The sequence below is a fragment of the Oryx dammah genome, unplaced genomic scaffold (assembly GCF_014754425.2).
Source record: "Oryx dammah isolate SB20612 unplaced genomic scaffold, SCBI_Odam_1.1 HiC_scaffold_11050, whole genome shotgun sequence".
In the NCBI taxonomy this organism is placed as follows: domain Eukaryota; kingdom Metazoa; phylum Chordata; class Mammalia; order Artiodactyla; family Bovidae; genus Oryx; species Oryx dammah.
The window spans coordinates 3,566,520-3,710,698 of record NW_024080444.1 but is presented as its reverse complement, the minus strand read 5'-3'; the positions used below and the strand labels follow the sequence as shown (position 1 = coordinate 3,710,698).

Sequence of the window (144,179 nt, the reverse complement as noted above, 5' to 3'; positions counted from 1 at the left end):
CATTTATTGTTATTTAAATTTTTACTTAATAGACTGTGTTTCAAAAAATGCACTCTGACAATTTAGACTTATAGTCAATTACTATAAGAATGAATGATCAGAAATTACATAAAATGATAAGGTTATTTTGATGAAATATTAAACCATTTTTAGAAAACATTTATTGTGCTAAACTAACATGAGATAATTCAAAGCACTGTTTTTTCTAATGTAGGTATGAGTTTACTCTGGATCTGTGTTAACTTTAAGTAGCTTATCTGATTACAAAGTTGACATTTGGTCTGACGTAAGCACATATAGCTCCAAGTAGAGAGACAAGATCTGTGCAGCCCTGGAGCTTTAGAATCACAGCAGCTGGTCTGACCTCCAGTCTCCTCATTAAGGGAATCAAATTACACACACAACGCCCAGGGAGATCCTTCCAAACATGTTGGCACCTCCAAGACTTGGAGATTCCCCTAGAACTCCCACCAGAACTTTCCATCTCACTTATGGTTTTCCATCTGAATAATCTATTCTTATCGTATTATTGGCCTGGCAATGACCTCATTTTGAAGGTGAGCCCTCAACATGTTCATGTAGAAGCACATTGTGATTCAAGTGGGTGGTGGTGGTGTTTAGTCCTTAAGTTGTGTCCAACTCTTTGTGACCCCCATGGACTGTAACCCACCAGGCTCCTCTTATCTATTGGACTTCCCAGGCAAAATAATGGAGTCGGTTGTCATTTCCTTCTCCAGGGGATCTTCCTGACTCAGGGATCCAACCCCATGTCTCCTGCATTGGCCGACAGATTCTTTACCATCTGAGTCACCTGTAATTCAGGTACATCCTTGTAACTACATCTTAAATCAACACATCTGTGGTTTTCCTCAAGCAGGTGGCAGGACCCCAGGAAGTGACAGATGTTTTAGTAATATCCCACGGAGTATTTGCTTAAAGAAGCAAATACCATGTCTTAGTCTAAATGAGTTGCAAACCAATACCAGATGAATAGTAGCAGACATTAAATGTTTCAAAAAAATATTAAGGGAGAAAAAGCTAATGTTAGAAAAATCTTTAATTACAATATTATTTTGCTGAGTACTATAAGACTCATGCTGTGGAATTTCATTTCATTGTGGAAGACAAGCATTGCACAGGAGCATAGATTGTGACTGACTACAATCCAACAAACACAGAGTAACATAAGTATAATGTTGCCCATAGTATAATGCGAGCAAAATGGATAGCACTTGGGATATTAACTGAGTATTATAGAAGAGAGAGTGGTTCTGTGTCTTCAAGGACACTGACTTCAGGGGTATGAGCTCTCTTACAAAATATTTTTCTTCATATGCATTAGGACAACAGTCCACCAAGATTCTATTTCTGCCTAGCTTTAGTAAAATGAGATTCTAGAACTCTATTTACAGCCATTAAACAATGGCACCAAGAAAGAAAATGTGTGGAAATTTAAGCTTTTAGAACTTTTAAGTCTAAAGACACAAAGCCTCTTCAGTTGAACTCATTTTAAGTCACAGAACTTGACTGGACTTTGAGGCAAATTTGGGTCCAGGATGAATCAGTTTGATGATCCTGATAATGTATCCTTGGAATTCATTTATTATTATTTCTAATGAGATGAAGCCCATTACTCCCCCATTACTCTTTGTTGTTGTTCAGTTGTTAAGTCGTAGCCAACTCTGCAAACCCATCGACTGCAGCACTCCAGGATTCCTATCCTCCACTGTCTTTCATTGAGTCAATGATGCCATCCACCATCTCATCCCATCCCCTTCTCTTCTTGCCCTCAATCTTTCCCAGCATCAGTGTCTTTTCCAATAGTCGACTCTTTGCATCAGGTGGCCAAAATACTAGAGCTTTAGCATCAATCCTTCCAATGAATATCCAGGGTTAATTTCCTTTAGAATTGACTGGTTTGATCTCCTTGCAGTCCAAAGGACTCTCAAGAGTCTTCTCCAGCACCACAGTTCGAAAGCATTAGTTCTTCAGCACTCAGCCTTCTTTATCGTCCAACTCTCGTATCCCTACAAGACTAATGGAAAAACCTTTGACTAAATGGACTTTTGTTGGCAAAGTGATATCTCTGCTTTAAATTTAATACACCATCTAGGTTTATTATAGTTTTTCTTCCAATGAGCAAGCTTTTAACTTCATGGCTGCAATCACTGTTGGCAGTGATTTTAGAGCCCAAGAAAAGAAAACCTGTCACTGTTTCCACTTTTTCCCCTCCTATTTGTCATGAAGTTGATTGGACCAGATACCAGATACCACGATCTTGATTTTTTTTTTTAATGTTGGGTTTCAAGCTAGCTTTTTCACTCTCTTCTTTCGCCTTCATCAAGAGGCTTTTTAGATTCTCTTCACTTTCTGCCAAGAGAGTGGTGTCATTTACATATCTGAGGTTGTTGATATTTATCCCAGCAGTATTGATTCCACTTGTGATTCATCCAGCCCAGCATTTCACATGACATACTCTGTATATGGGCTTCCCCAGTGGCTCAGTTGTACAGAATCCGCATGCAGTGCAGGAGATGTGGAAAGAGCATGGGTTTGACCTCTGGGTTGGGAAGGTGACCTGGAGAAGGAAATGGCAACCCATTCCAGGATTCTTGCCTGGAAAATCCCATGGACAGAGGAGGCTGGGGCGGGGTAGGGGGTGGTCTACAGTCCATGGGGTCATAAAAGAGTTGGACACAACTTAGTAAATAGACTACAACAACTCTGTATATAAGTTAAATAAGCAGAGGGACAATATATAGTCTTGTCACATTCCTTTTCCAATATGGAACAAGCCAGTTGTTCCATATCTGATTCTAACTGTTGCTCCTTGACCTGCCTACAGTTTTCTCAGGAGTCACGGAAGGTGGTCTGGTATTCCCATCTCTTTTAAGAATTTTCCACAGTTTGTTGTGATCCACACTGACAAAGACTTTAGTATAGTCAATGAAACACAAGTAGATGTTTTTCTGGAACTCCTGTGCTTTCTCCATGATCCAGTGAATATTGGCAATTTGATCTCCAGTTCCTCTGACTTTCCTAAATCCAGCTTGTACATTTGGAAGTTCTTGGTTTATGTACTGCTGAAGCTTAGCTTGAAGTATTTTGAGCATAAACTTGCTAGCATGTGAAATGAGTGCAATTGTATGGTAGTTTGAACATTCTTTTGCATTGCCCTTCTTTGGGATTGGAATGAAAACTTATCTTTTCCAGTCCTGTGGCTACTGCTGAGTTCTGCAAATTTGTTGACATATTGAATGCAGCACTTTAACAGCATCATTTTTTCAGGATTCACCTTTGTGGTTATCTGGGTCATTAAGACCATATTTGTATAGTTTTGTGTATTCTTGCCACCTCTTCTTAATCTCTTCTGTTTCCCTTAGGGCTTTAACGTCTCTGTCCTTTATCCTGTCCAACCTTGAATGAAATGTCCCTTGATATCTCCAATTTTCTTCTTTTTTTTTTAATTAATTAATTAATTTATTTTTTTATTTTACTTTACAATTCTCTATTGGTTTTGCCATACATTGACATGAATCCACCACGGGTGTACATGCGTTCCACTCTATTGTTTTCCTCTATTCCTTTGTATTGTTCATTTAAGAAGGCCTTCTAATCTCTTGTTGCTATTCTCTGAAATTCTGCATTCAGTTGGGATAACTTTCCCTTTCTCCCTTGCCTTTTATTTCTAGTATGATTATTATTATTACTATTAATGCTGTGAAATTCATTACTCCCCATTACTCTTAATGAGCTCACTTTTAAATGAACCTAGTCTCTCTTTCCTCAGAGACCCTTTAGGAATCTTAACCAGATGCTGAAGCAGTAACATCTGCTGCTCATTTCAGATCTTCTTAATGGGACTTCTGCATCTCTCACAATAGAATAATATCATTTTATATGTAGCCTCTGCCATTAATAAGACCCTTCAGAAAGAATGTTTAACAGTCCTCCTGACCTATGTAGTTCATTGTAGAAAGACTGTGGCTCTCCCTCACGCTTAGGTGGGCTGAACAAGCTATGTCATGCAGGCTTCCCTGATGGCTCAGTGGTGAAGAAGCCACTTGCCAGTGCAGGAGATGAGGATTTGATCCCCGGTCTGGGAAGATCCTACATGCTGCAGAGCAATGAAGTCTGTATACCACAATTACTGAGCCTGTACCCTAGAGCCTGGACGCTGCAGAAACTGAAGACCACGTGCCCTAGGGCCCATGCTCTGCTACAAGAGAAGCAGCCTCGATAAGAAGCCTGCACCTGACAACTAGAGACTAGGCCCTGCTCGTTGCAACTAGAGAAAAGCCTGCACAGCCACAAAGACACAGCACAGCTGAAAATAATAAATAAACAAATATATGCCATGGACCAAATTTGGGACCATGGTATCTTCTTGTCAGCTTTGTATTTCATCTTCACACAAAATCTGTGAAGAGTAGAGCCCCTTAACTGGCAGAGGCCTGGCTTTAATTATTGTATCCCAAGGAGGATTCCTTCAACCAAGCCTGCCTTGGAAAGCTTGGGGTCACTGTCATGCCTCCAGTCACTCTGGTCTTACACAAGTCTGGATGAGGACAGGTTGTATGCTCTGCAGGCACCATCACAACCAGCTCACAATGCTTCCTACAAGGGTAGTTCATGAACACCTCATCAGAATCCTTTTGGGGTGCTTGTTAAAAATACAAAGTCTTGGATCTCAACCCACATCTACTGAATAACAGGATCTGAGGGTGGTGCCCAGAAATCTACACTGTCTGAGCGATCTTAGACGCATTCATCTGAGAACATGAGGGAAAGTAGGATGATAATATTATAGTCCCTAAACAACAGTAGTTATCTAAATGTGGTATCTAGTTATTCTTAGGAAATTAATTTGGTCTGAAAATAAATTTAAATGCAGAGGAAGCTTTCCCCCCACCCTTTCTGTGGATTTAGAAACTCTAACTCAATGAAACCCATGTCTTCAGAGTTGACTTAAATGTAGCAGATTGAATACTAGTCCATCTGGGTTTTAATATTTTTATGTTCCTACTTAAAATTGACTTCAATTTGACTTTACAGCAGAAATCTATGAAAGCATTTCAACTATATCATTAGATCTGGTGTGTAACTTTATAGCCAATAGGAACATCTGGGAACCAAGCTCTATTACAAGTCAAGTTTTAAGTCTGTTGCCATTGGCGTCCAGGAACTGGGTTTTATGCGGATCTAAGAGGCAGTGAGAAAAATGTGAGTAGAAGAGACGCTTTAGTGGTGACATATGCTTCTGTGCATGTTTTATGGCTCTTGGTACAATTACTTGATTATTTGGAGGGAGTCACACTACCTTTGCTTAGCAACCATTTTTCTTGTGTGGTCATTTTCATGTTAATGTGCAGCTGGCTAAATATTTCTTTAACTACCCATAAAAAATAAACACTTCATACAGTGCGATTAGAGCCTGGATAAATGAGAGGACAAGGGCAGGAGGGAGTGAGAAAGAGAATGAATGGACTAGACGCTCAATTGACACTTGTCTCAGAAATCTGGTCTCTCCCTGCATTTTGAGAGGGCAATGTCTGAAAGAGGCTGAAGGATGGAAGGCACACTGGACTGTAAGACAGGACACCAGTCTTCATTCTACCCTCTTACTATTTGTGGGATTGGATAAATACTTTAAATCTCCAACATACCATGTCCTTTTCTGTAATATAAAGGAACTAAATTGAAGTGCCTCGAGGGTTCCTTTAATTTCTAACACTCTAGTACTAAACATAGAAAACTTTCTCTAACTTAGTAGAAAAGTAAAATATGTCACAGAAATGAATTAATTTTATTTATGTTCAATAATAAGGAGCAGTGGTTCAGAACATTTTATGGATGGGAAGCTCTTTTTTTAAAGAAAATACAATAAATCTCACGTGAAATTATGTCTATTTTGTTTATAAATGGATTAAAAAACAAAATCTAATTCTTCCAGAAATTCACAAAATACTTAAGTAAAATTTTATTAATCAGAGCAGCATCCACACACTCTTGAAAAATAACACCTATAAAATAAAACTCACTCAGTGTAAAAGCAATGCTTAGTTTATATAAAGACTCTTGGATCCCTTGAACTAACTCCAAAAATAAGTGAGAAACTACCTAAATAGTGTATGAGAGATAAACCTGAGCATCCCTAAATAGAAGTTAGATCTTCGCATCTCAGTCAGTTCCGTTCAGTTGCTCAGTCGTGTCTGACTCTGCGACCGCATGAACTGCAGCACGCCAGGCCTCCCTGTCTATCACCAACTCCCGGAGTCCACCCAAACCCATTTCCATTGAGTCGGTGATGCCATCCAACCATCTCATCCTATGTCATCCCCTTCCCCTCCTGCCTTCAATCTTTCCCAGCATCAGGGTCTTTTCAAATGAGTCAGCTCTTCGCATCAGATGGCCAGAGTATTGGAGTTTCAGCTTCAACGTCAGTCCTGCCAATGAACACCCAGGACTGATCTCCTTTAGGATGGACTGGTTGGATCTCCTTGCAGTCCAAGGGACTCTCAAGAGTCTTTTCCAACACCACAGTTCAAAAGCATCAATTCTTTGGCGCTCAGCTTTCTTTATCGTCCAACTCTCACATCCATACATGACCACTGGAAAAACCATAGCCTTGACTAGACGGACCTTTGTTGACAAAGCAATGTCTCAGCTTTTTAATATGCTGTCTAGGTTGGTCATAACTTTCCTTCTAAGGAGTAAGCATCTTTTAATTTCATGGCTGCAATCACCATCCACAGTGATTTTGGAGCCCAGAAAAATAAAGTCAGCCACTGTTTCCCCATCTATTTGCCATGAAGTGATAGGACTGGATGCCGTGAGATATCAAAAAGTAGAGAACCACTCAAACAAAATGGCCAGGACTGTCTTTCTGAGGAGGTGACGTTTGGGGCTGAAACCTGAAAAAACAGAAAGATCTAGGCACACAGAATTGGGGTGGTGCCTTCCAGAGACAGGGTACCGCCTGTGAGAGGTCCAGAAGATAGAGCTTGCTGCACTTGCGATGCTACAGGTAGGACGGCCTGACTTGGGGACAGACAGATGAGTGTTGTAAAGCAGCCTTCTGGTCCACTGCAGAGATGGTGGATTAAGACTAAGCACAAGAATGGAGTGGGAAGTTGGTGTTAGCAGATGTAAACTTTTAAGTATAGAATAAATAAATAAGATCCTAATGTATAGCACAGAGAGCTATATTTAATATCCTATCTATAAACCATAATGGAAAACGTAAAAGCAGAGAATAAAAAAGCAAAGAATGTGTGTGTGTATATACATATGTATAACTGAATCATTTTGCTGTACAGCAGAAATTAATGCAACATTGTAAATCAACTATATACATCAATAAAAAATATTGGGGGGAACAAAGGCTATGCACAGGTGATAACAATGAAAGGTTTTAAGCAAAATAGTCACACAATGCAGCTACATGTTGAGAAAAATAAATTCCACTGCTATGAAGATAATGGATTGGAATGAGAAAAAAGACCAAGTGAACAGGCTAGTGGAGACTTGTGCTATAGTTCAAGTGAAAAATTATGATCATCTAGAATAAAGGTGAAGACAGGAAAGACAAAATGGAAGAATATGAGATCACATGGAATTAACAAGACTTGATGATAGGTTGAGTACTGGGGATAAGGAAAACTGGGTAACCAGAAATTACTTCTAGTTTTCTGCACTGTATTACTGGGTGATTGATAATTCTTCTAAGATGTGCAAGAGGAAATTAGCGGAGTGTGGACAAATATAAATTATACTTGAAAATTTTCTAATAACCTATGCAATTATTATTTAGGAAGTAAATAAGAGCATGAACAGGAAACACTGCGTGCTAAAGGAGAATGTGTTAATTAACTGCGATTTTTTCAGATAAAAATATTCTAATAAACCTGTACTATCTCTCAGGAACTTCAACCTTCACAGTCTATACTGATGAGACTCTTGTCTCATTGTACCTGTGTACCCAGTGGGGACTTGTGTTTCAGTTACTGGCAGCCCTGGGCCGGAGGCAGCATGCTGGAATGGGGAGTGGTAAGTGAGTGCTTATTAACTAGTCATAACAGTATCCACCCACCCTGTGACTTCATTTCTGCATTAACGGAAAGATGGGTGCGTTGTCTGCCTAAGAAACAGAAGACTAAATTATTATCTCAAGCCTAGCTGATGCTAGAAAATGTAAGAATGAACATTTTCCATATCTTTATTCAGAAAAATTTCAATACAAAGGAAATTTTTTAAGATTTTACAGTGAACATCTATATATCTATCACCTAGATTCTATCAGTAATATTTTAGCAAAGGTGCTTTATGATGTATTTATCCACTTATCTTTCCTTCTATTAATTTATCTTAACTTTTAATGCATTTCAAAGTAAACAGTGAAAACAGTACACTTCCCACCCTGCATACTCCAATGTTTGTGTTTTTCTTTCAATGACAAATTATATATGTAATGCACAGTTCTTAGCTGTACATTCACTGAATATTGATAAATATTTACATCTGTGAAATCCAAATCCCTGTATGTCAACATAAAGAAAATCAACATTATTCCAGAACATTTTTCACACTCTTTCCAATTCAACCTCTGCTTCCACCTCCCCAGAGGCAACCACTGTGCTGATTTTTTTCATTCTAAAATTAGTAGAATTATTAGAAAGGAATTCCTACTGAATATACTCTTTGTGTGTGTGTATGTGTATTTTATTGACTCAGCATAACATTTTGGCGTGGTAGTAAAGAGTCAGCCTGCCAATGTAGGAGACACATAAGATGCAGGTCCGATCCTGGGTCAGGAAGATTCCCTAGAGAAGGAAAGGGCAACCCACTCCACTATTCTTGAATGGAAAATTCAGTGGACAGAGGAGCCTGCTGGGCTACAGTCCATGGGATCACAGAGTCAGACACGACCAAGCACAAATGCATAATACACATACATAACATTTTTATTTGTGTAAATTTTGTTTCTCCATGTTATGTAAATCAGTATTTTATTCCTTTTTATTGATAAGTAGTATTCCAATGTACTATTTGATGGATATCTGAAATGTTCCAAGCTTTGCTATTATGGATAAAACTGTTATGAATATTCTTAAACAAGACTTTTTGTAGAAATACATTTTTATTCTCTTGGATAAATAACTAAGATTAGAATTACAGAGTCATTATGTAGCTGCATGTTTAAAGTTTTAAGTAACTTCCAGACTCCTTCCCATATTAGTTGTACCATTTTACATCCCAACCAGTAAAAGTTTCAGTTGCTCCACACTCTTACCAACATTTGGTTTATTTATTTTTAAAATTCTAGATGTCTCAGTGAATTATCACATCACTGTGATTTTAGTATACATTTTCCCTGATGACTAATGACATTGACAATTTTTTGTCAGGTGTTCATTACCATTTGTATAATTTCTTTTTATGAAATACCTGTTCAAATCTTTTGCCTATTTTTTTAATCAGGTTATCTCTGTTTTTTATTATTGAGTTTAAGAGTTCTTTATGCATCTTTGACACCAGTTCTTTCTCAGGTACATTTCTTGCAAGTATTTTTACTGTCCTGTGACTATTTAACATTTTCCTAATGATTTCTGTTAATAATCAGACATTTTACATTTCAGTGAAGTCATTTTTTTTTCTTTTATGGTTATTTCTTTTTATGACACAAATATCTTTTGTTTAACACTGAATCAAAAAAGATCCTGCCATGTTTTCTTCCCAAAACTTTAGCTTTAGCTGGGGACTTCCCTGGTGCCTCATACAATAAAGAATCTGCCTGCATTGCAGGAGATTCGAGTTCGAGCCTGAGATCGGGGAGATCCCCTGGAGAAGGGAATGACAACTCACTCCAGCATTCTTGCCTGGAGAATCCCACAGACAGAGGAGCCTGGTGGGCTGCAGTTTATGGGGTCACAAAGAGTCAGACATGACTGAGCGACTAAGCCCACTAAGCTCATAGGTCAACATTTTGAATTTATTTGGGGGTATGAGTAAGACAAAGATCAAATTTATTTTCCTTTTTATTAAAAAAAAATGATTATCAAGTTATTTGGTACCATTTCCTGGAAAGACTTACTTCCCCAGACAAGGAATTGCCTTCCTACCATTCCTGTACTTCTTGAAATACAGGTTTTTTTGGGGGGGAGTTGGGGGGGATACAATTTTATGTTCTTATTCACTTTAAAGAGAAATGTAAAACAAGTGAGCAGTTCTTATTTTGTGTAAATATTACAAAAGTTTCATCCTCCCCCAGCAAAAGCCAGTCATAATAGACCAGTTGAATCTGGCCCTTGTTGTCATCTTCGTTTCACAGACAAATTCTGTTTATTACACTGAATAGAACAGCTCTGCTCTCTGAGGAACAGCTCTGATGATTCAGAGATCCAGGAAAGCAATGAATTAGCTTTGATTCACGGGGCACCGCCTTGAGTGTCACTCACCGGTTGTGGTTTGTGGGTGGCACACCTCCTACCACTCTCCAACAAATATCCTGCCTTCCACAATTCTGAAATCCTTAGATCCAAAAAAATCCAGATTTTTCTCACTCCCAGGGATCTGCATGTCTTATTTTCTTTGCTCATAATGCCTTTGTCCTAATGTCTAAGAAATTATATTCATATCACCAGGGACTTTCATCAACCTCCTCAATAGTGTTAAATATTCTCTCCTAGATGACCCATGCACATAGGTCATAATGGATTATATCACTTATCCACAGTCTTCTGATTATTCATCATCTCTTTCCTTCTCACATATGGCCTTCTCAATATAAACCTCTAGAAAGTATAAACCTATCTTTCTTTGCACCTTAGCAAGTCAAAACAATAACCACAACAATAGTAGATTTTCTGGATGAAAGAATTTAAATTTTCCAATGTAGTTTAAATGTCAAACGTCTTCCACCTTACACTTAAGTATATTTATATTTACTAGATCTCACAGCCTTTGATCATTTGGTTTGGAAACTGTAACCATCTTCCTATGTTCCAGAACAGAGGGGAAAAAAACTTCCTGGAAAGAATAATAAACACCTGGTAGATATTTTTAAGCTTCCTTATATATGAAGATTGAAAGAATGATTATAGGAGGACCTTTGAGGCACATCTTCTCAAGAAAGTGTCCTACATGGAAACTACTGTTTATCATCTACACACTAAATTTCTAACACACTGTTGAGATTCTGTAAAGAAAGTACACTAGTAAGTAGATGGAGCCCCAAGTCTGCTGTTGACTAGCTATGTGTATATATCAGTGAGGGGAAGCTGAATTTTGCTGCAGTAATAGTGATCTTGAACACTGTAGTTGTCTCACTTACACTGCAAGACACATCATGGGTCAGCCACAAAAACCTTTTTCATGTTGCTATCACTCTAAAAATCAGGAAAACTGCCATCACTGAGACAAAGAGAAAAGAGACAGACATGGCAATCTGTACCCTGACTCTTAAAGCATCTTCCTGAGAATGTCACTCACATTACTAATGGCCACGCCTGAGTTAATCAGAGCAGAATCTTCAGTTAGGGAGGATATTTAGAATGCAGTATTTAGTGAAAGTAATTCAATCTACGAAATAAATAATTTTACAGAAAACATGTATTGTACCTGAATCTCTGTTTCCTCAAATATAAAACGACAACTATGCAATGATAAAATAAATTACTTCATAGGGTTATATGGATTAATAGATATAATGGTTTTTAAAAAAATACTTAGCATGTTTCTACAATAGCCAGGACATGGAAGCAACCTAAATGTCCATCAACAGATAAATGGAAAAAAGAAGATGTATTACATATACACAACAGAATTATTACTTGGCCACAAAAAGAATAGTGCAATTTGAAGAGACATGGAAAGACAAAAATAAATATCATATAACACTGCTTATGTGTGCAGTCCAGAAAACTGGAACAGATGAACTTATTTGCAAAGCAGAAACAGAGACACAGATATGGAGAACTCCTGGATACCAAGGAGGGAAGGAGGGATGGGATGAATCAGGAGATAGAGATTGACATATATACACTACTATGCATAAAAGAAATAACTAATGAGAACCTAATGTAAAGCACAGGGAACTCTACTCTGTGTCGACCAAAATGGGAGAGAAGTCTAAAAAAGAGGAGGGTATATGTATACATATAACTGATTCACTTTGCTGTACAGCAGAAACTAATATAACACTGTAAAGCAACTATATGCCAATAAAAATTTAAATATTCATTAACTAATTAAAAAACACTTGGCATGACACCTGGCATGTGATTATTGCTCAGTAAATGTTTGCTTAAAATGTTGGAAAAAAATAAAAAGGACTGTGGTTGCTGTATCTGTCAAATAAGTAATAAACTCAAATAGCTCCGTGGTGTCAGGGTGTTAGCTGCATGGTTAAAACAACTAGAGATAATTGAGAAGTGTTAGTCATTCAGTCATGTCTGACACTTTGCAACCCCAGGGACTGAAGCCCACCAGGCTCCTCTGTCCATTTCTCCTCTGTCCATTCTCCCTTGGGAATGGGTACCCACTCCATATTCTGGCCTGGAAATTCCATGGACTATACAGTCCAGGGGATCACAAAGAGTCAGACATGACTGAATGACTCACTTTCACTTCTTTCTGGGCCTTTTAGGATGCTATTCTTGTGGAATTCCCCAAGTTAGAATACTAGAGTGGGTAGCCATACCATTCCATTCTCCAGATCTTCCCAACCCAGGGATCGAACCCAGGTCTCCCGCACTTCAGGCAGACTCTTTACCTGAACCACCAGGGAAGCCCAAGAATACTGGAGTGGGTAGCCTATCCCTTCTCCAGCAGATCTTTCCAAAAAGAGAGCTTATTCTGATATTGCCTCACAGATGCAGAATATCACTTTCAGTGTATTTTATAAGTCAAGCAAATCACTAAGGTCTGCAGTGTTCTTATTCCTTTACTAAAATAAGTTAGCTAAAAAATGAGGGTTTTGTTACAGGGAAAAATATTACAATAGATGTGTGGTGGCTTATTTATGTTGCATTTCCCTAATGGCTAATTAGGTTGAATATCTTTTCATAAACTTACTCGATAGCTGTCTATGCTCTTTATGAAGTGTCTGTTCAGACTGTCGATCCATTTTTAAATTTGCTTTCTTATTAAGTTTTGAGAGATTTTTAAAGATATACCCTAAATATGTCTTTTGTTAAATATGAGATTTATAAATTTTCCTAGTCTCTAGTTATCCTTTTATTCTATTTATAGGCCTTGTGCAAAAAGTTGCTGTTGTTTTTTTTTAATTAATGATGTCCAATTTACCAAGTTGTTTTATTTTTCTTTTATGGATCATGCTTTTGGTGTCAGGTTGAAGAAAACTTTGCACAACTCAAAGTCACTAAGTTTTTTCTCTTATATTTTCTTACAAAAATTTTGAAGTTCTAAATTTTAAACTTAAATCTATAAACCATCTTGGATTAATTTTATATAGTGTGAAGTATAAGTCACAGTATGACATTAGCAAAAAGATTTTTTTTGTAGATGTCCTTTATCATCCTAAGGAAGTTCCCATTTTTTTCCTAGTTTGCTCAGAGGTCTTTTCATGGATACTTGCTACTTTTTATCCAATGTAGTTTCTGCATGAATAGCTAAAACATGTGGTTTAACATTTTAGTCTATTAATGTGATGGGTTACATAAATTGCTTTTCAAATGTTGAACTAGCATTTTGTCCCAGGACAAATCTTACTCTGTTATTATATATTGTTCTTTTCATATGTGGCTAGACTCTGAATTGCTAATATTCTGTTGAGGATTTTTGTGGCTATGTTCATGAGGAAAAGTGGTCTCTAGTTTTCTTTTCTTGTACTGTGTTTTGGAATCCAGGGAATCCTGCCCTCATAAAATGAGTTTGGAAATAATCTCTCTTCTTTAATTTCTTGGAAGATACTGTGTAGAGTTGGTGTGATTCCTTCTTCAAATGTTTGGCAGAATTCACCATTCAAACCATCTGGAACTGGAGATCTCTGGAAAATTTTAAACTACAAATTAGATTTCTCTAGTAGACATAGCTGTATTCATGTTACCTACTCCCTTGCTGAATTTTAATATTTCATAGCTTTCAAGGAATTGACCCACTTCATCTACATTATTAAATGTATGTGCATATAACTGTTCTTGGTATTTGCTTATTAATATTTCAATGTCTGTAAAGGTATATTCTCTTTCATTGCTAAAAATGATAATTTTGTCTTTTTGGTAATTTCAGTTATACATATATCAATTTTATTGATTCTAATATACAATTTCCTATTTCTTTTTTTTTTCTTCACTATTTTGTTCTGCTTTCTGTGTATTTCAGACCTACCTTTTGATTCTTTCTGATTTCTTTGGGTTAATATTCCTCTTCACTTTCCAGTTTCCTAAAGTGAAAACTTAAATTATTGATTTGCGACTTTTCTTCTTTTGGTGGCTCAGAGGTTAAAGCATCTGCCTGCAAGGCGGGAGACCTGGGTTCAATCCCTGGGTCAGGAAAATCCTCTGGAGAAGGAAACGGCAACCCACTCCAATGTTCTTGCCTGGAGAATCCGACGGACGGAGGAGCCTGGTAGGTTACAGTCCACGGGGTTGCAAAGAGTCGGACATGACTGAGCAACTTCACTTCTTTTCCAGTACAAGTATATAATGCTACAAATTTCCTTTGGAGCCCTGTTAAGCTTCATTCCATACATTTTCATATATTGTACTTATATTTTCATCCAGATAAAAATAATATATATCAATTTTCCTCAAGGCTTCATCTTTGACTTCATGGATTATAAAGAATAATGTTTTTATTTGAGGATTTTCCAGCTATCTTTGTTATTGATTTCTAATTTAATTAAATTGTTTTCAGACAATGTACTTTGTATGAATTCAATTCTTTCACATTTGTTAAGTTTTTTTTTTTTATGATGTAAGATTTGGTCTGTTAATATATTCATGAATGTTTCTTGGACACCCAAAAAGAATGTATATTCTACTGTAGCTGGATAGGGTGTCCCATGAATATCAGGTAGACCCAACTGACTGATGGTGATGTTGATATACTTGATAACTGAATGTTACCTTGTTTCAATAAATAAAGGAGACAAGTTTCAAAAGTTACCTTCTAGCTATATTTTGAGGTATTTGAATTGTATCTTTCTTCATACTTTTATGTTTAACACAGTTTACTTAAATCATATGGGAAATGTTGGATTGTTGTAGTCATTTTATCTTTTTTTAATATTTATTATTTGGCTACACCAAATAATAAATATTTTTAAAAATACAGTCAGCAAAAACAAGACCAGCAGCAGACTGTGGCTCACACTTATTGCCAAATTCAGACTGAAATTGAAGAAAGTAGGGAAAACCACTAGACCATTCAGATATGACCTAAATCAAATCTCTTATGATTATACAGTGAAAGTGACAACTAGATTCAAGGGATTAAATCTGATAGAGTACCTGAAGAACTATGGATGGAGGTTCCAGACATTATACAGGAGGCAGGGATCAATACCATCTCTAAGAAACAGAAATGCAAAACGGCAAATTAGTTGTCTGAAGAGGCCTTACAAATAGCTGTGAATAGAAGAGAAGCGAAAGGCAAAGAGAAAAGGAAAGATATACCCATTTGAATGCAGAGTTCCAAAGAATAGCAAGGAGAGATAAGAAAGCCTTCCTCAGTGGTCAATGCAAAGAAATAGAGGAAAACAATAGAATGGGAAAGACTAGAGGTCTCTTCAAGAAAAGCAGAGATACCAAGGGAATATTTCATGCAAAGATGGGCTCAATAAAGGACAGAAATTGTATGGACCTAACAGAAGCAGAAGATATTAAGAAAAGGAGGCAAGAATACACAGAACTGTACAAAAAAGATCTTCATGACCCAGATAATCATGATGCTGTGATCACCAGCCTAGAGCCAGACATTCTGGAATGCGAAGTCAAGTGGGCCTTAGGAAGCATCACTACGAACAAAGCTAGTGGAGGTGATGAAATTCCAGTTGAGCTATTTCAAATCCTGAAAGATGATGCTGTGAAAGTGCTGCACTCAATATGCCAGCAAATTTGGAAAACTCAGCAGTGGCCATAGGACTGGAAAAGGTCAGTTTTCATTCCAATCCCAAAGAAAGGCAATGCCAAAGAATGCTCAAACTACTGCACAATTGCACTTATCTCACAGGCTGGCAAAGTAATGCTCAAATTTCTCCAAGCCAGGCTGCAACTGTACGTGAACATGAACTTCCAGATGTTCAAGCTAGATTTAGAAAAGGCAGAGGAACCAGAGATCAAATTGCCAATGACACTGAATCATCGAAAAAGGAAGAGAGTTCCAGAAAAATATCTATTTCTGCTTTATTGACTATGCCAAAGCCTTTGATTGTGTGGACTACAACAAATTCTGGAAAATTCTTAAAGAGATGGGAATACCAGACCACCTGACCTGCCTCTTGAGAAATCTGTATGCAGGTCAGGAAGCACCAATTAGAACTGGACGTGGAACAACAGACTGGTTCCAAATAGGAAAAGGAGTACGTCAAGGCTGTATATTGTCACCCTGATTATTTAACTTATATGCAGAGATGCTGCTGCTAAGTCACTTCAGTCATGTCTGACTCTGTGCGACCCCATAGAGGTCAGCCCACCAGGCTCCCCTGTCCCTGGGATTCTCCAGGCAAGAACACTGGAGTGGGTTGTCATTTCCTTCTCCAATGCATGAAAGTGAAAAGTGAAAGTGAAGTCGCTCAGTCATGTCCAATCCTCAGAGATCCATGGACTGCAGCTTTCCAGGCTCCTCTGTCCATGGGATTTTCCAGGCAAGAGTACTGGAGTGGTGTGCCACTGCCTTCTCTGATATGCAGAGTACATCAGGAGAAGCACTGGGCTGGATAAAGCACAAGGCGAAATCAAGATTTCCAGGAGAAATATCAATAACCTCAGATATCAAGATGATACCACCCTTATGGCAGAAAGCAAAGAACTAAAGAGCCTCTTGGTGAAAGTGAAAGAGGAGAGTGAAAAAGTTGATTGATCAACTTTTGATTGATCATTCATGATGATCACACCATCATGATTATAAACTCAACACTTAGAAAACTAAGATCATGGCATCTGGTCCCATCCCTTCATGGCAAATAGATTGGGAAACAGTGGAAACAGTGAAAGACTTTATTTTGAGGGGCTCCAAAATCACTGCAGATGATGACTGCAGCCATGAAATTAAAAGATGCTTCCTCCTTGGAAGAAAAGTTATGACCAACCTAGACAGCATATTAAAAAGCAGAGACATTACTTTGCCAACAAAGGTCCCTCTAGTCAAAGCTATGGTTTTTACAGTAGTCAGGTATGGATGTGAGAGTTGGACTATAAAGAAAGCTGAGCACCGAAGAATTAATGCGGTATTGGAGAAGACTCTTGAGAGCCCCTTGTACTGCAAGGAGATCCAACCAGTCCATCCTAAAGGAAATCAATCCTGAATATTCATCGGAAGGACTGACACTAAAGCTGAAACTCCTATACTTTGGCCACCTGATGCAAAGAACTAGCTCATTTGAAAAGACCCTGATGCTGAGAAAGATTGAAGGCAGGAAGAGAAGGAGACGACAGAGGATGTGATGGTTGGATGGCATCACTGACTCAATGGACCTGAGTTTGAGTAAATTCTGAGAGTTAGTAATGGACTGGGGGCCTGGCATGCTGCATTCCATGGGGTCTCAAAGAGTCGGACATGACTGAACCACTGAACTGACTTGACTTCGCTACACCAGGTCTTAGTTGCAGCATGAGAACTCTTATTTGTGGCATGTGGGATTCAGTTCCCTGACTAAAGATTCAACCCGGCCCCCTGCAATAGGAGCATGGAGTCTTAGCCACTGGACCATCAGGGAAGTCCCACTGTAGTTGTTTTTTTCCTGGTGTTGTTTTAGAAGGCTATTTAGACTCTCCACATACTCTGATTCACATTCTATAGACTGTGGTTCCAATATAAATTAATTATCCAAAGTCTTTGCTTGCCATTTACAACTTCCCCGTGAGTCCCCCACCCAGTGGCCAGCTTGGGACCTGGGCTGTGTCTACCCCACAGTTTAATTCTCAAAGCATTTAATACATTCTTTAGCATCATATCCATTCCTGGCTCAGGGGTGAGCCCAAGAATTCAAATGCATTTTATGGGATCATTTTCACAGGCTGTTTCCACCGAACTAACTTGCTCATTTAAAAAAAAATTATTTTATCAAATTAGTAACCATTCATGTTCTTCATTCCACTTAAGTTTTTGAAGCTGTGAGATAAGGTCATCCAAACTTTTCTATCCATGTTTCATGGTCTTTCCCTCAATTCCACCCTAAAGCCTCGTAAGGATTTATTCAGTCTTCCCTTACTCAACTTTCCTTCTTTTCTCTCTCTCTCTCTCTCTCTATGGAAATGTCCACCAGAATATAGTCTCCCTGGCCCAGTGACTTATCATATATCTATCATCTATCCCCTGGCAATAGTGACTATTGTCTGACTATGCCTTAATCTTACTTTCTCAGATCAGATGCATGAGGGAAAAAGCACATCAGCGTTCACTTGAACAGCCTCTCTTCTTTACACAAGCAGTGAATTACATTGGTCTTTGTGCATATTAGCACTGGAGAACCCATCATCTGAAACCAGAACTAGTCCTAAACCAAATGGTTAAGTAGGAGATGTGTCTTGCATTGCCTGCTGCACTCTATCTCTGCTTGCAGTTCTTTTTGTTCCCTTAGCACTTAGCTCAAGCTAGTTAACTGGCCAAAATTCCCAGGCTTGTCTGCCCTCTTGTATAAGATGGGAAATTATTAGATAAATGAAATCATACTGAACTGCTCAAATCACACTCCTTCAGAGAGTATTTGCATTTTAAATGAGCTTGTTAAGACATGTTACTCACTTAATTCTGGATTTTCTAGCATGCTGACACCTGAAATGGCAGGTTAATGTGAGGCAGAGATGACCCTAATTTTTAAAAATCCTTCTGCTAATACAAAGGGTTAAAAATGAGGTGAGTGTTTTGTTTAGTTTGACTGGAGAGGGGAGGTGTCTGTATAAGTTTATGAGGAGGATAATTTTTTCAATTCATTGTCCATAATATTCTAAATTTCAAAATACTTATAAGATCAGATGTAGAAATGAGTGACAGAAATGTATTAACTTCCCTTAAAATTCATCTCTTGATTCTCCTACTCAAACTGAATGCAAAACAAACAACTTCACAAGCTATATGTGGTGATAATAAAGATCTGCAATAATTTGCAAAAATTCTTCAATCATATTAATAGGCTCATAAGTACAGAGAAAAGATCTAGTTCACTCACAAATAGTTATTTTATTATAGTTGACAACATATGTGTGTTATATATTTCTACTTAGACTGTAGAAATCTAACAATTTTGGCCAAACTTTTCCTAAACTGATTAGACTACCGAACTCTTCTCTTCATGTGACACTCATTAACATTGTGAGCCAGTGTACTGCATAGCACACTATGGGGAACATTCCGGTGGATTCTTGGCATTTCATAGGGATATATTCTGCAGGTTTTATAAATCCCCAAAGTCATACATTCTAAAGGAGATCAGCCCTGGGATTTCTTTGGAAGGAATGACGCTAAAGCTAAAACTCTAGTACTTTGGCCACCTCATGCGAAGAGTTGACTCATTGGAAAAGACTCTGATGCTGGGAGGGATTGGGGGCAGGAGGAGAAGGGGACGACAGAGGGTGAGATGGCTGGATGGCATCACCGACTCGATGGACGTGAGTCTGAGTGAACTCCAGGAGTTGGTGATGGACAGGGAGGCCTGGAGTGCTGCAATTCATGGGGTCGTGAAGAGTCAGACACAACTTAGCGACTGAACTGAACTGAACTGAAAGTCATGAAAAACTCTGTGGTATATAATTTCCACCATAAATTAAATTAAAATTTATTCTTATTTAAACTGTTGAATTGTTTTTCCTGTCCCTGTGAGGGGTACGCAGTTGATTTAATAATGTCTTCAATTCCACTGATTTGGCATTTATCTCTACACTGATATGAAGTTTCTTTGGTTAAAACACCACTTTTTAAAAATTCCAACATAAGGATTAGCACAAGATAACTTGGGGAACAATTTTTGTCTCTTACTCTGCTTCCTGTCTCCATGCACACGTATGCGTGTGTGCTAAGTCACTTCAGTTGTGCCCAACTCTGTGCAACCCCATGGACTGCAGCCCGCCAGGCTCCTCTGTTCATGGGATTCTCCATGCAAGAATACTGGAGTGGGTTGCTATGCCCTTCTCCAGGGGATCTTCCTGACCCAAGGAACAAATTTTCATCTCTTATGTCTCCTGCATTGGCAGGCAGGTTCTTAACCACTAATGCCAAATGTACAGACACAATTTTCATGCTTTTGTTTTTTTTAGGCAATGCCATGTGGCATGTGGGATTGTAGTTGCGTGACCATGGGTCAAATCCATGCCCCCTGCAGTGACAGCACAGATTCTTAGCCACTGGACCAGCAGGGAAGTCCTTCATGCTTTTGTTTTATTTGTACTCTGTGGAGAGGTGGTGATGGCTTGGTCACTAATTTGGGTCCAACTCTGTTAACCTATGGACTCTAGCCCACCAGGCTCCTCCATCCATGGGATTCCCCAGGCAAGAATATTGGAGTGGGTTGCCATGCCTTCCTCCAGGGGATCTTCCCAACCCAGGGATCAAACCCATGTCTGCCGCATTGAGGCAGATGCTTTACCACTGAGCCATTAAGGATTCCCATTCTATGGAGTAGTAAAAAGTAATTGTGACCTAAGCTCACAAGGTACTATGTTAAATAAGCAGAAAAAAATACATAAGCAAGTATATATAATCAACCTTATCCCTTAACCCATAATGACCTACTCATAATACAGGAATTTGGGGGGAATGTTGGTATTACATTCGAGATGGTTTTGGAGTCAAACAGAACAGGGTGGATTCCAGATACCTTGAGTAAGTTACTTTATGGGATGTGCTATCTTCATTTGTTAAGTGAGATTGTAATAGTTATTTGAAGACTAACTAACATAAGATAGAAATACACGGCACCCAGTAAGTCTTCCAAATGCAGTAGTAATTATGTAAGGAATAGTCTCATGGCTGACAAGTCATTAAAATCTAAGTCTTTAAAGGTTACATGTGTGCCCATGTGTACAGCAATCAACGCTAAGAGAGCCTTGATTTTCTCAACACCTTTTGCAAACTAATTCAGATTTATGCCATGTTAAAATTCAATAAGCATCTATTTCGACACTACACAGAGAAAGCAATATTATTTGACCCAAATTCTGGGAGCAGACAACCTTCCTGTACCACTTTTCTTTCTGAGTAGAGACTAATAGGACATTAATTTTACATACATCTCCATATGTTTTATTTCTTCAGGATTTAGTCTTTCTCTTTGAATAGATGCTGGAACAACAACTTTCTTCTTACTTCTATGTAGGTCAACACTCTTATTTTTTTAGTAAAGAAAATGAATATTAGATAAAATTATGAAGAGTGGGTATTTACAGCAATGGCCAACGTGGAAAGAAAAATAAAATCACACCCATATATCCATTTTCCAAAATACAAGTTTTTTTTTTAATTTTCATATCATTTTTTCACCTCTCAAATACTCTTTATATGACCTAAAACAAAAAAATGTATGACTAAAACATAAAGTAGAAAACCTTCACATTTACTCTTCTTTTATTCAACTTCGTAGCAATGAAATGGCACAAAAATCTCTTCTTTTATTCAACTTCTCTTTGTAGCAATGAAATGGAACAAAAATCTCTCATCGCATCAGAAACAGTGGCAGAAACACAATACTCAGTGCATTATCATCTCTCTCTGACACACACAAGCACACACACAGACACAAGACACACAGACACACAGACACACACACACGGAAACCCATAGCACAGTATATGGTGTTTTCTGTGAGGAAAATTAAAACACAGTGGCTGGATTACTATGACGACAGAGTACATGTCATGGTTTCTGGGAACATTTGGGACAGCTGTTTTTCATTTTGAGTGTTTGCTCCAGTACTTTCTATCATATTAACAGCTCTGTCGACCTTAGAAATTTCACTCATTCTGTGTGCTTCTGCTGCTGCTGCTGCTAAGTCACTTCAGTCGTGTCCGACTCTGTGCGACCCCATAGACGGCAGCCCACCAGGCTCCCCCATCCCTGGGATTCTCCAGGCAAGAACACTGGAGTGGGTTACCATTTCCTTCTCCAGTGCATGAAAGTGAAAAGTGAAAGTGAAGTCGTTCAGTCGTGTGTGACCCTCAGCGACCCCATGGACTGCAGCCTACCAGGCTCCTCCATCCATGAGATTTTCCAGGCAAGAGTACTGGAGTGGGGTGCCATTGCCTTCTACGTCTGTGTGCTTCTAAGCATACAGAAATAAGGCCACAAGTGAGTCATGCTCAAGTCTGAACCACTTCAGAAGACACACTCCAAGAGAACCCAGAGTTCCCCTCATTCTCCCATAGGCTATGGAGAAACTACAGTAGCTAAGTTTGGACTGGCCAACCTTTTTAAAATTACCACATAATTCTTAATTTCAGCCCATGTGAGTTTTAAGCACTATCATCTTTTCTTCCATGGAGAAAAATATTCTGATATGAAATAAGAAGTCATCTTTTTAAAACAAGACTGTTAGATAAAATTAATTTAACCATCCAAAGAATTCTGTGCTTTAAGTATTATCAGGTTTATTTTATGAACAATAAAAGTTGAATTTAGAGGGGTAAATCAATTTGCACCAAACCCACAGTCTGAAAATAGAAAATCCTAGATTAAAACAGTTACTCTAAAGCCCTGTTTGATTCTTCCTAATTTGGACTTTTCTATGTCTTGTACTGCATTCATGAGCATGGCTCAGGAAATAATGTTTTGGGAACACCTTTGTCTAAGAAATATTTAACGAGGACAAACAGTACAACTAACAATAGTGTTTATTGTCATCAGTCTTCATTAGGTGTGTACATATGAGAAAGTAAAAAAAAAAAAAATCAGTGAACACTTTTGAAAGTCAATAGATGCATTTTAAAAGCAAATAATAATCTTCTCTCATAAATAACTCCTAAGAATTTTAGTGGAAAATGGGAAGATGTGACTGTTTTAATCCCAGGTCACATTGAGGGTTTTTCTACTACTGGATAGATTGTTTAATCCTTTTATGTATGGGTTTTACCAGCTATAAAATAAAAATTATACAACCTGGGTGAGTTGTAAAACAATGAATAACTAGATGGTGGTAAACTTAAATTCACAATATTATGGCCTGTATAATTTAATGCTTATACACAATCAACGGATGGTCCTTTATTGCCCACATCAGATCTAGATGCTCTAGGAGACAAAAATAAACATATGAAAACACATGGTCTCCTGGAGAAGCCTAGCAGGTAGTTAGGGAGATAGAATTCCAGACATAAAAGGATCAATATGCACTAGAAGACAATATATTAATAGAATCAAATGGTATGAAACATGTTGCCCATCTAGTGACTATTGTTAGTCATATTTTTCCCCCAAAACAACTAAAGCTCCATTTACTTTGGGAAGTCTTTCCCAAATTTTCTGATTCATAGATTCCTTCCTTGATCACTTTTTATTTGAGCCACATTTTAATCAACTTTTGTCAATTATCACACATATCTGTGAATTTGTTAATATACAACCTGCTTTCTCCACTAGATCTTAAGTCTCTTGATCAAAAGCCACTTATGATCCTTTATTATATCTTCAAAACCAGATATCTTGTTTTGCACACTGGATGTACTCCTGATTCTTTTTCCTGATTACCATGAAAACAATGATAATTGCTAGTGAGAAGTACAAATTCACAGAATGGAGTCACCGCAGGAACAACGCTTACATGAATGAGGTTATGTTACAAACACATTGGATTCACTTGATCTCGATTTTCCTAAGCACAAGGATTAGGTCTTTTTCACACATGTCCTTTATTTTCATCCTACTCTGACATAGTAGAAATGGTAATGTTTGACAAAGGAAGGAAAGTAAGAAGGGGAGAAGAACTGGAAGAAGAGAAGAATAAGTCTGTTTACCGAAGAATGGACTCATGAAGAAAGGTAGGAAATCCTAGACAAAAAGGACATTATCGGGAAAGGCAAAGTGGTTTAAATTGGCAGTGTGTGAGTGTGTACATGTATGTGAAACTATGTGGAAGGCATTCCAGCTGGAACAGGCAATTTTCTTTGTGAGGACATGTGACATTGTGTTGAATAGGTAAGATATTTTTCATGCTGTAGAGGTCATACTGTGAAAGTTAGAATGAATAATTTAGAACCGGGACCAGAGGCAATGGAGCCATCGCAGGTTCTTAAGATGATGAAAAGCCTTTTTAGGAAAACTACTTAAAACAGCAGCATGCAAGCAGATGAGAGGAAACATTAAAGGTGGAAAATCCATTTAGATCCAATTGTGATCATGTAATCATGGGGTGATGAACCTGAAACTATAGCAGAGTCACCAAAACAGAAAATCTTTTATTAAAAAATATCAGTAGAGTTTGATGATTAACTGAATATAAGAGTAAAAGAGATAAAGGCATAGTAAATATTCTCAAACTTGTAAATGATGGAAGAGGTTGAGTTCACAAACTGTGGTTCAATGGGCTTCCCTGGTGGCTCAGACAGTAAAGAATCTGCCTGCAGCATGGGAGACCTGGGTTTGACCCCTGGGTCGGGAAGATGCCCTGGAGGAGCATGGCAACCCACTCTAGTGTTCTTGCCTGGAGAATCCCCATGGACAGAGAAGCCTATCGGGCTACAGTCTATAGGATCACAAGGAGTTGGACACAACAGAGCGACAGTACAACACAGCACAAATTAAAATACGGAAGTACAGAACTAGCTAGCTTGAAGAATATGACAAATTTGAGACATGATGATTCTATGTAGCACGAAGTAGTGGAAAAAACATCATAGTTGAGATAAAATAAGCAAAGACTCCGGCTCTGTGCAGAGCATGAAGAAGATACTTGTTGAATCATCATTTTCATTAGGTCATTTAACATCTCTGGGTATTTAAGTTTCCTGAAATATTTTTAAAAGCACATACATTCCTGTTATAATTACAATGCTGTTAGGATAAAATAGATGGTGATAGTTTGATTTCTTGGTTATTGTCAAATCTTATGTAAGTTATAAATTCAAGATCTAAGGCAGAGGTATACATTTTTGCCTGATTCACATAGAAGTGGTTTATCTGCTCTTTCTAGGGTCTTACAGAGGTTGTTACTCACCCGTATCTACTTTCAAAGAGATGGAAGATAAAACTGCAGTGAACATAGGAGTAATTTTCTAAAAAAAAAAAAAAAAAAAACATATCTTAGGATAGACTTAATTTTCCCTTGTCAACCAAGCACCTACCCCTATTTTCCTAACTATAAATTAAGAACAAGACACCCCAACTCATTTAACTGATTTGTTCTACAAGTTTCAGCAAACACAAGGACAGGTACATTGGGAGGGTAGAAGAGGGAAAAAGTAGTTATGAGTGACAGGGGTACACGAGTTATACCAGTCTACAAGGAGATAGCATCAGTTAGAAATAAGGACTTGATCACAGGCCTTTGATGAAAAGGGAAAGCATTCAATAATGATTAAGTTAAGTTCATGGACTCTGGAATCAGAAGAGCATTTATCTTGAGATAAAACACAGCTCCTAGCTGTGTGGCCACAGGAAAACTGCTGAAGTTAACTGAGCCACACCCTGTAACATGGGCACCATAAGAATACCCATCTCCTAGAGTTGTGAAGATAAGATGAAATATAAGCAAGTACTCAATAAACACTAAATAGCATTATTAAAAGGAAACAGTGTTAGATCAGCCCGAATCAGCATGAGACACCACTAATTGTTTTCAGTCTTTAAATCTAAGGATTAAAAACAGAAAAGAAAGGAGAGCAAGAGGGAGAGAGAGAAGGGCTAGCAACCAGGATAGGTTGAGAAATGAGAAATAGGTTGAGAAAGGAAAAATGAGATAAAAATGAGGAAGAATGGGGAAAAAGTGACAGGGAAGAACTGAAAAGAGCTCTGGGGAAAGGGGACAAGGCAAGGAATCTTATTTACATATTTTAACAAATTAATTTTACTGGAGTGTATTTGCTTTATAATGTTGTGTTAGTTTCTACTGTACAGTAAGGTGAATAATCTATACATATACATATATCCTCTCTCTTTTGGATTTCAGAAGGAGTCATAGTTGACATTTCCACATATCATTCCTTTGTCATTGAAATAGAAGTAGAACACAATAAAAGTATGAACGAAACTGGAAAAAAAAATTAATGGCAAAGGAAAGCTTAGTTGGAGAGCAAAAACATAAGGGAGGAAAAAAAAAACCTTAGTGTTGTACAAATGGGAATTGATTAAAAGAAGAATATAATTTCATCTAATTATTTTCTGTTCTTTTTCATATTTCTATAGCTACATAAACATGCTTGTTTAAATAATGTGCACTGCAAGCCTTCTTAGTCGAATATGGTTTGGCCCTATACACTCTTTTAAATGAAGTACACATATAATTAGGAAAGGTACCATAATACAAAGCGAAGATATAACATTACACCAGGAAACTTAACTTCTATAAAAGGGAGTCTACATTCTGGCCAACTAGCAAATTTTTTTTTTATAATCCCTACTCATACACAATTCAGAATGATGTAATGCCAGGTTATATGTCAACTAAGCCATTCTTTCAATGAATCTCTGACCCAAATGCCTAGCAGTCTGTCTGGAGTTGATGGCATGTTGAAGAAATGAATAAACTCCATGGTATAACTATATATTATGGATTACTCCAGTTCTCACACAAGAACCAAAAATAATTCAATTTACAATGCTCATATTATGCTAAGGAAATGAAGATGAATTAGTGATACAAGTTTATTGAGATAAAACATGCAGTTTTCTTGTGAGTTGAGAAATCATTCATATAAACAGAATTACAGATTTGATGGCCAAGAGACTTTAATATGTAAGGCATGTACATTCCTGGATGACCACAGGGAAAACTGTAGCATCAGCACTTGTATCTGATGACCCATCTCCTCTCAACTCTCTTTTCCTCCTGTATATCCAGATACATGTATCCAGACACTCATCTATGTCTCCTCCAAACACAGGACTCCAAACTAAGTCCCTATACTCCATTTATGGCTTTGGACCCTTCCCATAATATTATCCCATCTCTTAAGTACCCCTACCAAGTTATTTGTTACCCAGCATGGCAAAAACTAACCAGGCTAAAGGGTTCCTGAGCATTCATAGGTGAATTCCTTTCTAGTTAACATATTTGAATGGGGATGTGAAAAAGAAAATAGTTCAGTGCTCATACTGTGGGAAGATAACTTTGCTAGATCGTTTACTAAAAATATAGAGCACCCATTATTTTATGTCACACATAGTCTGCTTTTAACTATGGCATTCTAGGTTATATCAGGCAATAATCCTAATCAAAATTTGTCTTTTCAGAATCCTATTATCTCCTTTAATCATTTGCAGCACAAAACCAAAACTGAGAGGATGAGAATGAAATGAAAGGTGCTTCTGCTCCCCGTTTCTCCACAGCTGTCAGATGAAACTGGTTGCTGTTGCAAGAGTGATCTTCACTGTCTGCGTGGAATTGCCCGATGTGCACCTGTCAGAAGCGCTATTCCTCTCCCCCAATTTCCACTACCCATCCTTTTTTCCCCCTTCCTTCTTTCCCTCCTTCTCTCTTTCTGAGACCACATCATGTCCTACAGCACCTTGGCTATTTAGGATCGCATCATTTCCACTGACTCCTAAGGAACAGCACTGATGCAAACTCAATTCAAACATGAAGCATTTCTGGTACAGCATACTGAAATTTACATAGAATTGAGCAATGTTCTTAAATCAAACCAGGGCATATTTGAAGCACCAAAGCATAACCTCAAGCAATAAGCCAAAGGTTATGGAAAGGAGGATCAGCTACTGCAAAATCAGCTACACCACGGGGGTTGGGTATGTAATGGTGCAAGAAGAAGAGACTGAGCCACGCCATCTCAGTTGCCTTTCATCTTCTGGAATGGCTGGGGGCCTTGGGCTTTTTCTAACCCCATGAATTTGCATTGCCCTAGGCAGTTGTCACATCACTCTGGAAAAGAGCAGACTCCCTGGACAAAAGGTCATAAACCCTTCTGCACAGCGCTGACTATTGCACAAGCTTTCAGACAGCACCTTTTTATGACCTCTCTGCTAGCCCATCTCTATCATTTCTTATAGGGCCATCACTTTGTGAACCAAATTATTAACTCCCACATTTATTCAAATCTGGGCTCCATGAAGTGCCAGATTCAGCCTCAAACTCCAGCTCCATGCTAGAGGAGGGAGTAATAATTCATTTGAAATCAAAGGTGGAGAATGGGAACAGCATTCTAGAACACCCTAATGCTCCCTAATGATGCACTGTAAATGAATCTCCCATGAATGCACTTTTATTTTTTCTAATCTATTTTACTTTTTAACTCTACCTCATTTGGAATATGAGTTTCTCTAAGAACACAGGAAGCACTAATTCAATGTTGGTTTCTTAAAAAATACGTGTGTAGAAGTGGAACCCATAACAGTTCTGAAAGAGGGCTAATGCCTATCTTCAAAAAATAAAAGATGGAAGCAATAGGAGTTTGGGAGTCAGTATGAAAGTGAAAGTGAAAGTTGCTCAGTCGTGTCTGGTTCTGTGACCCCATGGAACAGTCCATGGAGTTCTACAGGACAGAATACTGGAGTGGGTAGCTGTTCCCTTTTCCAGGGGATCCTGCCAACCCAGGGATCGAACTCAGGTCTCCCACATTGCAGGTGGATTCCTTACCAGGGAAGCCCTGGGAGTCAGTACAGCTGAGGGCAAATCCCGGCTTTCTCACTTATGCTCTTGAACATTAAGTGAGTGGTTTCACCTCTTGGAGCTTCAAATGAATCTTTTGAGATCAGGGTTAATAACATTTGCTTCTCTGGGTTGTTTTGAGGATTAAACGATACAAAACATGTAAAGAATCTCACAAAATAATGTCTAACATATAACACTTATTCCTTTAGCCAGTTCTTTTTCAGAGTTTCCTCTTTATCTTTAAATTATTTTTGATTACTTTATTGGGATATAATTGCTTTACAATGTTGTGTTAGTTTCTGCTGTAGATGCAGACATATAGAACAGATACATTCTCCACTTTGTCACTGTGATTTGTGCTGCTCTGATTTAAAAGTGCTTTTTAAAACTCCAAGAAGGTTCTTGCCTGATTCATTAAATGGGTGTTATAACCAGTAACTTTCAGCCTTAATATTTAAAGATGTAATTACAGTATTATCTCTTATATAAGATGCATATGCTCAATATGTCTCATTATGGTCACATAAGTATTCTCATTGAATCATCAGACTTCTGAAAGAAAATTATATTCTCTCTCCCTGACTCTCCATGCAACAAGGTTTTCATTTCAACTGTTGAGGAATGCTCTTAAGTCCTAAGACTAAGATCTATAACTCTACTATGAGAAGTTCTTGAGTTTTCACTGGCAAATAATACTAACTCACTTTATGTGTATCTTTATATAGAATTGTTATGATCTTTTTGAAATTAAAAATGCATAAAACTTGTTTTCCTCATTCTCTTCCTCCCATGCTTTTGAAAGGCATTTTTGCTTTTCTGTCGGTACCTGTAACCCTAAGAATAAGGAGAAACTAGAAGCCTAAAATACAGATAGATATTGAGATATTCATAGGACATTGCCAGAAATGGGCATTGATCCTGAAGCCGTGCATCCAGGTTCAAATTCTATGGCATGAGCCACATCAACAGGTCGAAATCTTTGTGTAAAAGCATAGCTCTCTGTAAACTTCCTGGACATTTCCTCTCTGTGAGCATTCACCATTGCTTTTTTCTACTGTGATTGAGGTTCTAGTTCAATATGCTTAGCTTCCGTGTTCTATAAAAGCAATACTTCAAATAAAATTTGTCAAATCATTTTCAAATCAAATTTATAAGTTTGCCTCCAAGCTAGGACATAGAAAGATGATATTTCTTTAGGCCTTTTATGTTTTGCTGGTGCTAAGTTGCTTAGTTGTATCCCACCCTTTGCGACTCCAAGGACTGTAGCCTACCAGACTCCTCTGTCCATGGGATTCTTCAGGCAAGAATACAGGAGTCGGTTGCCAATTCATTCTCCAGGAGATCTTCCTGACCCAGGGATCTAACCCCGTATCTTAAGTCTCCTGCATTGGCAAGTGGGTTCTTTACCACTAGTGCCACCTTTATGTTTTAGTGTTATAAGGCAATGGCAAGCCACTCCAGTCCTCTTGCCTAGAAAATCCCATAGACGGAGGAGCCTGGTAGGCTGCAGTCCATGGGGTCGCCAGCAGTCAGACACAACTAAGCAACTTCACTTTCAATTTTCACTTTTATGCATTGGAGAAGGAAATGGCAACCCACTCCAGTATTTTTTGCCTGGAGAATCCCAGGGATGGGGGAGCCTGGTGGGCTGCCGTCTATGAGGTCACACAGAGTCGGACAGGGCTGAAGCGACTTAGCAGCAGCAGCATACACTATTAGAGCCCACCTCAAATTCAATTTCAGAAATTGTCAAGGTATTGGATGAAAGATATCAAAAGTGGATTATATGAATTATATCAAAGACTATGCCATTTCAAGATCAGGATGTTTCAGTGATCAAAGTTTCCTAGTCTATAAAAGCTAATAGCTGTTATTATCTAACTCATAAGTGATTATTAATAGAAGGGAAAGAGTCCTTTGACTATTTCCTTTCTGTGGCTTTCCGCCTTTAAGGTGACCTCTATACATCACTACCAAAAATAAAAAAGTACCAAATAAAAATAAATTTCCAATTCTTTCATATGATTCACAGCCTCATGCCTGAAGCAAATCTGTAAGACCAGACATTATTTCACAGTGTTATGGGTTGAATTGTGTCGCTGGAAAAGCTATGTTGAAATCCTAGCCCTATCACACTCCTGGCCACGTAGTCATGTTCAACTCTTTGCAACCCCATGGACTGCAGCACACCAGGCTCCCCTGTCCTTCAGTATCTCTGGGAGTTGGAACAATCATCCCTCAGAATGTGACTTTATTTGGGGATACAGTTGTTACTGTTTTATTTTGCTAAGTGAAGATATACTTGAGTATGATGGGTCCTTAACCCAAAATGAATGACCTCCTACAAGCAGAGAGAAATTGAGATACAGACACAGAAGGAAGATAGCCACGTGATGACTGAGGCAGAGATTGGAGTTATGCTATCCAAGGAATGTGCAGGGCTACCAGAAGCTGGAAGAGGCGAGGAAGGATCATTTCCTAAACTCTCCAGAGGCCTTTTGGCTCTGTCAACCTTGATTTTGGACTTCTTATTCTCAGAACTGTAAGACAATTTTGTTTCAAGCCTCTCCATTTGTGTTGTTAAGCAGCTCCAGGAAACCAACACAGTTTTATGAGTCCTCTAAACTTTTGGCTCCAACTTCAGGACTCACTTTCCCATTACCACTTTACCTAGCCCTTAGATTTAAAGCTGCACTGCTTTCTCTGGTTTTAGTTTTTATCTTTTAACTATAATTAATGATCATTCCCCAAGATTTTATGAGACACAGGCACACTGGAGCCAGCCCATACCAGTTTATAGCAACCAATTGGAATTTTTTTAGCCAATTGCTAAACACAGCCATAATTTTTAAAATTACATTGTATAAGCTTTAAATTAGGTGAATTATACTAAGACAAAGGTAATGAATATCAAAACTCATCACTTCCTAATTATTTGACTACATTTTACTACAATCCGTGCTCTTGACACTACTTATATCAATTTATCTGTTCAATGGAAACAGTAGGGAAAAAAATGTACTACTGCCCATTTTTTTCCAACTCACACTGGAAGCTTGAAATCAGCTATGGTGGAAATATTTACACCATGAAAACTGTCAAAAGCTACAAGTCAGCTATTTCTATATTTTCAAACAGCTAATTATAAACATTTACCAGCACTCCACTGAAACAACCTTTAAGCCCATTCAAACTGGGATGGCTACAGAAGAAAAGAGCAAATTAGGTTTATTAAAGATATCTATTTTCTGGGCCCTGCTATGTACCATTCAGTAGAAATTCAGAGTTTAGGACATGAAGTTAAAGGAAATAAAAGACTCTCTTACAAACAATGAAGGCAGAGAGATTTGACAGGGATTATGAAGAGGGGATAAGACAGACTTAAATGCTGGTGACCTACTTTAGCATTGTCTAGTGAACCTCTCAGTAAAGTGTTTAGCTCTGGTTATAAATATTAATTAGATTTCAATCAGAGTACTATTTAAAGGATCTGTGCTTCTTAGGAAGAAATTTCAGAAATATATTAGATGGATATATAGAGCATACACATGCTGTTCAAGTTCGTAACAAACCAGATGATTTTACTTGATAAACAGACCCAACTCAGCTACAAAATTATACACAAATTGAATGACAATAAACAGGCAGGGAAAAATCTTTGCAGCTTTAGCAGATATGTTATGAATAAGATCAACAGTCTTCAGTTTTGCTGACACCTTCCTTGTTAAACACATAATCAGCTGAACAACAACAACAAAAAAGAGGAACAACACCTCTACACATTTAAAACAAAGATTTAAAGAACCCCACACCCATTAAATATAAAAGATACTTCCTAAAATTATTAAAGGTAACCTGAGCCTGTTAACTGCTTGATATTCCTCTGAACTGTGGGGAGTAGAATCTCAGGTTAGAGACTTTGTCCTAATCATTGAACTCTGTGCCAGCAGAGCTGGGAAAGCTGAAAACTTCCAATCAGTGACAGAGAGAAGGTAGAAGGCCTTTTTTTTTTTTTCCCCCTTTCACCACAAGGCCAGCAGCAGATTAAAGAGTGACATTACTCACAACATACACAGTCTTAGAGAGTGTACTTTTGCTCTAAACACTGTCTCATACCAGGAAGTGTTCTAAGGGTGGAATGTGTGAAGCTTACATCACATCACTCTGTTTTTTGTGACTGAGGCATTCTTTTAAAACTTGTCATCTGAGTTCAACAATGTTCCCACGTCATTAGCTACTGGATTTTTTAAAATGATAATAAATAAGAGGCTCTCTTTCTTTCTCTGTGAACATAATCCAACTAGGGAAGAAACCTAGTCTCTTAAAGTTCCCCATAGTTTAATGACCGTTCTTAGACTCCTAGCTAGTTGCTCAGTAGTGTCTGACTCTTTGCAACTCCATGGACAGTAGCCTACCAGACTCCTCTGTCCATGAAATTCTTCAGGCCAGAATACCTAGTGTTTCACTATTCCCTTCTCCAGGGGATCTTCCCTACCCAGAGATCAAACTCAGGTCTCCTGAATTGCAGGTGGATTATTTACCATCTGAACCACCAGGGAAGTCCTAGATTCCTGAGGCATTTAAATGGACAAAGGGCAAATACAGCTCATATATAATGCAGTCAGATAAAGGATGCATATAATAAAGTAGTCTGAGTCTAGAAAATTATATTACAAATTATATTACAGTAATCCTAACTTTTAGGATTTTACTTTTCAATATATTAGGCTTGGGGAAACATCCTGAATTTAGGTTGTTGCTGGAAGATACAATCAATTATAGAAAAAAGAGGAGGTTGGAGATGGATGAGAAAAGCAGGGGTAGGAAGTCAGCACTGCTAAGACTGAGGGCTTAGCGAAATACAGGAAAAAAAATTGCTCTCGAGTTTTTCCCTCCTATTTTTTTTTCTCTTTACTCCCCATGTGCCCTCTTCTTGTTGATGACCTTACTTCCTCCTCAGCCCGCATCCTAGACCCAGTACTGCAGTTCTTGTCAACTAATCTCCCAAATCAATGTGTGATATAGGGCTAACAGCAATTAGTTAAAGCTCTAACACATTTTTTTCATCATAGAAAAAACTTTAAAACAAAATATTCTCAAGACCCCAAAGTAAAAAAGACCCTTATTTTTGAACATTTTGGATAAGGAATGTCCTCAGATCAAACCAAATAAAGCAGTAGTCACAGCGTTCATACAATCTATTAATAGCCTACTAAGACTACTGTGATTCTAACACGTTTTGAAAAAGATCATTTTGTCATTCAAAACATCTCCATTTTAAACTAAAATGTCATAAAGCATTAATGAGAAATTTTAAAGGTGTAACATAATTAAACTTTTCCTAAAAAGTTTATGTTTGTTTTATATTGCCCTGGCACAAAGTATTAATTTACATATAGATCATATTTTTACTTTTGGAGATGCTTTCTCTGCAGAAATCTAAAACAGAAAAAAAACATTTTCTATTTTTTAATTACCTTCAGTATCAAACACACGTTTTACTGTCTTTGACTCACAGCAAAGAGGTGTTCCTCTTTTGTACAATTACATCGAAGATAATTTAAAAATAAACTATTTTTATGGACCAAGTTCAAGTTAGATACTGTGTTTGTATGCTACTTTTCTCAACCAGCCCTATGCTGAACTTTGTAAGGGCTTTATGACAAAAAAAATTAAAAAAGAAAAAAAACCTCTTCATTATAATTACTACCCAATGATCTTGTGGTTTTCCAAATATAGGACAAAGCATGAAGTTTTATCAGTGAGTTGAGATTTAGTTTTTTTCCCCTTTGATTGAGTCACTTAATTTACAGCTTTTTATTTAATTTCTTTCTAAGAGAAGAAATAACCTATAATTTCTGACATGCTGACAAGAGAACTTTAGCAACTTTCTCCCCCATATGAAATATTTTACTGAGAAGGCCTATTTTCTATCCTTAGGCTTCTTGGATATGGCTCTGCTAAAAACATACTCTGAGATGTACCTGCCCATGTTCTCATAAGTGTAAAACCTGAGTGATATCTCTGGGAAAGACCAAGAACACAAGTACTTATTTGTCCCAGAAAGAGAGGGGTCCCTATTTTGAAAAATCCTAATGGAATCCCAAATATTAGTTTAGTAGACTGAAAAACAGTACCCTCTGCTTGAAGATTCTTAACACAAATTCAGTGTTAAATCAAAACTATAATCCACAGAGTTCATAATAACTTATTTGGTAGAAGTGTCTCAGATCCATAGATGGCATGCTTTGAGTTTCTTTTAAATAGCTGGAAAAAAAAAAGGTAAATTACCAATGACAACTTTTTACTAGTTAGATTCAATATTCTTCCTCCATAATTAAGGTAAAAGTATATCAGCAACTTTCCCCTTTTAAAATCTACCACTCAGTAATCATATAGATTATTCTGGCTATTTAATTTTTCACATCTGCTTGTGCTGCCATAGTGTAACGTTTGATAAGACAATTAACTTTGTACACTCAATGAACTTTTGGTGGAATTATTATACCTTACATTAGTACAAAATTATTAGGAAAGGCTTCTCTGAAGCAAAATTTTTGCCATATAGGAAGAGGAGGGATGGGGAATGATACTACAGTTAAAGACATTTTTCTGCCTCTAATATTTGTTACCACTTCTAGATGTTGTAGTTACCTGGCAATTTTGAAAAACGGAACCTTTAAGTCTAATCAAAGTGTAGGTGCTTTCAACTAAGACAGGACGTTGAAACTACAGGGAGCAGCAGGGGTCGGAAATTTTCTGTTGCTCTTCTTGCCTATGCTTTACGGTACAAGGGTTGGCCCTGGTTTGGTCCACCTGCCAGCAGAGTTTAAAGTTTCCGAGGCTTGGAGGAACACAATGACTTGGATCTAACAGCCTAAATGGGGAGATGGGAATTTCTGCAGCATTGAGGAAGCCGTTAAACTGTTAAGCAAACTTTTTTTTTTTTAATGTGTCTGGGCACACGACAGACCTCCTCTCTCATGGACCAGAAATTATTTCTGATTATCCAGAATATACCTAAAGCTTGAAGACATATGGCTGGGAAATGAAACAACCCTGGAGTGTGGCCACATCATTATTTTGTGTCGCATGTTACCAGATGGGCAGTCGGTGAATGGCGCTGGGATGTGAATGGACAGTTTTATAACGTGAATTTTTCCCCCAATAGAGCTGAAACAGACATTTCCCTCTCGTCTTTTGGTCTCTAGCACTCGGAATTTCCCCCTCTGCAATATCAATTAACTCAACTTTGCAGTGGGGTGGCCAAAAAGGAAGAGGATGAAGAGGGCTTTATAATCTTGTAAGTGCTGGGCGAGTCACAGCGCCCCGGGAACTGCGGCTGCGACCCGCCGCGTCCTGTGCGGATTTCAGGACTTAAACCGCGCGCAGGCGGCTATGGAGTGGACAGTGCATTTGAACCACGGAGGATAAACACCCGGGCTCGGGAGCGGTGTGCCGATCTCCAGGCAGCCTTGGAGGCCGCTGCTGACTCTCATCGGTGGTATTTTATTATCATTTTCATCGTTCCTGAAAAGTCATGGAAGACGGCCCGCTGCCCGACCTCAGAGACATCGAGCTGAAGCTGGGACGCAAAGTGCCCGAGAGCCTAGTGCGCTCGCTCCGTGGGGAGGAGCCGGTTCCCCCGGAGAGGGACAGAGACCCCGGAGGGGGGAGCGGGGGCGGCGGCAGCGGTTGCAGCAGCAGCAGCAGCTGCTGCAGTTTCCCTCTCTCCTTGTCGTCCTCCTCTTCATCCTCCCCAACCTCTGGCTCCCCACGACCCAGCCACTCCAGTAGCACCCTGGAGAGGCTGGAAACCAAGCTTCACCTCCTCAGGCAAGAGATGGTGAGTGTGGTGCGCCGGCTGTGGGAGTGGGAACCCCGGCAGCAAGACCCGGGAGGTGGAGCAGGGGAGAGAGGACGACTGGGGCGGCCGAGCAGAGGGCTGGGTGCATGGGAAACACTGGTGAGAGGGACGCGCAGCGGGCGCGCATATGGATGCAGCTGCAGGAAGCTTGTTTACGGGAGACTTTGCTGAGTCGCAGTTCGCTAAGACGGGAAAGCCTGCCCTGCTCTGTGTACTTTCTGAAGCCAACTCGCTGCTACCGGCTCTGACCATTCACGTGCCGGTCCACAGCCTCCCAGGCGTAAACCCGCCCGAGGGTCTGCAGTTACTGCACCCATCTGGGGCCTGCTGTCTGCCGTTTACACTTTCATTTCCAAACGTGGGTCGGTCCGTCGCGCTTATTGCAAAAACACTTCCTGGTTTGCCGAAAGGTGGCGCGGCGGGGTCCCTGCAGCCCTTCTTCCTGGCTCACTCCTCTTAGACCACTACTGCTCCCGCCCTTTGGTGCAACTGTGGAGCTGATTCTCCACTGCTGGTTCTGAAAACAATGGCTCAGTCGTCCTCGATGTCCTTATGAATAGCTTATTTCATGGTTGATCCGAAAGAGCAGGTGATCCCCAGGCCCAGAGATTTGCTAATAACCACTTCCTACCCTTCCCCCTCAATCCTCAATCTGCAATTGTTTTCTGTGCTGTTTGCAAACGTTAGCCTAAGAATAGGACAATGGGGCTAACAAGGGTCCTAGAATACTTGTTATTCCGGATGTACTGAGAGAGAGACACTTTATTTACTTGCCGTGAACTCGGGCAAATTACTTAACCTTTCTGGACCTCGGTTTATTTTTTACAATGAACTGGTTGGAGGAAATGATTCCTTCCCAAATCCTTTTAAGATGACCACACCACAAAACCGCATTCCCCACCAGCTTGGAAATGAAAGCAACAACAGGAGCCTCAGCCACTTCTACAGACATCCTATCTATAGGGGCTTTGCATGAAAAAGAAGTAACTGGTAGTGTTTCCCTAGCTCCTCTCTTTTTGCAGTTGGAACTCTGGGAGGGAATAAATTCCACAGCATAAAGTAATCTTGGCAAACATATTTGTACAAAAAGCCATTCTTCAGAGATCATGTCCTACATTCAGAATTTTTACCACACTATCAACAAAAAGGGCTCCAAAAACCTCTCAAGATCTCTTAAACTGGTCTACTTAAGAACTTTACTTTTTATGCCTCAAGTATCCATTTTCTTCCCAGCTGGAATGCACCAGATGTTGAAAGCAAACATGTAGAGATTCATACACGCATAGTTCTATGTATGCATGTATATATATGTAATGCAAAGATATCATGACTCTATTCACTCTTACTATATTTCACTAAATATATACACACACCACAGGTTATACATATTACTCAATAATTATTCAGTAAGCACATTTACTATATCTGGTAATTAACCAGGTGCTCAAAACACACAACATAAAAGTTCAAGGAGCCTATTTGCTTCTCCTGTTGCTGCTAAGTCACTTCAGTTGTGTCTGACTGTGCAGACCCCATAGATGGCAGCCCACTGGGCTCCCCCATCCCTGGGATTCTCCAGGCAAGAACACTGGAGTGGGTTGCCATTTAGGGCTCTCAAATCTCTTGCACTCACCATTTATTATTTATATTAATTGTATATCAAGCCAAGTGTACTGAAGAATTTTGTAAGATTTTTAGAAAATTATTATTTTTCAATGAAAGGTATTTTCTAGCCTTGTTTATTTTTCTCCATGGAAATGTCATAGAAATCTGTTTTCCCAAGCCAGATCTTGCTATATATGATTATGTTACATAAGTAAATACATTAAAAAATAACAGAAACAGCAACAGCAGGAGCAGATTATTAAATTGACTATATTTTCTATGTGAAGCATAGTTATCTATGCATCTGGGAAGATTTATGCCAGAGCAGATGTTTTTGTCTTCAACTTTGTCCTCTAATAAAGGTCTCCACTGAGCAAATGATGATACTGACACTGGCCATGGGAGTTTAGTGGGAAGGAATCAAAAACAGGTATATTCCCCTGCCAGTGAGATAATTTTCCCCCATTTTATGTAACTCTTGTGGGTGCTAAAACCTCCAGTTTCAGCATAATTGCAAAGCAACATATTTGTTTTTATGTAGACTTGGCACTTTTGTTATAAATGTGGAACAGATGTAGTTGTACAGTTCTTTCTGTCTCCTAGCATCCTCCTGGAGAGAAGTTGGGGTGAGTCCTCTGTGAGTTGTATGTTCTTTTCTGCCCTCTCCTGTGAGCACTGAGTCAGCCTGTTTGGACTTATGCCTGACCCACATTTTATGCTCATTACTTTGTGTTCACAGATTTTTCTTCTGGATGATCTGGAACTATCAGGCTTGGGTCTTGCCCTCAGAACTCCTTCCTATGAAACACCTTAGCCTCGTACAAGACTTTCTGGACACTTGCAGGAATTAAGACTTCCTTCTTTTCCTATTAAAATGTATGTGCTAACCATTGACCAAAGGCACCGTAGACTTTTCTAAGATAGAATCTCAACACACTTTTAAGTTCTTTACACACACCTGGTTTTCTCATTGTCTCTCATCTCCTTTTATGGTTTTGTGAATCATTACCTTAACTCTTATCTGTAAATATTACAATCAAAGCTCTTAGAGGTCTGTGAGACTCAGGTGTAAAGGAAGGAAGATGAAAGAGATTGAAGTGGGGAGGAGGTGTTTCTGTGGCCAAACTTCTTAACCTTGAAACTCTTGTTAGCAACATGAATAGCATATGTTCACGTGGGAAGGAAAATATTGGAAAAGGAAATTTTCAGGCATATATTTGATTGCTGCTGTTTTTGTTTTAGTCGCTAAGTCATATCTGGCTCTTCTGTGACCCCATAGACTGTAGCCCACGAGGTTCTCCTGTCCATGGGATCTCCCAGGCAAGAATACCAGAGCGCGTTGCCATTTCCTTCTCCAGAGGATCTTCCTGACGCAGGGATGGAACCCATGTCTCTTGCATTGGCAGGTGGATTCTTTACCACTGAGCCACCAGGGAAGCCCATATATATTTGATACAGTAGGGCAACTGAAAGTAACCATCAGGATATTTTTGAGAGGGAGCACATTTTCCCAATAGGTAAAATATTTTTCAATTTAGAGATAAGGAAATTTGACAATACAATAAGCAAATGCAGGGATATATATAGGAGATTTATAACAAAGTTGGAAATAGATGTCTGATGTCTTGTGCAAAGTCTGCCCAGTAATATTTGTTCACTGCTCTTCAGTTCACAGAGTGTTTTACTATTTGTCATATTATTTGAGTCTCAGGTCATAACTGAGAAAGAAGTATCTTCACATTTTGCGAATGAGATCATTGTGGCTTAGAGGTGGTTGAGAAAACAGGCTAGGGTCACACAGCTATTTAGTAAACAGAATCACAATTTGAACGCATATCATCTGACTCCATGTACTATGCTTTTCCCCCATTCTAGTCTGCATCCCAATAAATTCTCTTCAAAATATAGAATAATTTTTATAAATCTGTGATAAGTCACAACCCCTACAATACTTAAAGGACCAACAAAAAGAAGTCATCATGATGTCATGTCATGGGTAGTTTCAGATATTGGTTCATTAAATAACCAACAGATATTTATTAACTGCCAACAATGTACCAGGCCTGCCTTGAGACACTGGGGATTTGGCACAAAGTGCTTACTTTAAAAAGTCAGTCTTTGGAGGCTCTGTCCTATATTTGGACTTTTCATTCTACTATCTATGCAGACTCTACTTGCAAAGGTTTCTTAAGAATAAGACTTTAAATATTGCTTATCAAATACTGTCCTAAGTTTTAGAACATCACATAATATCTGAAATATTTTTCTAATAAATGTAGATAATCTCTGTCAAAATCTGTGTTTACCAGTTAGTAGTAAATTTTATACTGCAGTTTTCTTTAACAAGATGCTCCAGGGATTTTAGTGTTATCTCAGTAACATCTGTACCATACCTCTAGTTTAAGACTGAGCATTACGTGTGTTGGTTTACTCTGTAAAAATTTTGAAATGTATAAGGTTATAATGATAATCACTCAACAATCAGAGTCTGGAGTTAGAAGGGATCTAATGGACCCACTCAAGTTTGCTTTCCTAGATAATTACTGTTCAGAACAACAAAGTACGCTGAATGAAGTATATACTACCTATTTATGCCACATTCCAGATTTTTGGAATTTTAGTCAATTCTGTGTCATGCTGGAATGGTTAATGCTGTGCCATTAAGAATGACTAATCTGAAAATATTGTTTCCTCATCCCATATTTTAGCAACTACTTTTGCAGCTGTGTAATAGTGAGGAATAAACAATTTCAAGTTATTTATTTGTCTTACTATTAAAGCATTCAAATACCCCACTTAATTCTTCAACTCTTGCTTTAATAAAGTTTTCTAGATAATACCCAGGGCTAGACACAAACACACATAAATACAAGGCACATAATAATACTAGAACATAAATTGAAAATTTTTGAAAAGGATAGAATTGTATTTGGTTTTTATCAATACTTTCTCTTGTCTATCTTTTCCATGCCCCTTCTCATAACAAATCGTTTGTCTATTTTGTAATAAAAAATAAAGTTACTTTATATTTCCTCAAAAAGTGATAATAATTTCATTAAATTAATTTCACAATTGCTTTGGACATGTTTCAAATTAGGCTAGGAGATTTCTATCACTTGTTCCATAATACTGTTTCAGTAGTATTGTTACTGTTTTATCATGTAGTTGTTTTTTTTTTTTCAATTGGACAAAACTTTATGTAAAACTCTTGGGTATATACTTGAGAAGTCATAACATGGAAGGCATTTTCCTTGATGAGTTCACAAAACAGCTGAAAAGATGAGATGGGGATATAATTTTGCCAGGGAAAGATTACAAACCAATATGTCAGCATGCCATAATAGAAATCGGACATAACTGCTGAGATTAAAAGATAAAGCTCAGGAGATTTCTCCTGACAAATGTGCCTTGTACAAGGAATTAAAAGTGCTGATAACCATGCAAATTAAGGGCTAAATATTAGCGATAAAGACATCAAAGAGATGAGAAAATCTGCTTCTTAAACAGTAGCTTCTGTTATTTTGCACATGGAATGTTGTTATACTTAATCTAATAAATTATGTTGGTATGTGTTTCCTTACACAGTGACTTAAAACTGACAGCAGTGTAGGCAAAGGTAGTAATTATTCTACACATAGAATTTAGAGGATTTATGAAAAACTTTTAAAAAAGTAACATATCAAAGAACCGATGAGCCCTGCCCTGTCCCCAGGAATGTACACCAAATGGAAAGAATTACCTTCCATTCAAGTTGTACAACCATGCTGCTTCAGTCTTGAGAGACCACAAACTTTATGAGGATTTTTTAACTTCTCATAAAAGATTATGTTTACTTCCTTGGTAGCATAAAAACATTGTTTACCTTCCATTTTATGGTAATGAATCATAATTAAAACACTTTCTCACATAAGACTTTAGTTTTTGAAGATACTACTCCTGAAACCGTGATTCATGGCTGGAATCTCTGGGATTCCTGACAAGTTGTTATTTTTGTTTCTTTTGGGGGGGTGGGGCAGGGACAGTTTCTTTGAAGAACATTCCTTTTTGATTATCTTTTAAAGCTGTTCAGTCATTACTCAAGCGGTGAACCTCTGGTTCGGTAGAACCTTCATAAACTTGGGAATCGGACAAGCTGGGATTCCCAGTCAAGCCTAGAGCAAGTCAGAGTGCAGACAAACCACAGGGCCTACCAGCCTGCCAAGGCCCTGAACTCTGTTCTTGCAGAGACTTTTAGTCCATCTTCCCTGGTGGGAGGGCCTGCCCAGTTCTCAGCAACCCTCATTCTAATCTTGGCTCTTTCGCTCACTGCTATGTGGCATCTGCGAGTTATGTAACTACTCTAGGACTCTGCTTTCTGTTAACATAGTGATTAAAGCATCTCTCATAAGGCATTGTAAGAATCCAATGAAATATAAAAGAAATCAGCTATTATTGATGCATCCAAAAGCAGTAAGAATGATGACAATAATAGGTCTTCTGTCAATTACATGGCTGTTCTGCTGATCGTACAAGGAGAGTCCTTGATGGGACTGATGAAAGTGTGGGCACCTCTTCTATCAGACTGACCATCATAGCACTTCTCATGCATCAGATCTTCCATAGAGACTGCCTTTCCATAAAAAGCAAAAAAGAAACCTGTGAAGCCTTTCCCCAGCTTTAGTGCAAGCAAATTATAGTAGCATAAAGAATTGCAGAACTTAATTTCTTTAGGAAATCTGAGGAATTGAGACTAGTATTTGGTTACTCATCGTGAGACTTTTCTATGTAGAAGGCACTGTGTTAGTTTAACAATTGTATGTACTATCCCATTCTTAATAATAATCACAACTAAATATATTATTCACAAATATTTTTTATAGATAAAGCATTGAAGCTTGCTGTTAATGCTCAAAACTACTGAGAGAGTGGGGATAAGCTAGGTTGGGGTCAGAATCTGAGCTTTAAGCCTGAGTTGCTACATTTCACCCTTTAGAGAACCCTGTTGCCCATATTGACACTCAGGTTTAAGTGTACATGTGTGATTGTCTCCTAGAATTTACAAATAAGTTAAACTGTGTGGTTATTTACCATAAACCCTCCAAGGAGGAAGAAAAACTAAAGACATCTATCTTAGGAACAACCAAGATTTGGACGAACGTGTTTAAAATCAGCTTGTTTCCAGTACTTGTACCCTTTCTTTTTGCCACCATCACCAACATTCCCATAAATACTTTTGTACAAAAGCTGCTGGTGAATTAATGCCCTGCCTTGACTAGCTCAAGGCTCAGAGTTCAATGCTGGAGCTCAATTGTGTTCATGACTTGGAATTTTAAAAACTTACCACTGGTAGCATTTTAGTTCCCTGAGACATTCTCTGAAGTTAAGCTTGGATCTTAGATAACTCACTAGAAAGTAGTAGAAATGAGAAATCCTTACACCTGCCAGGACTTTACAGATATGTGCTCAAAACACCTTGATCCAAACTGTGCTCAGTGTAAACTAGTCATAGAATTTCATAAGGAAAAATTATATTTTCAAACATACATTTCAAAAGTCTCAGTTTTTAAAATAAAACCCAAGTAACTCTCCTTTTAAAAAAGGGAATAAATACTGTGCTCAATATTTATTATGTTAATTTTACAGATAAGGAAACTATGGCTCACAGGGGTTAATAATTTGACTAGGTCACCATAAGTGGTTTCCCAGCCATTCATTCAAACAAGAACCACTGGGTATCTTCTGGATCCAAATTATTCCCAAGCAGTGCTATATCTCAGCACCATGAAGTGTGCATTTATTGTGAATGGACATTTTTGGAATAATTTCATCACACAACTACCAGTGGATATTTTGGTATCCCTTTAAAATATTATTGTTTCCTATTGAATTTAAATATATGCTCTCTTATTATAAAACTTTCAGTAATATTATATAAAGGAAAACAAAAGTCCCTTTTCACCTATCCTTAACACATCTTCCCTGTTACTCCTTACCCAAAGGAAACCACTGCTGGCAATTTGGTGTGAATCCTCTTGGGTGTTTCTCTATGTCTTTGCCTGCATATATAGGCATATATACACTTACAGAATTTAACATGTGTGGATTTCATTTTTCTTATTTTGCACAATAATATTTTATTATGTCACCTGGCATTTATTGGATTAGTACAATGTACCAGTTGGAACTGTAAATAGGTTTCATGAATTGTGCCATTTCATTCTCACTCATAACCCACTTGTGAGGTAAGACCTGTGGGGTGTTAGGTAATATAAACAGATTACTGATAAGAGTTTAAGAAATATTTATCTAGTCAATTTGTATCTTATTCTGTCAATTGACTTATATGAATCTCAACTAGTCACTCATTAAAATGAAAAAGCCATTAGTTTGCTTTTAATAATAAATGATTATCCAAATATTCAGTAGTTCTTTTAGAATCAAATTCTACCCATAGAAATCTGACTTAATCAGACCACTTCATCACTCTTTTGAAGAAAGTAACCAAGTCTTCAAACTGGAATGTACTTCTCATCAGTCACTTGCCATTTAACATAATCTGTGTTGAGTTTTTTTAATAATAATATCAACAAAACTTTTTAAAGTTGGGTCAGAATGGCACAAGATGATTCATGCCACATCCAGGAACTAGAATGGCCATCCTTAAAACTAAAGTGCCCCTGTGGTCGTGTCTCAAAACCATCTTAGATTTGTTCAGACTTTGGAAGGCTCATGAGGACAAAACAGATTCTACTCGTAGAGGTCAGACATAATCATAACACTGGATTCTTTACTTGAAGAAATAACTAATATCCTTCAAGCCTATTCTTACATGAAAGTGATGTATAAAAGTAGAACTATACTACTGACCAATTTGCCCTCTCCATGAAGGCACATCTTATGGAGAGTTGGAAGATTGCAAAGCAAAAAATTGGAAGAGTGAGATAATTAAAGGGCTTCCCAGGTGTCACGAGTGGTAAAGAGACTGCCTGCCAAGGCAGGAGACATAAGAGATGCAGGTTCAATCCCTGGGTCAGGAAGATCCTCTGGAGGAGGGCATGGCAACCCACTCCAGTATTCTTGCCTAGAAAATCCCATGGACAGACAAGCCTGGAGGGCTACAGTCCATGAGGTCACAAAGAGTCAAGACATGACTGAAGCAACTTAGCATGCACACACACAAAACAACTTCTTGTCCTGCATGAACTATATCCAGGTTGCTAAATAGGCCTGGAACATACTTTCACAAAAGCAACATCTGAAATTATTATTGCCCAAGTAGGAAATGATTATTTCAACACTGACAAGTCCTTTCTATTGAGTAAGGTGAATTACAAATCAACTGACTCCTTAGGATCTTAGTTGCAATGGCTGATGGTAATCGTGGACAAGACCACCACAAGGAAGGTAATGGACTGGATGACTACTTTGAGAACATTTACCAGCATTCCACAGTTTCCTCCTATGAGCCCATGCCTCCTGCCAGATATAGATGGGTAGAAAATATTGACTATGATAGATTTTACATAGGATTTTAGTGAGAAAAGCAGTCATTTGCTCAGAATGCAGAAAAGGACAAAAGTAACTGGTTATAGATAGACTAAGCCCTTTATAGGATTTCATGGGTAAGCATCTGAAACCATACTCTAGCCTCTTACCATCTTACAAAGGAAAGGAAATGAAAGTGAAGTCGTTCAGTCACATCCGACTCTGCGACCCCATGGACTGTAGCCTGCCAGGCTCCTCCGTCCGTGGGATGTTCCAGGCAAGAGTACTGGAGTGGGTTGCCATTTCCTGACCCAGGGGATCTTCCTGACCCAGGGATCTAAGCTGGGTCTCCTGCATTGCAGGCAGATTCTTTACCAGCTGAGCCACCAGGGAAGCCACTTACCATCTTACAAGATGATGATAAAATAGTGGTGCCAGAAGGCCACCAGTTTCATCACTTAAATCAGTGATTTTATAACCACACTATAAAACTTAATGATTTAATGGTATTTGAAATATTGTTCATTGACACAATTTTTCTGCAGAAAAAGCACATGATTCTTTAAGATATATTTATAAATCTCTGGTGCTAAAGAGTTCCATAATGTAAAAGTCTGATAAAATCCTATGTTCAGTTCAGTTCAGTTGCTCAGTTGTGTCCGACTCTTTGCGACCCCATGAACCACAGCATGCCAGGCCTCCCTGTCCATCACCAACTCCTGGAATTTCCCCAAACTCAAGTCCACTGAGTCGGTGATGCCATCCAACCATCTCATCCTCTGTTGTCCCCTTCTCCTCCCACCCTCAATCTTTCCCAGCATCAGGGTCTTTTCCAATGAGTCAGCCCTTCACATCAGGTGGCCAAAGTATTCCAGCTTCAACATCAGTCCTTCCAGTGAATACCCAGGACTGATCTCCTTTAGGATGGACTGGTTGGATCTTCTTGCAGTCAGGAGTCTTCTCCAGCACCACAGTTCAAAAGCATCAATTCTTCAGTGCTCAGCTTTCATTATAGTCCAATTCTCACATCCTTACATGACTACTGGAAAAACCATAGCCTTGACTAGATGGATCTTTGTTGACAAAGTGATGTCTCTGCTTTTTAATATGCTGTCTAGGTTGGTCATAATTTTCCTTCCAAGGAGTAAGCGTCTTTTAATTTCATGGCTGCAATCACCATCTGCAGTGATTTTGGAGCCCAAAAAAATAAAGTCAGCCACTGTGTCCACTGTTTCCCCATCTATATGTACATGACTTCATTTGTCACTTTGTATTTGGGCCAAATTTTGGCTGTATATTTCAGTTTGGTTAAGAAAACTACTGTCTTTTTCTCCCTCTCTATAATAATCCTGAGGGCAGAAGCTATGATTAAGCACTTCTGTTTCCCTAATGCCCAAGCAATCATTTAAGACTCAGCATTTGTTTAATGTGTAAATCAAAGTACATCTTAGTCCTGGTTCTAATTTTTGGCTTTGGAAGGCGTTAACAACATTGCCTTTTGGGACTTGAACATAGAACCCCAATCCCTCCAGTGCTTCCCACCAGCCATGCCCAGTCACCTGGAACTTAAGTTCTTAGTTAAGAAAGACAGACATTTTTCTTCCTATTATCCATTACTGTGACACTTGACTTAAGAGAGAGAAACAGGAGGGAGGGTGGGGAGAAGAGAGAGGAAGTGAGGGAAGGAGGTTGAAGAAAAGGAGGAAGGAAAAGAAAAGAACCTTTTTTTCTCTGTGAAGTGATGCAGAAGAATTTTTCTTGGTTTCAGGACCTATTCTATTCTCACATATGGTCAATTTCAGAATGTGTTACTCTCAGGGATACTGGCCACATAGGAATGAAAGGATGTTTTTCATCTCCATTAGGTGCACAAAGAAATGCACATTTTAGTTTCTGTCATCTTCTTTTCCTATTCTGGAATGAGGTTCTGAAGTCCCAGAGTTAAAAAAAAAAAGGAACTTAAAGAGAGACATCATTTATGTTATATACAATACATATTGATATATAACACAGTTTATGTGGTTTTGGTTGAAAATGATAATTTATTTTGCAGTCCACCTTGGTACTCAGAGAGCACTGATTTCTTGGGCATACTCCTCTGCCTCTCCTTGGCATATCCTCAAAACAGACTTGGGAACACTGTGTCTGAGGTATTTAAGGCAGTCTGCAAACTTGCAGTGAACATCATCAGCAATGTCCAGATGGGTAAATTAGATTGATGGAATGAGAAAAGTTAGGTTTCTTCAGTATTTATAAGATTCTAGAACTGGAGACTGTTTCAAAGAATGAACCAAGTTTTCAGTTTTTAATTTGTAACTAGATTTCAAAGATGAAAAATGGCTATCAGATATGTTCAGTTCAGTTCAGTCGCTCAGTCGTGTCCGACTCTTTGCGACCCCATGAATTGCGGAACACCAGGCCTCCCTGTCCATCACCAACTCCCGGAGTTCACTCAGACTCACGTCCATCAAGTCGGTGATGCCATCCAGCCATCTCATCCTCTGTCGTCCCCTTCTCCTCCTGCCCCCAATCCCTCCCAGGATCAGATAAGTTAGTATCACTACTAACCTAGCAACTGCATGGGTTTCCTTCAGAATTTTTTTGTCCCTATGTGAACTTTTAAATACTACTCACTTTCCCAAAGTGGTTTTGGTTTTATCCCCTTGGTTTTATCCTCCTCCAAGAAGCTACACTGCATGGTCTTTTGCTGCTTTTAATCTTCCTACTTCTTGTTTATATTACCAACAGGAAAAATTTACAAATATGTGGGGAATTTTTTTAAAACTGTATTTTAAAATAATTTTGGACTTTACATAAAAGCTACAAAAACAGTCCTGCAATCATGGAGAAGGCAATGGCACCCTACTCCAGTACTCTTGCCAGGAAAATCCCATGGATGGAGGAGACTGGTAGGCTGCAGTCCATGGGGTCACTAAGAGTCGGACACGACTGAGCAAATTCACTCTCACTTTTCACTTTCATGCATTGGAGAAGGAAATGGCAACCCACTCCAGTGTTCTTGCCTGGAGAATCCCAGGAACGGGGGAGCCTGGTGGGTTGCCGTCTATGGGGTCACGCAGAGTCGGACACGACTGAAGCGACTTAGCAGCAGCAGGCTCTCCCACTTGTTACCTTTACCTTTGCATTCCTTCCCTCTCCCCTTTCTCTTTCTCTCCCTCCTACACACATATCCACATACACATACAAAAATACAACTTTTCCTTAAACATTCTTCAACTTAAAAGTTTCTCTCTAGATACTTCAGTGAAAGTTTCAGCACAAGAAATTATAAATATTGCCCATCCTCCCTCCTATGTATAGTATATTCATAATTAATGACTGACATCACTTTCTCCTGCTGAATTTAGACCTGTCCTAAGAATATTTTTCAACAGAGCGCTACAGGTGGCCACCTCACATCAATCAAAAGCATACCTCAGGCCAGCACTCAGTTAAATTGTACAAGTGTGTCTACCTGAAGCATATTTGGGGCAATTGGAAGAATATGCTCTCAATTTCCTACCTTCCTATTGACTTAATGCCAGAAACCCTGTTCTTACAAAATCATCTTTTCAGACAGAGTTTGGGCTCCATATGAAAAAATGAAAGGGTAACTGGAAGATTTTGGACCCTAGGTGGTATTCAGTAAATACGTTTTGAATGTTAGACACTTTCTACTACTGATATTTAAGCTGTATAGGGGCAAGGATGCTGGAAGCTAGTTTTGTTAAGTGAGGAAGAGCAGAGAAGACTATGCGGGAAAAGTAAATAATCTTTTAGCTTTTTTTTTTTTTTTTGTCTAACAAAATATTTCTCCTTGGAGTTGTTAATTTGCACTGTACACCATAGTTTACAAAGCATTTTCACATATGCTATCTTCCTTTCTCAGTCACGGGGTTATGAGGTTACAACAACTAGACGGTGAATGTAACATTTGCAGCATATGCTATTTTACAGTGTTTATAGCATTCATTTGTTAAAGTATAGTATCTGCCTAGTAAGTGTGGCTAATAATAATAGCCTTCTGCCTGATATTATACTCACTTGGCTAAAGAAGTAATAAATCAAGCTTTGCTATGACCATCATCGTGTTATATTAAATTTAGCATTTAAAATTCAGACAAACCCCTTTTGGGGATTATGCTGTTGCTAAGTCGCTTCAGTCGTGTCCGACTCTGTGCGACCCCATAGACGGCAGCCCACCAGGCTCCCCCGTCCCTGGGATTCTCCAGGCAAGAACACTGGAATGGGTTGCCATTATATTTAATAGTAAAATCCATATATTGAAGTAAGTCTTGAAAAATACCCACTTGTTTTTCCTTTACTCTGGTGATGTTAAGAGTTTGCCAAGAACTACGGCTCTGACAAGCTTAATGAAAGAGAATTTTAACTTTTACATTCTGTTTGTTAATTTTTAGTTTACTACTTCAGTTTTAAAATTTCTATTTCCTTTATAAAGTAATACTTGTTCCAGTTATTCCTTATTTGGAAGTTTTTAAAAGTTAGTTTGGAAAAGCCAGAATAAATATGTGAGAAGAAAGTCAGGATAACGAAGAGTTGAGATTTATAGTTTTCTATGTATATTTTTGTCAGTGGAAAAAAATGAACTAGAATATGACAAGGATTATTTTGGTAGACATTGGACCCATGAGGATGAACCCACAAGTTTTCATGGGGACCAAACTTACATAAGGACTTAGAAATGGATTTTGAAATTTCCTCCACTCTGTCCAGTTCCCTCCCTCTAACCACCATCCTTCAGCCTATGAAATTATACAGAAATTAAACTGCCATCTCTACCATCATGTGTCCCGCTTCAAGATAATCTGGTACCACAGGGAAATGACATTTGAATTTTCCATATCAGTATGCTTATGCATAATGAAACTATTTTCTTAGATGTCTGTATTGGTATAATTTATTTGGGTTATTATTTGAGTTGATTTTTATCAGCATAGTATTGTCCATTGCCTTGATCTGTACTTCAAAGTGGAGTCTGATGAATATCCTGTGGGTCCTGGTAAGCATTTTTTAAACTTGTTCAGTTGCTCACTGGCAGTAATTTTTAATGGCCCTCCTTTCTAACCAAGTTATGACTTAAACATTTATAAGTGAGATTAAAAAACACCAATTTCACAGAAGATGGGAAATTTATTCAGTGAAGCAATTGACTACTTCTATTCTGTTGCAGTTAAAATGTCATCTGGATTCATACATGATAAGAAGTGTTAGTCACTCAGTTGTGTTTGACTCTTTGCAACACCAAGGACTATAGCCCACCAGACTCTTCTGTTCATAGAATTCTCCAGGCAAGAATGCTGGAGTGAGTAGCCCTTCCTTTCTCCAGAGGATGTCCCTGACCCAGAGATCAAACCCTGGTCTCCTGCATTTGCAGGCATGATGAGATTAAGAATTTTGGAGGAATTTTTAAGATCAAGAGATCTTAATGGTTGTCATGTATTGTATTAATGTAGTATTGTTGTTTAGTCGTTAGGTTGTATCCAACTGTTCTGTGATCCCATGGACTGTAGCATGTCAAGCTATCTGTTCATGGGATTTTCCAGGCAAGAATACTGGAGTGGGTTGCCATTTCCTTCTCCAATATTAACATATACTATAGCTTTAAAGGGAATTTAAGAAGACAGTGAAAGAATTTCTTTAAACAGTATTCCTTCCAGTCACAATACAAAGCAATCTTTTTAGTGAGCCATAACTTTACTTGGCAATAGACAAGGAAAATCAACAGGCTTTGGAGGGTGGTGCCAGCACAAAATGGAATTGCCCAAACATTTTGATTTAATTAATAAACAATATGAGTTCAGAATATTGTCATTAGCAGTCAATAAATTAAAAAACAAGGCTAAACTCACCAAAGTATACTACTTTCTGTGTTGGATACTTTTAAATAATCCCAGCACAACTATCTTACCTTATTGGCATTAACAAGCAGGTGGGTTATCTGTAACACTTTTACTTAAAGCCAGGAACCACTAACTAAGCTTCTTAGGAGCGCGATCAAAGGCTCACATTGCTGAATCGGAAATGGAGATATAGAGACAGAGCAATTTACGGTAGACTGAGACCAGGCCAGACTTCCCACTTTCCAAACTGGTTGTTCCGGATACTGTGGAGCAGCCAACATAAACAGAGGAGATGCATTTCCATTTATATGTTAATTCCCAAAGTCCAGATATCATTATGGGAATGCCCAGTAATTTCTTAATACTAACTGTTGTGTTATGTTTATTTGCTTTCAGTCTCACGACAAACTGATTCTGTTTGGATTTCACCCAGTATTCCTTAAGGAGAGATACACGGTGCCTTTTTAGTTTTTTTTTACCTCTTTGAGTTGATTTTTTTGTCAGTAGGATCAAATAACTTGAGAAATTTATCTACATGAAACCCAGTGCCTTTTTGTAAGCAGAATTCTGTGCTACTCAAGGACACTAACTCCTCTGAGAACAAATAAAATAAGTGTATACTAAGAATGTCAAGTTGATTCTTGTTAGACTCATTTCCAAGTGTGTGAATCTATTTTCTCTCTCTTGACCTTATACATGAAATTAACTTTGCCCCAGCCAGAAATTTTAGTTGTTCTAATATCTATAGTAAATATACATCTTTCCAAATCCTCACTCTTTGTTGGCCCTTAAAGACAGATGGAAACTCTCAATTGCAAATCATTTAACTATGTAAATGTCCACCCTGGACACTGTTCCCCAACTCTGCTTCTAGAAATGTTTTCTAGAATAGAGATTAAGTAAATAAAACACATTCTAAACATCATCTTTATCCCACTACCATATAAACGCCAGGAAAAATACAAATGAATTTCAGACAAGAATTTCAGGTAACTTGCAAATCAATCAGATAAGGCATGAGGTTGTTACTAAAACAATAGCAATATTTAACCTCCACATTATTGAAAATTCTGGTCTAATGCCAAAAGGTTCTGACCCATAATAAAATGTAATTTTTATTGGAAACAAATTCTAACTATCTGTACTGTCCATACACACTTATCTTTTACATCTTAACATATCACCCCACCTCAACTTCTTCAGAGTCCTCTGTGTATACTCTTGTCTCGACATTTGTACATGCCATTCCTTTTGTCTGCATCTTTTTTCTTTCCCATCCTCATCCTTCCCACTTCCTGTTAACTCTGATTTTTTATTGTTCCAGTCATATCAGGGATAATACTGTATTTTTTTTTATATCCCTCATAAGATTATAAGTTCTCTCAAAGCCAGAATCTCATTCAGTTATTTCATTTCTAGAATTCAGCAAAGTTTAAGAGCTCAGTATTGGAGGAATAAATGAATAAAGCTGTCTAGAAAGTAATTAGGAGAATAACTGTCAGTAGAAATATCAGCTTGAGTAAATTTAGGATAGTATAAAGCACTGACTGCTTGTTCAACTGTAATGAGAATGATTGAGGTGGATGAGAAGATTATGCTGGAGTCAATGAAAAGAATATTGGAAAGGTAAAACTACCCAAATGAATAGAAAATACTAATCTAAGAAGTTTGAATATGATTTGACTGGCACTAAGGACCAATAGTGGCTACCCACTCCAGTATTCTTGTCTAGAGAATTTCATGGGCAGAGGAGCCTTGTGGACTATATATAATCCATAGAGTTACAAGAGTTGGACACAACCAAGCAACTAACACTTTCACTTTTTTCACTAAAGACCATGTAACAAAAGCTGTGTTATATTTTTTAATATATTATTTTTCTCTTAAGTTCTCTTCTTGAGAACTAAATGGTTTCCATGTGTTTTATATTACGGGATCCTTAAAGTATGCTGTCTTTTTGAAATATTCATAAACAAGAAAGCATGCTATTTATTACTGAGCAATGAAAGTATGTAGCAGAATAACAAAATGACAAAAATATTTTTGGAACAAGGAAAGAGAAAAGATTATACTTATTCAAAATATAAATATGTCAAAATTTTTGTTTTCTTCCTACTAGGTATAATTTCATAATTATAGATTATATGATTACAATATATGCCCTCAATAAATTTAAGTTGCCTTTATTAGTATGTTGATATTTTCTAAGCAAAAAAATTATGTTTTAATTATCCAAATGACATTTATCTGTGAACTAATTATATAATTCTGACTGTTTGCTTTATTTTGAAATTAAAGTAGTTTTCTGATTAAAATGTAATATACATTCCTGATGCATATTTTAGAAAGTACATAAAATACAAGGAAAAGATGGAGGGACCAAAAAATTATTACATTACCCTGAGGCCGCTAGTGTAACATTTTTGTCTTAAAGTATTTTTCTCTTGTAATTTTTCCTTTTCATTGTTGAAGTTACACCTTATATTTTACTTTTTGTAGCTCTTTTTTTTTTTTTTTTTTTTTGCTGGACATTGTATTATAAGCCTTTTCCTATACGATCTTTCTAAACTTAATTTTTATTGCCTGAAAAATACTGTTTTCTGTGCATTTCTCTAATACTGGATAGTTAACTTGTTTCTTATATTTTTGTTGTAATGATGTAATATTTCCTTAATAATTCCTAGGCAGGCAGAATAATTGCCATTCCTCTTGCAACATGATTTTCCAACTCTTCATTCCTTTTTCTTTTGTCAGACTGAATATTTGAGTAGTTTGTTTTTCTTTAAAGGGTGCATGAATACTGTTTTCTGATCTCTTGCAGAGGAGAAAAGAGCAGGTAAGCATCTGCGTGACCACATGTTATAGATCTCAGACTGAATCCCAGCTCCATCAGTTTCCAATTGTATGAAGCTGGCAAGTTACAGATCCTCTTTGAGTTGCAATTTGAAGATGATGATATCCATTAAAGTTTTTGTGAAAATTAGGTGAAATACATAGACACACACACATGATGAACTAGTGCTTCACTAAAAACTAGCCATTATTTTGTATGCAATATGATTATTGTTAGAATTCTTTGTTGTCACTTTGGAAGTTATTTTGAACTTATTAAAACTTATTAAACTTATTAAATTTTCTAAGTGGGATAATATAAACAATATAACAAAAATTCAAACTGTGAATACTTTTATCAAAATAAAACCTCCACTACATTTAAAAAGCACTGCTACCAGGATTCCTCCTATTTCTGACATCGGTCACAGGGCTTTAATTATGGTACCTATGCTTATTTCCCAGAATTCGATACATAATCTCCAGCTCCTCTTTATCTGAGCAGTGAATTCTGACATTGTATAACCAGCCTAGAAAGATGCTATTACTGAAGAATGGTAATGGGAATCACTCTGATAAGTTTAGAGAAGCCATATATACAGACTGTTAGGTGGGACCAATGTCAAGTTTTAGCTGATTGCAAGAATAACATCTCTGGATCAGAAGATGGACAATGGGAAAAGAAAAAAAAAATTTCCCTAGTTTTAGAGGAACCTAGATGGAGGAGCCTGGTAGGCTGCAGTCCATGGGGTCACTAAGAGTCGGGCACGACTGAGCAACTTCACTTTCCCTTTTCACTTTCATGCATTGGAGAAGGAAATGGCAACCCACTCCAGTATTCTTGCCTGGAGAATCCCAGGGACAGAGGAGCCTAGTGGGCTGCCTTCTATGGGGTCACACAGAGTTGGACACAACTGAAGCGACTTAGCAGCAGCAGCAGGCACAACATTGGTTATGTTTTAAATTGCATCCAACAAAATTTTAACTTCTAGACAATAAATATAAATTCTAGTGATATTTGACTGTAAGTCTGAACTTTCATTATAGTAGTTTTGCTTTTATTCTGTATTAAAATATGGGATGGGGACTTCCCTCATAGCTCAGTTGGTAAAGAATCTACTTGTGATGCAGGAGACCCAGGTTCAATCCCTGGGTCAGGAAGATCCCCTGGAGAAGGAAATGGCAACCAAATCCAGTATTCTTGCCTGGAGAATCACATGGACAGAGGAGCCTGGCAGGCTATAGTTCATGGGGTCTCAAGAATCAACATGACTTAGTGACTAAACCACCACCAGCACAATATGGGATGGGGCTCCACCAGCACAATATGGGATGGGGCTTCCCTGATTGTTGTGAAGGACAGGGAAGCCTGGCATGCTGTGGTTCATGGGGTCACAAAGAGTTGGACATGACTTAGCAACTCAACAACAACAATATAGAATGGGGCTTTCCTGATGGCTCAGCGGTAAAGAATCCACTTGCCAATGCAGGAGACTCAGGTTCTATCCCTGGGTCAGAAAGATCCCCTTGAGAAGGAAATGGCATGTTCTTGCTTGGGAAATCACATGGACAGAGGAGGTTGGTGGAGTACACACAGTCCATGGGGTTGCAAAAGAGCCAGATAGACGTAACAACTAAACAACAACAACAATAATAGGATAAGCTGTTGACTTTTAACTTCAGAAAATTCTTTAAGGATTTTATTTCAGTTGCAATTATGTATTTTCTTTAATAGACAGATATCAATAGATATTAATAGACAGCTTTATTAAGAAGATTGATACCCAAAGGAAAAGAAATGATTTGGCATCATCTTTGCTAATTCTGTGGCACACAGTTATATAAAATCCAGCTATTATGTAGTATAACATGAAAAATGAAAGTGACGTCGCTTAGTCGTGTCCAACTTTTTGCAACTCCATGGACTATAGCCTACCAGGCTCCTCCATCCATGGGATTTCCCAGGCAAGAGTACTGGAGTAGGTTGCCATTTCCTTCTCCAGCTGATCTTCCCAACCCAGGGATCAAACCCGGGTCTTCCACATTGCTGGCAGGCTACTGTCCGAGCTACCAGGGAAGCCAATATAACATGTGTGAATGCAAATATTTTGTTTCTTTTTTATCACCTGAATTTATAGTTGTATTTATAGAACCAAATCCAAATAGATCATTGACTATTTCTTGAAAATGAACAGTAGTTTAGAGGCTAGTATATTAGGTAAGCATCATCGCATCTTAGGGTATCTCTGTAGTGGTTTATGGGTATTAAGTAAGTTTTATCATAGGCATCATTCTTATTTCAAATTTATAAAAAAGGGCATATATATTTATAAAACTGTAATTGCTTCATAGATGAAATTTTCAGTGTAATATTAGGATAAGGCATCATCTGAGTAAAAATAGTAACACTTCATATTATTATGAATCTGGGTGTCTAGACATGTCCTGATGAATTCATCATGTGCCATCTGTTCAATAAATCTTGCTACCAGCAGACTTATTTTTTGCCAATAGGTATTGTAGGTTTCTATCCATATTTGTTTGACTCTTTCTATTACTGATTTTTCTACATGGTTACGGACAACATTATGATGTAAAACACAGGGGCAAACTAAGTCCTGTATTTTAAAAACACATTTTAAAACTATAGGAGAATTGGACCCAGTTATGCCTGCATTGCCTTGACTGTTTTCTTTTCCATCCTTTTCACCTTATGTGATAAGAATTAAGTAAAATGAACCATCCTGTTCCCAGTAGCTCTTTTTAAATGTGGTGACCCATCTGTTGCCATATGCCAGGCATCTGTTTTTATCACCCTCATTTGTGATCTTTCAAAGTTAGAAGTGATGAATTAACATTGAATTTATGCTAATTTTTCTACTGTAAGAGAACAGCTATTTGCAAACCATTTAATTTGGCCTCAGTGATTTTTCAGGTGGAACAGAATATGCAAGGATAAGAATAGAAATCAACAATATATTTTTATTCTCAGTTACCTTTTTGAATAGGTGTGTAAGTTTTAGTTAATTATAATACTTCCATGGCTCCAATTTTTCAACAGCAAAATGTGAGATGGGATTCTTGGTTCTAAAATACATATTAAATTTAGATCAAAGAAATATAACATTAAATATAATAGTATCAAATAGTTCATGAATCCTTATTCAGATCAGCGCCTGTTTAATCCAAGTAGATTTCTTTAAAAAAAACAGATTCATTTTTATCCAATCTTAAACCATCATCAAAAGGTGTGGGTGGTCTGTTAAAGGCTAATACTACAGACCAGACCATAATTTAACATATCTCAGCTTTTTAGTGTTGTGGAAATATCAATGAATTGAAACTAGAAGATAGAGGTTTCAGTACTATTTTTGCCACTAAGTGGTGATACAGTGTGGAGCAAGTCATCAATCTTAAGTTGACATACAGGTCTCATAGAATGTGGTAGCGTGATTTAATTATTAACTGTGGTTTCTTTTACCACTAGCAATCTGAGATTCTTATTCCTGTCTTTAAGGTATATACTTTTTGGTTTCATGGAATTAATCATGCATGTATTCATCAATTCATTTAATTTTTCATTGTGTACATGTAATTCTGAAGTATAATAGGTAACAATGATATTAGATATTTTGATTGAAATATCAATGACTTTAAAAATGAAAATAAAAATGACAACTCACGTGTATCGTGCAGATTTTCTATCCTGAAACCACAGTATAATCTTTTGAGCAAGGGAACAACCAGATTTTTATTGGAAACAAATTGAGTCATTTTCATTGACCTGCTAAATTATCTTGAATTTCAGCATCCTCAAATGTGGTAGACTTTTTAGAAACAATTCAGAATGTCAAAGTTTTTCAAATGCTTTTTCTGCATCAGTTGAGATGACCATGTGGCTTTTGTCCTTCAGTCTGCTACTGTGGTATATTTAATTGATTTTCCTATGTTTGAATCATCTTGGCATTCCAGGAATAAATCCTACTTGGTCATAGGCCCTTTTAATTTGTATTTTAATTCTATTTGCTAGCATTTTGTTGTGGATTTTTGTATTAGTGTTAATCAGGGCTATTAGGGCTATAGTTTTCATATTATATAGTGTCTTTGATTTTGGTATCAGGGTAATGCTGCCTCATAAAATGACTAAGGAAGTACTTCCTCCTTTTCAAGTTTTTTGGAAGAGTTTGAGAAGGATTGTACTTAATTCTTTAAATGTTTGGTAGAATTCTCCAGTAAAGCTGTCTGGTTCTGGTCTTTTCTTGTAAGGTTTTTGACTGATAATTCAACTTTCTTACTAATTTATAAGAGAGAAAAAAATTTCCTGTCCCTCTTAGGTGCTCTAACTGGGTCTGAAAATTAAACTGACAAAGACAAATTAACAGGAGGAAAGCATGCAGATTTATTTAATATAAAGTTTATATAACACAGGAGTCTGCATAAGGAAATAAACATCTGAAGAAAAGATTAAAACTGACTATTTTATGTTGGGTTAGCTGAAGAATAGACACTCATGTAGAAATAACATAGGCTGAAGACTATGAGCTCAGTATAGTGAACTGGAGGAAATTTAACAAGGCCTATTTGTTCAGATTCTTTTTAGCATACCCTTGGGTTTTAAAGGCAGGGATTCGTCTTTCCTCTAAAGAAAGGGAAGGTACTTCTCACCTGAGAGTTTTAGCATATGTTTCGGAAGAATGTGGGAAGGTGGTCAGAGTGAACTTCCTGCTTCTGCTATCTTCTCAAACTCTTTCAGCTTGAAATATTCAGTATACCAAAGTGCCTTTTTCTTAGAGGTAGCCTGTCATGAATAGGTCTTTTTAGGTTGCCTTATTTATTTATGATTCAGTCTTGGTAGGTTTTTTAGAAATGTAGCCATTTCCACTAGGTATCCAATTTGTTGGTGTATAATTGTCTATAGTAGTCTCAAAATCTTTTTGTTTCTGTGGCTTCTCCTCTTTCATTTCTAATTTTTCTTATTTAAGTTTTCTCTCTTTTTTCCTTAGTCTAGCTAAGGGTTGTCAATTTTTTTAATCTTTTAGAAGAGGGACTCAGCTTCATTGATTTCTTTTTTTTTTTTATCATTTTTGCTATTCTCTTTTCTATTTATTTCTGTTCTTTTTTTTTTTTAAATTTCCTTCATTTTGCTAGTTTTCAGTTTAGTTTGTTCTTTCTATAGTTCCTTGAGGTGTATAACATCAGGTTGTTGATTTGAGACTTTTTTTTCTTTTCCAAGTCAGTGTTTACTGCTGCAAACTTCAGGGGTTAATTACACTTTGTTGAGCATCATTGGGCCAGGCTCTGTGTTATGTGTATATATTATTTCATGCAGTTCTTCCAGCCATACTAATACAGTAATCTAGTGGGTAACATATACCATTTTATGGATTAAAATTTTGGTGCAGAGAAAATATTAAATAGCATGTCTCACTGACAAATCCTAAGAGCTAATTAATGGAATAACTGGATTTTATACCTGAACTTTGAAGATCCAAACTCTACTTCTTTCTGGGATACCAAACTGCCTGGGATACCATTTTCCTACCTGTCTGAGACTGGAACTTCATAAAGAAAAGAAATGCCCAAATATACTAAGTCAAAAAGGAAAAGACAAAATAAAGCAAAAATGTCTACTTCTCTTAGTTTATTTAGAGGAAAGAGGTAAAATCTTTGTGTAAAATGGTATTGCCAATGTGTGAGCAAGAATCTATTAAGATCATTTGAATGTCTGGAGCTTTGTAATTTTAACATTGAAAAAGAAATTATTTCTGAACAGCAGTCTCTCTTGAGAAGCTCAAACAGAAACTGATACATCTTAATTTGGACTAATCATAAAATTAAGGTGTAAAAGCAACTGAATCTATTTAGGTCTTTTATTAATACACAGAGATAAGGATCAGATTCTTACCCTTGGTATGAAAAATTTCCCCAGTGAGTTGCATAAGCTGAGAATGTGATTTCTTAATTATGATAATCACATTGCTATTCCACACAGCATCTTTTTTCCAAAACCATCTAACAACTCTACCAGCTAGCAGAGTCCCTAAGGTAGCCTCAGGATATTATTTTGAAAGTGGTTAAATATATAAATGATAGCTAAAGCTATCAAGAAACTGGCTCACAATGAAATGAACCAGGTGTCACTGTGTATCTGAGGAATCTATATCCTTGTTTATAGGATGGAGTATCAGACATTTCTTCTTCTAAAGGGAAACAGAAATTCTCAATTATCACTCCTTTTAAGAAATATTTACTGCATTAACTTCATTAAACTGCTGTAAGGATGCAATTTCAAAATGAAATCTTGCTTGTTCTCTTGAGAACACTTTAAATGCACTCATTTAAAACATAAAGTTTGTTTAGCAATTTAAAACATAGTTTGTTTAGTAATTAAGTTAGAAACAACGTTATTGCATTTGAAAGGCATGTAACAAACTTCCTTTGTAGTCACACACAAAAAGGCAGCATAAACATAGACTTCAGAGAAATTTAAATATGTCCCTAAATAGGGAGAACAAGTCAAAACTCAAGAGGAAATGCATATTTCTTATGAGAATTTTAAGAACAGTAAGACTGGGTTTATGGGGAGGAAATCAGAGATCAGAATAAGAATTTGGAGTCAAGACCTCTGGGCCTTTCTCTGTCACTTCACCCACATCTTTGCTTCTGATTGAAAAACAGAAAACAGCCTTGCTTCACATGTACAAACAGACTTTTATTTATTTATTTTTTTAATGCTCAGCCCAGTTCCTTCTAAACATGAATCTATCATTTTGCATTCAGGAGCATGAACTAGTAGGTTATTTAGTTTGGCAAATCAGTCATAGAAGGAGTTTGCATCCATCCAGAAAAAGAAAATGAAATGCAAGTTTGCAAAATGGTTGTCTGAAGAGGCCTTACAAATAGCTGAGAAAAAAGAGGTGAAAGGCAAAGGAGAAAAGGAAAGATTACCTATCTGAATGCAGAGTTCCAAAGAATACATAAAAAGCCCTCCTAAGTGAACAAAGCAAGAGAGTTTCATCTATTTCTGCTTTATTGACTATGCCAAAGCCTTTGACTGTGTGGATCACAATAAACTGTGGAAAATTCTGAAAGAGATGGGAATACCAGACCACCTGACCTGCCTCTTGAGAAATCTGTATGCAGGTCAGGAAGCAACAGTTAGAACTGGACATGGAACAACAGACTGGTTCCAAATAGGAAAAGGAGTACATCAAGGCTGTATATTGTCACCCTGCTTATTTAACTTATATGCAGAGTACATCATGAGACACACTGGGCTGGAAGAAGCACAAGCTGAATCAAGATGGCCAGGAGAAATATCAATTACCTCAGATACGCAGATGACACCACCGTTATGGCAGAAAGTGAAGAGCAACTAAAAAGCTTCTTGATGAAAGTGAAAGAGGAGAGTGGAAAAGTTGGCTTAAAGCTCAACATTCAAAAAATGAAGATCATGGCATCTGGTCCCATCACTTCATGGGAAATTGATGGGGAAACAGTGGAAACAGTGTCAGACTTTATTTTGGGGGGCTCCAAAATCACTGCAGATGGTGACTGCAGCCATGAAATTAAAAGATGCTTACTCCTTGGAAGGAAAATTATGACCAACCTAGACAGCATATTGAAAAGCAGAGACGTTCCTTTTCCAACAAAGGTCCGTCTAGTCAAGGCTATGGCTTTTCCAGTAGTCATGGATGTGAGAGTTGGACTGTGAAGAAAGCTGAGCACTGAAGAATTGATGCTTTTGAACTGTGGTGTTGGAGAAGACTCTTGAGAGTCTCATGGACTGCAAGGAGATCCAACCAGTCCATTCTGAAGGAGCTCAGCCCTGAGATTTCTTTGGAAGGAATGATGCTGAAGCTGAAACTCCAGTACTTTGGCCATCTCATGCAAAGAGTTGACTCATTGGAAAAGACTCTGATGCTGGGAGGGATTGAGGGCAGGAGGAAAAGGGGATGGCAGAGGATAAGATGGCTGGATGGCATCACTGACTCGATGGACGTGAGTTTGAGTGAACTCCAGGAGTTGGTGATGGACAGGGAGGCCTGGTGCGCTGCAATTCATAGGGTCGCAAAGAGTCGGACACAACTGAGCAACTGAACTGAACTGAACAATACAAAGAAATATAGGAAAACAATAGTATCAGAAAGACTAGAGATCCCTTCAAGAAAAAATTAGAGACACCAAAGGAACATTTCATGCGAAGATGGGTGCAATAAAGGACAGAAATTGTATCTACCAAACAGAATCCGAAGATATTAAGAAGAAGTGGCAAGAATACACAGAACTATACAAAACAGATCTTAATGACCCAGATAACCATGATGGCGTGATCACTCATGTAGAGCCAGATATCCTGAAGTGCAAAGTCAAGTGGGACCTAGGAACCATCACAATGAACAAAGCTAGTGAAGGTGATGGAATTCCAGCTGAGCTGTTTCAAGATGATGCTGTGAAAGTGCTGTACTCAGTATGCCAGCAAATTTGGAAAGCTCAACAATGGTGACAGGACTGGAAGAGGTCAGTTTTCATTCCAATTCCAAAGAAAGGCAATGCCAAATATTGTTTAAACTACCATACAATTGTACTCATCTCACACGCTAGCAAAGTAATGCTCAAAATTCTCCAAGCTAGGTTTCAACATTATATGAACTGTGAACATCCAGATGTTCAAGCTGGATTTAGAAAAGGCAGAGGAACCAGAAATGAAATTGTCAATATCTGCTGGATTGTCGAAAAAGCAAGAGTTCCATAAAAACATCTACTTCTGCTTCATTGACTATGCTAAAACCTTTGACTGTGTGGATCACAACAAAGGGTGGAAAGTTCTTAAAGAGGTGGGAATACCAGACCACCTCACTTGGCTCCCGAGAAACCTGTATGCAGGTCAAGAAGCAATAGCTAGAACTGGACATGGAACAAAGGACTAGTTCAAAATCGGGAAAGGAGTACATCAAGGCTGTATATTATCCCCCTTCTTATTTAACTTCTGTACAGAATACATCATATGAAATGCCAGGCTGGATGAAGCTCAAGCTGGAATCAAGATTGCCAGGAGAGATATCAATAACCTCAGATATGCAGATGACAATCACCCTTATGGCAGAAAGTAAAGAGGAACTAAAGAGCCTCTTGATGAAAGTGAAAGAGGAGAGAGAAAAAGCTGGCTTAAAACTCAATGTTCAAAAAATGAAGATCATGGCCTCAAGCTGGAATCAAGATTGCCAGGAGAAATATCAATAACCTCAGATACGCAGATGACACCACCGTTATGGCAGAAAGTGAAGAGCAACTAAAAAGCTTCTTGATGAAAGTGAAAGAGGAGAGAGAAAAAGCTGGCTTAAAACTCAACGTTCAAAAAATGAAGATCATGGCCTCTGATCCCATCACTTCATGGCAAATAGGGAAACAATGGCAACAGTGACAGACTTGATTTTGGGGGGCTCCAAAATCACTGCAGATGGTGACTGCAGCCATGAAATTAAAAGATGTGTGCTCCTTGGAAGAAAAGCTATGACCAACCTAGATAGCATATTCAGAGAAGGCAATGGCAACCCACTACAATACTCTTGCCTGGAAAATCCTATAGACGGAGGAGCCTGGTAGGCTGCAGTCCATGGGGTCGCTAAGAGTCAGACACAACTGAATGACTTCACTTTCACGCATTGGAGAAGGAAATGGCAACCCACTCCAGTGTTCTTGCTTGGAGAGTCCCAGGGATGGGGGAGCCTGGTGGGCTTCCATCTATGGGGTCGCACAGAGTCAAACACGACTGAAGTGACTTAGCAGACAGCATATTAAAAAGCAGAGACATTACTTTGCCAACAAAGGTCTGTATAGGCAAAGCTATTGTTTTTCCAGTAGTCATGTATAGATGTGAGAGTTGGACCATAAAGAAGGGTGAGCACCAAAGAACTAGTGCTTTCAAACTGTGGTGTTAAAGAAGACTCTTAAGAGTCCCTTGGACTGTAAGGAGATCAAACCAGTCAATCCTAAATGAAATCAGTCCTGAATATTCATTGGAAGAACTGACGCTTAAGTTGAAACTCCAATATTTTGGCCATCTGATGCAAAGAGCCAACTCATTAGAAAAGACCTTGATTCTAGGAAAGATGGAAGGCAGGAGGAAAAGGGGATGACAGAGGATCAGATGGTTGGATGGCATCACCGACTCAATGGACAAGAGTTTGAACAAGATCTGAGAAATGGTGAAGAACAAGGGAAACCTAGCATGCTGCAGCCCATGGGGTCGCAAGGAATTGGACATGACTGAGCAACTGAACAAGAAGAAAAGATGCACACAATAAAGCTTTCTGATGTCACTTTAAGCTCTAGTCCTAGCTGATGGCGCTACATGGCCAAATTGTTTTCTGTAATATCTTTTGTTGCTGCAACTAGTAAAATTTTGCCTGTACTAAAAATAGGCCTGAGATACTAATGAAGCCTTCTGAAGCTCTCTTGAGGGCAGCTAGATTTAGTAACCCACAGCACAGCAGTGAGGCGAGACTCTGATTGAGAGCTTCTGTTTAAGAGAATGTGGTGAACTCCTCTAAGGCATGGACTATCACAGCATCTTATCCTTGCCCAGCACTCCAGACTCCCTTCATGATATGCTTTCAAACTACATTCCACCTCCAACCACATTCTTGATCCTCAGGTCCTCTAGTTGGCTTTCCCCTGCCTGAGCAGGAAGTGAACTTACACATTTCTAGACCTTTGCCTATTTTCCTCATTACAGGCTCCAATTATAATGTCCTTCCTGACTGGCCACCCGTACCCATCTCTCTATCCAAATCCATCTTGTTTTTCATTAGGCAACTGAAATACGTCCTCTTTTCCCAAAGAAAACTAATACATACTTATTCTCTGCTACATTATCATATACATATGGACCTGTTTTTTCTATTCTCACTCATTTCTTCATTCAACATACCTTTATAGATTTGGCATGTACTAATAATCCCAGTAAGAAACTAGGATGAATGGACAGGACAGACCCACTGCCCTGGAGGAGGCCCTGATATCTGCTTCCTTGTCATTTGTCTCTATATTCGATTGTTACCACTAAGTTTGTTGCTGCCATGTCGAAAAATTCTGTATCTTGAAAGATCCCCTTGTTCCTGCATAAACTCTTTCTACTGATGTAGTCGTCTACCAGAATCTAACTCTGGGATCATCCCGACAGTGTTCTATTGGACAAATGGAGGAACTTCCAATTTCCTTTGCAAAGTGTATACTGGTCATTTACTATTAACATGTTACATTCGAGAATCAAGACAATTTAGGGCTGAAAGGAATCTAATAGGGAAATGGAGGCATGGGAAGATTAGGTGACTTGTTACAAGTTAAGTTACTAATGGAACCAAGACTAGACTCAAAGTTTTAGGTTTTCTTGCTATCCTCACTGAACTCCACCATCAATGGGTAATTGAATCACAGGACATCGCTAGTATCAATAAGTAACAACTCAGCCATCACCTCTGTTTTAAAAGCATTGTATGTTATTTCTTCCAGAAATAGATCAGTGTAGATATAAACATGACAAACTACATCACTGTTCAAAGAAGAACAAATTCTTATACATCCAGGTGAAATCATCTAATTAGAGTAAAATTCTAGAAGAGTACTAAATTGGGAAAATGAATATAGCATTTCAGGCAATGTTAAAGAGCTAACAAATTTCATTTAAAATAAAGCAAACACAATAGTTTTTCAAAATAATATCATGCAAAGGGGCAGTTTAAACATTTGAGTTTCTAAAACACTAAAGATAGAAGCATATAAATTTAGTTACTGATAATCTTTGGGGACAGAGATATCATTAAGCTATTTATGGAAAATGTAAAGCACTCAGTAAAATGAAGAGCACTGGATCATCACAATACTAGATATATGCTGAGTCACAGATAATCAGAGAGAGAGGAAGCCAGCCAAAATGAAGAGCTAATCCATTCCTTCCTCTGGAATTCACCTTGACCCACCCAGAAGAAACAAAGCTTATGGAGTATTACTTAAAGTATTAAATTCAGAGTATGCATGTTCTTTTATACAATAAAGGCAACTTTTATGGAATAAATTGGAGATTAAAAGTGATTAAAGATAAAAAGGAGTTAAAGACTTAGTGATACATACTTAACAGAACCTTTTGTCACAGCAAAGTCTCATTTTTCAGTTCCTTCACATACATCATCTGTGCTGCATATATTTTCCTGGACCCATCTGCATTTATGCCTTTTCTAAGTAGATTTCTGGCGGTGGCTCTGTTTGAGTCTACCAAAGCACATTATTCCAAAAAAAAAAAAAGTAAAATAAAGGGAAAAAAAATGACTCATACAAACCTAAAGCAAGCATATGCTAAGGTGTCTTTAGCCCTTTAATGAGGGGAAACTATAAGGATGGAAAAGGTGGATAAAGGAAGAATAGGGGCACAGAGGTCAAATAAGTCCCTGAAAAAAAATATACTGAGTTAAATTCATTAGGATGTGGTGGGGTGTTTTTTTTTTTTTTTTGGTTTGTTTTAATACCTGTAAGACTAGGACCCTGGCAGCCACTGCCTAAATCCAGTTCACATGTTTTTGTAAATACTTTTATTGGAATACACGCTTGTTCAGTCATTTGCTGTGCCTGCTATCTAGCAAATGGGGACCTTTGCAAAGCCCATAAAGAACAGCTTGGGCGTAAAAGATATTTTAAAAATTTCCCCCTAAATTTAGGGTCTTACCTTGGGAAGGTAAAATTAAATGGGTTAAAGTATTATTAGCATATATTTAGTTGTTTGATTAAAACACTAGCATTATATGCTTGGAAATAATGAATGGTCATTGTTTGGCATTAAGAATGCAACACAATTTTAAGTAATTCTTTAAGTAACTTGTTTTTTTTTTTTCAAGGACAAGCCAAAATCAGCACAAAGAATGGAAAATTTTCAGGTTAGATAAGGCATCTCTACTATCTGGGCAGATAACAGAAGAATAACATACATTTTACTATCTCTTACTAAGAGCAAACTAAATTCTACACCAATTTTTCATTCCAACAGAAGAGGGCCAAAAAGCAACTTTGAGCTTTGCATTGGTAATGTAGTATTTTATCCATAAACTCCTTTAAAAATTTGTTTCCTAACATATTGACTAAATGTCTTTGATAACTAAACTGTTTAACATTTAATGAAATTTGTTGTTATTCATTATTTTAAACCTATTTTTCTTTTAATAAAGATTTAGATTTAAAAATTTTATCTCCTAATAAAGCCATCAAAACTGAGCAAATTTTACCAACATTTTTACACATTACATTACTTTTTTCCCATATAATTCTTTGTATGCTATTCACTCAGTCATTTCTGGCTCTTTGCAACCCCATAGGCTATATATGCCCGCCAGGCTCCTCTGTCCCTGGAATTCTCCAGGCAAGAATGCTGGAGTGCTAGCCATTTCCTTCTCCAGGGGATCTTCCCGACTCAGGGACCAAACCTGGGTCTCCTGCATTGCAGGCAGATTCTTTACTATCTGAACCACCAGGGAAGCCTTTGTAGATATGATATTTAAAGGCAAATAATTTTGGAATTTTTGGTATAATCAGTTTTCAATTTCAATTCAAGCTCTATTCTTTACGATCTCCTTCCACATTCTGGAACAAACCACTTTTATTGAGAACAAAAATACTCTTCTTTTTTGACAAGCAAAAGTATATTTTAGTTATAGTTCTTTGCCCTGATTATTTCTAGTCTAGTCTGAACCACCTATATAAGCCATAAGTTTTAATCAAACTTACTAACCTTTCAGAGAAAAACTGGAGAGTAACCACTATCATATACAAGCATTAAGGAGACCAGCAAAGCTTACACAACTACTTTATAAGATCTTCACAGCCAAGTGTACACCTTTAACACTTTTGTGGATGCAAAAATATGTTTATTAAAATGACCCAAAGATTCAGCCACTCTGTAAATAAAAAGCAATGATATATGTAACAACTGGTGACACATCTGAAAATTCTATTTTCCTTAGAAATTATTTATAGCCATAAATTTTTATTAACTTGATTTATATTAGTTTAAGTTCTATAATTAATATCCTCCAAATCATGTTTGAACTGACAGAACAGAACACAATTACAGTTGAATAAAAAAGATTAAGAATTATAACTTAATATTGTTTTTGTTCAGTTGCTAAGTTGTTTCCAACTCTGCAACCACAAGGATTGTAGCTCACCAGGCTTCTCTATCCAGCACTATCTCCCTGAGTTTGCTCAAACTCATGTCCATCAAGTCGGTGATGCCATCCAACCATCTCATCCTCTATCACCTCCTCCTCCTCTTGTTCTCAGTTTTTCCCAGCGTCAGGGTCTTTTCCAGTGAGTCAGCTCTTTGCATCAGGGGACAAAGTATTGGAGCTTCAGCTTCAGAATCAGCCCTTCCAATGAACAGTCAGGATTGATTTCCTTTAGGATTGACTGATTTGACATCCTTTCTGTTCAAGCGACTCTCAAGAGACTTCTCCCGAACCACAGTTCCAAAGCCTCAATCCTTCAGCGCTCAGCCTTCTTCATGGTCCAGCTCTCACATCCATACATGACTTCTGGAAAACCCATAGCTTTGACTATATGGACCTTTGTCAGCAAAGTGATGTCTCTGCTTTTTAGTATACTATCTAGGTTTGTCGCAGCTATTCTTCCAAGAAGCAAGCACCTTTTAATTTCATGGCTGCAGTCACCATCCTCATTGATTTTGGAGCCCAAGAAAATATAGTTGAATACATAATTGCATATTTTCTTAATCTCAATATATGGAAGAAACCTTAGCTTATTTCAACAGTAAACCAGTTAAAGGAATTCAGGAAGTTAGCATTAACTAGTCTCTTCATTAGAAAATAAATCCAAATCTTAAACAAGAAAAATTAAATTACATGTTTAGTCTCCATATTGAAAAAAGCAAGGAAAAAACATTTAGTTATTTATAACCTAAATTTACCAAACCAATTCATGTCTAAAAATTCACTTTGATGTTTCTAAGCTAACATTGTGAAGGATGTTTTTTTCCTTAAAAATGTCAGTACATTCAAAATATTAAAGTTCAATTTACATTCTTGAAATTCTGAGAATATTAAAATTTCCAAGTATTTATTAGTATCTCTAATGAGAAAATTCTCTTTTTTCCAAAGACACTATAAATTAATTTATTCTAGAAGTAGGGAAATATTTCATTTTCTTATCTATGAGCAGTAAAAGGTTTTTGTCAAATACACAGCCACCAACAGGACTTAAAACTTCAGTTCTACCACCCTAGGCACAGGATGGTAGAAAATACAAAACACACATTCTCAAAGTGCTTTTCTCCTATTCAGCGGAAATAATATTTTCTACGTGGATTTGAGCACAACAAAAGACAAACAATATAGACCAACTGACCAAACTCTGTGTCATCTCTTGCCCAACAGAGAAGAGATTCCCATCATCCTATAGAGATCCCGAGGGAATACATCATGAAACCAGACTGCCAGTTAGTGCTACCCCAAACAGGAAATCATTTATAGATTATGGGACCTTGACCGTCCTGTTGGTTCAGTGCACGAGTTCCTGGAATTGGCTGGTTTTGCATAGTTTTTTTTTTTTTTTAATACAGGAGGGTTCAGTACCCAGTTGAGAAAATGGACATTACCTAAACATTGAGTTAACCAAAACTGGTAACTATTAGCTAAGGATCCAAAACAATATTAATGAAGCAAGCAAACCAGAATAAAAGGCACCAAATCAGAAGAAAATGGAGAGTCAGAGTTTTACTCCAGAGGCCACTTCTTTGGAACTGTTTCACCAGTTCCAGCAGGCAGGCATACTATGAATTTTGATGGCAACCTCCAACCCTATCAAAGTGTAATTTTTAAATAGTTGAAAACATGGTTTTCATACAAACATAGAGGGAGCACTTGCTGAAGATTTATTTAGCTTATTTAATGAAAAAAGCAGCAAGATGATACAGCTGGCCCAAAAGAGAATTAGAGTTTATGTAATTTCTCAGGAAAGACATATGAAATAATCTGTTTAGAGACAAAGTCGTTTAACATCAAACAGGACAATGAAACCATAACTTTGAGATGTTTTTCTTTCCACTGGGCCAAAATCATTTTCAGGCCTTCAAAACACAAATCTACACGTCAACTTACAAATTCATAAGTCTGAGCCAAATTAGTAGTAAATTACAGGTCGTACAAGCGTATCTCTCCATTGGTAATTAAATTATGCTTTGGTAAGCCTCTTAGGCTATGCTTCAAAACATTGCTGAAGAGATTGTTAAGCTCTTTGAGCTCATGAATCCTTTCCTTAGCTGTGTCCAGTCTACTGATACATTCATCAAAAGCATTCATCATTTATATTGCAGTGTTTCTGACTTACAGCATTTCCTTTTGATTGTTTGTCCAAATGTTATCTCTCTGCTCACATGACACACCTATTCTTGCATGTTGTCTACTTTCTATATTAGATTCCTTATCAAACTAATCATACTTACTTAAAATTCCCAGTCTAATAATATCAAAATCTGTACCATATCTGAGTCTGGTTCTGATGCATGACTTGTCTCTTCAGACTTTTTTGCTTTTCAGAATGTCCTGTAATTTTTTGTTGCAAGCTGTCGTATGATATAAAAGGACCTGAGAGAGACCCAAGATGTGAGGTTTTATATTTATCTAAATAGGAGTTAAATTGTGTTTACTGTTAGCTGTAGGTGTCAGAGACTAATATTTCCTCTAGTATCTTTTCTTTTTTGGTCTTTTTTTTTTTTGTCTTTGGGTTTTCCTAGAGTCTCCTTAAATAGAGTCTGAGGCCTGTGGGACTTCCAGCTGCAGCCCCTGTTATTTTCAGGAGCCCTATTGACACGGTGTATGGTGTAGGGATGAGAGGCAGTCTAGAGTCCATGGTTTGGTCTCAGTCTTTTTGTGAGCCTGAGATGGGCATTTCTCTTCACCCCTAGTTGGTCCTCTGGTGGCTCAGTAAAGAATCCACCTGCCAATGCAGGAGATGCTGGAGGTGAGGGTTTGATCCCTGGGTCAGGAAGATCCCCTGGAGAAGGAAACAGCAACCCACCCCTGTGTTCTTGCCTGGGAAATCCCATGGACAGAGAAGCCTGGCAGGCTACAGTCCATGAAGTCGCAAAAGAACTGGATATGACTTAGTGACTAAACAACAACAAAAAAGGTTGGTTAGGCTTTGGGAACACCCCAGTCCGTGAGGCTCGGGTAAATAGTTTGCCTTGACAGCAGGCCCTGAGAAAGAGAACAGAGAGCTTTGGGCATATTTTAGAATGGTTACTTTGCTCCTGCCCCTATCAGAGCATCAGGGAAAGTTGGGGCCTGGTGGGGCTGCTGGAGGTAAAACTCATGAAACTGTGGGGCTTCCCCTGAACTTTTTAACGTGGAGTTTTTAACTCTCCAGCTAGTCTACAGTGAATCCCCAGCAATTCAATTACAGTTTTAAGTCTTCCTACTAACTCCAGCCAGGGCCTTCTGCTTCTGGGCATCTGTTCTTGGTAAGCAAAGATTCTGTTTCCACTTCTTTGTCCCCTAGGGGCAGCAGTTTACCCTGTGACCTTAAGTCTCTGGTGGATGTAAGAAGAGTTGTTGATCTTCAGTTTATTCCATTTTTTTCTAGATGGGGAAACAGGAGTGATAACTTTCAACCCCTTTATATGTCAGACTGGAACCACAGTGAGAATGATAATCAGCTTTACAGATTTATTATGATAATGACATTAAATATATTAGATAAGTTAATATTTAAGACATGATATATAGGAAGCAACTAATAAATGGAAGATATGTTTATTAATATTCCTAAAGATTTTTTTAATCAGACAAAATCACTAAATAAGAAAGTCAGTGTGTTATCAGTGAGTTGTTTCTCACTGGCCACACTTCATAGAGTGAGATCACTGCTGTGCTGCAACTCATGTTCTGGAGAGCCCCGCCCAAATTTTCCCAAATGTCAATATTTAGTTGGTGTTTAGGCATCATATGAAAAATAAAATGAATCTTCATCATAAAAGGAAGCATTCCAAATATTATAAAATTATCAACATTAGCTAAAAAATGAATGGTTCTAACAAAAGGTTTGTGTCTCAGTTATATTCCCTATGCACAAGGACCACTCTACAGAGGCCCTTTCTAAAAAAATGGGTTAAGATGTGAAACACAGAGTCTGGTTCATAGGAGACAATAAACACATTCGTTGCTTTTCTTATCTCCTCCTTTCTTTCCCCTAGTGAGGACACATTAAAGTGAATCCTTCAAATTAAATGAATTCAGAAAAGCAGGGTTAAAATTTAGTCAACTTGTCAGTATTGAAAACTCAAAGATGTCACTAGTCTTAGTGTATTCTAAGTTCTTAAGCTATCTGAATGTTAACATCTAAGTTTATTATCTTATCATTGCATACCCTACTTTTTGTGGCCCTCAAATTATAGGAGTATTATTTATAAGTGATCTCTATTTAAAGCATCATCTGTGTCACTAAATAGCAGAGATATCATTTGTCATTTTGCCTTCAGGATAATAAACCATGCATTTGTCCTGTGGGTGATGCAGATGGCCCCTCAAAGAAGACCATGACTTCTTTCTAACATTTCTTATCTCCACCAATGTATATTTCACTATTTACTCAATTTTTTACTTTTTTCAAGCTATAAAACAATATGCCAGTAGAGTAGCATTCCACAGACATGGTGGTCCAGCATCTATCACCCCAAATTATCCACAAATAGAAAAGATATATAGGTCCTTGCTACTCAAAGTGTAGCCCATATACCAATGGCATTGATGTATGTTTATCCATGCTGTGTAACAAATACTCCAAAATTTAGCAAGGCAAACAACAGATGTGTTATCTCAGTTTCTGTGAGTCAGAAGTCTGGCACAGGTAAACTGAGTGTCTCTGGCTTGAGTCTCTTTAAAGTCTGCAATTAGCACATCAGATGGAGCTGCAGTCATTTCACAGCCCCCTCACTGCTTCATGCTCGCTCACATAGGCAGTAGTAGTGGGCAGGCCTCAATTCAGTTCAGTAACTCAGTCATGTCTGACTCTTTGCGACCCCATGAATCGCAGCACACCAGGCCTCCCTGTCCATCACCAACTCCTGGAGTTCACTCAAACTCACGTCCATCAAGTCGGTGATGCCATCCAGCCATCTCATCCTCTGTCATCCCCTTTTCCTCCTGTCTCCAGTCCCTCCCAGCATCAGAGTCTTTTCCAGTGAGTCAACTCTTCGCATGAGGTGGCCAAAGTACTGGAGTTTCAGCTTCAGCATCATTCCCTCCAAAGAAATCCCAGAGCTGATCTCCTTCAGAATGGACTGTTTGGATCTCCTTGCAGTCCAAGGGACTCCCAAGAGTCTTCTCCAAGTTCAAAAGCATCAATTCTTTGGCACATAGCACCACAGTTCAAAAGCATCAATTCTTCGGCATCTAGCCCCTTGCTAACTATTGTCCAGAGATATCAGTTCCTTATCATGGAGATCTCACAATAGTACACCTCACAGCTTGGCAGATGCGTCTCCTCTCAGCAAGTAGAAGAATGTACCCAAGACAGAAAACAGTCTTTTTGTAATCTGTTCTCAGGACTGACATCCCATCATTTTTGCCATATTGTATTCCTAAGAAACGAGTCGAAAGGTCCAGTCTACAGTCAGGCAGGGAATTACACAAGGATATAGATACCAGGAAAGAGGGGGTTTTATTGGGAGGCATCTTAGAAGCTGCCTACCTGTACTGGCATCTGCTGAGGACTTGTTAGAAATTCAGGATCACAGAATTAGTGAAGAGAATCTGAATTTTAACAAGACTCCAAGGTAATGTGTATGTCAAGAAACACTGCTCCAGGGAGCAAGGCCCACATACTTTACTCTTTGCAGAGGCTGCTTCTTCACCTAATTTTACTCACTGCTTAAAGTCACTTTCTAAGAATTGAAAAGGTTAATTTTCCTTGCAACTCAGTTCTCTCATACTCAACAAATAGGAAAATTATAGTTACTGAAGTGTTACTGAAGTACTGCTGGGCTGCAGATAGCAGATTAGAAAGAACTGAGGGACTGAGGAAGAAAAAGCAGCATAAGAACTATGGCAGACAGATCTAATACCAATATCTAGTAGTTACTGAAGGAGAAAATTGAGCACTTTTATAAGAAGGGACCATATGAAAAAAGGACTAACAAGCTATTACCTCAGTAACCCCTAAGTGCATTGGTGAATAACGCTGAATTAGAAAAACTCTGATCATGGTGGTGGCCTCTTACTACTATTTGATTCTGTTTGGTTCTACTACTTTGTTCTAGTTACAGAGATGGAGAAGTGCATAGCATATTTTGGAAATAAATCCATGAAAAATTATAATATAGAAATATAAATACTAAGTGGGTTCTAAGTATCTTGATTATTCCCTTTCCAAATAGATTTTATATCTCAATGATGCTTAAAGAATAATCTGTATTCAGTATTGGAAACCTTTCCATAAAAGACCACTAATAACTTTGGTGTAAATATTTTACATCTCCCTCAAATTCTACTTAGGGGAAAAGATAAAATTCCATTCCATACCAACTGTATGTTTAGTGACATCATGTTGGCAGCTGGACACTGGCCATTGTAGGAGTATTTACGGCATAGAAACTGCAAAACTTCATAAATCAGAACTTGACTTAACTTTGTTGATTATCTTAAGACAATGACCTTAAGGGGAAAATGATCTCATGGGGAAAATATTGATACTACAGATTCAACTTAAAACTGTGTCATGTCCTTAGCTGTTACATTATCCGTAGCACAAAAAAAAATTCTGGGAAATGCTCTCTATGCAGTCAAAAACTCACCCAGCTCAGCCAAATTGCTCCCATCACTGACAAATCCATAAAGCTCAGGTGTAACTCATGCTGATGCTGAAACAGTTTTCAAGTTAATGAATATAATTTGCACTAGGGTGGAAAATGGTTAAACAACAGATCACATATCAGACTTAAGGAAGAAAAATTATTTAGAAAAGAGTTAGTGGACTGAGATCAATTCTATTTGTTCAGTTATGGTTGGACTGAAACTATAAGTTGCTGTACGTACAATAATTCAACAAAAATAAACAAAAGGAGTCTCTGAGAATCAGTTACAGTTCATGAAATTTACAATGAAAGGTACTGTGTATTTTATTTTATAAAATATTTTATATAAATTATATGTATTTTATAAAAATATTTTAGTATTATTTATATCAGCACAGTTTCTATTACATGCATGTATGCGTGTTTGTGTGTGTGTAGCTTTCCAGGGAGCCAACCGTTCAACATTTCCCAGTAAACCACCCTGCCTCCTGCTTCCCTCCCATTGGAGACACAGCCACTACAAATCACAGGGGGGCACACTACCAAATCCGACCCTTCCGTGTAAAAATCGCACTTTAAATTCTAAATTAGAAAAATGAACATGCAGAAAGAACATTTATTATAAGTTAGCAGAAACTCTTCTGGTCTGTGTTCTGTGTGGGAGCTCTTCTATTACAAATACGGGGAGTCCATGTTTCAGTGACATCATTCCAAATGAATTTCAGCTCAGGTGATTTATAGTCTCATACATTAGCCAGAATTATACTTTGCATATACATATTGAAATCTCTCAAAAAAACTTTCACTGTATTAGGTTATGGTAAAGGAGTTTTCATCACAGGCACCTAGGTATCAACTGGAGCTAAAACCTGACCGAATAAGGCTGTAGAGTTCTCTGTCTTACTTTGGTAATCAGAGGACTCACCAGCAGACACTATACAGATCTCATGAGCAGGCTTGATGGCAGGAATTTGTGTTCAAGATTCAGGAGAGTCACATGTGCCCCTTTCAGATAAACCAGATGCAGCTATCTGATTTATCAAAACAATATCAATTGGTCAGCTGTGCTGATGATAGTGTTTTTATGTATGTAATTTAGTCTTTGGGGAAATTACCCCTCTATGAGGTTTTGGGAAAACAGTGAACTGTTTTAGTTATTGTTCAGTTCCACATAAAAACAATTCAAATGGAGGAAGACAAAGCTGACTGATGAAAAATGGAATCCTCTGTTTCCCAATTCAAAACAAATTCTGTTGTAAATTTTGAACTGGCTACGAAAGCAGAGGAAAACTTTGGCAGACTAGCTCTGACTTACAAATGCTGCATGCTCATCTCCTAAAGCATTCTAAACCCGAAGCATTGGATGCAAGTATCGTACCGTGTCTTCTCAGACTGCAGTAAGATGGTGCCATCCTTAAGGGTCCTCTGGACAAAATAGGAGTGCTTTAGAAATACAGCTATTAATAAAACTGCTGGAAATTTTAAGGATGAGTAGACAGGAAATCTGTATTCTTCAAATTGAGGATGTGGTGAATTTGAGGAAGGAGTACATTTAGATAAGAGGAGGTTATACAAAGGGAACATGCAGATAAACTGGGATAAACTATTGGAGAAATAATATTCTAAGTATCTTTACAACAGCTTTTTAATTTAGTACATTAGATGCTTCTGCTTTTTTTTTAGATATTTAGAAATAAATACAGCTAGAAAAAAGGCCTTCCACCATTAGAAATTTGAAAAAAAAAATGCTGATTGGTTTTTTTCAGCTTAGACACTAGGATTAGGGCATCACATTAAAAGGCAAATCTAATTTATTCTCCTTCCTTCATATTCATGATCATGAACTTGCTTGCAAAGTAGTCTTCTTCCTATAACAGCTTGCTGGACATTTGGGATTTGGGTCATGGATACTGTGGATTTTACAGTAGGTTGCATAACTGGGAGATGGCCTGCTTTTATCTTATTAGTCAATTCCCATAAATAAAAAGATAAGAATGGTACAGAAGAGCTTTGTGAGAGATATGAACACTGGTGCTATGCAAGCCTGCAGGATGACAAGAAGGAGTGAGCAATGTCCCTATTTGACAGATATATTCAGCAGCTCATGTGCACATTTCAGTTAATATATAGACCCATTAAACATGGTATGTATGTTTATCTTGGCACAGAACACAAATATTACTTTTAGTGAAACCCAAATGGCAAGAGCTAAAATTACTATCGCCATAGAATTTCTGATAAGGTGATTAAAATTCACGTAGAGCTCAAACTCTAGCCATGAGCTTTTACTAGCTAAGTAATTTGCCAGAAATGGAGCAGTAAATTAATTGCTCTGTCTCCTGTATAGCTTGAATGATTCTCTCATAGCAGAAACAATTTAGTAATCAAACGGCCACAGGAATGACAATCAGAGACTGTTAGAATGAAGGGAAATCCTGAGATGATCTGATCTACAGAATCTTCTTATAACATTTTCAATGAAACCTCAATACAGAGAGCAGAGAAAAGTGATATGTGGATTTCTCTACTGAATTACATTTTAAATATTGGGCAGAAATTAGACTTTGTTCACAGACTGCTTTACGATGTCTATTGAGTCCAGGAGCTCACCAGAGCTCAAAATTAATCCCCAGGATTCTGCTTCTTATATAAGAAGATTGTATATGCCAAGCCACCTTGCCCAAAGGTAGACTGTAACAATGACAGGCCAGAGTTCTGTCCTGGGTTCCTTACACACCACACCAAAGAAGTCAGTTTATTTGGCAACTTCGTGATGAAGTGAAAGCATGACTGTATTCTCTCTTTCTTGGATTCCAGTGAGACAATTCATAACCTTTGTATTAGTAAAATGATACATTGGACAAAAACATAGATCTGGAAAAGTTTATTATTAAGAATATTTGCTTTTCAAGACCCCCCCACTAAGTTCTTCTATATACCAGTTCACTGATCATAATTGACATGCAACTTCAGTCTTCATTCTGTCTAGAGTTGAGAGACCTATTATGCTACAATTTTGAAGCATGAGAGGCTTATTAATTATGAAGATGGGCTGCACTGCAATAACTAAGGGCCAGAGGTGACAAGTGAAGAGGAAAAGAGGAAAGGACATTGACATCTCTTTGGATCAATTAATGCAAACCTTACAAAAAATATTTTTTTGGTAGCATCCTATTTGTTTGTTCCCTTTGTTTAATTTCTTTCACTAAGTGTTTACAGAATAATGCTTGGAGTGTGATTTACATCGTGAAGTCCACTTCCTTTCAGAGATACTATCTTGTAACCTGTACATTTAAGCTGGGAATAACCTTGACCTAGTTACTCAGTGTTTGAACTCTGTGAATCGGTGAGAGTGGGATTTCATGCTTGGAATGCTGTAATACTGCAGAGCTCTTTCTTGCTACCTTGTTCTTTCCCCTAAAGCACTGTATCACTAGCAAGTGTTAGTTGGTCAACAGACTCCTCTGCCATGGGATTCTCCAGGCAAGAACACTGGAGTGGGTTGCCATTCCCTTCTCCAGGGGATCTTCCCAACCCAGGGATTGAACCTGGATCTCCTATATTGCAGGCAGATTCTTAACCATCTAAGCCACTAGGGAAGCCCTATGATATTACTGACTTATAGCAAAACTCAAGGGAGGGGCATTCTTGACAGATAGTTCAACTTATGGCAATCATTCCGGCCTTGGACAAATAAGACTTGTACATCCACTATGCGTTAAGCACTCTTAGAGGTCTTGGGCACAGTGGTGAACAGGACAGACCAAGTCCCCTGCCCTCTGTGATGGCTTACATGCTCATATGGGAGACAGAAAATAAAAAGTAAACAAGTAGTAAGTAGGATAATTTCCATTAGTCATAAGTATTATGAAGGGAATATAAAAATATAGAAATGCTGTGTACAACTAAGCAAAGGAATTAGATACTATGATTGATCAGGAAGGAGCTCTCCAAGGAGGGGTCACTTAAACTCAGACCACGAGGAAGTCTTCCCAACAACCACTGTCCTCAGAGAAACATGCTGGGATCTTGTAAGACCTCAAGTGAGAAAACCACAAAGGTTCCTGCCCACTGGGCAAGACTGCTGTCTTCTGAGTGGATGGGCAGACTTCCTAAGGACTGATGTGCGTGACAGTGAGGGAAGGCAGGGCAGCTGCTGGAGACAGCAGCCACATGGTGATTTAGTCCTGGTGGTGGATCCTTCCTATTTTGAAGGTTCACCAGGAGGAGCATAACTGCACCTTAGTTCCAGGAGAAAGCACTATTAGGCCGAGTGCCAGGTGACAGGCAGACAGCCGTGTGAACCGAATGGCCCAGGGCTCCCACAGTGGGAAGCTGTTTACTCTCTCCCCAGGAGGACACAGGGTTAGATGCAGTTAAGTGTGTAATCATTATCAGCCGGACCAACACGTTCTTAGTGACTTGCTTTCGTCATATTTTCCCCTACAGTGGTTCAATGGCCTGTGAATGTTTGCTTTCAGAAGAAAAGAATTTTTTTATTTAAATAAATCATTTCATGGTCAAAGGAAGCTTTTGTTACTTCAGAGTCTACTCCCCTCTCATTCATGTTGCTCAACAAAAGTGAACACTTCTTATGTGATGCAGCCACTGTGTAGCTCAGACAAAAACTGCTGGAAAAAAGTATGTTTTAACCCTCCAGTGACACACTTGCTGGGACTGTGCATCATTATTGTCTCAAGGGCTGAACTTTCTCAGACCCTACAATTACGACTCTCTCTCCTCCGCAAAATCAATCCATCCTTAAAACGGACCATAAGACATGAACAAAACGTAAGACATGGCTTTTTTAAGGCACTGCAAGCTTAGCTGAAGAAACAGCTAAAAGACACAATAATAGGTAGCAACGTAAGTGTACACAATTCAGGTAGATTGTCAGATACAAACTACACAGTGGAGGGTAAACAGGCCAGCAGAAGAGATACTTCATGGAAGAATTAGGACTTCAAGAATGGGGAGGATTTGGAGGGGAAAACAGTCAAGTATTTCAAGTGAAGGGAGTAACAGGGAATACTCCAGATCTGCACAGCGCAGGAACATTCTGCCAGGGCAGGGTGGGGATGTGAACAGAGGCAGCTGTGAGTCATTTGGGGAGCTATTGGGAAATGGTCACACTTACATTGCACTGTGCCTACAATGGGCACAGCGTGTTTTATCGGCTACAGATGCTTAACTGAACAATTTTGTAAGACTTTGACTTCTATTGATTCTCCTGGCTCCTCTCTGTGGACGTAAGCAAATTGTTGATGATTTGTAAATATTTGTTGTATTACTTGTAATTTGAACAGTATTTTGATGACTCATAGGGTGTGGGGGTAAATTCAAATATAAAAAATTGCCACAAAACCTCCTTCCCCCACACAACCTTAAAGCAAGGTCACTGAGACAACACCACAAATAGAAAACCGTCTCAAGACTTACTAAGCTCTGTTCATGAATGGCTCAGAGAAAATTGATTTTCCTTGCTGACTGCCTAAGAATTTTTGGTACATTTCTCAGAGAAGATAAGGTAGTCTCCTAAGTCACTTTCATTAATATCCTAGATAGATTAACAGTTTTTAAATTCTACTTCATACTTTATACATACATACGTAAGCATTTGTGTACATATACACATGTAGTTGACCTGCAATCTTAAATCTCTGAAGTCATCCTGGGAATTTCATCTCTCCTAACGGCTGTCTGTCACATTCACTCAATCCAAAGTTCCCTTTCAGAGATGGATTGTTTCCTAGAAATACATTTACAATATAAATGCATATATAAGCTTCTTTCTCTCTTCTGACTTGAGTCACTCACAACTGAGTGCCTTGGATAATTCTAGAAACCCGCAAATCTGAATTATCTTGGGTGTTCAAGAGAGAATAAGCAAGGTCCAGTCTCCTGGGTTAAAAGACCTCAGGTAAAAAAAAACCTGGAATTTCATTTAAACCCTGATGAACGTGACTAGGACCTCTGGTGGCTAAATCTGTCCTTGCTTCACAGTCCAGTCCACCGGAATCTCTGTAGGAGCCTTATCTCTTCAATTCCCACCAGAACAAGGGCTATCTTGCAGCGTCTCTCCCCCTACTTCCTTCAGAAACACCCTTCATGTTAACAGATATTCCTGTTGAACTGAAGGGCCTACAGAGAAATTCTGCTTTGTAACTAAGAAGACAGATTTCTCTGAAGTAATTTAAAGCCATCAGAAAGACCACATACCTAGAAGTCATTTAAGGGAACTGTCCCAGTCTCATATCCGAGTTTTGATTGGAGCTGCTCTTGACACATCTGAAGGAAATAATGAAATCTACAGAAAATACTTGTACACTTCATTGTGTAAAGTAGATCAGCCTCATTTATCAGCCTTTTGGATTCAGGAAATATTGAAACAATTTGGTTCCTGTTAAACATGAAAGCATTATTCAGCACGACATATTTGTCAGTATAGTCATAAAAGGTGCAGACGTTTTCTGTACTCTTAATTTTTTATTTGCATATTTCAGTTTCTTCATCTATAAAAGAGGGATAAAAATAATAATACTTAAGGCACAGGGTTATTATTGAGTTGACCAAATGTTCGCTTGGGTTTTTCAGTAACATCAAAAAAAAGCTTGTTGAGCTTTTATTAATGGGGTTTGTCACATAATCTCTCAAAAATAGGAGCTGCTACAATGATGATGATGATTCCTTAATTTCTACAGATTCCTATCCCCCCTTCTCTCAATATCCATACACATACTCTCAATTAACAAGGATAAACTATTAAATCTCAGCTTCCCTGGTGGCTCAGTGGTAAAGAATTCTGCCTGCCAATGCAGGAGACACAGGTTCAATCCCTGGGTTAGGAAGATCCCCTGGAGAAGGAAATGGCACCCCACTCTAGTATTGTTGCCTGGGAAGTCACATGGATAGAGGACTACAGTCCATGGGGTCAGAAAAGAGTCAGACACAGCTAAGCAACTAAAACAACAACAGCAGCAAACAATCTGGCCATAGAGAGAACAAGTCTCTTGACAGAATCTGTCATTCAATAGGATATTTCCAGGCAGCTCGGTGAGGGTCAGAGATGCAGAGTTTCCAGGCCCTTTCAGAGCCTGTTAGGGCTGGAAGGAAGTGAGTTCTTTGAGTCTGACTCCTACCCTTTGTAAGCAGTTTTCAAAAAGATCCTGTGCTCAAGTAAATTTGTATTTTATTCTCTGAATGTAAAATGATGGACTGCAGGAGGCAGAATTTAAATGACCCTGGGGTCTTTCAAGAACACAGAATAACTGGCAGGTCTCTCCCCTCTCCCTGCCCTCCACAGGTTAACCTCAGAGCCACAGACGGGAAGCTCATGCGCCAGTTGCTCCTCATCAATGAGAGCATCGAGTCCATCAAGTGGATGATTGAAGAGAAAGCCACCATCACCAGCCGAGGCAGCAGTCTGAGTGGCAGCCTGTGCAGCTTACTGGAGAGTCAGAGCACCTCCTTACATGGCAGCTGCAACAGCCTCCATGATGGCAGTGACGGGCTAGATGGCATCTCCGTTGGGAGCTACCTGGACACTTTGGCAGATGACGTCCCAGGCCACCACACCCCCTCAGACTTGGACCAGTTCAGTGACAGTTCAGTCATAGGGGACTCACATGCACTGTACAAGCGTCCCAAATTGGATTCTGAATACTACTGCTTTGGCTGATGCCCAAGTTTTATGCATGGGATTGGTGTGCAATTAACTTGTATTTATCCTCCTTCTCCGCTGCTATATTTTTGGTGTGAATTTTTTTTTTTTTTTTAGTACGACAACCTTTTAAAAGGAAGCTTATTTTGAATGGCTTGATGGTATTTCTATTGCTCCTAGTATTTCTCATCTGGACTGATTTCTCTTTCTCTCTTAAGTCTATTTATTACGATGATTTTTTCCCCCTTCTTTCACAGTGGCACAAATAAAGTAGGGGGAAAAGAATAAGCAATAATTATATCTTTGCTTTTGTTTTCAGAGCAAGGGGTCAGGGATTACAAGATAAACTTCGCTAAATTTTACAATAAACCAAAGTCTGATAATAGCTGATTTTGTTGTCTGTATTCTTAAATGATTCAAAGGTTTGTTTTCCAGAAGACACTGAGGTTTATTACTGTTTTTATATTAGGTTGGACAACATGCTTGGGACTAAGCTAGGCATTATTTTGAGGCCACAAGTTCCTAGCATGAAATCAATAATACCGTTAACCACACACTTCTCATGAGAACCATTAGGAAGCCCCAACTCTATGGAATCTATTCGGTTCAACTTTGTGTTCATACTGTAGATGATCATTTTGTCATCAGTGATTCTAACTCAAGCTGTAGACAAATTTGTGTAATTAAATATATGATTCTCCGAAATTTCAAAGAATAACTGAAATTAAGTAAGAAGGTGATTAGAGGTTAAGGTGTCCTAGATTTATTGTATTCGGAGATTTTGTTGATGTTTACTATAAGCATTTTACAATTATAGGATATATAAAAACATAGATTTATACAATGGATGGATGATGGATGAATGAAGTCAGAAGTAGTATCACTATTTACTTACAAAACCTAATAGATCCTTTCATTCTGAGAAGAATAAATAATTTCTTTGTTTTCTGGAATGACATCTGAAATATCATTCATGTAGTGAAAATTTCAATGTGATATTAATCTTCTACATTTCTTTTACCTTGATGATCCTCTTGAGTAAATATAATTGAGATTTCAAACTGTTCTCTGTAATGATATATGTTTCTGCACTAAACACTTCACAGTGTGAACCAAAAACTCTACTTGTAACTGACAAATGGCCATATTCCAGAAATAATTTCCCCCAAATTTGCTTTGTTATTATACATATTACACACAGTCAAATTTATTATTTCCAAGTTATATATTATTCAATTTCCAATTAAGATCTACAGGGTCTATATTTCACACTGGTCCTTTTTTCATAAATTGTAGATAAAATCCTCATCAACAACAATCTCAAGGTGTCAGGATTGTCTCCCTTCTGTGTTTGAGGAAAATGAAACACAAAGAAGGTAGGTAACTGGGTCAAATCTCCCAGTAAGTGTCAAAATTGGGATTTAAACTTAAGTCTGTCTAATTCTAACAATAAAACTTGGTAATAAAATTTGGTACCTAGGGAAGTTAAATAATAAAGTGGAGATGAGAAAGCAAACTTAACCCATGACAAAAAGTGACCTATCATTTTTCTTCTAAATTAGTAGCACCTACATGCTCAAATCCTGAGGTTTTTGAGTCCATTCCTGACATCACGTGTCCACAGTCAGTGTTGTTTTTATAGGTGAAACAGGGAGTTGGCCACGTGCCAGCTATCCCCCATTTTTTTACCCCCTTTCTACTTGCTTTCATTTTAAACTTTTAGTAAACGCTGGTGGGTTGGCTATTTTGTTTGGTTTTAATGTGGAATTAAACTAAGCAACTTTTAGCACAGATTTTTTTTTTTACCAGATTAAAATACAAGAACATGCATTATGATCTAGTAGGTAGAACTAAGATTAATGAGTTTCAAACAGAGAGCAATGGCATTTGTAACTATACGTCTACAGCACTGCAAGAACGTGTTCAACAAGAGGGAAATGAGGAGGCAGCAAAACTGTAAGAGGCCTCAAGGCTAAATTCTAACCTCTTCAAAATCTGAGATTTGTCTAGAATAAGCCAGGCTCAGGAAAGATGAGTTCTGTCCTCGGATCACTGTTTCACATTGTAAATTCAATCTGACCAATTTCTTTCCCATGCCCCTTTTTCCAATTGTGTTCCCCTGCTACCTGTCCATCCCAGGCCCTCTATAAATTTCATCTCTATAGAAAGGAAATGAAAAAGCCTGAATACAATATGAATGAAATGTGTAGAACTGTTTTCATTTATGCATCTTATTTTAAGGGATCTATAATGAACACTGGCAGAAAACTTGAAAATGTTTTGGCTATATAAGTTTCACTATTTTATGTACTTTACTGTAGTTCCTATTTTTTGTAGAAAATACCAAATATACAGTCTATGATTTAGACATGGAGTCACATATAAGCCAACAATGTTTTGATAGTTGATTTTACTAAGAAGAGGGGAATATGAAGCTAAACACTAATTATTGACATATTCATTGGTCTCAAGCGAATGGATGCATTTTCAAATAAATAATTCCCATAACCAATGTATGAGCTGGAATACTTGATACTTTATCTCTGTCAGCACCATGAATAAATGAGGTAAAAAGTTAAAGTGCCTTCAAACTATTCTGCCTGCATTGAGTTGTGTTCTCCCAGAAAAATGGAATTTTCCTCAGTTACAGTAGCCTCTACATTTTAGGGATTTGTCTGTCTTATACTGGTAAGTATACTGGTGGTATACTGTCTTATACTGGTAAGGAATTTAGGCAATTTAAAGCTAGTACATATTTGGAGTTCTGCAAATAAACTCAAGATAATCAACCTAGAAGTCTTAATTTCAAAGAAACTCCAGTATTTATAGTAGGTCAGCCCCAAACTGCATACACAGCATCAATTAGTTCTAGGTATTTACCAACCATTAGAAATGCAATGTGGGCTTTTCCGATGTCTCACTGGTAAAGAATCTGCCTGCTAAGGCAGGAGACTTGAGTTTGATGCCTGAGTTAGGAAGATATCCTGAAGAAGGAAATGGCAACCCACTCCAGTATTATTGCCTAGAGAATTCCATGGACCAAGAAGCCTAGTGGGCTACAGTCAGTGGGGTTGCTAAAGAGTCAGACACGACTTAGCAACTGAACAACAACAAGAAATGCAATATGATTCTTTGTCACTGAGTGAATTGTAAAGGTACTTGGGACTCCACGATTAATGTCGTCAATATGTATTATTCCTGAGTCCATCAAACCACCATTGACTCTGTGATACCAAAATGAATGGTTATTTTGATGTTCTCATATCATTGACATCTCAGTAAAAACTGACAAATTTGATCACTCCTTTCTTGAAAGACTGTCTTCACCTGACATCTAGAACATCCCAGTCTCATGCGTTCCCTCATTGCTGCTGCCTGCTTGTTGGAATACTCTGTTGCTAGATTTTCTTCATTCTCCTGACCTCCACACACAAGAGTGTCTTGGCTCAGTTCTGGCAACATTTATTTTCTGAAATTGTTCCCATGGGGATTTCATCCATTTTTATAGCTTTAAATGTCATCTACATGCTGAGATTCCTCCAAGTCTATCTCTAGCCCCAGTCTCCCTTCTGAACTCCAGTCTCCCACATCCATCTGATTCCACAGCATCTCTACTTGATCTATGATAAAAATCTCAGTCAAAACATAACCAACATTGAAATTGTGCTCTTGTTCTGTAATCTTCCCCAGTTCAGTAAATGCTTCCTCTTATTACCAAATGTTCAGCCCACATCCTTGAAATCATATCTTAAAGTGCTCTCTTTCACACCACATCTACCACATGCAATCTGTCATGTAAATCATAAAAGAACCACCTTAGAAATACATCCAAAATGAGCTATAGATTTTTAAAAAATTTTACCAAGGACAGTTATTTTACAATGTTGTGTTAGTTTCTGTTGTACAGCAAAGTAAGTCAGCTATGTGTATACATATATCCCTTCATTTTAGGTAGAATTTGCAGGTTGCTCAGTGGTGAAGACCTGCCAAGCAGGAGACATGGGTTTGATCGCTGGGTCAGAAAGATTCCTTGGATAAGAAAACGGCAACCCACTTCAGTATTCTTGCCTCAGGAATTATATGAACTGAGGAGCCTGGCAGACTAAAGTCCATGGGGTCACAAAGAACTGGACATGACTTAGTGTCTAAACAACTACAAATCCCTTTCTTTTTATGGATTTCCTTCCCATTTAGGTCACCACAGACCATTGACTAGAGTTTTCTGTGGTATAGAGTAGGTCTCATTGGTTATCTAGTTTATACGTAGGAGTGTAAAGATGTCAATGCCAATCTCCCAGTTTACCGCACTCCCTCTTCACCCTGGTGTCCGTATGTTTGTTCCCTACCTCTGTGTCCCTTACCCCTGTTTTGAGTCTAATCAAGTCAGTGTCACTTATCCCTGGGATTATTTAAATAGCCCTCTCTTGTCTTAAACTGCTTCTATCTTTACCTCCCCACAGTTAATTTTCATCACAGCAACAAGAGTAATCTATTAAGAAACAAGTTGGATTTTTGCCAGCCTCTCTCCACTAGACCATTCAAGTATGCCCTAAATCAAATCCCTTATGATTATACAGTGGAAGTGAGAAATAGATTTAAGGGCCTAGATCTGATAGATAGAGTGCCTGATGAACTATGGAATGAGGTTCGTGACATTGTACAGGAGACAGGGATCAAGACCATCCCCATTGAAAAGAAATGCAAAACAGCAAAAGGGCTATCTGGGGAGGCCTTACAAATAGCTGTGAAAAGAAGAGAAGCGAAAAGCAAAGGAGAAAAGGAAAGATATAAGCATCTGAATGCAGAGTTCCAAAGAATAGCAAGGAGAAATAAGAAAGCCTTCCTAAGCAATCAATGCAAAGAAATAGAGGAAAATGACAGAATGGGAAAGACTGGAGATCTCCTCAAGAAAATTAGAGATACCAAGGGAACATTTCATTCAAAGATGGGCTCGATAAAGGACAGAAATGGTATGGACCTAACAGAAGCAGAAGATATTAAGAAGAGGTGGCAAGAATACACAGAAGAACTGTACAAAAAAGATCTTCACGACCCAGATAATCATGATGATGTGATCACTCACCTAAAGGCAGACATCCTGGAATGTGAAGTCAAGTAGGCCTCAGAAAGCATCACTACAAACAAAGCTAGTGGAGGTGATGGAATTCCAGTTGAGCTCTTTCAAATCCTGAAAGATGATGCAGTGAAAATGCTGCACTCAATATGCCAGCAAATTTGGAAAACTCAACAGTGGCCACAGGACTGGAAAAGGTCAGTTTTCATTCCAATCCCAAAGAAAGGCAATGCCAAAGAATGCTCAAGCTACTACACAATTGCACTCATCTCACATGCTAGGAATGCTCAAAATTCTCCAAGCCAGGCTTCAGCAATTCATGAACCATGAACTCCCTGATGTTCCAGCTGGTTTTACAAAAGGCAGAGGAACCAGACATCAAATTGCCAACATCTGCTGGATCATGGTAAAAGCAAGAGAGTTCCAGAAAAACATCTATTTCTGCTTTATTGACTATGTCAAAGCCTTTGACTGTATGGATCACAGCAAACTGTGGAAAATTCTGAAAGAGATGGGAATCCCAGACCACCTGACTTGCCTCTTGATAAACCTATATGTAGGTCAGCAAGCAACAGTTAGAACTGGACATGGAACAAAAGACCGGTTCCAAATAGGAAAAGGAGTACATCAAGGTTGTATATTGTCACCCTGCTTATTTAACTTATATGCAGAGTACATCATGAGAAACACTGGGCTGGAAGAAGCACAAGCTGGAATCAAGATTGCCAGGAGAAATATCAATAACCTCAGATATGCAGATAACATCACCCTTATGGCAGAAAGTGAAAAGGAACTAAAAAGCCTCTTGATGAAAGTGAAAGAGGAGAGTGAAAAAGTTGGCTTAAATCTCAACATTCAGAAAACTAAGATCATGGCATCTGGTCCCATCACTTCATGGGAAATAGATGGAGAAACATTGGAAACAGTGTCAGACTTTATTTTGGGGGGCTCCAGAATCACCGCAGATGGTGACTGCAGCCATGAAATTAAAAGACGCTTACTCCTTGGAAGGAAAGTTATGACCAACTTAGATAGCATATTCAAAAGCAGAGACATTACTTTGCCAACAAATGTCCATCTAGTCAGGCTATAGTTTTTCCAGTGGTCATGTATGGATGTGAGAGTTGGACTACAAAAGCTGAGCGCCGAAGAATTGATGCTTTTGAACTGTGGTGTTGCAGAAGACTTGAAAGTCCCTTGGACTGCAAGGAGATCCAACCAGTCCATTCTAAAGGAGATCAGTCCTGGGTGTTCTTTGGAACTGATGCTAAAGCTGAAACTCCAATACTTTGGCCACCTCATGTGAAGAGTTGACTCATTGGAAAAGACCCTGATGCTGGGAGGGATTGGGGGAAGGACGAGAAGGGCACGACAGAGGATGAGATGGCTGGATTGCATCACTGACTCGATTAACATGGGTTTGGGTGGGCTCCAGGAGTTAGTGATGGACCGGGAGGCCTGGCAACCTGCAATTCATGGGGTCACAAAGATCAGACACAACTGAGTGACTGAACTGTACTGAACTGATTCTTTTTGAACTGTAGTGTTGGAGAAGACCCTTGAGAGTCCCTTGGGTAGCATGGAGATCCAACCAGTCCATCCTAAAGGAAATCAGTCCTGAATATTTATTGGAAGGACTGATGCTGAAGCTGAAACTCCAATACTTTGGCCACCTGATGTGAAGAACTGACTCTTTGGAAAAGACCCTGATGCTGGGAAAGATTAAAGGTGGAAGGAGAAGGGGACGACAGAGGATGAGATGGTTGGATGGCATTACTGACTCAATGGACATAAGTTTGAGAAAACTCCAGGAGTTGGTGATGGACAGGGAGGCCTGGCATGCTGCAGTTCATGGGGTCACAAGGAGTTGGACATGACTGAGAGACTGAATTGAATTCCAATGCTGTAACGTTTTTATACTTCATATCTGTGTATAAGTCAACTCTTTACCATAGACTACAAAATCCTATGCAGTCTTTCACCTTTCTAGTGTCTGAACTCACCTTATACCATTCTCCACCCTCTCTCATTGTAAGCCTTATTTACATCCTTACAATTCTTTAAAAATTTCAAAATCTACACAAGTTCCTACATTAGAATCTTTGCACTTCTTATATCCTCTTTCTGAAATGTTCTTCTGCCGAATATTCATAAGTCTTGATTACCCAGTTCTTTCCAATCTCCAAACAAATGGCAAGGGATTTCTTACAAAGCACACCTAGAACATTTTGTTCTTACCCTGGTTTATTTTTCTTCATATTATCATCTGATACCTATTTTGTGTGTATATTTTGTGCTTTCTCACACTAAAATATAAGTTCTAGGAAAACAAGAACTATGTTTCATCTACCGCTGTATCTCCCATCAGCTAGAAAATCTGTGTCTTACAATAGATACCAAATACATTCTTATTTTTACTGAAACAATTATTAATTTGCTGAGTGCCTTCTAGGTAACAGGCAATGACTGTTCTAGGGATTTGTGATGCAAAAAGGAATGTACAAACCCTGATCTCAAGAAACTCTTTTGTGTAGTATGTTTTCATGGTAGGAAATAATAATACTCACTCCCATCACCCAAAGATGTCATGTCCTAATCCCTGGAACCTGTGAATGCCTTAAATGGAGAAAAAGAAACTTCACAAATGTGACTAAGGTAAGAATCTTGAGATGGGAAGGTGTCCCTGGATTATCCACATAGGCAAAGCTTCTAGAAGCTTCAAAAGACAAAGGAATAAATATCACCTAGAACTCTACTGACATCTTTATCTTAGCTAAGTAAGATGTAGTTTGGTCTCCTGACCTCCATAATTATAAAACAATGAATTAGTGTTGTTTTAAGTCACTAAAGTCATGAAGTTTGTAGTAATTTGGTTAAGTAGCAATAGGAAACTATTAAGATTTTTGTAACAAAAAGTGAGATGCTGCTGAAAGAAGTATCTAAAAATGTGGACGTGGCTTTGAATAGTTACTGGATGAATTTTGAGGAGCATGATAGAAAAAGCCCAGATTGCTCTGAAAAGACTGTTGGTGAAAATATGAACTTTAATGACTGCTAGTAAAGACTTGGAAGTGAGAAGAAAAGTGGAGAAAAGCCGTATTTTCTTAGAGAAGACTTAGTTATCATAAGCTGGCTCTTGAAAGGAATGTAAAAGCATTGTCGGTGAAGGCCCAAAGGAAATGAGAAACATTACCAGAAACTGGCAGAAAGAAAAAATTCTGGTTATATGGAGGTGGAAAGTTTAGCAGAACTGTGTCCTACAGTTACATGGAAAGCAGAACTTTTTTTTTTTTTTTTTTTTGGAAAGCAGAACTTTTAACTGATGAACTTGGATATTTTTTTCTGAACCCAGGAAAGTGTCGAAGATATTGAACATATGGCTTGGTTTCTTACTGCTTCTTATAGTAAAATGCAAGAGGAAAAAGATAAGGAAGAGGAAAGAGTTTAGTCAAAAGGAAGTCAGGACTTGATGAAATAGAGAGTTCTTAGCTGTCTAGATTGCAAAAGACACTACTGTTAGGAGAGTCGCCGTTGAGAAAGAATGTTCTGGAGGGAAAACCAAGATTGTGTCTGGACAAGCTTTTTCTAATGCTTTAGAAAAATCCAAAGTTCTGAGTGTTCAAGCACAGTGATGTCTCTTTGAAGAGATCAGACATGTGACTGACTAGTAGATTCCCTCAACTATGTGAGCGAAAGCCAAAAACAGAGATGGAATTTTCTAAGAAAGGCCTGTGGAAGGGCTTCTTATCTAATGGAATGAATTTCTGTGACGTACACAGGAGACTCATAACGTTCTTGATAACCTTATACCAGCAAATCCTTTGTTAGCTTGGACTGAAAGGAATAGAGATATCAAAATTACTGCTATCCTATAAATGCCCCACCACTGTATTTTGGGAGCATATAATTTATTTCTTGAGTTTCACAGGTTTGAACATAGAGAGGAATTGTGTTTTGGGGATGGATTATACCCAAGCCACACGCATGCCTGATTTAGATGATTTAGCTGAATAAATGCAGGACTTCTGAGATGATGAGATGCTGTGTTGAATTGAGACATTTGGTAATGTTTAGATGGAGTGAATGAATCTTACATGTGAGATGGTTATACACTGTGAGGTCCAGAGAGCAGACCTTGTTATGAAGTGTAATGAACCCCCAAAGATATCTACCTCCCAATTTTTAAAACCTGTGATTATGTTACCTAATATTACCTTACTAACATAACGCCTCTACCCAAGTGTCTTTCTCTGTTGTAGTTCTGTGCTTTTTTTTTTTTTTCATTATTATTACTACCAAAGAAGATGGTAGATACTCAACAAGAAAGAGTTCTGGGCTGTATTATAATAGAGGATACAATAGGATGCAGCTAGGTACCCACAATTTTCACAAATCATGTTTTAAGATAATTCATGTAGGACCAAATTCCTATTCCTTTTAATTTCATGAATAAACATGACAAATATAAACACGCCTGGGCTCCTAACAGGTGAAGTGATGCCAGTAGTAACCTCCATTCTGGGAAAATGTTCTGAAAATCATATCTTTCTAAGAAGCACTTAGGACACGTAGGAGGGCGACTTGAACCATATTACATGAGCCAGTGAGCTGTGTACTCCATGGTCTCCTCCCTGGCACACTGGTTAATCAAGAGACAAGCCACCTTTTAAAACCAGGTTTCTAATTTCAACAATACAATTTTCATTTTCTTATTTCCTCAGTGGTCCTTATGACACATTCAGAGTTACCCTTCATCTTGTGTTTACCATTTGATGGCCATTTGTTTGAAGAGCTGTTGAGCTTCAAACACATTTTCTATACTGTCAAAATGGATATTAAGACAGTACCATTATTTCAGTAAAATGCATTTGTAGCCAATAGATTGCTTCCATTTCACCTGAACCACAGCCCCCAAATTTTAAAATCTTCTAAAATATTTTAGCTATTTGTCTTGCTTATATAAGAGCTTATAATCTCAGGAGGAATGAAGACAATTACAATACAGTATGATAGTTGCTGAGTAAGAAGTATGGTCTAACATGGAAAGTGGTATTGCTGATTTAATGCAAAATCTGTAAAATATGTCCTTGGCAAATATCAAAAGCATATCTTAGGGATGCTGATTTATTATTTGTTTTCTCATTACTGAGAGAGACATAGTATAATTCAACTATTTCTGCAAAAATCTTTCCACCTTTAAATTGTATTTAATTCAATAAAACTTAAGATAATGCTAATAAATAGATGGCTTAGAGTTTGTCAATAGATTTCTTGCTAATATAGCTTACATTTGTTACTGTTCCAAGGGCATGGATTTATTGAACAGAATCAGAATAAAAATAAAAGAGAATGAGAATACCTATTTCCATGATTACTACCAGATACTAACTACCAGAAACTGCATCTCATGGAATCAAGAATGTTTTTCTGCTGGGAGTTGTCTAATGACCATGGATACAATAGCAAACCCATGTTATTTTCAACCCAAATAAATCTTTAAATAAATTACTCAAGTTCATTCAAATAATAATGGTCAGATCGAAGATTCTAATTTAAACATTACAGACTCCAAAACTTACAGCATGCAGAGTATAGCAAAAAAAAAAAAAATGTTATGCTTAACTCAAAATATCTTTTGGCCTGAGATGTACCAAAATAAGACTTGTCTGTGTACAGTTATATTTATAGCTAACATTTTTATTACAGTCCATTATCATGCTATCTGTTTAAGTCTGGAAGACTTAAATCCAGTTTTGCAAAGAAGAAGGATTTATCAGAGTAAGTATGGAAATATAATAGTGGTATGAAGGAAGAAGAGAGAAGGAGTTACAATTGATTTGCACAGAGTTTTAATTCCTTGCACAGGATACAGCTTCTGCTTGGATTTTGTTGACTGGTACATCTCACACTGTTTCTACGTAACCACAGTTACCATTGTTTAAATGTTTGGTAGAGCATGCCCATAAATGTTAAACAACACTCTTTCAAAGCTTCTCACCTATTACTCTGGATTATTGTATAGCATGCTTCATCGAAGGCCTGGTCAAACCAAACCAGACCCAGTGCTAGGATCATATGACATCTACCTGTATTTATGAGCGCTAGTTAAATTCCAAACATTGCCTCACATTGGCATTCTTTCAAGTCATTAATATCCTGCCTGTTTGTCCAACGTGGGAGAAAGAATTATCAGAGCCTGCATTATTTCATTCTTTACTAATAAGGGATCATGTACCAATAGGGATATGTTGCATTCTTGATGTTTTTAGATTATTCTCAGAGTGATTTATAATTATTTTTACATCAGCCAAATCCACCTATAAATCAAATACCATTTTAGCTATTAACTCTGCGTTTTTTTCCTCCTATGGAAAGGGATATATGTGAGAAGTCAGAAGACCTCCTACTCCTTTATAACTGATGCATTCCAGTTCCTTGTCACTTGGCCCTCACCTCAAAGCATTATTTTTGTCTTTTTTTATTGATGATTCTTTGCAAACTTACTAGGGATGAATCTCTCAAACCATCTGACAATTTTGTCCATCATAAAAAATGAACTGAGGTCACTTATTCTGCTGGACCCTCAAAGATCTGATTTTTTTTTTTTAAACACAGATTATATGATGATGGATCTTGAAGGGCTGTTAGAGGGCATGGAGAATAATCTATCATTTTGCAAATATGCTAAATGAAGCATTCTTGGGCAGCTTGTAACATATGATAGACAATGTGGACAAGCCTTTCTGAATTATGATTTAGAAAATGATCTGATCTTAGATCTGATCTTTAGAAAATGTTCTTGCTGCAAAGAATAAATGGCTTAAGTTTTTTTTTTAAGTAAAACAAACAAAAGTAATGAATTCTACTTAAAATATTAATAACATAATACAAAAAGGGAAAAGAAAGACATTGAAGAAATGAAATGGCATAGTCATTAACCTACAATTAAGGGGTGGGACAAAAGTATAAAGACACTGGTTTCCGAGTATTTCCTTCTGCCAATTACTACATATATTAACTTTGAAATAACTAACTTATTTCTTTGTGCCTCAGTTTTCTCATCTGTAAAATGGGCTTAATACAGCCTGCCCCAGAATTGTTTGGAAAGTGCTTGAAATATGACTAAGCACCCAGAAATGCTTGATAAATTATGTTACTACTATTATAACAACTAGTTAAGTAAAGGAATCTGTTTAAATTGAAGAAGGAAGAAATTAAGGATGACCTATTGTGGGGCATATAGTATAGGTACATATACTGCTGTATGATCCAATATTATTTGCAACTAAATTCTATGTTGATAAACTCCCTCTTCCCAACAGAAGTTAAATAGCTGTCCTGGAGCTAGCCTGGTCATGGGACAAAACTTTGTCCAATAAGTTGTAAGCAGAAATCTGACAAGAGTTTCTGGAAACCCTTTTGCTGACTTTGAGCTGTTTATATAAACCATTCCTGAACTCAGAATATTTTGAGCTTCTCACATTCTTATTTCCTATGGCAGTTGTAAAACTCTTGCAAGTAAAGGCATTAAAAGTACACTTGCATTTTTAGGACTGTTAACACTCAATGCCAGCACTGAATTAGATAAACTGAACACAGTTGTTTTTCTTTTGCCCTCAGGGTCACGATAATATTGCTAATAAGTCTTTTTTTTAAGCCAAACAAGCTTTTGTTTTTACAGTACATGCTTTAGAGCAATAGTCAAGTCTTCAGAATGACGAGAAAATGCTGAACTGAGATTCTAGTTTTTTTCAAATTTAGCTTTTGGAAACCAGTCACCTACATAGAGAATTCTTTAGACATTAATATTTTCTGAAACACTGTTAATTTGCTGTCTCAAATTTCATGTGGAGCTATGTTTTTTAAAAAAGGAAAAGGAATATCTATATTTAACTTTTTTGTTTTAGCTCCCATACACATACAGTAATAGAAAACTCATTATTATTTTAGTAGATTTATTATAGAATGAAAAACAAAGCCAATATAAATACGAACAAATTTAACATATAACTGTATCAGACCCACTTTACCTACTAGGTTCATCCTATCAATCAGTGGGAAAACAATAGGTGAGATAATGATAGCCAGTGATATCATTTATAGTCACAAGTACCACTTATCATAGAGTACATTTAATTCAGTAGGAGTTCAGTGATTTATTTTTTGAAACTCTATCATTACTGTATCTTCTTCCAAATGTTTACTACCTATAGAACTTTGGAACATTAAAATTCTAGTGGATTTTCACTAGCTTAAATATCTGGATCTTTAATATGGATCTAGGCTTAAATATCTGCCAGTAGTTAGGATGAAAAGTTATCAAAGAGCAAGCCTGACTATTAGAGGCTTGCTCTTGAATTAATAAGAGGCACAATGCAAGTATGCTCGAATTCTAAAAGATGGGCAGATCTATGAAAATGGTTAAAATTTCATGCAGTGTGTTCTATGATGACTAACTAGGAAATGTTAAAACTCTGAGACTCTTGATGAATTTGCAAAATTAGACAAATTGAGTTTTTTTTAATGCTTTTTAGAAAAATGAAAATATCACCAGAAAATGTGTTGTTTTTTTTTTTATTTGAGATCCTTACATTTGATGAGAAATACGTATGAACTCACAGACTTTGAAGGCCTTCAAATATCAATGTCAAAATTTTGCTCAGGAATGAAGAATAGAAAATAAACAATATATAGTTTTCACCACAAGGTTGTATCTTAAGAGTTCTTCAGGGAAATCTGAATTACTAGTTACTGGGATCACTGTTATTTGGTAATGGGGAACTATTTAATTTTAAGTTAAACAATTCACTTTAAAATAAATACTGTGATACATTCTTTCTTTTAGTAATGCAAATAACTTCCATATTTTCTCAGAGGCTTGTGTTCCTAAGAATGAAAGTCTATGGTATGTCACATTATACTTAAATTCTTTTTGAAGAAGTAACTATAAAACATTTTTATGTATAACTTCCCTTTAGTCATAGTTATTCTATAGTTATATATTGTAACATATTCCCTTTGAGAGCTTTCTATTGCAAAATAATTCCCTTACCTTAGTATTCACACCTGCAATTTTATCTGCCCATGTTAGCTCTGCAAAATAAGAGTACTCTTCCTTCCCAATGGGAGGAGTAAAATGACTAGAATTGTCATAAAGATCTAAGGGAAAAAACCAAATAATGATTTTCTTCATCATCAAGTCAGTATTGAAGCCAATAGTACACAGTTGCAAAGCCACAAATCATGCTCAACAACCAAAGTCAAAGGACCAGGGAGATAATCACAAAAAAGACCACATTAGAGAGTAAATCCGGATACAAAGCTAAAAGTGTTTAATTTTGCCAAAGGACACCAGGGAAAGAGGTCAGGGTTCAAACAAGGAAAAGGAGTAAACTCTCGCCCACTATCTAAAACACTGGGCAGTTCTAGAGAAGAGCAAAAGTGTGGCTCATGAGTGAGACAAGCTAGATAAATGAACCATGGATATGCCATGCCCACTATTCTCACCTTGAACAGGTCTGACTATTCTATGAGTATACCTTGAGAATACTGTATCCATGTCTTTGCTCTTCCTTCCCCATGCTCAAGAATTCCCTTCTGCCTGTCCTCTATCTATCCAAATCCATTTATCTTTGAATATCTTCTTGAGGTGCAGTCAACTTCACTGCAAACCTGTAGTATTTGCTGACTGTACTGTGAGCTTTGTAACTTAAGAATTTTCTATAATATGATGTAAGTATATGTGTATGTGAATATATATATGTGTAAGTAATTTGATGGTAGACTCTTAAACTTTAGCCGCTTACTGCCTTAATGTTACATATTTCATAATATTCATTCCTAGTATATGTTCAACAGATATTCTAGAAGAAACTTACTTGAATTTATTTGTAAGCACTATCAAATAAAATTTCACAGTCATTAAAATCAGCAGAAAAATTATTCATACCATCAACATATTACCATTATTTAAATTGTCTTTCAGTTCAGTCACTCAGTCATGTCCCACTCTTTGCGACCCAATGGACTGCAGCATGGCAGGCCTCCCTCTCCATCACCAACTCCTGGAGTTTATTCAAATTCATGTTCATTGAGTCAGTGATGCCATCCAACCATCTCATCCTCTGTCATCCCTTTCTCCTCCTGCCTTCAATCTTTTCCAGCATGAGGGTTTTTTCCAGTGAGTCAGTTCTTTGCATCAGGTGGCCAAAGTATTGGAGTTTCAGCTTCAACATCAATCCTTCCAATGAATATTCAGGACTGCTTCCTTTAAGATGGACTGGTTGGATCTCCTTGACATCCAAAGGATTCTCAAGAGTCTTCTCCAACACCACAGTGCAAAAGCCTGAATTCTTTGGCACTCAGCTTTCTTTATAGTCCTACTCCCACACCCAGGGACGGGGGAGCCTGGTGGGCTGCCGTCTATGGGGTTGCACAGAATTGGACACAACAGAAGTGACTTAGCAGCAGCAGCAGCACATCGATACATAACTACTGGAAAAACCATAGCTTTGACTAGATGGACTTTATTGGCAAAGCAATGTCTCTGCTTTTTAATATGCTGTTTAGGTTGGTCATGACTTTTCTTCCAAGGAGTAAGCGTCTTATAATTTCATGGCTACAGTCACCATCTGCAGTGATTTGGGAGCCCCAAAAAATAAAGTCTGTCACCATTTCCTCTGTTTTCCCACCTATCTGCCATGAAGTGATGTGACCAGATGCCATGATCTTAGTTTTCTGAATGTCTTTAATGGATGGCATTGTCTTTAACAAATGGCTAAAAAATATGAGAAGAGAAAGAAAAGACATCAAAGAAAGAAACAATGGGATATTTTATAAATATTAAATTTAAATTTAAAATACATTCAAATTTTAAAATGGATTAAAGGCTTAAATTTAAGACCTGAAACCATAAAACTTCTTGAAAAAAAACATAGGAAGTAAGTTCTTCAACATCTGTCTTGGTAAAAAATTTTGGCTATATTTCACCAGGCAAGGGAAACAAAAGCAAAAATAAACAAATAGGACTATATAAAACTAAAAAGCTTTTACACAGCAAAGAAAACTATTAGCAAAATCAAGCGGTCACCACTTGATGAGATAAGGTATTTGCAAACTATATATCTGATAAAGGGTTAATATCCAAAATACACAAAAAATGCATACAACTCAACATCAAAAAAATAACACTATTTAAAAATGGAAGAGGAGCCAAAGAGAAATTTTCCCAAAGAAGACATGCAGATGGCCAGTAGGCATACAAAAAAAAAAAACCACTCAACATTACTAAGCATCAGGGAAATGCAAATTAAAACTGCAATGAGATATCATGTCATATTTTTCAGAATGACTGGTATAAAAAGATGACAAATTACAATTGTTGACAAGGATGTGGAGAAAAAGGCACCCTCCTGCACTACTTTTGGAAAGGTAAATTTGTGCAGTCACTACAGAAAATAATGTGGAATTTCCTCAAATAAAAACAGAACTATCATATGGTGAGCAATTCTAAATCCTGGGTGTTTAATCAAAGAAAACAAAAAATTAATTAGAAAAGATATATGCATCCTATGTTCATTGCAGCATTGTTTACGATAGCCAAAATAAGGAAGCAACCCAAGTGCTATTCATCAATCAATAAATGAATGGATAAAGAAGATGTCACATATTTATACCATGGAAAATTAGCCATTAAGTAAATGAAATCTTACCATTTGTGACAACATGGACAGACCTAGAGGGCATTATGAAATAAGTGAGATAAGTGAGAAAAAGACAAATACTGTGTGATTTTACTTATACATTGAATCTTAAAAAAAAAAAAAAAATGAACAAACATAAAACAGGAACAGCGTTCTAGATACAGAGATCAAATAGGTGATTGCCAGAGGGGAAGGGAATAGAGGGAGGGGAAAAAAAGGTGTAGGAAATTAAGAGGTACAAACTTTCAAGTTGCAAAATAAATGACTCATGTCTATGAAATGTACAGTGTGGAGAATACAGTCAGTAATTATATCTTTGTGTGGTGACATACAGTAACATTTTGAAATGTATAGAAATAAAAATTTACAGTGTTTTGTAATAGGAATTGATATAGTGTTGTAGGTCAATTATATTTCAAAATCAAACTCACAGAAAAAGAGGTCGGTCAGAGTTGTGGTTCCAGGGCCAGTGGGGGTGATGAGGGGGAATCAGATGAGGGAAGCCAAAAGGCACAAACTTTCAGTTATATGATAAGTAAGTACCAGGGATGTAATACACAATATGATAAATATTATTAAAACTGCTATATGTGATATATGAAGGCTGTTAAGTGTTGGCTGCTCAGTCATGTCTGACTCTTTCCAACCCCATGGACTGTAGTAGCCCGCAAGGCTCCTCTGTCCATGAGATTCTCCAGGAAAGAATACTGGAGTGGGTTGCCATTTACTTCTCCAGAAGGGTATTAAAACAGATGGTAAATCCAACAAGTTCTCACTATATGAAAAAAATTTTTTTTATTTCTTTAACTTTGTATCTATATGAGATAATAGATATGCACTAAACTTACTGTGATAATCATTTCATGATATTAGTATGTCAAGCTATACATGTTAAACTTATACAGTGCTTTATGTCAGTTATATTTCAATAAAACTGGGAAAAAATGTGAAAACAGATATAAAAGTTATCAAAGAAAGAAACAATGAGGAAGTTATATAATATTGTGATTAGCAAAGCCAAAACTACCAAATAAAAATTTTAATTAATAAATAAATTAAATGAATAAGCCAATAATTTTTAAAATATATCATTTTGTTATATACCAGAGGCATTTGAGAAATGTACCAGGAGATATAATTGACAATCAGTTCAGTTCAGTTCAGTCGCTCAGTCATGTGTGAGTCTTTGTGACCCCATGAATCGCAGCACGCCAGGCCTCCCTATCCATCACCAACTCCCAGAGTTCACTCAGACTCACGTCCATCGAGTCAGTGATGCCATCCAGCCATCTCATCCTCTGTCGTCCCTTTCTCCTCCTGCCCCCAATATGTAAAATAATTAACAATAATTTTAATGAGAAATTATTTGACCGAATGAAGAAATGGTAAACTTTCCAGAAAGATAATATAAAAGTTGAAAGGATGGAAAGATATTATAACGTGCAATTTTTTCCTAGTTTATTTATTTGTTTATTTATGGAACTATATAAGCAGGTGATACACACTGCTGCAGAAGTAAAAAAAAAAAAAAAGAATAATATCTAAATCAAGTAAGGAAGAATGGGTAAAAACATGCGAGAATATATTCAGCAAGGAAGAAATTTCTTACCAGATAATCAACTTTTTTGGATCTATAATAATTAAAACAGTATGTTGCTGGTACAAAAAAAAAAAAAAAAACCTTCCAGAAGGAAATAGAAAAATTGTACATAAAGATTTAATATTTACAAAAGAAGCATCTGAAAATAATGAAAAAACAGCTTAATCAGTAACACTGAGATAAAATGTTAGGAATTTGAAGACAAAAATTTGCTTTAGAGCTACAATTTACAACATAAGCCAAATTAATCCCATGTGCAAGAGAAGAAAACATTTAAAATTTCAAACATTGGGATAAAAATCAGGAATTAAAATGATTAAAAAATGTGTATTTAAAAGTTACAGCTCTGAAATTTAGAAAAAAGATAAACAGATTCAGAAAAAAAACAACTGCAGCAAATAGAGTAAAAAGAATGTAATTACAGAAAGTAGCTTGACTGGAAAGTTTTTATCAATAATTTACTATTGTTTGGTGCTTGTGATGTTCATTTATGATTCATTTGAAATTATTTCAAATGAAATATTCTATAAAACAAGATTCATTGATAATTCCATACTTCTAAGAACCAAGTTATTATTGAAATCTAAGGTCTATATATTTTGATTTTATGCCCTGAAATGGTCATAAAAGAATATCTGATCTCTAGCCATGAAAAAAATTTTAAAACAGTAGTCAAAAGCTATTATCACTAAGAATTGTTTTTCTGTCCTCACTAAGAATGATTGAATTATTTAAGTTAGTGCCAAACACATAGTAGATAGTAAGTACATATTACATGAATTATAACATAGAATTATAACATAAAATTTTACCGCTTACAAGGAATTTTCCAGAAAGCCTTTTGTTGTTATTTGGTTAGTTTACAAACAAGTTTATAATTTGAATTGGTATAATATAATTTTGCAATAATAATGTTGTTTACTTCTAAGACTGGCACAGTTACCATTTTGATTTGTACGTATTCACATGTGGCTCTGCTGATTTCAGAATTAAACTCTGAGTTAAAGTGGCTTTCATGATTCATGTCAATGTATGGCAAAACCAATACAGAATTGTAAAGTAAAATAAATTAATTAATTAATTAAAAAAAAAAAAGAAACCGCACTGAATGTCTATTTTCAGCTGTGTAAGCTTACTTTCTTTCTTCCTCTTAACTTACAAGTTAACCGCCATTTTAGTCTAAGTCAAATTCTCACAAGAGAACTGAGAACCTCCTTTTAATCCCAAGAGTTTACTAGAGTTTCTTAAATTTGTAAAGAGGAAAAAATATGTTTACATACAAATAAAGGAAACGGTAGGAAGCTGATCTCTGTGTGATTTTATGAAAGAAAATATTACCCTATTTTAAGATTTCTGACAAAACATAAAATATACAACTAATCTATTCCAGGTCAACACTCACACTTTTAGAAGAAAAGCAAGAGAACTGGGAAGATGAGAAACAGTTTTATGAAAACAGATCTAATCTTTCAAGAGATCATTCATTCAACAAACTGTGCTCTAACTGAGGTGGGTGCTGTGCTGGAGGTTAAGCTAAAAAGGGAAAGGCTTAATTTGATGTTGAATATTTCACAGTCACAATAAGAACAATTATAAAGTATGGTAAGTACTATAAGAACGTGGCAGAAATCACAATGATAAAAATACAAGTATTTACCTTTTTCTCCACTCCTTCTAAGGGGTATCATTTGTAAGCAAGGCCTGATTACATGGCTATTGTATGTCAACCTCAAAGCTGTGATCCATTATATTGTATAACTAAAACTAATATAATGTTGCATGTCAACTATACCTCAATAAAAAAACAGTGAAATTTATATTCAAGTAAATGTGAAAATTTTTGTAAAAAAGGTTTACTTCTTCATGATGCATGTTTATATCTTTAAGCCAGCACAGAGAAAAAAATGTACCCCTAACACAACGGACCTGTCAATAATGAACTTGAAGATGAAGTGCCATTTATTAGAAATATATTTTGCTCTTTTTTAAAAAAGAAAACTAAATGTTACTGAGATAGTACAAGTATCGCTTTCTCAAGTTAGTTTTGGATTTACTATAGCTACAATGGGCTGCGAACATTCTCCCACAAAAAAACAGCCATTCCACAAATGGCTAAGGATTAAAAAAAAATAATAAATGAATGTTGTTCTTTTTTTCTCACTAACCTTTCCTTAAAATAAGATTTGGCATTAATATTAAAAATAAGTGAATGAATAATTTAAAATGGTTTATCTCTGAAAAGAAACACAGCTTAAAAAAAAATAGGTTGTAGATACACAGAATGAAATACATCTATCACATACATAAAATTCGGAGGACATTTAGTTGACATATAGTCAGTAACTACAGACTTGTTACAATACACATTGTTGTTTCCCATTTTTCTACACTTTCTCTATATAACATGGATCCATTTTATACTCCCAAAATATATAAATAAAATAAGAATAATAATTTTAAAACGCTACCATTAGTATACACTAATTACTATTAGAAACCACATGAGGTATATTTATTTTATTTATTTTGTGGCATGTGTTTACAACTTAAATGTCATTGTCTCATTTTACAGATAAGGAAACTATGGGGCAAGGGAAACTATATTGATGTATAATCAAGGTCATATAGCCAGTAGGCAACCGAGCTAGAAAAGGGGATCTGTTCACTTTAGCATGAAAGCCTTCTTTGTCCATTACAATAACACTGTGCTGTCATCCAAGATATAATACTATTCTAACATTGCCTGCACCACTAGCTGGAAGTCTTCCTCACTGACACAGATCCAGCATCTGTGTATCAAGTTCATTATTGTCATCTAAAGCAACAGCATATCCTCTTCAATTATCCATTCTATTAGCTGCATGATTATTCATATATTATGAATTTTATATGATTCACCTTCCCCATTAGTGAGTTACTGCAGCAAGGCAGATAAAAAATGACTCATAGTTCAGATGTTAAAAAGAGATGGATTTTTAAGTAACTATATGCAGAGGAAGTGTATTCTGCAATGTCAGTATTCTGAAAAACAGAAGTACTATCCCTGAATGTGTCTGTTTTGCAAATAAGAAATTCGGGGTTATAGCCTTTCTTAAAGCTAGCCATCTTTAGAGATGAAGCCAATTTGCAACAATATGTGTCTTAAAGGAAGGTTTACTGTATGCCTAACCTGCCTTCACAGTATAAGCTGGCTTTTTACATTTAGCAATCTAGCACCCTAATCGCAGAGTTTCCATTGTGGGGCTTCAAGGAAGGCAAGATTTCTTAGCACTCTAAATATATTGTACCACTCTCTCTGGTATGAAAAATTCCACTGAAAATCAGCTGATAGCCTTATGGAAATTCTTCTGTATGTTAACTAGTTTCTTTTCTCTTGCTGTTTAAGAGATTATCTCTTAATATTGATTTTTTTTTTTTTTTTACTTTCTCAGTGTAATGTAGATGTAGATGTTTTGATGTAGACTTCTTTGGGTTCAGCTTGTTTGGGATTCTCTGTGCTTCTTAGATCTGGATGTCTGTTTCCATGATCTGGATGTCTGTTTCCTTCCCAGGTTAGGAAATTATTAAACTATAATTTCTTCAAAAGAGTTTTCTGCCTGTTTTTCTCTTTCTTGACCCCTATAAAGTCAATGTTAGTACACTTGACATGGTCCCAGAGGTCTCAACCTACTTTCAGTTTTTAAAATTATTTTTTCTGTTATCTTGGGTGATTCCACTACTCTGTCTTCCAGATTACTATTTAATTCTTCTACAACATCTTCTGTTGATACATTCTACTCTATATTTTCATTTATAGTCATTGTAACCTTCAGCTCTGATTGATTATATTTTTTAACTCTGTTAAAACTCTTACTGTGTTCATCCAACTTCTCCTAAGTTCAGTGAACATCCTTACCTCAAACTCTTTACAGGGCAGACTGCTTATCTCTATTTCATTTAGTTCTTTTTCTGGTGTTTTGTCTTATTCCTTTGTTTGGAATATATTTCTCCGTATTCTCAATTTGCCCAATTTCCCATTTTATTTCTATGTACTGAGCAGGTCCACTATGTGTTTTGATCTCGGAGAAGTGGCTTTATGGAATATCCTACTAGGTACAGGATCCATGAGCATGCTCCCCTCTGGCCATCAGAGCTAGATGTTCCAGGGGTACATCCAGAGTGAGCTGTATATGCTCTTCTATTGTGGCAAAGCCAATAACTAGGTATCTATAGGCGAGCAGGCCCCTGGCTCAGCAGCCTGTGAGGACCTAACTTGTGTGGTTGTTATGGGTTTGCTTGTAGGTGGAGCAGGGAACCTGGCATTGCTGGTTTTAATTCCAGACAGTACACACCTGGGGTGGTAGATCCAGTGGTGGGCAGGGCAGTCTACCTGAGAGGCTGGCTCGGCAGCCTAGTGGTTCATGACAGCTGCAGACCTGTTGGTAGATGGAGCATTTTACCCACGTGGCTGGCTGTGTGGCTCAGCCCTTCATGTCTATTGCAAGCCTGCTGGAGGGTGAGGCAAGCCCCTGGAACCACCAGGCTAGACAAAGGATTCTGAAATGGTGCTTCCCAGCACGGGTGCCAGTGTGAAAGAACAAGATCTCAAAAGTAACTGCTGCCAGTGACTCCATTTCCCAGGTGAGTTCTAGCCGCCTCCTGCCTCTCTGAGGAACTCTCCAAGATCAGCAAGTGGTTCTGACTCAGGCATTTTTCCAGCTACTACATCTGTAGTTGCAGGACTCAGAGAATATGAGATTTCATGCATCCTTTCAGAATGGAGTCTCTGACAGCCCTCTGGCTCTCCTGAATGTAAGCTCTTCTGATTTTCACAGACCAACTCTCTGAGGGCTTGTCTTCCTGGTGCAGAACCCTATGCTTGAGAGCTCCTTGTGGGCTTCAGATCCCTCACTCTTCAGGGAGGATTTCTGTGGTTGTGATAGTCTCACTGTTTCTGAGTCACTAAATGGGAGGTGTGGATCCTAACTGTGTGACATCTCCATCCCTCCTATCCATCACCCTGTGGTTCCTTCTTTATATCTTTAGCTGCAAAAAATATTTCCTGTTAGTTTTCAGGTCTTTCTCATAGATAACTATCCTTGAGTGTACCCATGGGAGGTAGTGAGATCAGGGTCTTTTGACTCCACCATCTTGATTCCCCTGCCAAAACACTTTCAATTAACAAATTTCCCTGGAAGTTTAAATCAAAGAAAAGGAGTATAATTGCCTCTAAGACAGCAACATCTCTGTATTTTGATGATATGAATGCCAGAACATCTATGTTTGTATTCATATCTGTTTTAAGTGTAGGTATGGAAATAATCACAGAATTTGGATTCTGCACTCCAGTCTCCTCCTGTGTTCCTTCATAAAAAGATGTAAAAACCTCCTTTATGCACATTATGACATAATGGTAATAAAATTTAAGCTCATTGGCTGACTTCTGGCCTTGAATACATTATGCTTAATCTGATTCACCAGAATGGAAGGAGTAGATTTAGTGTTTCTCTCAAAGATTATACATATGATTCATTTTACTCTCCCTAAACAAGACCATTCGTTTTCATTTTAACATTTGAAAGAATCATCCCATGTTTACAGCAAAGCTATATAGATAGATCAAATCAAATTAATATTATTTCGCTATTGGATTTTAGCATTTACTTAATTAAAAACAGGAAAACAAATGTGTTGGTTCTTTACTTTCAAACTGCCTAAAGCTACACCTCGAATTATGAGGTTAGAAATGTTCTTTTTATTATAATGTGGCTGCTCACTTTATTTATTTACTTTCTTACTTATTTAATAATTTTCAATACCTGCTCTGAAATGCCAGACACACTTAAAATTAACATAATATTTGAGTAACAGCAGAAAAGGATAGAAGACAAGTATATTGTGACAATAATACCATATGAACAGCTATATGAACAGCAAACACAAGAACTGTATGATAATAGAGTTAAGGATATTAGGGATACCATCTAGGTGGGAGACTACCCCTGACATGATTTTCACATGATTATAAATGGGGAATAAGGCAATTAACTCTTGTCTGATTAGGAATGGGTGATAGGGCTTGTAAGAATGACATTAAGCAGGATAACGTCAATTTTAGTGAAATGAGAGGCATTCAATATGTTTAGGTCTCATAATGAGGTACAAATGGTACAAAGTAAGGTTACAGAGTTTGACTGGGACAAGATTATGAAAAGCCTATAGCTTAGTGAGGGTTCATAAGCATCAAAGATTTGAAATGGAGAAATTATAATAAAACAGTAAAACAATTTTAGAATCTTATTGTCCATATAATTTTCAGATTGGCTTATGTAATGAAGACAGAGGATTCATGCAATCTTTAGCCAAAAATACCACTGCTAACAGGTTAGGGGCAATATGAAAAAGAGTGGGTCTTCCCAGGTAGCACAGTGGTAAAGAATCAGCTTGCCAATGCAGGAGATGTAAGAGACACAGATTCTATCCCGGGGTCATGAAGACCCCCTGGAGTAGGGCATGGCAACCCACTCCAGGATTCTTGCCTGGAGAACGCCATGGTCAGAGGAGCCTAGTGGGCTATGGTCCATGGGGCCGCAAAGAGTCAGACACAACTGAGTAACTGAGCACACAGACACGCATTAAAGAGAGTACTTGAGTAATCAAATAGGTAATCCATGTTTAACATGTGACTCTTACAGTTTTCTCACCCACCAAGTGACTTTAAATCTATGTAATATCCTTACTTTCTGCACCTGCAATTCCTCTGATTTGTGTCCTTAGGTAAGTTTTAATTTATGGATGAAAACTATTAAAAGTCAGAAAGAATCTAGGTGTTTCTTGCAGAAGAAGAGAGGAAAACATGAAACAAATTCATAGCTTCTACTGGGATAAGATTATTGTCAAGATAATGGCTCCTGATTTTACAACAACCTAGAAACCCTGTCTGCAGCCTTATGAACCCTTTACCTTTAAGAACTCCAGAAGGCTCCTATGTCAATAAGCAAGCTATATTTTTCACAAAAAGAACCATGCCATTTACCTGAGACATGAGGACCTGCAGATTAATACTGAGTGTCTCATTTGTAAGAAAGAATTACTTTTAAGACGACTAAATCTAAAACTGGGGAGCCTGTGTTTTTAACATTAATTTATGAGTTTAAGAAGGTCACATGCATGCTGTTATGGTCAAAACATACAAAAAGCACATTTTCAGTTTTTAACAAGGTGAATCAAACCTAATATTGCTAAACATTGTTGATATATCTATACTAATGTCTCTTTGCCATAACAACCAAAAGAGTTACAGATTAATACAGAAAGTAAGGCATGTTTTAATTGGGAGGCACAAATGTAAGATAAATGGATTCTTCCTGTTTGGATCCTACAGAACATTTAAAGGCAGAACTGCTGAACTCAACCAGTTTGTCTTATTAGCAGAGGACATGGCCTTTATTTTATAATCATTGTCTCATTGCTCCTTTCCACAAATATCACAATGGCACAAACTCCTGATACTTGCCATCATTTAAGCTTGGAGAACAGGCAGTTCAGTTTATTATCTTGTATTTTCCCATGTTTCTGACCACTGGTTCCTATCACTGAGGGAAGTAAACAAGACGTACAGTCACAGTCAGCCTGAGAAGAGTGGCAAATTGGCAAATATATTATGATGTAAATACAGAAGACTTGAGAGATGTGGGTTCAGTCTTTGGGTAGGGAAGATCCCTAGAATAGGAAATGGCAACTCACTTCAGTATTCTTGTCTAGAAAATTCTATGGACAGAGGAGCCTGGCAGGCTATAGTCCATGGGGTCACAAAAAGTCTGACAACACAATTGAGCACACACATACACCAACTGGCAAATGGATTTGGGAAAGATGTAATCAGGTGGTAAAATGGACAAGAAAAGACTCCACCTTAATATTAATTTTCAAGCATTTGTCCTCTTTCTTTATGTACATCTTGTATGTTTGTGTGTGTGTACCAAACTCTTGCAAAAATTATGGTCTGGAGATGTTACCAAAGTAAAGGATATTTAATTGTTTAATAGACAATTATCACATCTTATTCTAGAGTACTTCTTCCTCACCCAGTTGATTGATTTATTAGATGGCTACTATTTCTAATCAGTCTAATATTCTTCAGTTCAGTTCAGTTGCTCAGTCTTGTCTGACTCTTTGCCACCCCATGAATTGCAGCATGCCAGGCCTCCCTGTCCATCACCAACTCCCGGAGTTCACTCAGACTCAAGTCCAACGAGTCAGTGATGCCATCCAGCCATCTCATCCTCTGTTGTCCCCTTTTCCTCCTGCCCCCAATCTCTCCCAGCATCACAGTCTTTTCCAATGAGTCAACTCTTCGCATGAGGTGCCCAAAGTACTGGAGTTTCAGCTTTAGCATCATTCCTTCCAAAGAACACCCAGGGTTGATCTCCTTTAGGATGGACTGGTTGGATCTCCTTGCAGTCCAAGGGACTCTCAAGAGTCTTCTCAAACACCACAGTTCAAAAGCATCAATTCTTTGGTGCTCATCTTTCTTCACAGTCCAACTCTCACATCCATACATGACCATTGGATCTTACCTTCCATCAAAAAGTTGACTGTGACAAAATATTGAGGACAGTGTGCCAAATTTTCAGTCAGAGATAGAGAATTAGTTCCTAGTAATCAAGAAGAAGAACAGGTTTCCTTTTTCCTAACTTAAGTAAGAAAGAATGCATGGCTCAATAGTTACAGTATGAAGATCAGTTGATCCTAAAACCAATGAGCGTATTTGGTCTCTTCCAAAAACAATTTCTTACCAAAAACAAGCAGTCAATATAAATGTGTGTTACAACCTTGGCAAGCCATTTTTCTTTATTAAATCAAGAATCTTTAAATATTCATACCCTTTGACTTGACAATTCCAATAAGCAGATGTTTGCTATAGAAGTAACCTCATATAGGGAGAAAATATATTCCTAAGTGGGCTTCCCTGATGGTTCAGATGGTAAAGAATCTGCCTGCAATCCAGGAGACTCAGGTTCAATCCCTGAGTCAGGAAGATTCCTGAGAGAGGAGAATGACTACCCAGTCCAGTATCCTTGCTAGAGAATTCTAGGGACAGAGGAGCCTCGTGGGCTATAGTCCTGATTCATTGGAAAAGGCTCTGATGCCGGGAGGGATTGGGGGCAGGAGGAGAAGGAGGCGACAGAGGATGAGATGGTTGGATGGCATCACTGACTCAAAGGAAATGAATCTGAGCAAGCTCCAGGAGATAGTGAAGGACAGGGACCAGGTATGCTGCGGTTCACAGGGTCGCAAAGAGTTGGACACGACTGAGCGACTGAACAAGAGCAATATTCATAGAGTACTCATTAGAGTGTAATCTATAACAGATACCAAGACGCCTAAAACAGAGTAACAATTCTATACATTGTGCTAAGAACACAAACTAGAATACTATACAACAACTGAAATTTTTATGATATTTTAAAATATAGGGTAAATATTTGCTCATAAAGTTAAATAATTTAAATGATTTAAGAACACATGCACCAGGATACTTACATAAGAATGTTCATAACAGCCCTAAACTAGAAACAGCCCAAATGTTGATGAATAGTACAAAGAATAAATAAATTATATAATATTTAGACAAGGGAATCCTATAAAAAATGTAATTGAACTTTAGCCACAAGCAATAAAAACAGATGAAACATAAATGTTGACCAAAAGAACAAAATATGCATAGTAAGATGCAATTATATCATTAAACAACATTACTTAAAGCACTGTGCATAGGCAGTATAAGTCCAAATAAAATACAATAAGTTTTTTAAACAAAAGGGCATGATTAGTACAAAGTCAAGACAGAGATTACCTTCAAAGAACAAAGAGGACAGCACCATGGAGGTGAATCATATAAAGGACTTTTAAAGAGACGTTAAAATGGACTTGTTTCTTCACCTGGGTAGCGGTTACATAGATGATTATTTAAAATTAATTGTTTTGTACTTTTATATCTGATGTGATATATTTTATAATAATATTTTAAAGAAATTATGAAAAACTATTTTTTCCCAACTCTGGAGAATTAGCATAAAGTAAAACCTGAGTTAGGACTTGAAGATAGAATTGACACAGGTAAAGGAATATCCAAAGATTTGAAATTGTATGGGCAAAAGGAAAGAAGTAGGGTATCAAATAGATAAGTTTGGCTATACTGATGAGTGAGGAAGGAGAAATAAGAGAATTCAGCTAGAAAATTATCAGCAGAAGAAACCCCTCAACACTAAGCAAACTGGATACAATGATAGGATTCAGGTATTGATATTTTACCTAACAGCTGTAGATTAATCCTTTGCTTTCCCTGTGCTCCATCTGTAAAATCAGTTACCATCCCAACACCCTGAATCACTGGGATGTAGAACCAGCAAAGTTGAAAAAAAATTCAGCAATTTCCTTCTTTTCCAGGACTGAGAGCAGTTTACTGTGTCTACTTTCCAACTCCATGAAGTTGAAGTCCATCAGTGCCTACTCATTCTGGTCTCTGACACTAACATTCTGCTTTGGTTCCTATATATGTTGCTTTGTTAGTTCCTGTTCCAGACACAGCCATAAAGTGATCTAGTCTTTTAGGTTAAAACTACACAATTCAGGTTCCCTGCCTCTGCTTCATCTGCCTAACAGGACACCTTTACTGCCCCTGGAATCCAGTGCTGAGTATACTTTGCCTTTCTAAGGTCTATGTGCCTGTCTCTCTGAAAGGCTCTGTTATCTAGGCTGCTCTGCAGGTAATGTGGGCTTAGTATCCTCCCCAAAAGCCTGGCTATAAGAAATGTGGACAAGTTTCATGGTGGATTTGCATCTCCATTTTCAACTTAAAAAATAGAAATGATATTCATTGTTCAGTAAATAATAGGAGTGAAAAACAACTGTTATATATGTAAAGATTTAATGCTTTATTTCTTTGATATTTTATGCTAAAAATATTAAAATCACTATTTCTAGAAGGGATGGAAAAACTGAATAAATACATGTTGGAATTATCAAGTATGGATTAATTTTTTACAGTCTATCTTCATTTTTAGGAGAAATTAAATCCTATTTGTCCAGACATTTAACAAAAATAATCTTTGAAATATACCATGGTGGTGTAACTTTATGACAAGAAGTGAGAAAAATTCAAGAGTAGTTTCTAATGTCTTATAAAGTGCTTCCCTCCATTAGCTGTGATGGCACATATACCGCATCTTGCTTTCTCTTAAGAATGAGCAGTCTCCATAGTAAAAACAAACAAACATGAGTACATTTGTAAAGTCTTAGATGTTTATATTTTAGCTAAATGAATAATTTTTTATTTAAAGAAATGAAGAGCAGTGTTTTCAGAGATTTTGTTTTTATTTAATACCTTCCTAATAAAACAATTATAACAGAGGGTGGTACAAAGCAACTAAAATAACTTTGGTTATAAATTATCCCTCCAGAGGTTATGATTTGCAGTGATACGTTTTCATAAATAATGAATATAATAACACTGCATGACTGTGTTTTCTATGTAAATATTTGTGTCAATCCAACTTATCCCAAGTTACTCCCACTGAAGTTGCTATCGATTTGCACTGCTTAGAAACTTGAGTTTTTTGACACGTCTTGTTTCCATGTTTGTTTCCTTGCCTGCTGCATGAGCCAGTGTGCCATCCAAGGGAATTGTCAACTTTCACTCTGTTTTATGTGTGTCATGCTATTAAAATACAGTGTTTCCATCTGGTTGTTTTTTCATGCAAAATTGTCAATTTTGATTTCTGGGAGTATAAAGGAGCATCTTACCTGTATTTACTTATGTATTACTATTATTCAAGACTCTTAACTGCAAATAATTGGCAGTTACTCAAACTAGCTCCAGCTGAGGGGAAAAGAAGGAATTCAGACAGTCCTCTCAGGACAGAAAAAATATCAAGAACCTTGGTGGAATCCTCTCAACTTCCCCTATGTACATTCCTCTATGAAATTGGCTTTCCCTGCTTTGAAGTACACATAGGAAAATATGAATGTCCCATGTTCCTGAGTTAAGTTAGATTTCTCAACATACACAAGATCCACTCATTGTTTCTTGGTCTCTTCTCAGTTTTCAAGACAGGGAAAAAGAGGTTGCCTTAATCTCACCATGGTATTAAACATTCCTCATCACAGGGAGTCGAAAACAAATCTAGCTACTGGAAATCCAACCTTTAGACAGACACGTAAAATGGTTTTGTCAACAAGGTCAAATACTTTACATATGTCTATTCTAAGCTGTCCTACCCAAAACTTGCCTTTGTGTCTTGAAATATCTGTCTGCACCATTGGTACCACCTTTGGCCTCACTTTGAATTGAGGTTCAGGGTCTGAGAAAATGCCTAAGGACCTAAACACAAGTGTTTTGTAATGATTAGTTCCTTTTAGAGAAAACACAAAAGGCTTTCTGATCTACTCTGTGATTCAGTTCCCTCAGGTAACTCTGGCATCCACAACGCACTACTCATGGCCACTGCCTAAATTCTCACACAGAAGCTTGCTAAGCAGGTAGACACTTTAAAGCAAAGGCCAGGAACGGAAGTTACAAGGAAGAAGCTCTGTGAGTATTAGGTAAAAACAATGCACCATTCATTCCTCTTATTAAGGAGCCATTTCCCCTTCAGGCAAATTATTTCACCAACAGACAATAATGAAGGGCTTCAGTCAGACCCTCTTGACAAACTGGGCAGAGTGCTGGACAGGTGCCACTGTCTTAGAGAGAAACACAAGGCTTTTTCAGCAGAACTTTCTCACAAAGCAATCAAGAGAGAGTACATACATCCCATCAGTCTCAGATGATCTGATTGGAAACGTCAGAGGGTGTCTTTTGAATCCAAAAGACAAGAAGGTATTCGGGCAGTTAGGCAAAACTAAGAGTAAGCAAGCCAGAGACAAATTTACTTAGCAGAAGAGAGATGGATAAGACCTACATGACAGAAAATGGGAAGCAGGAATATTATCCTCTCAGCCTTTTGGTTCTGACTTTTAGAAAATCTACAGCTCAGTGGCAGAAGATGCAGAAAGATGAAGCAGTATTGTCAGTACAGCCAAGTACTCCCACTGAAAAAGCTCCATTTTGAAAGTATTGCTGATGCTCGTGCATATTTAACAAGACAAATATATTTGATGGGATTATATTTGATGTCATGAGCAATAGGATAAATTTAAGAAAGGTGTCATCTTTGCTAGGATTCCAAAATTACAATACGTTTTTCAGCAGAGAATTTTCTTTCTTATAACATCATGTGAGAGGTGGGGAGTGGATGGCAATAGGACAAAACTGAAAGAACTGAAATTTTACTAATGGGAAAAAAGGTCATAGTACTATAATACTTTAAAGAGAGAGAAGAGGAAAGGGAAAAAGAAAGAGAGGGAGAAATTGAGAGAGGAAAAACAGTGAGAACCTCGCCTTATTGCTTTGAGAAGTCCCACAACCAATATCAGTTTGGCTGCTTCTCCCTTTACACTGTCCCATTTTATAAGATTTTATGGTTTTAATCACTTTAGGGAAGGAAGTGCAATAAAGGAACAGTGTGATTTTCTAAATACACAGACTCCACTAATTCCTAGGAGATCCCTGTCAGGATTTTGGAATAGAGAGTATGATTCCTTTATGAAAAGTAGCCACTGAAGAGAGCTCCTATGTTTCTTTGATTATTATAACCAGCACTTACATTGCATGAGACAGTATCAAGGTGCTAACCCACAAAAGGAACAGTGTTTAGTATGTGGTTTGGCAGTTAATATGTTTAATATGTGCAGACTCAAGTTAGGCTACCTACCTAATTCAGATTACAACTTACCCATGTCCTGCACCCTCAAACTATGTCACTGTAACCACTGAGGGATAAGTTTCTGATTTTTCAGCTCACAGGATTTTCAAATTCACACTAAGGACAACATTGAAATATTTAAATACTCACCATGAAGAAGCTAATTTCCTTCTCCCACACCCCAACAAGCTCACTCCAAGACCACAGAGAAGAGACCTGACTCAGCTCCATCCTGGCATAGAGAATTAACTCTCAGTGAAATGAAAGTGAAATGAGAGGTTCGAACAATAACATTTTATCTTTCCATGTGGTGTTATTACTGCTGGGAGATCATATTGGATCCGATGTTCCCTAACTCTGAAAAACATTCTGCTACAAAAGCCGTATAATCTTCCTACCTGACCTGGTTTTTTTTTTTTTTTTTTAGAACTATTAATAGAATCCCTGTTATGGACTATCCAGCCATTTCAATTGCAAATAATATGTTATATTCCCTCATATGCAAATTATTATGTAGATGGAAAATGTTGAGAAATGGTTCTTAGACAACTACATTCATAGTAACCCTGTTTCTGCACTGGATCAGGATTCTTTGTGACAGAAGGTTATGTCTTATTTATTTTCGTATCTCCAACTTCTAGCTCAGCACTTGTCACATACTAAGGGCTCAACAAGTATGGAAGGAAAAAAACTGACTTCAAAGGCATCAAATGGAAAAAGAAGAAGCACTTCCATCTCTCTGTTACACAGTGAAGCCACTTAGAAAGTCCAGTTTGAATTCAGCTTGGGTATTTCTACTTCAGCCACAAATCAAGATCACCAGAAAATATCACACTGATAAGGGTACCTAATGCCAAAGCCCCAAGAGTTAAGCTTGGGTTAAATATGAATCAATTATTGATAAGTCATTCAAAACTAAGCTTTATTACTGTGATTATATTTTGGAACTCATTCTGTTGGTTTCTCTATATTTATTAATGTTGCAATGTTTATTTGTAAAGAAATGTATACTTTTGGAAACATGCTGTTTTTGGAACAGATGTGTGATGGAGGTTGTATCCTTTGCTTAATGTTTCATCAAGAGTGGATTTTTAACACTTGATCTTCAGTTGTACATAGGTACATGGTAGCTTCTTAAAGAATATTTTATCTCAGATTTTTTAAAAAATACAACTCTCCAATCATTGACCTTAAATTGAAATCATGTAAAGTAATACCAGTGTCTAAATTTACTTTATGTTTATAATCATGCCACATCAGTTCATACATATATTTTGGAATCATGTCATGAGAATTTATTATATATAAATTCATCAAAGACAAATTCACTTCACTTTGGGCTGAAGTGTTTCCATGCTACCAAGTCAGTGTCAATGTGTTCAATTATGTATTTTTTGTTTAAAGCTTGTAAATAATTTTTAAAAGTTGTTCTATAATGAATACCTATTTTCATATAAAAAATTACTGAGAATATATTAATAATTGAAGGGAAATAATCTAACAATTAGGGAATGTTACAACAGATCAGGGCACATCAGTGGAACAATGAAATGAAGTATATTGTACATCTATGGAAATACTAGCTTTAAAGCATCTTCAATAGCATGGTGTATCACATTACTCATGCCATAGTTCAGATTCTACTCACCTATTAGCCTTGCCTTTTATTAAATCTCTAACTCTGCTGCAGCAATCAACTTGGGCTAAGTTCTAAGTGATTCCCACTAGCTCAAGTTAACACAATTTGGTTCATGTCTAATATAGGGCCTCTTGCCTTTTATTGCAAGGTTTTTCTGTTGACCGTGAGGTATGGCTTACCGGGAAGCCTGCTCACAGCCACACTCATGTGAGGGAGTTTGCATGCTATGGGTATGGACCTGGAAGAAAGAGTAGCTAGTAGATAAATTCATTTCCCTTTTCTTCCCCATGACTGACAACTCATGCTGTAGTTCATAAGCTCTCTTGGAAAATGTTTCCACAGGACTGAGATGAAAACTTCATATTGGTTCTACCTGTTTCACTTCTTTTCTCCTTAGCCCTATTCCCTGGAGCTGCACTTTCTAATAAAGTAAAAGCACATAAGGTTTTGCCTCGAGCTCTGCTTTCTGAACAAACCAAGTAAGACATTTAGCATGTCCTAGAAAGAAGACTTTTAGGCCACCATTTTGGAGTTGGAATATCAAGTTGTTAGATGGCAGCAAGCATTTTGGCTTCATATGGTGGGGATAGCATAGAAATCTGCATAGAAATCTCTGCAGATTTCTGCAGAGATCTGTTATCCTCTTTCTCCCTATTATTTCATAGTCTATAGAGTCTTTGATCATCTTGACATCTGAGTGAACAAACTGGTCCAATAATTTGATGATATCCTACTAATATGATCCTGTGAGTAAGAAGCAGCAAGTTTGCTAAATGCCCTAATAAGACACATGTATGTCAGAGAGGTAGAAACAAGATCCACAAATCCTCACTGTTGCCACATTAGTGAAGCTCTTCTGGACCTAGTGGCTCCCCTGGTGGCTAAGATGGTAAAGAATCTGCCTGTAATGCAGGAGAACCGTGTTTGATCTCTGGGTCAGGAAGATCTCCTGAAGAAGGGAATGGCTACCCACTCAAAGATTCTTGCCTGGAGAATTCCATAGACAGAGGAGCCTGGTGGGCTACAGGCCATGGGGTCACAAAGAGTCAGACATGACTGAGTGATTAACACTGTCTAGACTTGGTGGCCTGGAGCCATTAAGGCAATGGAAAAGAAAATGGCAATCCACTCCAGTATTCTTGCCTGGGAAATCCCATGGACAGAGGAGCCTGACAGGCTAAATTTCATGGGGTCGCCAAAGAGTCAGACACGACAGAGCAAATAAACAACAACAACACAGAAAACCTACCATCAATACCTAATGGAGGTATCCTGTGAGAAATATATTTTCCAATTAAAAACTAGACAACATCTGAAAGTGTAAGTAGAGAATGCTAATGAAGTCTGGGGGGAAATATCTGAAATTTGAAAAAAGTCTAGACTTCCTGGTGTGTGAAGTTATGGAATACAGGAGTAGCTAACTCCAGTAACAAGATAATACAGGTATGACTAGATAAAACATATGATTATATTAACATGTGTAAAAGAAATCTATCTTAGGAAGTAGACTGTATTTAGACAAATTTATGAAGACTTGAGGATAGAATACAAAAGTGCAAAGAGGCTGCTACTGCTGCTAAGTCACTTCAGTTGTATCCAACTCTGTGTGACCCCATAGATGGCAGCCCACCAGGCTCCCCTGCCCTGGGATTCTCCAGGCAAGAACACTGGAGTGGGTTGCCATTTCCTTCTCCAATGCATGAAAGTGAAAAGTGAAAGTGAAGTCGCTCAGTCGTATCCGACTCTTAGCAACCCCATGGACTGCAGGCTCCTCCATCCATAGGATTTTCCAAGCAAGAGTACTGGAGTGGGGTGCCATTACCTTCTCCAGCAAAGGGGCTAGTAGGTGAGTAAAACAATTCTTGTTTCACATGAGAAGAGTAGGAATGCTCTTCTTGATTACAGGAAAGGGGAGGGATATACGGGATGTTAGGGGGCAGAGATAAGAAGAGAATGAATGAGAAGGAGGATGGGTAAAGACAGGGAGTATGACGTGCCCTACCTACCAGCCATGGTTCTAGAGCCCGGAATGCTGGGTGGGAATGGATTTCCTGTAAGACCATGAACAAGCTCAGTTTGTTACAAAGCATAGATGGTGCTCAACCATGTAGATGTACAAAAGGATAGAGCAAAGAGGTCGAAAGTGGGCTGTGGGTTCTCACGTAACGTAGGACTGGGGCCAAGGACAAGTAGACCAGATCCCTGGGTGCATGGACTTCTTGGGGGGTGTGTGCTAGTTGCAGACCTCATGACAGTGAGATGTCATGTAAGCCAATGTAAATTTGTGCTATGTGGGGGTCAGGATGAAGAAGCACAGTTTGAGTTGATGGCCAGGGAGCAAAACAAGGGAACTAGATACCAGAGAAGAGGGTGCACCCTAAGTGACTTCCTGGTACCTGTCACCCTCTCTGCCCAATTTTTAAAGTAAGAACAGAAATGTACAGTAGCCATCCTGGAAGAAATTTCTGCACTGATTTATTTAAAAAATAAAGCTAGACCCTATAAATGGGGTTAGGCAAGTCATTATAACTTGGAAGTTCATTCAAAGAATACAGTTTTAAAATAAAATAACAAGCATTCGGTGACATTAATGTTGATTTTGCCCACAAAATCAGATAGGACCACAAGACTTCATATTTCACTTGTAACTTTCAATGATTGATTCCAATCTGGCCGATCCAGGAGGAGGAAATATTCTTGGGGAAAGAAAAGACACGTGATGGTGCGTGTCAGAGAGAAGAAAATAGAGGGTAGGAAGAATGAGACTGAGGAAAAAAGGGGGTGAAATTAAAGAGGGATGAGGCCAGCTTCTTGCAAGGGCACAAGGCCCTGTATTAAGATTCCCAGTGTGGTTGAATGCCCTTTTTTCCGGGTTTTGAAATTCTTAATTTTTCCTCTGTACAAGTTATATAGCTGGCTCTGAAGCAGAGGTATAAAGGAAGAAAAGTTGAAATGGAAATAAAGAAACATAGGAATTATTTTAACTCTAGTTAAAAGAAAAGAACTCAGAGGGAAAACAGACTTTCCAGGGCAGGTACTTGGTGAAAATGGCACAATGTCGAGTTGAATGGGATGGGGAGAAACTGGGTCATGCAAAATATTTAATGCTGTTTTACTGTCATTAAGTGCTCAAAGAAGCTTATCTGGGCATCCTCTTAATTTCTCTAGACCTGCAGGCTTAGAGAAAGAGCTAAACAAATATACAAATGTGATAAGAGGAATAATGTAAACAATGAAGCTGAACAAGTACCCATGCATGTGTAAAGGTTGATGGCAGGGTAGGGGAATGTTCAGGGGTTTGTCCTTCAAAGGATGAGACTGGGGCATTTGTGGGACATTGGTATCAGTGACTTAGAAGACTAGAGAGGAGGGCCAGGCATACAATAAATTGAAGTGCCGTTATACCATATAATACTGATACATTAAAGAGTCAAAAATCCAACCTGAAGTCAATCTACCTCACAGAAAGTTTCCTAACAGGTCGAATTATATGATAGCATTTTGTCTGTCACAGGCACTCTTGGAGACACTGGAAATCTGATGGTACATCAGAACGATCATGAATCTTGGCCTAAGAGAGCTTGTAGCTTAGTGAGCCTCCTTATATAACTTCATTAACATTGTAATCAGTGCGTTGAAGAAAACATAATGAGTTATAAAAATTTATGTACTGGAGGCTTAATCTAGGATGAGAAAGGGAATTTGAGAGCCTTCCTGAAGAAGTAATATTTAAATTGAAATCTGCATGTATAGAAGTGGGCCAGGGCTGGGGTGAAGGAATTATGGGAGTATTTCGGGCACAGAGCTGCTGTAGCAATTACATTCATAATGCTCAGTCATGTCTATCTGTGACCTTGAATATAGCCTGCCAGGGTCCTCTGTCCATGGCATTTTGGCAGACAAGAATACTGGAGTGGGTTGCCATTTCCTACTCCAGGGATCTTCCTGAGCCAGGGATCAAAGCCATGTTTCCTGCACTGGTAGTGAATTCCTCACTGCTGCACCACCTGGGAAGCCACTTCATGTGAGGCCTAAAGCCCCAGAACTGTACCTGACTACCGAGGGCAGTGAGTGACACGCAGTAGATGCTCAATAAATACTTACAGGCTGAATGAATGAAAGAAAGAAACAGAAGCAAATGGTATGTTCTAGGATAGCACTAAACTTTGAAAAGCTCTAAGTCAAGAGGATCAAGATAAAATTAACCCTTCAAAGAGTAAGTTGATTGTAGTCAATAAAAAAATAGATGTGGAAATAGATTCAGGATACAGTGGGGAAAATGTTAGTCACTCAGTCTTGTCCGACTCTCTGTGAACCCATGGACAGTAGTCTGTCAGGCTCTTCTTGTCATGGGATTCTCCAGGCAAGAATGCTGGAGTAGGTGGCCATTCCCTTCTCCAGGAGATCTTCTTGACCCAGAGATCAAACCTGCATCTCTTGCATTTGCAGGTGAATTCTTTACCATCTGAGCCATCAGATAGCTATCGCTATAAAGTGGGAAAAAGACACCACTTATTAACCATCAAGGTCTGAAACCGCTTGAATCACTCCTATTTAGAATCACAGTCCTCAGAGACCAGCATTTTTTCACATGCCATACACTACGGAAGTTCATCCACTGTTTGAAAAAGCTGTATTGCCTACACTTATGTAATGCAGTTCTAAGCAATGGATCATCCTTCATAGAAACCAGCTCAGCCCTAGTAATTCCACAGGCCTTTGAATAAACTATCATGCATTGCTTATGAGCAATTAAGGCTTGAGGAGAAATGCTTCTCTTTTATTTTCTTTCAGTCTAAGCAAGCCTGACCACTGACCAAGACAGAGAGCTTTTATTGCCTAATTCTTAAGTCACTCTGCAGAACTGTTTGACTTGAATAGGAATGTGAGGCTTAATTAACAAAGACTCACTGTGGTGAGGAACTCAGGACTCCCTCCCCCTTTCTTTTCTGTGATTCCATTGTCGCCACTCTAGGGCTGCTCCACCCAAAGAGTCAATTTTCTGAAAGAGTGACTCCAGTCCTTGCAACCAAAAGGAAAAGAAAATTGGAACCTTACTTAAATTATTGTTTGCACTCTTATACTTTATAATCACCTAAAAGAGAATTTCCTGTTTTAACCGTCTAATCTTGCTGTTTCTAAGTGAACATAGTATAATTTAAAATATTTATTTTGTAAATTAGTATTCTTTACCTCTTGCATGTAAAAAAAAGTCATAAATACCAGTAGACTCTATATAAAAATTACAATCTTTTCATCATTTCTTTGATGAAGCCCACTACATGTAATAACCAGATAGACCAGGAGCTCTTGAAAAGCAAGAACTACGTCATTCATATTTAAACTATTGTAATTCTATTTTTAATGTGTCTGATAAACATTAGCTCCCTGTCTACTAGTTTCCTCTCTATGATTAAGTTTCCGCTCTAGCCTAATTCCCCATTGAGAGATTTTTTAAAATCCATTTTTATTTATCATTTATTTTGTGCCAAATACTGAGCCAGGCAGGCAGCACATTCACATGATTTCACTGGTTAAATGAGTCCATACAGACGAAGTCCTAATAATAATTCCAGGCACAGAGTAAGCACTGAATAATATTGGCTATGAATTTACCTCTTAATCAGCACATAGCTGGCAATATCTGATGAGATCGGTATTATAATTCCTACAGTACAGCAAAGATAGTACTCAGTGAGAGAAGCATGTAGCAAATTGCCTGAAATTACCCATCCAGTTTGTGTCTGAAGTCATAAGTGTCTCCTCACTGCACCTGATTTCAGAATATTCCTGGTACAGATTCTGTGGCTTGACAAAAATAGGTACCCTGAAAATATAGAAACTGAAGCCTAATTCAGACTTACGGCATAGTATAAAGTCCGTGCAGACAGAAGAATACTGACTTACCGCTTAGGGGGAATGAAGTCAGCAGGCTAAGGAACACAGGCTGCAGAAATTGTGGCAAAATTGAATGAGAAGGCAGCCAGTCGTGTGTGTGTGTGTGTGTGTGCGTGTGTGTGTGCGCGCGCGTGCGCATGCACACATGCATTTGTGTGTTTGTGGGTCCCACAGCACAGACCAACCTAGAATGCTCACTCCTCAAGCAGGTTTACTAAGCACGAGCTTTGTATTGTGCACTGGGTTGACACTGGGCAATCAGACCAAGATGGGTAAGTTAGAAGTGCTAAACTGTCCTCAGGGAGCTAACAGCCTAAGAACAAAACAGACCCAAGACAAACAAGCAAAGCAAAATAACTGCAAACTGAGATATATCATATGATGAAAGCAAATGGGATATTGAGGTAAGAGATTTGGTTAATAAAATTTAGGTATTCAGGAAGTAGTCCTCATAGCTTTTGAATTTCATATTCACTTTTTAAATAAGTGCTATTACAAACCACAAAAATATATCATGAATAAGTATATACTGCCACATAAGTAAAATGATATTTTTATTTTTAAAAATCCATTAATATAATGCACCATATCCTGCTGAAATCAGAATCAAAATAGGAACTCTCCTACTTTATCATTTATAGACCTTAAATGAAAAGTTAAAAAATAAAAGTATACATTTCAATGCTATTCTCTCAAGTCATCCCACACTCTCCTTAAAATATAAATTAAAACAATAAAAATAAAAGAAAGAAGAGTTTTAAAAGTTGAACAGAAATAAAATTTGTCTTTATTTGTGGGCAGAGTGAAAGATAAATACAAATGGAAACATAATATATGAAAAATGGCATTTGGAAATTTCTTCCATAAGAACAAAAAAAACAGTGATCATAAATTTAAAGACTGATGTGTTCAATAACATCACGTTTCAAACTTCAAAAGACTCATAACCAAAGTCAAAAGTCAAACAACGGGGCGGGGTGTGTAGGGGGGGTTGGTGGTCAAGATTTACCTAAATAAATAGACAAAGAATCACAACCAGAATTCTGACTAATCATGTTGAAGAAGACAAGCAATAGATAAGAAAAATGGTCACAGGATGTGAACAGCCATGTGACAGAAGAGGAAATCAGGATGGGCAATAAACTTGTGAAATGATGTTCACTGGTAGTGAAGGGGACACAAGTATTAATAAAAAAAATAATGAAAGAAAATGTCCTACTCTTCTCTTTTATGAAACTTTATAAAAAGCCTAGAAACTTCAGGTGTTGGAGACGATGTGAAGAAATGGTATCTCTTATCCTGGTGGAAGTAAAAATTGGTATAGACCCTTTGGAGAACAGTTTGGCTGTATCTGTTGTGCATATATAAGAGGAACAGGTTAATGCTGACACTTGTAGATGATGTTAATATAAGAATGTTCAGTGTAGTACTGACACCAATCGTAAATATCATGAAGTAATTTGTTTCCAAGAACATGGAAAAATCATACAGTGAACAGTATACAACTAGCCATTAAATATCCTTACTAGCATAGATATATGGTTTGAATGGGAGGAAAAAAGTCAAATTCCAAAATGAGAACATTCGTGGGTATTTTGAAAACCTACAATTTAATACACTGTATTTCATGTAATAAAAATATCACAGTGAGACCAAGGGGGCCATCCATCAACTTTAGAATAGTTGTGCATTTTTGGAGAGGGGAAGGAAAGCTCAGGGCATCTATCTGTATTCCCAGTACAGTGCCCTATAAAGCTTGCATTCATAAACCAGCTCACCGTGAATTCATGTTAGTAAAGACTCTAGTGACTCAGATTAATAAATTCCTTTCTTCTTTGTTGATGATGGTGACTTGACACACTTTTCAAAAGATCTTGGCTCATTTCTGTTTAAAGTTTCTTTGGGAAAATTCAAGGATGCCAAATCCTTCCATGACTGCTAAAGTTGGCAGGTTGCCATTATTAAAATTGTTACCATATTGTGATGAACTTCTGGTAGTTGTGTTAATCAAATTGCATGAGAATGTCATTCCCTGAAAGGAAATATCTGGTTTCACCAGCCTGTAAATCTGTATTAACATTTCTAAGTCACTGGCTCAAACTGAAATCCAGTACCTGGTTCATAGCAATCAACTGCAGATAAATCAGTTGGAGTCATTCAGCTATCTTCTCTAAGAGACGCTGTTAATATTAAAATACTCAATGGCACCTGCATAGTATGTTTGCCTTCATACACTATTGCTAGTTTCTTTGTAAGTTTGCCAAGTGTTTTCAAATGTATCCCCTGGGAAAATGACCTATCAGTAATTTTTCCTGCATTTTCTCAGGCTGATAGAGAGCAGGTCTTTGATCATGCTGACCGAGGGCTGCACTACTCAGAGTTCTAAGCACAGAGACACTTTATGCTTGTGCAGCTAGGCAAAGCTTTGTGCCAGCGCTGGATATCTGTATGTCTTACATAAAGCTTAAAAGCTGAAATCATGACCTACAGGTTGCAGAAACAGAATGACTCTATATTTCAATTAAAATTATGTTAGGCTCTTTTTGATCCTCGGAAATGCCAGTAATTTGCTCTTTTCCATTACTTTTCTCCACCAAATCTTCTTTCCTTCCCACTCAGTCCCTCCTCCCACACTCTGTCTTAAAGGTACACAGAAAATAACTTGTTTTTCACAGACAGAGGAATATTATTTTCATTATCTGAGTTAAAAAGCTAATAGTAATAAAGCCATAATTTTCAATGAACTAAGACAAAAATCACCATTCCTTTTTCTTTGTGGGAGGCGGGAGAACAAATGTTATTTAGACATATCATACTCTTAAGACAATGGAAAACATTAGGGGAATGGATTTCACATCAGGAAATCTAGGAAGGAAAAATCCTGTCTTGTAGAATGGTGTTAAGTTTCTTTTTCCACAGAAGGCAAAAGGTCCAGTAAGATGAAAGCAAAGCCTGGATGCCTGTGACAGCAGTGAAGTTCACTTTTTTTTTTTTTCTGAGGCAGAGAAAGAAATCCGACAAATTAATTCTCATTGGAAGGTGTGTCAGATTTCATTTTCTGACTGAGAAATTTATTTTATTTAATTTTCCCCCCACACCCAACATCTCTCCTTCTCACTACTCCTCCTCCTGTATATTACATTGAGAAATAAAGCAATTTCAAAAAAATACTTGTTTAATTATTTGACTCTGGTCCATCACATTATCACTGAGAATTGGTTTCCTCACTTGCCAAATGCGGCTTTCTTTACCTAACTCCCTGAGTACTTATAAAGTTCAGTTGTTGGGAGAAAACTGGTCAAAAATAGAAACATTTGCAGGAGTCTGGGCACGAGGATGTGTGACCCAGGTGAGAGGAGGGTGAGCTCTATAGGTTTGGGGATGAGCAAGTATTCTCACAAAAACATTTCATTTCTTTAAAAAAACGATTAACCCTGTGCCAGACAAAAAAGAAACAGAAAAAAAAAAAAAAAAAAACCACAAGTCTTTGCCCCCAAATAATGGTTTGCAGCTCCTGTAGTAATAAAAAGGATGAGCTCTGGTTTAGGACAGCTTAAGAGTTAGAAATCACCTCCAAATACTTGGGTTGTCAACTAATTTAGGGAATGTACTTAATTTCTACCTCCCACCCCGTCCCCCGGTAGTTTTATTGCACATAACATTGTGTAAGTTTAAGATGCACAAATGTGTTGACTTGCTACTCTTACAAAGTACAAAATGATTATCATTAAAGCCTTAGCTACCATTTGCATCCCATCACATATTTACCATTTCTTTTTTGTACTGAGGTCATTTAAGATCTACTCTCTTAACAACTTTCAAGTATAAGATACAGTATTATTAGCTATCATTGCTACACATTAGACCCTCAAATTTGCTAATCTTATAACTGGATTGCACCCTGTGACCAACATCACTCATTCTCACTTCCGTTTAGTTCAGTTGTTCAGTTATGTCTGACTCTTTGTGAACTCATGGACTGCAGCATACCAGGCTTCCCTGTCCATCACCAACTCCAAGAGCTTGCTCAAACTCATGTCCACCGAGTCAGTGATGCCATCCAATCATCCCATCTTCTGTTGTCCCTTTCTTCTCCTGCCTTCAGGCTTTCTTAGCATCAGGGTCTTTTCCAGTGAGTCAGTTCTTTGCATCAGGTGGCCAAAGTATTGGAGCTTCAGCTCATTCTCACTACTCCTCCTCATCTCACCAGCCCTTGGTAAACACTATTTTGCTCTCTGCTTCTCTGAGTTTGTCTTTTTTAGTTTCTTCATGTAAATTATATTATATAGTATTTGTCCTTTTCTTACCTGGGAAGTTACTTAATTTCTTTGTCTTGATTTCCAACAAATGTTAACGTTGTATTTCCACATTAAAACATAAGCATACTAATTGTATATCCCTCCTACTGTGTTGTGAGTCTTAAACAATATCATATATGGACAAACTACTTCCTCCATAAATGTTTGTTGTTACCATATCATTACCTTGCACAAAATAATTTTCTATACAGAGGTAAGAAGTTTTGGTTGGCTTTACTATTGTTTGCTATATGATACTCAAATAAAAAATTATAAATATCAAATTGAATATAAATTCCAGATAAATTAATCACTTCCAGGATGTAGAAGACATTATTTTAAATGTTATAATTCTTTTACATGCAGATAAATGTTAAGCTATTAGATCTTTGTGGGATACATTCTTATGAATTCCAACAAAAAAAAACCTATTTTTAAATTTTCACTGAGAATAAAACTAGATCTAAATAAGAGAATATTTTTCTGGGTGGGGAGCGGTTCAGACAGAAAAGATAAAAAACATTGGCATAATCCATCAGAGGGCTTCCCTTGTGGTTCAGCTGGTAAAGAATCTGCCTGCAATGCGGGAGACCTGGGTTCCATCCCTGGATTGGGAAGATCCCCTGGAGAAGGGATAGGCTACCCACTTCAGTATTCTGGCCTAGGGAATTCCATGGACTGTATAGTCCATGGGTCGCAAAGAGTCGAACACAACTGAGCAACTTTCTCACACACAGTCCATCAAAAGTAGACCCTACAAAGCTTCCTTTTTTTCCTTGTGAAATATATCATGACACTGAAGTATAGACAATGATATATAATTTGAAGAATAAAAATAAAGCAATCACCCGTAGAGCCATCATCCAAGTTAAGTAACAAAATACTGCTAGTAATGTCTTAGCAGCTTCCTGTGTACCCCTCCCAAATGAATTTCCTTTCCTTCCCACAGATGTAATTATAATCATCTTTGTGATAACTAATTTCTTTCCTTCCTTCTATGCATGAAGATTTAAACAATACATTATTTAGCTTGGCCCAATTGGGACTTTGTTAAAATAGAATCACACTGTATAAATTCCATATCCACTTTTTTCACTCAACATTGTGTTGATATAATTTTTCTATGTTGTTGTGTGTAGCTGCCGTATGTTCATTTTCCTTGTAGCAAAATATGATAAAAGCTTCACTGGTGGCATAGATGATAAAGAATCTGCCTGCAATGCAGGAGACCCATGTTTGATCCCTGGGTTGGGAAGGTCCCCAGGAGATGGAATGGCTACCCACTCCAGTATTCTTGCTTGAAGAATTCCATGGACAAAAGGAGCATGTGTGCACATATCATGATTTACTTATCCAATCTATATTAGACGAACACTTGTGTTGTTTTCATTTAAAGTTGCTCTAAATTATTTCGTATAAGTTTCTAGGTAAACATGAAAAAGAATTTCTCTAAAGTATGGATCAAGAGTGGAATTCAGGATGAGAATAAATGCATATCTTCAAATATGCAGGAAAATGTCAAACTATTTTCCAAATCAGTTCTATCAACTGACTCTCTGCTCCATAGGGGATGAGATTTCCCCTTGTTCCACATTCTCACCAACATTTGATACGGTCAACAATTTTTTTCCAGGCTCCATACAGGACAGAAATTTTTCCAGGACTTTAATCTGATCACATCTTTATTTTCAGCTCTTCAAAGGATCCTGTTACTAACAAAATAAAGTCTCAAATCCTTAGTCTAAACCAGAAGGCTATGCTTTATCTGATCCAGTTGTTATATATTTAAATGTTGCTAGCTTTATGGTCCAGAGTTGTACACTATAGTGGTTTTCATTTGCATTTCCTTGGATACTAATAGAATTGAGCATCTTTTGTCAGGTCAGCTTTTCTGACTACATCTTCAGCTTAGCTTTCTCTAAGGCAGTTTGTTTATTATCCTTTTGTATGAGGTGGTTTTTTTTTTTATGTTGTAGTAATTCACTCAGCCAATTATATGTGGTTATAACAATTACAATTTCTATTTTTCATTTCCATATGTGGTATCTCTTGGTGAAAAGAAGTTAAATCCAACGTAACTAAATTTACTAATCTTGTCTATAATTTATAGTTTATGTTGTTGTTCAGTCACTCAGCCACATCTGACTCTTTGTGACCCCGTGGACTGCAGCACGCCAGGCTTCCCTCGTCCTTCACCATTTCCTGGAGCTTGCTCAAACTCATGTCCATTGATTGGTGATACCATCCAACCATCTCATCCTCTGTTGAACCCTTCTGCTCCTGCCTTCAATCTTATAATTTATAGTCTGTTTTGTTTAAGAAATTCTGAGGATATAAAAGTATTATTCATATTAATTTTAGAATCTTTATAATTTTGCTTTTTACATTTATAACTAAGAGTCACCTGGAATGGATTTTTTATAAGGTAATGATCCAATTTAATTTTTCCCTCTATGTATGATCAATTGTTCCACATTCATTTACTGAAAAGTCCAGGTCTTTCTCAGTAAAATGCCTTTTTGCATGTAATTTTTACTCTATTCAGTGTTCTACTCATTTGACAATTTTTATATCCCTGTACCAGTAGACACTCCTCTCATCAACAGAGCTTTTTAAGTCTTCATGAATGATAGGGAAAGTATGCCCAGCTTGCTTTTCAAGAGTATCTTGATGGTTTGGGCTCTTTGCATTTTCATATAAATTTCTCATTCACTTTGAAAAATTCCATTAAAAAATTTAAAAGCATTAGCTCTACAGATGAATTAAGTGAAAAGTGACACTCACAGTATTGAGCCCTCTATGCCATGAATATATCTGTGTATTTGCTTTTTGAAAAATATATTTCCATAGAGTTCTACAAGTCGTTCCATAAAGATTTTGGACCAATGTTGTTGGATTTATTTCTAGTTACTTTAGGTTTTGATGTTAATATAAATGATACACTTTTTAAAAAAGACTCATTTGAATTCTTTTTGCTACTATTTTTGAAGTGCAACAGATTACTGTATATTAATTTTCCATCTACACTCTTACTATACTCTTATTCCTAACAATTTACTGTTTGGGGCTTTTATTCTTTTGTATATTCTATGTATTATTTGCAATAAATGACAGCTTTGTTTCTTCTGTTCAGATTTTTACACCTTTTATGTACCTTGCCTTATACAACTGGCTCAGACCTCCAGTGTAATATTGAATAGAAATAGTAATAGAAAACATCTTTGTCCTTTTCAGATTTTAAGGGGAAGAATTTTGGTTACTTACTACTCAATATCATGTTTGTGTATGAAAGAATGTTGAATTATAGGACATGAAAGGCTTTGAGGAGCCTATATTAAGATGATATATACATTTCTGTTAAGTATTTTACATTTATGTTCATTAGTGAATTTGACTTGAACTTTTTCTTAATAATATTCTCATTAGTTATTCTGGTATTATAATTTTATAGGTTAACTTTAAAAAATAAGTAGCAAGGGGAGAATATTGCTGTCTTTTTCTGTTTTCTCATATATTGAAATTATTTCTTTAGCACAGAGTACAACACTGCTGCAGTCACAATGACATGTGATCCATAAATCAATTTTCCTTTTCTGCATGGCACACAGCTAGATTGTAATTTTCTGCCTCCACAGTTATGTGGGTTCATTTGTTACCTTCTAGCCAATGGACTGTGGTCTACATTGTGAGAGGAAATGAAATATTGTATGTAAAAGTCCTTCACCATAATGAATATTTACATCTGATACATTTTTAAAAACTGTCCTCATTTTTTAGTGGTGGGTAATAACATAAATAAGAAATGGTATTGTGTTGATTAGAATTTGTAGATAAAAGGCCTGGAAGCTAAATTTGTGTCTAATAAATGTAAACTGTTACTGTCATCTGATGCAATAATGGTATGTTGATAATAATACCATTATACATTTTGGATATATATTTTATGTTTAAAAAAAGTGTATAACTCTAGTTTCCAAAAGAAATAAAGTAGAAATTAAAGAAATATAATTATGGAAAATAAAACTGTTTGCAAATAAGTTACCCTGGAAAAAAAAGTGAATGTTGGTAACTCAGTCATGTATGACTCTTGGTGACCTCACGGACTGGGCTCCTCTGCTCGTGGAATTCTCCATGGAAGAACACTGGCATGGGTAGCCAATCTCTTCAGGGGATCTTCCCAATGCAGGGATGGAACCTGAGTCTCCCGCCTAGCAAGCAGATTCTTTACCATCCGAGCCACCAGAGAAGCCCCCAAAAGTCACCCTAGACAACCATTATACAAACACTCTATTTTATTTGGAATTAAGTGAAATGGACAAAAATGTCATTGTGGGAATATTTTCAGAACTCCAAAGCATTCTGTTCATCAGGCTTCAAAATGGCTAAGAGAAAGAGCAGGAAAAGTTAGGAAGTCAGTCTTTGTATCCTTCTTTGCAAGGTTCCTTTCTGGCATGATAGAGACTAGAGATCTGAGAAACTTCTAGATCTTTCACAGACTGGAGGGTCTCTCATTTCTGGAAGTTTCACCACCTCTGTTATATTCGGAGTAATAACAAGTTGAGTTTAGGCAGGAGTAATGATGTTTCCCTATAACGCCATCTCCCTTGACAGCTGAAGCAAGTATAATTTGAACCTCAAAGACAGAAAATGAGGTACAAATGAGGTTAAGTATGGTGACTCTTTTTACACCAAATCTGGATATTGTTAGAATGAGATTAATGTTTTGGACCTGTGGTATTGGCAAAGACTTTTGAGAGTCCCTTGGACTGCAAGGAATCAAACCAGTCAATTCTAAAGGAGATCAATGCACATGGGTTTGAGCAAGCTCTGGGAGATGGTGAGGGACAGGGAAGCCTGGTCTGCTGCAGTCCATGGGGTCACAAAGAGTCAGACGTGACTGAGCAGCTAAACAACAAAGCCACCACCCAGCTCACAGCATCTCTGGTAAGAGACCCAGTAGAATCTTTACTAGGATACACAGTATAAGGACTAGGTGGGTAGGATTTGGGCATGGCCTCCATGATTTGGTCAGTCACACTGGTCTGCTGAGGGTGATCATTGCTGGCACAGTAGTAGTAAAACGGGAAATGGTCTGGGAGGCAGTCAGGACACTGGTAAATAGGGACACTAGGCTTGGCATGTGTGAAATGAAAACAACTAGATTTGATTTCTACTTCTTTTCATTGTGAATTATTGTGAAATTATAATGTTCACTTCTAAAATGGGGCCTGAGTACCTTAGTTGTTCACAGCAAGGAGGAATGGGATAAGAAAAGCTACAACAACTTGAAAAACCCAGACACTTCAGGGCGAAAAGCAGGATTATACAATGGTTAAAACCACCTGGACAAATACTGTGCCCAGCAGAAAACTAACTTTATGGAACAAACAGCTTACAAGGGTTTTATAAATTACAAAAATATGTATACACATAGTAAATAGTGTCAGGGAGACAAAGGGAATAACATTGGTTATTTTGTGGCAGTCAGTTGTTGTTCACTTTCAATATACTCTAAGTTCTGGGGCTAAAATCAATATTCTTTTCAATGTGACCTGTTTCAACATTCTCTGATATGATCACTCAGTGAAATGCTGACATAGATGTGTCTTGGTAATATACTTGCTGCTAAAAATAAATATGTCAATTGTCCTCATCAGCGATGAAAATGAGTCCTTTTACACAAAACAAAGAGCCACAAGTCCTTTACTCTTAAGATGAGTTTATATCTTAATTATAAAAAAAACAAAAACAAAAAAATCTCTTTAAGTGGTATTAGAATGGGATTGAACAACTTTTATGCATTTTAGAAATATGTGTAAAATAATTGTGAGGAATTAGTATATGGTTTGGATAAGGCCAGAAAGGATTTTCAAATCGAAGAAGAATAAAAAAACACAGGAAAAATTTAAAATTTCTAATAATACATATAATTTATAGTTACTGTAGGAAAATTAGAATAAACAGAAACATAACACCATACACAATAAACACACTTTGACTACCTTCAGAGTTACCTATTTATTAAGGTTTTGACCTATATCCTTCTAGACATTTGTTTAGGGAGGAGGATAAAAAAAAGGGCAATTTCTCTGCCAGGTACTTTCCTAACAACAGTTCCAGGAGTGACTTGACATTATCTCCATTTTACAAAGAAGGACACCAAAACTCAGAAAAGTCAAGTTACTTGCTTATAGGCTGAACATAACAAAAGTGTGAAAGAATTAGTCGCTCAGTCGTGTCTGACTCTTTGCAACCCCGTGGACTATAGCCCACCAGGCTCCTCTGTCCACGGAATTCTCCAAGCAAGAATATTGAATTGGGTGGTTATTCCCTTCTCCAGGGTATCTTCCCAACCCAGGGACTGAGCCTGGATCTCCTGCACTCCTGACAGATTCTTTGCTGTCTGAGCCACTGGGGAAGCCCTGAACATAGAAAAGTAGGATTCAAATTCAGACAAAATGAGTCCAAAGTATTCTCTGAACCCAAAGACACTGAAAAGAATAACGTTGAATGTGACCTGAGTGAGATGTAACAATAGGAAGTACCAGACTCTCCTTCCTCAAATGTAGATACCAATCCAACAACAATCCTTAAATCAATTCTCCTGAAATAAAAATTAAAAAGAAAACCAGCAAATTTCTCTAATTAGGAATCTACACACACAAATGCAGAAAAGACATCCACAGAAAAGTTTCAAAAGGTCCCCAGACTCAAAAGCTGGCCTGACTCATGAAGTTCTTTTCATGTATGAAGCTATTCCATAAAGAATGGGATAGATGACCATTTTTTCAAATCCATAGGTATCGATGCAAAATTACTAGGAACACAAAGAAACATGGGAAAACAGCTCAATCAAAGGAGCAATAAATTTCCAAAGACCAACCTGAAAGAAATGGAGGTCAAAAAATTACCTGAGTAAAATTTCAAAGTAACTGTTGTAAAGCTGTCAGTGAGCTCTGGAAAACAAGGCATGAACAAAATAAGAATTTCAACAGAGAAAAAATATTTTCTTTACAAATCAAACAGATTTTGGAGTTAAAGAATGCAACAACTGATCAGAAAATTTTACTAGAAAGGTTCAACAGCAGACTTCATCAGGCAGAAAAATAAATCAGTGAACTTGAAGTCATTGGAAATTATCCAGTAAGAGGGGGAAAGTAATAAAAAAAAAGAAAGAAGAAAAGTTAAAGGACTAATGAGATACCATCACGTGGACCAATAAATACATTATTAGAGTCCAGAAGGAGAAGAGAGAGAAGGACAGGAAACAGGACAGCAATATTATTTAAAGAAATAAGGTCCACAAACTCCCAACCCAGAGAAGGATATGGACTTACAGATTTGAGAAGCCCAGCAAATCTCAAATAGGCTAATCTCAGAGGAGTCTACACCATGCACATTATAATCAAACTGACAAAAGTCATGAGAGAATCTTAAAAGTAGCAAGAGACGTTTTTCCAAAGAGGAAATGCAGATGGGGTGGTAAGGTAGTCAAACTCATCTAAGCAGAAGGTAGAATGGTGGGGTTAGGGGCTTGGGCAGGGGAAATGAGGAATTGTTCAAGGAATGTAGTTTCAGTCATGCAAGACGAAAACATTCTGGCAATCTCTTGTACAACACTGTGCTTATAGTAAATAATACTGTGTGTGTTGGTGTGTGTGCTCAGTCACTCAGTCATGACTGAATCTTTGCAATTCCTACCGCGGCGGGTGGACTCTTTACCACTGAGCTACCTGGGAAGCCCAAATAATACTGCACTATACATTTAAACAATCCAAGAGTAGATTTCATGTTATATGCTTCTTGCCATAATAATAATTTTAAAACCTTTAAAATATGGTTTGGGTGCTCTTTTCTTCACTCTGCAACCCTGAGACGATGTCTATTCCATTCCCTCTGGTATCTTATTATGGTTTTACTATACCTTCATTTTATAAATATTGATTGAGCTCTCGGAGTAATTTTTTTTCTTTATCTCTCATGTCGTCTAGTACAGGGCTTTGAGCACAGAAGACAGCCAACAAATGGTTTTGAATAAATACACTTACACATTTGCAAATGACAATTCTATTAAAATTTTCCAAGTGTTTCAGGCTGGTTAACTCTCAGAATTCACTTAAAAGACTGGTTTTCAGAAGTCTATAAAGCTATAAATCCACCAGGAATTCAAAGAAGGTAGTATTATTACTGAGAATACTAGCTGGGCAAGACTTAATGGAGCATGTTGGTCTTCATTCATTCATTTATCAGATATAGTTAGGAACTACTAAACACCATGAGAATGAATGTTGGCTCACAGTCTAATGAGTAGCCAGATGATATATAATAAAGCAAAAATAAGTCAATAGAAATGGTTAAAGGTACAGCAAGATTAGAGCAACTGGCAACTATTGTCTCTAGGTGTCACCAGACTTTACATCTATGCATATTAAGTTTTAAAGAAGCAATACATATTCAAAAAGTATGTAGTATATAAAATACAGTATTCTTAAGAAGAGGAAGCAGCAGGTAAGATGGTGAGAAAACACACAAAAAAACCCCCTAATTAGGGCATTTGTAAAAATTTCAGAATGTCCAGAGTATAAGGCATAAGTAGGAGAGTAAAAGAAAACATATGGTAATCATATTGTGAAGGACTTTGAAGTTTAAGTGAAGGTATTTGTTAGAAATATAGAGAATGACCTATGTTCTCCCCAATCTCAACTAAATGCAGGGACTAAAAACAACAACAAAAGATGTTGTTAATAATATATCCATGACCTAGATTAATGAATGTGAAAACTGTACTCATTTGTTAGGTTTCAGCCAATGTATTCGATCTTCTAAAGCAGTTAACCTGTCTTTTTTTGTATATTTCAGTACACTTTTTACTATCTACTAATATGGTCATCTTTGACTTTATACTCTACATGTATTCAAAAAAACTGTACTATTTACCCAACTATATTTTTAGCTCCTTGCTTATCTCTGTATCTACCTCAAGAGTTTCGGTTAAGTGAACAGAACCAAATGGAACTGAGCTAAAGCATTACTTTTCTCTCATAAATTTTAAAATCTTTGATCTTTTTGGATAGATGCAGGCACAGAAAAGTATCTTTTACAATATGGTTAACTTACATTTTTTAAAAAGTAAGAAGAACACCATGTTTGGTTACTGACACCTAACCCTTTGTTTTTCTTAGACTTGAGTTACCAGAAACATGAAGCCTGGTAAGACTGCCTGTATTTCCAGCTTTTGTGACCTTTGTTTATTCATCAAACTATTATGAACTTTGGCCTCTTTATGCTCTTTTGCAGTCTATTTGTGTACCACTCACCTGCATGGAAGAGATATTCATTATTCTAAACAATATGTTTACACACATTTTGGATGCATGGAAAGATGAGGCTGGTCAACATACACATTTTCTGTTTCTATATAGAATGGCTAATTGATTTTTTCAGGGTAATCTCAGCTCTAAATACTAATCTAGATAGGAAGTGCCTAATCTTTACAGAACTACTGAAGTAAAAGGGTATGTTTTTCTTTGCTTATCACAGGTTCAGGTATAGGATAAACCTCAAAGAAGTGGGTGGCAAGCTACCCAAAGGGACTGAGTGTTAAAGAATAGAAATTTCTAAGATTTGAAATGCTAGGGCAAATAAAGTAGTTATATGAACTAAATCACAAGTCAAGCTTTAGAGGGAATATGGAAGTTAAGAGTAGAGAACCAAGATTTTCACTTTCGTTTTCTAGAGTCTGAATTTCTCTTTATTGTAACTCATGCATCACATATCTCCTATTAGAGATATTTATGTGAATTTACCTACTGCAATCAAAAGTCATTTTAGGTTTTAACTGCTGAATCAAAGCTCAGGGCTCTGGGTTGACAAGGATGGGGGGGATGGTGGGGTTGGGAGGCAGCTTCAAGAGGGAGAGGATATAAGTATACATGTAGCTGATCCACTTTGTTGTACAGCAGAAACTAACAGCATTGGAAGGCAACTATGTGCCAGTAAAAATAAGTAAAACTTTTTAAAAATGAAAAAGATAAATTCTATAACTATCTACATAGCTCAAGATAATTTTATAGATATTTATGCTAAGCTCTTAATAATCATATCCCCCACTTTTATGCCATTATCTTACTATTTGGTATACAAATATGCTAGTTTAATGCTACTTTAGTTTTCTAAGGGAAATGCTATAATTTCTAAAAATATTCATAGCTAAAATGCTTAAGCCCTGAAAAATTTGATCAACAAATAAAGCCACTGTCATCATCTTTGATCAATTTTAGGAAAAATCAAGTTTAATTTGAGGGTCACTTAACTGTGTGATTCAGGGAAGGGACAGTATGAAAGGAGAGATCATCTCAGATAAATTAATGGTTTCAGATTCTAGACTTGGAAAGAATTCAAAAGAAGAGTCTTTCTTGCCTTTGAAGAATCTGTTTACAAATATTGTCTTATAAATGTCTCTTATTTACCTGTGATCAGTTACATGAATAAATTTAAGTGTATGTTTTTTGATAAATTATTAGCTTCTCTCTAGCATCCTTTAGCTACTAGGAAACTTAATATAATTTATGTTAATTGTCAGTTCAGTTCAGTCACTCAGTCATGTCCGACTCTTTGCAGCCCCATGAATCGCAGCACACCTGGACTCCCTGTCCATCACCAACTCCCGGAGTTCACTCAGACTCACGTCCATCGAGTCAGTGATGCCATCCAGCCATCTCATCTTCTGTTGTCCCCTTCTCCTCCTGCCCCCAATCCCTCCCAGCATCAGAGTCTTTTCCAATGAGTCAACTCTTTGCATGAGGTGCCCAAAGTACTGGAGTTTCAGCTTTAGCATCATTCCTTCCAAAGAAATCCCAGGGCTGATCTCCTTCAGAATGGACTGGCTGGATCTCCTTGTAGCCCAAGGGACTTTCAAGAGTCTTCTCCAACACCACAGTTCAAAAGCATCAATTCTTCAGTGCTCAGCTTCTTCACAGTCAAACTCTCATATCCATACATGACCACTGGCAAACCATAGCCTTGACTTTGTTGGCAAAGTAATGTCTCTGCTTTTGAATATGCTATCTAGGTTGGTCATAACTTTTCTTCCAAGGAGTAAGCGTCTTTTAATTTTATGGCTGCAATCATCATCTGCAGTAATTTTGGAGTACCCCAAAATAAAGTCTGACACTGTTTCCTAGTCACTCTTTTTCATGATAAAAGGTAAAATTAAGTCACTTTCCCTAATTTCTGTGTTTTCTAAAAAAATTCTTGCTATTTCTGATCTCTCTCTTGCAATTTCCTATAAAATATGCACTCTCATTAAAATACACACCATTTTTTTAGGAAGGAGAGAAGTCATAAATAAAAAAATGTATTGAATTATAGTTCAGTTTTAAAATATTCATTTTTAAATAACTTTGAAAAAGATGTACTTTGTGATGTTATAATTTATTAGACAAATGTTTGGGAAGATTTGAGGTTCCTTTCCCTTTTGTTTTCCTTTTTTCTTCTGTTTACATGAGGACTAGCTTAGTTATAGAAACTCATTTTTCCAAAGAAGACTTCATTCTCTTCTAATGAGCTTTATATTGAACAAGTCAAATAGAAACAAATGATGGGAACAGAGTCAGAGAAAGAAAATGAAATTAGGAGTTGACTCTTAGTTTTATAGTTTGAAAAGGTAATGGAAATTGGTGCCCTAAGTAAAATAGAGACTACAAAAGGAATGATAAGCTTGAAGAGAAAAAACAGAAAGCTCAATAGTGGTGATACTATGCATTAAAGCAACTTAAATAAGGAAAATATGAGTGTCTCTGGTAACTCACTGAACCCCACCATGACTGTACCTCTTCTAGATACGAGAGGTAGGACCCATTTCAAAGCGGAGGTTTCCAATACTTATCTGGAAGATGGATCCCAGTTCAGGGAAAGCGCATGTCACCTTATTACTAAGATCACCTCCCAGGGTTGAAAGGTAAAGTATAATGTTACATACCCCACAGTAAGAGGATAAACAGGTTTGGGTTACCAGTGCATTATTTGGTTGCCCTCATCAGAAACATAACCTGTCTCCACAAGTTTAAGATAAAACAGGAGAGCCCTGATCATTTGACTCAAACAAAACCATCTTAAGTGTGACCGCTGTCTTCCCTCTTGATACGGCACATGACTCTTTGTCAAGCCCAGCTGGAGACTGTGCCTAGTAGGATTACAGTTGAGGTTTCTGAAGCTGTCTGTTCCTCTTACATACTTTCACTAACATGATCATCTTGTTTTTATTGAAATAACATTTTAAAAATTGCATGGAATCTGCAAATAGTAACTAGACATGGAGAAATTCTGCCAGGAGCATACCACCCTGAGACACATCCTGAAAGGTAATAGCTTTGTGGGATTTGCCTGCTTGTTGATAATATGTCATGCAAGTTTCCAAAGTCAAGAAGAAACAGATCAACCTGAGGGATTTTTGCAACATAATTTTCTCCCTGTCTGCAAAAATACAAGGAAAAAAAGAACATAATACAGTCCTCTAATAAAACTTTGAGGATGAATTAATACAGATGGCCACACATCTGTGACTATTAAAAATGAACTTTGGCACTTCTCCTCCTATCGTAATACTACTATCACTTATTTCCTTCCCTATGAATGTTTTACACCCCACCCATTCTACAACCCAACCCCAAATGAATCTACTCCAAGGAAACCATGTGTGCTTATCTAAACACTACAAGCAAGTATAAAAGATTAACACAAAGCTCCCACTAAAAGATGAAAATGCTTAAAAAATAATTAAACTGAAGTCTCTCTTTTAGCAATATATGTTTGCATGAAATATTCTCTTGGATTCACTGTAAGCATTCGAGATTTCAAAACAAGAAGCATTTCCTTTTGTAAGGTTTAATAAGCACTAAAACATATTTATTGTTTCAGAAACATGTATAGATCAGACACATACTAAGAAAGTTAAGCAAATTATTTGTAAGATTCAAAGAAAGTGATAATTGCAATTAGAGTGACAATTGCTTCAAATGTTTGTCTAATTAAGCAACTTATTAAGAGTTGAGCAATTATTACATTTCAAACATGTTAGAAAGAATTATAAATTTACTTTTATATTTATGTACATGTACAATGTATATAAATGAATATAACTATAAAAAGAAATTATTTTAAAATTGAAAATGTAAAAACTGGACCAAAAGGTTGAATACAAATGTTCTAAAAGTGAAGGCCTAATTCACATACAACGTTTGATGTTTAAGATTCATGGGCCAAATATAAACTTCAGAGGCAGATATTCCTTTGAGCAGTGAAGCTGAGAAGAGAAGACGGAGAATTCTGCTAAAAATGCAGATAATTAGGTTGTGCATACTCTGTGGTCTTTCCAAATTTTTGGTTAAAAGAAAAAGACTCCTCAAAACAAAAGCTAGGCAAATACTATTGATTTAGCGTCTTTCTCCCTGTGTAGACTGAGTCTGGTGCAACTCTGACCTAAAAGTAATAAATCAACTTTAATTAGTTCTGTAACTGGAGTGTAACATTGCCTATGATAAGTTGAAAGGCTCCATTTCTCCAAGTCCCCAGTCTGGTCCTTGAATTTGGAGTTTTACAAGATGGCCTGCACTATCACTAGCTACAGTCAGGAAGGGGCTATTTGGAGTTCACTGTGGAAATGAGACCAGGGCTGGAGTGAGAACTTGTGGAGTTTTACACAATGTCAGCCCACCCTTCCCCTGTGGAATAGGAAATGTTGGCAAAGTTGACATCCTCTCATATCAGGATAATCTCAGCTTTCTCCTTGGAAAATATACAAAAAAAAAAAAAAAGAAAAAGAACATCCTAACATTCAACCATGAGGAATGTACATTAGCATCCTGTTTAGAAGGACCAAAATCTGCCTCTTGAATCAGCTTTCTTGACTGCCTTCCATAAGTCTGTCTGTATGAGGAATTATATGATCCTTTTCTTCACTTTTTATCTAGTAATATTTGAAAACTTATGGCATTCATTGCACTATATTAAGTAGCCAGTGAATTGCAAAGTTGAATGGAAAGTTCCAGAGTTATCCAGTAAATGTATCTTAAGAAAATAAACAACCTGAATAATTCAAGTAAAAAAAAAATTCCATTATCCTTCTTTTTTACTCATTAATGTTTATTTTGACTGCATTATCATAACATCTACTATATAAGATCAGAATTTATAAAAATATAACTTTATAACTTTACTGAGTTATATTTTTGCTATGAAGAATAAAATTTAATAATATGCTTTCCTGTGTTGGCAAACTCACTCTAAAGTTATTTTAATGAATGACCTACACTTCCATCCTTCTAATTTACAAACCAAACAAGTTCAATCACCTCAAAACTTGTGCCAAATAAGGTGAAAAATGGTGCTGAGAAAGACCTGAGGTTTCAGAAACCTTCAAAGACTTGTTCATGGCTCTTTCATCAGCATTTGCCAATTACAGCTACTTTCATCCCTGTAAAACAGCTACCACTCAATTGAGCAAGTCTAAATGAGAGGCTGATAAAATTTCCCTGGGATAAGCATTTGATACTTCAGTTCAGTTCAGTTCAGTCGCTCAGTCATGTCCAACTCTTTGCAAGCCCATGAATCGCAGCACGCCAGGCCTCCCTGTCCATCACCAACTCCCGGAGTTCACTCAGACTCACGTCCATTGAGTTGGTGATGCCATCCAACCATCACATCCTCTGTCGTCCCCTTCTCCTTCTGTCCCCAATCCCTCCCAGCATCAGAGTCTTTTCCAATGAGTCAACTCTTCGTATGAGGTGGCCAAAGTACTAGAGCTTCAGCTTTAGCGTCATTCCTTCTAAAGAACACCCAGGGCTGATCTCTTTTAGAATGGACTGGTTGGATCTCCTTGCAGCCCAAGGGACTTTCAAGAGTCTTCTCCAATACCACAGTTCAAAAGCATCAATTCTTTAGTGCTCAGCTTTCTTCACAGTCCAACTCTCACATCCATACATGACCACAGGAAAAACCATAGCCTTGACTAGACAGAGCTTTGTTGGCAAAGTAATGTCTCTGCTTTTCAATATGCTATCTAGGTTGGTCATAACTTTTCTTCCAAGGAGTAAGCATCTTTTAATTTCATGGCTGCAGATATGTCTTCAACTGTAGAATGAGACAAGACTGTGGCATGGCGATGTATGTAGCATTGTTGAGTTTTGTATTCTGAGAATATATATTCTAATGCAGACAATGAAACCAAGTTGTGCATTTTGCACTAGTCTTATGGGAAGCTCATCCTTCTCATAACATAGGAGTGATGACAGCAGCTTCCTTAGTAATGGGGATATTGTTGACAAAAACAGGGTCTGATCTCCTAAGCCCATGACTGAAATCTATCTGCTTCAGTCTCTAGTCTATCACCCAGGGGTCAAGGGAAAAGAGACTTTCTCTGCCTCATATCTGTATCATGCTCTCTCTTCCCTAACAGTATTTTTTGTCACCATCTTACCTTATGCAGTATGGCACTGGAAGATGATTTCAAGACATAGGCTATGTAGAGGAAAATAGGATGCACTCTAGAGAATGAAGAAATAGAGTATGTTTACATTACTCAGGTCTTCATCTTTTCCTTCCTCACATTCATCTTTCACTCAGCCAAAAAGTATAATCTCTCAAAATGCAATTCTATGCTCTGTTGGTTCAGTTCAGTTCAGTTCAGTTCAGTCATGTCCGACTCTTTGCAAACCCATGGTCTGCAGCACACCAGGCCTCCCTGTCCATCACCAATTCCCAGAGTTTACTCTGCTGCTTACAGCCTTCCAAAAGCAACACATAGCTTGTGAGACAAGTTCAAATCCACTGCAGAGTACACAAATCCAACTGTTTCCTACACAATCATTGCTCATCTTCTTCACCTTTCACTTTATAACCTAGAAATACCAGATTACTGTATTTCTTCAATGCCCATCATGATGAATCATACATGCTGCTGCCCCTTACGTTTCCTCTGCTGCAGTCTTATAAACCATGACCTTACTGACCCATATTTAAGGCACAGCTCATAGCACCCACAAACCCTCTCTGAACTCTGCTCAGACTCAACAAAGGGCCCTTGTTGATACCATAGCACCATCTGCTGTCTTCCGCTATAGAATGGATCATAGTGGGTTTTCTTTGTCTTATCTTCTAAGGAGACTGTGAATTTTTCAAGGTCAAAAGCAAATGTGTTCACCCAACATTTTACTCATCTCTTTACTACACCTCACACTTCCACATTCCAAGATGGGAATGGGTGGAGAGAAATAGAGAAAAGCAGACACAGAAAAAAAAAAGAAATAACTAGACAGAGAACAGTGACACCAGTGCAGAGACTCCTAGTGCAGAACAACTTACTTATAATAAAACAAAGCTCATTACAGGAGAGGAAAGGGCAATGGCACCCAACTCCACTACTCTTGCCTGGAGAATCCCATAAGATGGAGGAGCCTGGTAAGCTGAAGTCCATGGGGTCACTAAGAGTCAGACACAACTGAGCGACTTCCCTTTCAATTTTCACTTTCCACTTTCATGCATTGGAGAAGGAAATAGCAACCCACTCCAGTGCTCTTATCTGGAGAATCCCAGGGATGGGGGAGCCTGGTGGGCTGCCATCTATGGGGTTGCACAGAGTCAGACACGACTGGAGTGACTTAGCAGCAGCAGCATTACAGGAGACCGGGTATGTCTCTGATCCTTGAAATATAGAAGAATAAAAGGACATAAGACTCAGTAAATATTCATGGGGTCCTGATGAATGATAAATGTCCTCTCTGTTTCAACAATCTTCTCTGTTTCCTCCTCCAATTATTTTTCTTACCTGGAATGTCTATTCCAACCTTCTAGGCCCATCCAGATCTAACTCTCTAAGCCTGGTAAAACCTCATTGTCTCTGTGAAGCTTTTTCTAATTATTCCAGGAAACATTATTTTTTATCATCTCTGAAATTCTAGAATGCTGATTCTTATTTCCACTATTCATAAATATTTTAGGGCCTTTTTCCTTCATCTTCAAGCTCAAAAATGTATTTTTAAACATAATGATTGTACTGTGGCTAAAGCCTCTGATACTCATATTTATTGTTAACAAAAATGGAATGGATGCTTAAT

The 144,179-nt window shown here is 37.4% G+C and overlaps 1 protein-coding gene across 1 annotated transcript; it reads left to right on the top strand.

Annotated features, from left to right (window-relative positions):
• The first annotated feature begins 35,773 nt into the window (after positions 1-35,773).
• LOC120860252 (leucine rich adaptor protein 1-like) lies at positions 35,774-83,460 on the top strand. Its single transcript, XM_040236050.1, has 2 exons — positions 35,774-36,776; positions 82,714-83,460. Exons 1-2 carry the CDS (start codon positions 36,471-36,473, stop codon positions 83,086-83,088), a joined length of 681 nt encoding a protein of 226 aa, XP_040091984.1. The 5' UTR covers positions 35,774-36,470; the 3' UTR covers positions 83,089-83,460.
• The last annotated feature ends 60,719 nt before the right edge of the window (positions 83,461-144,179 follow it).

Coding starts and splice junctions, on each gene's coding strand:
- LOC120860252 (XM_040236050.1), top strand. CDS start 36,471: ATGGAAGACGGCCCGCTGCCCGACCTCAGAGACATCGAGCTGAAGCTG. Junction 36,777..82,713: donor ACCTCCTCAGGCAAGAGATG/GTGAGTGTGGTG, acceptor TGCCCTCCACAG/GTTAACCTCAGAGCCACAGA.